The sequence below is a fragment of the Hypomesus nipponensis genome, chromosome 10, assembly GCF_054491055.1.
Source record: "Hypomesus nipponensis isolate SF chromosome 10, ASM5449105v1, whole genome shotgun sequence".
NCBI lineage: Eukaryota > Metazoa > Chordata > Actinopteri > Osmeriformes > Osmeridae > Hypomesus > Hypomesus nipponensis.
This window is the reverse complement of record NC_140370.1, coordinates 2,295,170-2,439,348: the sequence shown is the minus strand read 5'-3', so window position 1 is coordinate 2,439,348 and position 144,179 is coordinate 2,295,170. Positions and strand designations below refer to the sequence as shown.

The 144,179-nt window shown below is 41.9% G+C and overlaps 5 protein-coding genes, 1 non-coding gene and 1 pseudogene across 15 annotated transcripts; 6 read left to right on the top strand and 1 right to left on the bottom strand.

Moving 5' to 3' along the window:
• Positions 1 to 24,691: 24,691 nt before the first annotated feature.
• On the top strand, positions 24,692 to 28,894 carry elovl1a (ELOVL fatty acid elongase 1a). Its single transcript, XM_084706997.1, has 8 exons — positions 24,692 to 24,994; positions 25,864 to 25,961; positions 26,093 to 26,283; positions 26,416 to 26,496; positions 27,729 to 27,785; positions 27,890 to 27,995; positions 28,153 to 28,292; positions 28,415 to 28,894. The coding sequence occupies exons 2-8, from the start codon at positions 25,901 to 25,903 to the stop codon at positions 28,721 to 28,723; spliced, it is 945 nt and encodes a 314-aa protein (XP_084563123.1). The 5' UTR covers positions 24,692 to 24,994; positions 25,864 to 25,900; the 3' UTR covers positions 28,724 to 28,894.
• A 756-nt stretch (positions 28,895 to 29,650) lies between these two features.
• On the bottom strand, positions 29,651 to 36,617 carry cdc20 (cell division cycle 20 homolog). Of its 2 annotated transcripts, XM_084706995.1 has the most exons (11): positions 36,467 to 36,617; positions 35,844 to 36,047; positions 33,189 to 33,340; positions 33,007 to 33,103; positions 32,806 to 32,928; positions 32,423 to 32,619; positions 32,229 to 32,323; positions 31,889 to 32,123; positions 30,304 to 30,429; positions 30,104 to 30,221; positions 29,651 to 29,925 (listed from the first exon to the last, which is right to left on the bottom strand). In XM_084706995.1, exons 2-11 carry the CDS (start codon positions 36,019 to 36,021, stop codon positions 29,747 to 29,749), a joined length of 1,500 nt encoding a protein of 499 aa, XP_084563121.1. In that variant the 5' UTR covers positions 36,022 to 36,047; positions 36,467 to 36,617; the 3' UTR covers positions 29,651 to 29,746. The 2 variants fall into 2 exon arrangements, with proteins under 2 accessions (XP_084563121.1, XP_084563122.1); XM_084706996.1 differs by lacking the exons at positions 35,844 to 36,047; positions 36,467 to 36,617 and adding an exon at positions 33,462 to 34,091.
• A 2,359-nt stretch (positions 36,618 to 38,976) lies between these two features.
• ppp1r7 (protein phosphatase 1, regulatory (inhibitor) subunit 7) lies at positions 38,977 to 42,989 on the top strand. Of its 2 annotated transcripts, XM_084708433.1 has the most exons (11): positions 38,977 to 39,139; positions 39,879 to 39,974; positions 40,118 to 40,173; positions 40,351 to 40,416; positions 40,517 to 40,647; positions 40,748 to 40,910; positions 41,179 to 41,295; positions 41,560 to 41,664; positions 41,859 to 41,945; positions 42,052 to 42,192; positions 42,603 to 42,989. In XM_084708433.1, exons 1-11 carry the CDS (start codon positions 39,100 to 39,102, stop codon positions 42,648 to 42,650), a joined length of 1,050 nt encoding a protein of 349 aa, XP_084564559.1. In that variant the 5' UTR covers positions 38,977 to 39,099; the 3' UTR covers positions 42,651 to 42,989. The 2 variants fall into 2 exon arrangements, with proteins under 2 accessions (XP_084564559.1, XP_084564560.1); XM_084708434.1 differs by having other exon boundaries at positions 42,052 to 42,989.
• A 482-nt stretch (positions 42,990 to 43,471) lies between these two features.
• ubxn7 (UBX domain protein 7) lies at positions 43,472 to 58,901 on the top strand. Of its 2 annotated transcripts, XR_014767178.1 has the most exons (12): positions 43,472 to 43,593; positions 44,578 to 44,734; positions 44,909 to 44,976; positions 45,240 to 45,305; positions 45,411 to 45,523; positions 53,513 to 53,659; positions 53,766 to 53,856; positions 55,108 to 55,238; positions 55,426 to 55,939; positions 56,063 to 56,142; positions 56,890 to 57,493; positions 57,531 to 58,901. XR_014767178.1 is itself a non-coding variant. In XM_084708130.1 (11 exons), exons 1-11 carry the CDS (start codon positions 43,524 to 43,526, stop codon positions 57,049 to 57,051), a joined length of 1,599 nt encoding a protein of 532 aa, XP_084564256.1. In that variant the 5' UTR covers positions 43,472 to 43,523; the 3' UTR covers positions 57,052 to 58,901. The 2 variants fall into 2 exon arrangements, 1 of the variants encoding a protein (XP_084564256.1); XM_084708130.1 differs by having other exon boundaries at positions 56,890 to 58,901.
• Positions 58,902 to 71,338: 12,437 nt separating this feature from the next.
• Positions 71,339 to 84,786, top strand: LOC146270807 (serotransferrin-1-like; annotated as a pseudogene). Its single transcript, XR_014767152.1, has 15 exons — positions 71,339 to 71,472; positions 71,577 to 71,725; positions 71,888 to 71,989; positions 72,111 to 72,296; positions 72,568 to 72,694; positions 72,825 to 72,880; positions 73,198 to 73,361; positions 73,553 to 73,978; positions 74,022 to 74,116; positions 74,408 to 74,580; positions 74,733 to 74,866; positions 76,029 to 76,096; positions 80,870 to 80,984; positions 84,439 to 84,488; positions 84,582 to 84,786. The product of XR_014767152.1 is annotated as a serotransferrin-1-like (transcript).
• Positions 84,787 to 85,587: 801 nt separating this feature from the next.
• eif4g1a (eukaryotic translation initiation factor 4 gamma, 1a) lies at positions 85,588 to 133,228 on the top strand. Of its 6 annotated transcripts, none has more exons than XM_084708175.1 (32): positions 85,588 to 86,019; positions 88,095 to 88,217; positions 88,316 to 88,402; positions 88,626 to 88,658; positions 89,119 to 89,139; positions 89,650 to 89,829; positions 89,928 to 90,027; positions 90,924 to 91,075; positions 91,336 to 91,428; positions 92,123 to 92,201; positions 92,323 to 93,228; positions 93,362 to 93,450; positions 93,584 to 93,758; positions 105,831 to 105,964; positions 106,298 to 106,414; positions 106,803 to 107,201; positions 107,676 to 107,822; positions 118,628 to 118,861; positions 119,059 to 119,163; positions 120,468 to 120,761; positions 120,944 to 121,064; positions 121,161 to 121,266; positions 121,395 to 121,627; positions 122,240 to 122,352; positions 122,819 to 122,991; positions 123,112 to 123,237; positions 123,362 to 123,443; positions 123,623 to 123,721; positions 127,296 to 127,439; positions 127,557 to 127,638; positions 130,585 to 130,725; positions 131,778 to 133,228. In XM_084708175.1, the coding sequence occupies exons 2-32, from the start codon at positions 88,143 to 88,145 to the stop codon at positions 131,957 to 131,959; spliced, it is 5,022 nt and encodes a 1,673-aa protein (XP_084564301.1). In that variant the 5' UTR covers positions 85,588 to 86,019; positions 88,095 to 88,142; the 3' UTR covers positions 131,960 to 133,228. The 6 variants fall into 6 exon arrangements, with proteins under 6 accessions (XP_084564301.1, XP_084564300.1, XP_084564303.1 ...); XM_084708174.1 differs by having other exon boundaries at positions 88,091 to 88,217; XM_084708176.1 differs by having other exon boundaries at positions 85,655 to 85,669; positions 88,091 to 88,217.
• On the top strand, positions 118,897 to 118,973 carry LOC146270806 (small nucleolar RNA SNORD66). Its single transcript, XR_014768444.1, has one exon. It is a non-coding gene; the product is annotated as a small nucleolar RNA SNORD66 (small nucleolar RNA).
• Positions 133,229 to 144,179: the final 10,951 nt, after the last annotated feature.

The following is a 144,179-nucleotide window of genomic DNA, read 5'->3' as shown; positions in this document are numbered from 1 at the left end:
AACACTTGTATTAGACTTGATTGACTATAGCTATACAGTTCGGGGAAGGGGACTTGTTATGTTTCTAGATTTTTATAAAGCATTTGATTCTGTTGAGCATCCTTTTATACAAAAAACGTAAAACTATTTTGGATTTGGGGAAAGATTCATTAAAATAATTGGTATGTTATATAATGGAATCAATAACTCTGTAGCTCTGGTACTGGGTCACGATTTGAGATTAAAAGGGGAATATGCCTAGGATGTGGTAGCTCACCGTTATTATTCATGATGGTAGCAGAAATGTTATCTACTTTGATCAAACATAGTGGTATTCAAGGGCTAGATGTGATGGGCAACCAAATAATAATAAGTCAATTGGCGGAGGACACAACATTGTTTTTAGAGACTGAAAATCAAATTCCGTTAGCTCTACAATCAATTGACACCTTCTCCAAAGCTTCAGGCTTTCGTCTGAATTTAGACAAATGTGAAATACTTGCGTTACATGATTGTCCTGTACAGGAGTTACATAATATAAAGGTTAAAACAGAGGTAAAAAATTTGGGAATTTGTATCTCTAAGGACATGACCACAACTGACAATAGGAATGTGTGGAATAAGGTTGATGAATGTAAGAAGCTCTTGAATAGATGGCTGCAGAGATATCACAATCTTTGGAAGAGTTTTACTATCTAAAATGGACAGTTTGTCCAGGCTCATTTATCAGGCCTTCTCATTGCCCATATCAGCTAGAATGAGTAAAGCTATAAATAAGGTTAACTTCAATTTCATATGGAGAAACAAATGTCACTACATCAGAAATAATGATACTGTTAAAGACTATGAAGAAGGTGGTGTTAATGCGATTGATTTTGATATCATGAATGGAGTCTTGAAATTGAAATGGTTGCAATCTTTTCTTAAGAATAGAGATTATTTTTGGTTTACTATTCCCAATGTGGTTTTTCAACAAATGGGGTATAGATTTTTTACATCATTGTGATTTTGAGTGTAGTTCATTTCCAACTAAACTGTCGAATTTCCATCAGCAAGTCCTTCTTTATTGGAAATTATTATAAAAGCATAATTTTACACCACATAATACACCAGTGTGGAACAATAGATATATATTGGTCAGTAAAAGATCTGTGTTCATGGAGGATTGGTGGTCAAGGGGGATTTGGGCGGTTGCTCACTTTATGGATGACAATGGCAATTTGTTACGGTGTGAGGAGTTCTGCCAAAAATTTGGTTTCCAGTGTCCTGATAGTATTTATGATAAATTTGTAAGAGGCATACCACTCGCATTAAGATCAATATTTAGGGAAGACATTTTTAACTCAAAAGTTACTCCTATGTTACGGCAGCTTTCCATTGATGGTGTTGACTTTTATGATAATAAATGTAATAACAGGGTTGTTAGAAGTATGCTTCTTAAGAAATATTATCCAGACTCAGTGAGAAGAAAATATATCCTCAAAGATCTCTCTGTGGAGGAAATTAAGAAAACGAGGAAAGGTATATTTCATATCCACTTCCCCCTAAGGTAAAAGAGATATGCTTCAAGATTTAAATTAGATCTAGCCAACAAACACATTCCTAAGATTAAGATTTGGTTTTGAAGTAGATGCTGGTGTATTTTGTGGTGAGGAAGTGGAAAGTTTGGAACATGTGTTCTTTCAATGTGAATTGGTGCAGTCCTTCTGGAATAATCAGTGCAGCTGGCTACAATACAAAGATATTATAATGCCACCCTTGACGAATAGGGGGTACCTGCAGAGCCAGAGACCCCGGAGAGCCGGAGAGCTGCAGTTTCAGGACCGCAGTTCTAGGACCCTCGTTTTATCTGACAGCGCCACATAGCGAATGGGATAAACATGGACCGGAACAAGATAATATTTTCCTGCGGTAGTGAATATTACAATATGATGAACTTAATTGTCCCACTCAGGGAAATTTGTCTTGGTCTCTGTGGTGCGTCATCATAAATGCCTTGACAGTCACAGTAACAACAAACAATACATCCTCAGCCAAACATTATCAACAGTTACATAACAGTATTGCACATATCCCATAACATAACACATACATACACCTCATAAAAATACATGCTAAAAGATCACCGTAGTAAAGGCACTATAATTATTTTTATTTTTTTTCATAGATTTCAGCCTCAAGCAGCATTGAGAAGTTTTATAGAAGTTGGAACAAATGAGTTCTTAAAACGGTTGAGTTTGCAGCAAGGGACTCTATATCACCTCCCTGAGGGTAGGAGGTCATACTCTGAATGTAGAATGTGAGAAGGGTCCCTTGCTATTCTCTGGACTTGACTACGAACAGATTGTTTGTAAATAGACTGGCAAGGTCAGGTAGCTTTCCCCAATTACCTTCATGGCCGTGTGCACCAGACGAGCGAGTTTAGTTTTCAGTTTTGAGGTGAGGTTGCATTACCAGGATGACATCCCATATCTAATTAAACTCTCCAGCATTGCCTGGTAAAATAGAAACATAATTCTTTTGTTCACCCCATATACCCTAAGTCTGCGTAGGAAATACAGTCTCTGCTGTAGACGGGAACAAAAGATGTCAACATGCACATGCCAACTAAAAGTGTCATCTAAGTGAACTCCAAGATATTTATAAGAGCTGACCTGCTCAATGGGTGAGTCATGTATAATGACAGGGCTATGATCCCCTACTGATCTTAGGTCTAAGACCAACTCCTTAGTTTTGAGAACATTCAGAGTGAGGTAGTGAGCATCACACCATTGCACAAAGTTTTCTATTTCAGAAAAATAGGCTGAGGTTCTGAAATCTTTGTGCAGTAGACTGAGGATGGCGGTATCATCTGAAAATTAAAAAATGAATGGGTGGCTGCCTGTACAGTTGTTAGTATAAAGTGTGAAAAGAACCGGGGAGCAGACACAACCCTGTGGGGCACCTGTGCTGATTGATTTGCATTCTGAGAGGGTGTTATTGACTCTGACCTGCTGACTCTGATTGGTTAAAAAGGAAAAATACCACTTAATTAAAAAAGGGTTAACACTCATCTTCCTTAGTTTGGAGATGAGCAGGTGGGGTTGAAGTATGTTAAAAGCCAAGCTAAAATCAATAAATAAATGCATGTGCATATGCTTTTGGGCATTCCATGTGCTTGACAGTGGAGTGGGTGAATATTGTAGGATTACGGCTCAAAACAAGATGGACTAGAATCAGAGTGTAAGTAGCTAATGTGAATTGCGTATGGTTATGTATGAAACAATTCTGGTGTCTTAAATTGGACAACGTTAGCTAGCTAACTTCAACTTTGCTGTCAAAATCATTTCAAGACACTGGAGTCCCTTACAAAAAAGAAGTTTACTTCAAGTTTATTTTGTAAGTATACTTAGTATAAAAAGTATACTATTATCATGTTACTTAAAGTATACTAGCAGTGTACTTAATTATATACTATTTTTGTACTAGGTAAACTGAATTGGCCCACTTTTTAGGTCAGTTAGTACACTTTAAAGTACACTTATAGTGTATTTCAAGGTTTACTTTTGAATACTGTAAAGTAACCTGTGTAGTGCGCTTTCAGTTCATAAAGTATACTTCCTAAAGTGCTTAAAAGTATACCTTGGAATACTCTAAAGTAACCTGTGTAGTGCACTTTCAGTTCATGAAGTATGCTTCCTAAAGAGCCTCAAAGTATACTTTGCAATACTTTCAAGTGCACTTTCAATTAATGTAAGTACCTCAAGAAGTAAACTTAATACATTTAATTTCACTATGACTTAGTAATAAATTAAAATGTTTAGGGGACCCTCAGGCGCCTCAGATCAGATCTTGCGTCACATGGCGAGAACAGGGGCCCTCACAAAGTCACGCTGCAGATTCTGAAGGAAGCTACTTACTGCAAAGGCATCAATGTTTTACGAATCCAGCTCTTCTCATGAAACGTAACATTCATAACGTCATTTAACTCATGGTTACAATGGTAAACCAGCACAACAATGACAATTACCACGCAACAAAACACTACATTCTAAGCAGACACATTTAAAAAACGAAATTCATGAATTTACATTTGTATTTTGAACAAACGGCAAAAAAAAAAAAAGTGTAAACATTTTTTTTTACACTATTTACCGCCTTGCATCATGGGAATTGACAAGTCAATGAGCCACACTATCTTCATTTTTTCACGTTGTTATTTCGTTCTTCAGTCAGTTTGACAGTCTAACCTTCAAATTCTCAAGTAGCTTTTTCTTTTTTTTTTTATTAATACTACAATTGATCATTATTAGTATAAGAGTATAGGGCTTCAGAATGATTTGGCAGTAATTAAGGTTACAGCTTTAGTAACAAAAATATTAAATGTGCAATGCATAATAGATTTTCATAGACATGAATAATTAGAATGAGATGGATTTAAAAAATGTAACCTGTAATGTACTTTAAAATTATTTTGACTGCTTTTGCTGTATAATAATAGAAAAAGTACATCTTACTCCAGAAGAAATGTATACCATATTCTGTTTCAAAGCAAACTTCTTAAAAGTACATCAAAAGTGAACTATTTTCTAAGTATACTCCTTAAAAGTATATCAAAAGTGAACTATTTTCAAAGCATACTTAAAAGTATATTAAAAGTGAACTATTTTCTAAGTATACTTCTTAAAAGTATATTAAAAGTGACCTATTTTCTGAGCATACTTCTTAAAAGTATATCAAAAGTGCAGGGCCGGCCCAAGCCTTTATGGGGCCTTAAAGGGGCAATTGACTGCAAAACCGATTTTACCTTGTCATAGTTGAATAACAACAGTTCGGTGGGTAAAATGAACATACCGTGAATATCAAAGTCCATTGACACCTCTTTCTTATTCAAATCTCAAAAAGAAAAAATGTGGCTGTAAAACGCTAGCTTTTCAACAAAGCTACCGGTCCTACGTAGGACCGGTGATCGCCCTCTTATTGGCTCTGGTCTGTATCTTTGTCACGCCCCAGAATTTACATCCAGACCAGCCCAAGGTAGCGTCTATCTCCGATACTAGTTTAGCTGCGCGCTGCTCTGTGTAAGCTACTTATAAGGAATTACAAAGAAGAACGTTTTGAATTATAACAAGGATATTGAAAATGGACCACGGTCGTAAATGCTGTGTTCCAGGCTGTAGCCTACAGGGAAGGCTAACACTCACAGTCTTCCCAAGGAGCCAAACATTCAATAGGCATGGCTGCGGTTGTCTTATGAGAAGATCCCGGCGAAGTTCGACACTCAATCATTCATTTGCTCTGAACATTTCACCCAAGACAGTTTTGACAACCTTGGACAATTGCAAGCAGGATTTGCTAGGAAGCTGAACCTGGAAAGAGGTGCTGGTCCGACCGTATGCTCATTGCAACCGCCTGTAAAGACAGTGTGATGTTGTGCTAACAGTTATTAGCAATGCTAACGTTTCCTGTATAATATAGCATACCAGGTAGAATGCTAAATAAATTTCTACACACATTAAATGACTCTAGCTAGACTAGTAGCTGTTGTCGGCATTAGAAGGGGAGCTTACGAAAAATAACCAGAAAACGAACAGCAGTCTGGCTTATTGCTAACGCCTGTCTAGATGATCTATTTGAAAGAACTGGAGAAAGGCAGGTGCTTGATACAGGATACGGTAGCATTGCTAGTAACTGTTACAAGTAACACCTAGACTGTAGGCATGTAAACAAGTTTAGCTTGCTAACGCAAGAGCATAGGTAGAATGTGTGATAATTTAGCCTAGTTTATTGGCAATGGGCTAACGTTGATTCATGTTCCTGACTGTGTTTCATTCAAATAAATAACATGTGTAATGTAAATCTACAATTCAAGATGCATGTTTGTCCAGATCTTGGTCATGTTATTTTTCAGCAAGTTATTTAGAGCTAGCTAGCTAACTGAAGCCGAGTAGAATCAGGATATGGTTTGGTTGCTAAGCTGTAGCCTAACGTTCTACCCATCCAAGGCAATCCAGTTTGCTTCAACAACAGAAGTGGAAACATGTGATGTTATCATTTCAAATGATATATAGTCAATCTGTTGAAAACAGTGTTGTGTAGACACAATAGATTTATTTGCACGTTTTTATTTCAAGTCTCCAACTTCGGTGTTTCAGCGAGTGCTGCTGTTGGCCGTGTTGCGTTTTTGCTCCCCAGCTTCACTCGTTGAAAACCAACCAATCAGCGCACAGCTCATCTAAATATTAATGAGCATACCATAAAAGGAGAAAAGCTAGTGTTTTTTCCCGGGAACATTCAGAGGATCTGTCAGTGGGTATAGAACAGCACCCGGGCCATTTTCAACCCAACCAATGTTACATACCCTATTTGGAGACCTTAAGGAACAGTGTGAAATACCCCCCAAAAAACAGTCAATTGCCCCTTTAAGCAGAATTGATTTAGGGGCCCCCCTGTGATGCAAATATTATTGATTAATTGTAAAGCTTGATTATTCGCACACTATTAATCTAATGCACTAATTAGCAATGTTATTAGTTTTGATGCTTACATGATTTATTTCACCCTTAAACAGTTTTTAATTATGTGATGATTTGAACTTTAAAAATTCAGTCTTACAGTACTAAGTGCTGTACCTAATGTGGTGTACTGAAAAGTAGCTAAATAAACCAGACAATGCATCTATTGTACACAAGTTAACCACTTTAATAGCTTATGGTTTAAACTAGCAATGTGCAAAAGTGCAAAACATTCAACTCCAAATAAATTAAAGATACAGTATTTTCTTATTTCTTACAAAACCGATATTAAATTAAATACTTATATGCACTTCTGGGCAGGAGGCGTTGGTTGTGGCCCAGCTCCAAAATATTTCAACAGTGCTCCTTGGGAAGATTCATATGAGTAGCCTACATAGTAGACGAATCAGAATGTTCATTTAACAACATAAATAATTTTACACAGCAGTAAGCCATCTGTACACTTGAAAGCACAACTCTTAATCTATAACTAGATAATTGAGGCATAATGATATTGAAATATTATAACAATGACCCCAAAAGGGTAGGATCTATGCAAGCTACTCTAGACTAGCTTTGTTAGTGAGCTTAACTGTCAACTAGCCAGTTTACGTTAGCTCAAAACGTAGCCTAGTTAGCAAACCTACCTTATAGCAAAGTTCAATGGCAATTGAAATGTATTTTGAAATTAGCTAGTATGCATTTGCCTAGGTAAATCCACCTAGCTTAGGTGAATGCATACTAGCAAAATAAATGACAATTTCTATTGGGGGGGGGGGGGGTCTAGCTATTGTTATATTTTGTTAGCTAGCTAGCTCTAGCTAACGTGAAGGCTTGTTTGCATGTATCTCTAGACAGTAAATGTTTATGGTATTTATGGAATTAATCGTGAACACATACCTTGATCTTGCAGTTTTTTCTCTTCCTCTGTTTTCTTTTCTGTGCGCCAGAGGAATGTCTTTTTTTTGTGACATTGCTTTTTGCCGTGTCAGATAGCGATTGCCGACTGTTCTTTTCTGTTCTTGAACAATCGACAACGTTGCTGTGGACTGGTATAGAGTGCTGACAAAGGCAGGCCCCCAAGATAATGTATTAAAACAGTAGTAGTAGGCTATTATCTTCCTTGCCAGCCGGTAAACATAATATTAAGTTTTTGCAAATTTGTATAATTACCATTAACATAATATCATTTTAAAATGAAGCTGTAACTTAAAGTGCTCTTGCCTTGGAGGCCCCCTGGTGGTCATGCTGCTGCTTCGTTCGCTTATGCCTTGGGCCGGCCCTGAAAAGTGAACTTAAAGCGTAGGCTACTATCCATATACTTAATAAATAAGTATACTTAAAGTATACTTTAATACACTTCTTTTTTGTAAGGGGTGGTTTTCAATGTCAAACAAACTACTTGATTAGCTAGAGGCTCTAACATCCAGTAGTTATAAAAATTAACCATGTAACTTTCGTAGGCCATCATATAGGCAGTGACGTGCCGTGATGTCAGTAAGAGGGTAAGCACTGAGTTATGAAAGCCAGATTACCTTATTTATTGTTTAGGCTAATAGGCTACGTCAAAACAGTATGCACAAGCGCGGCCCACATGCACGGTTGATATCAAGAAATGTCCAATCAGGATGACATATCTTACTCTCATGACATGACATATCGTAGTCTCTCTCTCGCACATGCACGCACGCACGCGCACACACACACACCAATGTCCAGCATCAGAATGCAACCATCTTTATCCTTAATTATTGCACTGCGGCCAATTATGTTTGTCAGTCAGCAACAATGAGAACACACACTGCTCAATTGAATATGAAGGCAAATGGCTTGCAGTCGGAATTAATTCAACCAATTCAAATTAAACCCTAAATAGTTTCTGACTCATCAATCGGTAGATTATTTGTAGATAAAATCCATCTTTTTTGACATACCAGTCCCTTTGAAACGAACGAGCAATTTTTGGTCCCTTTTGCTGGTGTAGTTCAGGCAAGGTTGGCATAGGCCTCCCTCTTGCTAGCAACTTATTTTTGCAATTAAAATCGAGCTTTGAAAAATTTCTTAGTTCTACGATATGGGGAGATACTGCTGCCTCATTTTTACTTTGAATTTCGCGGGGATTACGTTTAGCTGGTGTAATGACGTCAGCTGCGCAAATGTCAAGTAATATCTCGATTTTAATTGGTCCATGTTTGATGCGCAACGTAGATGATTACTGGCATAACATATTTACGTTCAATGGCACAGCAGAGTCAGAGCCTGTTTAAGGAGAGCCTTGCCACTCCCTATTACTAAGCCCCATTGTACCCATAGAGTTAATATAACTAGAGTAAGCTACTTTTGTCTTCCAAGATGGCGTCCCCATTCATTTCCATGAAAAGTGCTCAGTGGCGCAGTGAGGCAAGCGAGAGCGCGAGACTGGACGCGGCCATCTTTCCACTTCCGTGTCTTCCGGTCTATCTTTAAACAGTGGCTCTTTTTTTCCCCTAGCTCCGAGACCTCGTGCACGCTTGCACCTAGCTGTAAACGTCATACTTTGCAACAACCAGTCGCGAGCATATATTTATATGGTTACGAGCGTGTGAGCTAAAGCATTGCAGTTGCAGAATCTATGGGCACTGGGCAGAATGGGGTACAAGTCCGATAAGAATCAGACACATGATGCAAACTTAACGGAAATGTTTTTTAGAAATAGGCTATAGGGCTAAATATAGGGCTATTCTAGATGGAACTCATCACATATGTTTCTTTTTTTCTTCGTGATATGAGTATGATTTACAACGCACTGTATCGGATGAAATAAACTGTTAACATGAACAGCTCTGTCGTTGTTCTCGCCAGGCAAAGAAAGCTTAATAGTTATTTGGGTCACCGAAATCTTCCATAATGCAGACTTACCATAGCTTACTGTCAACTTTATATTCAAACGAAATGCCACGAAATTCACACTGCCTTCAATTTCACATCAGTGTCGAAATGTGACCTGTGTTTTATATGTTCAACCTAGAAAACCAAACGTCTATTAATGGATATAACATGATCTAACACGACGTGTTAATAATGTAATAAATAAAAGCTCGAGGAGTGTGTCTAAAATATACTTTATTGAACATTTGCCTTTGAAAGAGCATATTCATAGAACCATATAGGTTACAAGATGTTTCCATCAGATGTAGCCTAAGTGGGGGTGAAACATAGTCACTGAGGACCTTCATTGTCCCACAAAAGCAGTCTGGCTTGATGACACGATCAAAAAGAGAAGGCAAGACTAATATTATTTAAATATATATAATTTCCTATTGTGGTTAACAGTTAAAGTAATAATCTTCGTCTTTGCTCCAGATAGACATGTCAACAATCTATGCTCGCGCTTAACATAATATATTTGCCATCATGTCATGAACGTTTTTACGAAAAATCAAATCTGTTTTAAAATAACGGGAATAAACTATATTAACAACATTTCATGTATGTGTGACAACGATTTGCTAAACTTGCAACAACAAGGCAGGCAACTCAAGCCATTTCTCCCTGTGCTCATTCAATATAAGTCTATGGCTCATTCAGCTCAATGTAAATCGGCTATCGGCCAATGTGAACTTTTGTGCTCGTGCCCTGTTAGTATCCGCGAGCACATTTGCAGGCAACTTTTATTGACGTAGGCAAATAAATGGGGTGCTAGTTTACCCATTTCGGATTGGTTTCAAACTTAGCAAAAATCAAGAAAAATTATTCAATGAAAACGCTAGTAGTATGAGCCAGGTTCGAGAATCGAACAAAAATTGTTGGGGGAGATAGTTTTGTAAATGTTGACGGGAGTTAATGGAATAAAAACGACTGGAAGACACGGGAACCTACCCGTAAATGCAATACCACCTACATCCACCGGGGCCGTTGCTTCAAACCGAGGGGCGAGGGGTGGGGGCTTGGATTGTACCGAATTTGGCTGCAGTTCCACCAGAGTTCCACTGGGGGTGATCGCGAGCGAGTGCATGTTGAATGGGAGTCTTGTCTCTTGTCTCTTTCGCCTGATTGTCGTTGAGAAATCTCCGATTCGATTGTAGTTTTTGCATGTTCAACATGGATTATAGGTCAAAAGTTGAATGAACGAGTACTTATGTCCTTTTGATTTCTTACAGGGTGAGTTGTTGTTGCCCGTAACACGCTAGCATTCTGCTAATGAATGCTGATTGGTCAGTGAAGGACTGATACGACCAGAGCTCCCGCTTGATGGCATCCGAAGCGGAATTTGGGGCTCTGTTAGAAAACTCTTAAAATGCGTCCTTCCTTTCTTCCTTCCTTTTAAGACAGCGAGGTCTGTTCGAAATGTCTTAAATCTTCTCTTCCTGTCTAATAAGATACCTTGAAATATGTCACATAACGGTCATTTTTTAAGAGAGCATCTGAGCTGTCTTGCTATCTTAATTGCGGCACGTATTACCCATAAGTCTGTGCGCGGGGTTACCGTAGGCAACAAGTTAAACAGAATCCTTTCACCGCCATTGCTCTACGTTTTTACAATTCATATTTCAGCTAAACGGTACTTATAAATCAGTATCTGAATAAAAATGTATCGAGAATTGGGCAGTGTAGTTGCTGAAAATGTACTTATTTTATTGATAACACTCCTAATTTGTAAATTTGCTCCGACTTTTCGATAACGTATAGTAGCTAGCATCGCAGTGCACGGCAGACACTAGTTGCTGCGTTTAATCATAATCCTATCAATTGAGTGAAATACAAACACAAATGTTATGAGCTATTGAGCTTATATCTAACACAAGTTTAAATACAGTTCAACTTGACTTAGTGTGACAACAAACTCAATGCAATTGACTGCCGTCTGACAAAGTGCGCTAGTGCAAGCACATAAGTACACGCAGCGCGATGACGTTCATCCTGTCTTAATAGGCTGTTCGAAAACAAAGGTTTTAAGATACCTTACCCCGAAGAGAGCTGTCTCCTTAGACACCTGACTAGTAAGACATCAAGGATTAAGACAGCTGTCTAAGTTTTCGAACACAGCCAGAATGTCAGAGCATTAGCAACATTAGCAACAACATTAGCAAACCAAAACTCTTTCTAGCATGTGTATTGACAGGGAGAGCCTAACATTTATTCATTTTAGCAGACTCTTTTATCCAAACCTGTCAGCTGTGTTGTCGATGAACTGAGAGAAAAAAGTAAGTGACCAGAGCTTGCCGTCAAGCAGTAGCTCTGGTCGTACGATGTGTATGACGTCAATGACATTTTCAAAAGCTTTTTAGAACAGAAAGGCGACTTTCAAAAAATCTAAAACCCAGCAGTGTGTATTTTTTTGGCCTCCCCTTTCGAATTCAGAATTCAAATTACTAGACAAAAAAAATTATCCTGAGAAAAGTGGATTTTGAGGGGTACCGCTCGATAGACCTCCATTCATTCTGCACTTGCTCGTTAGCGCCCTCACATGGAACTGCAACCAGTTCAGAACCCGGAAGTTTGAGTTGTGCTTTTTGACGTACATGTTAAAGAATAGAGGATCGAAGTGCGCATGCGTGACACGAGTTTTTTGTTGTCGTCCGCAATGAATTGACAGTAAAAGCACTGCTTATTCTACCATTTTGTTGTATTTGATTATGCGTAACGTCTAAACAATTGGAATAACATATATTGCATATATAAATCACAATAATAATCAGTAAAAATACAAATACAAGTTTATTAAATACAATTATTTAATAAACATTTTTATGTTTGAATTTTGGCAGGGTAGGCAGTGCCTACCTTGCCTACCCTGACTGCACGTCACTGCATATAGGTTACGGCCTGAGTATGCTGAGGAATCTGTCCCTGCAGGATGCAGAAAAGGTCTTAATATCTGGACCAGTTTATCATTGGAGGTAGTGTAGAGAATGTACATTTTCTGCACAATGCCATACAACTCTATAATCTACTATTAATACCTTTAATATCAACCACCTAAGTACTGCTAATTATTGTACACTACTTTGTTAGGGTAACTGATATTTATGCTTACCTAGAAGTAATATTGTCTGCACTATTTCAGTAAAGTGGGGGAGTTTGATAGGGTGATATCGAAACAATTGCGCACTGAAGGGAGACCATTCAACTAGTAAGTAGTGCTGTTACCGACTTCACAATATGGGGTTTGAATATTGAAAGGTTAGGAAAAGTCAAATATTTATAATGTTTTTTTATATTAGTTTTTCTTGCTTCTATCTCTCATTGAAGGATGAAGTTGTATGGAGGTATAGATGGATTGATATGGAGGGGATGGAGTGATATGGAGGGGTGATTGTCATGGTTTGGCAATTATTCAAAAATAAACAATGTATATGTTGAATCTGTCCTGAGAGTCAACATTGTGTCTTGCCTCTCTAACATTACACATTTGTGGTTGAGATTGAGTGACTGCAAAAGCCATAGCAAATAGAATCCAGAACTTTGTGGTGTCAGACACATCCAAAATGTAGCATGCTCACAGGCATGTGCAGTATTTACAGGAATATGAAAGATTATCTGATCCAGGAATGTGATCAATGTTTTGAGTCATGTCCAATACAAAACATTATCTAGCATGCCCATCCACACCAAAGGACGCATCCCTTGCAGCCCATCCACCATAGAGGTTCACCACCAGCAGCAGAGAAGGAAGCGGTGGATCCTCCACAGCACCACCAATGTTTTTTTTTGTGATGACATTAAATAAATTATAACAGATTAAAAGTACAACAGATTAGAGTTAAACTTGTATTTCCTCAGATAACTGATATTTATATATAATAGAACATAAAATAAAATAATGAAACGAATCACAGAATGTACATTGCATAAGTATTTTGACATCTGCAGTATGAATCAAGGATTTACTAATGTTTAGTAGTTGTATTCCCAACATATGTATTTACATTATGTTAAAGGCACAAGAGATATTCCACAAACACAAGCCTAGCATGTGCTTTTAGTTTTTCCAGATGGGAGTTGTGGTAGAAATTTTTGTCATATGCATAGATGTATGTGTATGAAATCTATAAGCTTCTATGTTCATTGGTAAGAGACAGGAAGGGAAGATAATTAAGTTGAGTTCAAAGGAATGCAGTGTTTCCCCTATGTTGATTTTGTCGTGGCGGCCCGCCACGGCTAAATTTCTGCCGCCACGGTATCAGAAATAGGGCTGTACAAGATTTTAGGCCGTCTATCAGCAGTGATTGTTAGAGTGCATGTCGGAGAATAGTGTTGCATCCAAGGTGTAAGGCCTGACTATCTCGTGGTATTGGACAAAAACTCAGAGAACTGATACTCTTGGAGCTCAATAACAATCTCCATTTATTTTCCTTTTTTCCCCCTCGCGTCCCCTGACGCTCTCTCTTCACGTCATCAACCTGCCACACCGGCCTTAGCAACAACATTATACCTTGACAACCGAACACTTTATGTTTCAACTCTACAATAGCAAGGACACGCGCTTCACAGCGCAGTTGAGATTGCGTGTCGGTGTCTTTGAGAACTGTAAGTCGTATAACTTATGTTTTCAGTTCATTAAAGCCTGTTATTGTATTAGTCTACAGTTATTGCAAATTTAAGTTAACTGGTGATTTTCGTCAATCATCACCTCACATGGCTTCTTCTACCACTGCTACGCTGACAACACGCAGCTGTACCTTTCATTCCCCCAGACCGATCCAGGCATCTCAGCTAGGATTGAGGCCTGCCTCGCAGAGATCTCCACCTGGATGACCGAGCACCACCTCCAGCTGAACCTCGCCATAACAGAACAACTCATCATCCCGGCCAAACCCTTCATCTCCCACAATCTCTCAATCACCCTGGGATCTGCTACGGTAACCCCTTCATCCTCTGCCAGGAACCTTGGGGTTACCATGGATGACAAACTGTCCCTCACGGCCCACATTGCTGCGGTCTCCCGGTCATGTAGATTCACCCTCTACAACATCCGGAAGATACCTGTCTGATCACTCCACCTAGCTGCTTGTCCAAGCACTTGTCCTCTCCAAGTTGGACTACTGCAACTCGCTGCTCGCTGGTCTCCCAGCATGCGCAACCCGCCCTCTTCAGAGGATTCAGAACGCAGCGGCCCGCCTGGTCTACAATCTACCCAGATGCTCCCATGTTACCCCGCTCCTCATCTCCCTCCACTGGCTACCCATCACGGCCCGCATCAGATTCAAGACCCTGGTACTGACTTTCCGAGCAGTGAACAGGACTGCACCCAACTACATCAAGTCTCTCCTGCAGCCTTACACCCCCACCCGCCACCTACGATCTTCTTCAGACAACCGCCTGGTGGTCCCACCGCTCAAGACCACCCGGTCCCAACACAAGCTCTTCTCCTACCTGGCCCCCCAGTGGTGGAATCAAGTCCCCACCTCCATCAGAGACACTGACTGTCTCTCCACCATCAAGAAAAGGCTCAAGACGCACTTGTTCCGGGAGTAGGCCTACAACGGTACTTAGGAATGGTTTGCTGGACACAATGCTAGTTTCCTCAAGGGTCACAATGACTCTTTCTTAGAAACTTGTTGCTCTTGTTGGTTAGTGGTAACTGATTTAAACTGTTGTACTCGCTGCTAAATATTTTATTTTATCTAATTTTTTCCTGTTGCTTGCTTTTCTACAGGTACACTTGCACTTATAGCAAGTCATGTTGTTTAATTGTAACTTGCTTAACTACATGCTCTTAAGCCCAATTTACACTTAGGTTGCAGACACTTTTGAAAAGGTCGCCGACAGAAATGGCGTCACGGTCGAAACTTTTAACCGTCGCTTGAAAGTGCCGCCTACCAGATGAAATTTTTACTGGCGCTGATGTCATCACATAGTGTCGCGCAAGTGTGGTTGGCTAGATAGACGGCACGCGTCGTTGACTGCATTGTTTTGAATTTTCAGTGAACGGTCAACAGCTGTTTAAGATGGAAGGAATAAAGGAGATTGGCAGAGCAAGTTAGAACATATCCACACCTTTATAATGCCTCTCAAAATTAGCTACAGCCATTTTCTCCGATCAATCACCTAGGTTACAAAGCGTAAACAATGTAACCACAGCTATGTGTTTGCCAAAGTATAAATGCAGCAGCCTGAGCGTCACTTTTTTGTCGGCGACCATTTCAAGTGTTATAAGTAGGCTTTATGGTTCTTTCTTATTTTTGGTTGTTCACAACCAAAAATATGTGTTTTGGCTACCCGCAATGTTTTGGGGCTATGTTGTTGTTATCAGTGACCTATGCACTTTGTAAAGCTCTTTCTTGGATGTCGCTTTGGATAAAAGCGTACGCTAAATGAATAAATGTAAACCTCTGATAATGTCTTTTTTTGAGAGAGAGATGAGCCACAGCAAGCACTGGAAAAGGAACTTTTCATTTTGGGGGCACTGACTATTTATGACAAAATGATTTGGTTTTGAAGCATGAGTTAACTGTTTTGGGTGAGATATGACCTTTTGAAGATGATCTATGTAGTTGTGCTGAATCATATAGGCTAGTTTGCCAAATGCACTTAGAGCTTTGAGAATGTAATTTTAGTTTCAAGAATTGAGCCAAAGCAATGGAGATAAACTGTAAGCCCCATTGTACCTAATTCGGTAGCAGTTCCAGCAGAGTTCAACTGGGGGTGATCGCCGGCATGAGGCAATGAGTGCAAAATGAATGGGAGTCTATGGAGCTACACGGCTAAATTTGTCTCTTTCGCCTGATTGTCGTTGAGAAATCTCAGATTTGATTGTAGTTTTTGCAAGTTAAACATGGATTATAGGTCGAAAGTTGGATGAACGAGTACTTATGTCCTTTCTATTTCTTACAGGGTGAGTCGTTGTTGCCCATAACACCCTAGCATTCTGCTAATGAATGCTGATTGTATGACGTCATTGACATTTTAAAAGAACAAAAATGACAGCAAATCTAAAACCCAGCAGTGTGTATTTTCTTTGCCTCCTCTTTCAAAGGCAACATTGAAATTACTAGACAAAAAAAGATATCCTGAAAATTTGACTCACATGACGTCACTGTAGCTTTGCGCCGCCATCTTACCGACCGACTCTGTCTCAGTCATGCCTGAAATATGTTGTGCAGTTGGCTGCAACAACAGCCGAAAGAGAAACCCCAGACTGGTATTTCATTCTATACCAAAAGACTAAAGGCTAATTCTCCTACTATTGTTGAATGGATAGCATAATAATAGTTGGAGTCGTAGATCTTCTGTAAACCTTCTGTAGGCCTCGTTTTCTTTCCCTTCATGTTCTTCCAATGAATAAACACATCTCAGGCCAGGACTTGACACATCTCAGCCGCTTGTCCCGGACAAGTGGGTTTTTTGTAGGGCAAGTGGAAGTGAAATGTATTTGCTCCACTGGACAAGTTATACCTCAAACATAATAAAATACCATGTTACTTAACATTATGTGCAGTGCCACTCATTACATCTATTTAACCAATTGATGCTAGTTGCTAGCTTTTTTCCTCTGTGTTTTGGTGAAGTTGATAATTTCATCTCAGTGAATTCTGCAGCGAAAAGGTCGAGGAGGACAGGCTTTATGAAAGAACGCGATACCCCATTGTTCTGTTGTAATAACATTTTGATTTGGGTTGCGAAAGTCTTGAAATTTGTGTGAAAATGCGTCGCCCGCATAGTAGGCGGCAGCCATGACTTGGTCCCCCGTTACCAGGGTCACCTGAAAAGAAGGACTCTTGGGTCCAAAAAGTAGGACAAAGGGTCAAAAAGGAGGACAATCCCAAAAAGTTTATTGACAGGGTGGGGGGGGGGGGTTACGTTTAGTCAAAATATAATAAAAAAATAAGACAGTACCATTCTCCATTCTCAATTGACCGCTAGAACAGTAGATGGCGCTGCACTGCAATGCTTGCTCGGTTATCAAAAAGTTGGAGCAAATTTACAAATTAGTCGCTTCATCAATAAAATAAGCAACATTCTTAGCAACTAAACTGCCCATTTCTCGTCACATTTTAATTCAGATGCTGATTTACATGTACTGTTTAGCTGAAATATGAATTGTAAAAACTTACAACAATGGCGGTCAAAGGATTCTGTTCTCTTGTTGGTCACGGCAACCCAGCCCCCGCCCCTGAAGCAAGCGGTTCTTAATACGGACCAATCACAGCCAAGGGGTATCCGTAAAATGATGGACGGACAGACGGATAGTCAGGAAAATCAGGAGGTACACGCAGAGCTCTGCGAGAGGCTCGGAGAGGACACGGAGAGGGCGTTTCTTGACGGAGAGGTTGACGTTCCCTGTGTGCGTGTGCGTAAAAACGCAGAAGTATAAATCAGCCTTTAATGTCATACCCTGCATCTGACAGTAAAGAACATTGTCCAGATTAATGACAGCTAGCCGTGAGCTAAGTGGCCCTAAGATGAGTGCTAGCTAGCTGTTAGCCACTTAGCTGACAAATCGCTACCTAGTCAGAGTAAACTACCACCAAAATCATACATCAGATTTTTTTTAAATAATACTTAAATTTCCCATGATTGGAGATGAGGCCACGCTCCGTCACCAAGGTCTACGGACCGATGTTTGCCACTCGCTGGGCTTGAACACGCCACCCCTGACTTGCCAAGCGCGACCACTACCAGCTACGCCAACAAAAGGCTAGCCCTTCATTGACGTGGGTGGCCTGTTATATACTTGAGGAGTGAGTTTCACTGATTCACACCCGTTACACGCGCAGGGGGTTTCGCTCGCACGCAATGGAGTTTTGCTTGCGCGATTAATTTCTGCTCGCTCAGCTAATTTCTACTTGCGCAGTCTAAATTACTTTTACAACGTTATTACAACGTCAACGACAATTACTAGCGTGGCTCTGCCCTCCTACCGCTCACATTTTTATTTTGCTTCTGTATTGTGTCTGGGCTTGAGGTATACCAAAGCCATTTGGTCCATTGTGGCAACACTGCCAAATATCCAGAAGTTAACGCCGAAGCAAGAATAATCTTTGATCCCCACTGGGTTTGTATGATTTTCCAGATAGCTCCATTAGTGGTGAAGGCGAACGCTAGTTATTGGTTATGGCAGATCCAGAGTGGCTCTGGGCAGTACCCAATAGAGTACCCGCCTTCAAGGAAGTTGAAGCATGCTTAATTGTTCTTTATCGCCCACCAGGACCGCTAGCTGACTTTGTGGACGAGCTGGACATGCTCCTCAGCATCCTCCCGGATGATGGAACCCCCCTGATAGTCCTTGGAGACTTCAACATCCACCTCCAAGGAACGCAGGCTGTTGACTTCTTGTCCCTCCTGACTGCCTTTGATTTGACGCTGCTGAGCACACCGGCGACCCACAAGGCAGGCAAACAGCTAGACCTCGTCCTGACACGTAACTGTATCACTGACTTAACCTCTGTAACCCCACTGCACATATCTGATCACTACTTTATCAAATTCTCTGTCTCTCTCCCTCCAACTCCTCCTACCTCCCCTCCCCTCGTAACTTTCCGGCGCAACTTCCGCTCCCTATCCCCCTCCCATTTCTCCTCTGTTGTAACATCCTCCATCCCTCCCATTGACGAGTTCTCGTCCTACCCCACTAACACTGCCACCGACACCCTGTTAACCACGTTAACTGCATCACTTGACTCTCTCTGTCCCCTGTCAACCAGGCCTGGACGATCTTCTCCCTCCTGCCCGTGGCTTACGGATGTTATTCGTGAAAAGCGGTCCACCCTTCGAGCAGCTGAGAGGAGATGGCGCAAGTCCAAAGACGGTCTGGACCTTGATAAGTATCACTCCCTCCTTAAATCCTTCTCTTCTCACATAACTGGTGCTAAAACCCTCTACTTTCTTAACAAAATTAACTCTGCTTCTAACCCCCACAAACTTTTCTCTACCTTCTCCACCCTTCTTAACCCACCTCCCCCACCCCCCCCCTCCACTCTGACAGCAGACGACTTCTCCTCCTTCTTTGAGGAAAAAGTCTCCGACATTAGCAGTCGGTTCCCTAAACCCACCTTTCCTACCCCCTCACCTTTCACGACTGACCCAACTAAATGTCTAAACTCTTTCTCTCCCCTGTCCGAGTCAGAGCTCTCTGACCTCATTCTCTCTCATCGCCCCACCTCCTGCCCCCTTGATCCTGTCCCCTCCCCTCTCTTTCAAACTATCTCCCCCTCTATCATAACTTTTCTGCTCCATGTCCTAAACTCCTCTCTTACCTCTGGCACCTTCCCCTCTGCCTTCAAACAGGCCAGAGTTGTTCCTCTACTCAAAAAACCCTCCCTTAACCCTGCCGTCCTCCAGAACTACAGACCGGTATCACTGCTACCCTTCTTTTCTAAAACAATTGAACGTGCTGTATCTAACCAACTGTCTAACTTTCTCTCTCAGAACAACCTGCTTGACCCCAACCAATCGGGCTTCAAGACCGGCCTCTCCACAGAGACTGCCCTCCTTTCAGTCACCACTGCCCTCCAGTCTGCCAGAGCGGCTTCGAGGTCATCCGTCATCATTCTGCTGGACCTTTCTGCAGCGTTTGACACGGTTAACCACCAGATCCTGCTCTACAGACTTGGAGAGATGGGTATCACTGGCACTGCACTCCAGTGGATCTCATCCTACCTCTCGGGAAGATCCTACCAGGTCTCCTGGGGAGGCAAACTGTCAGACCCCCGCCAGCTCTCCACCGGTGTCCCACAGGGCTCCGTCCTTGGACCCCTCCTCTTCTCTCTGTACACCACCTCACTTGGACCAATCATCACCTCCCATGGCTTCTCCTAACACTGCTACGCTGACGACACCCAGCTGTACCTGTCGTTCCCCCCGACCGATCCGGGGATCTCTGCTAGGATTGAGGCCTGCCTCGCAGACATCTCCGCCTGGATGACCGAGCACCACCTCCAGCTGAACCTCGCCAAAACAGAACTTCTCATCATCCCGGCTAAACCCTCCATCTCCCACGACCTGTCAATCACCCTGGGATCTGCGACGGTGACCTCCTCATCCTCTGCCAGGAACCTTGGGGTTACAATGGATGACGAGCTTTCCTTCACGGCCCACATCGCCGCAGTCTCCCGGTCTTGTAGATTCACCCTCTACAACATCCGAAAGATCAGGAGATACCTGTCTGAGCACTCCACCCAGCTGCTAGTCCAAGCACTGGTCCTCTCCAAGTTGGACAGCATGTGCAACCCGCCCTCTTCAGAGGATTCAGAATGCAGCAGCCCGCCTGGTCTACAATCTACCCAGACGCTCCCATGTTACCCCGCTCCTCATCTCCCTCCACTGGCTACCAATCAACGCCCGTATCAGATTCAAGACCCTGGTACTGACCTTCCGAGCAGTGAACGGGACTGCACCCATCTACATCAAGTCTCTCCTGCAACCTTACACCCCCACCCGTCACCTACGGTCTTCTTCAGACAATCGCCTGGTGGTCCCACCGCTCAAGACTGCCCGGTCCCAACACAAGCTCTTCTCCTGCCTGGCGCCCCAATGGTGGAACCAGCTCCCCACCTCCATCAGGGACACTGACTGTCTCCCCACCTTCAAGAAAAGGCTCAAGACGCACTTGTTCCGGGAGTACAACGGCACTTAAGAATGCTTGGCTGGATTTGTTAGTTTCCTCCAGGATCACTACGACTCTTATTGAGTGACTTGTTGCTATTGTAGGTTAGATATAACGAAGTTAAGTCTTGTACTTGCTGTGTAATATTTTACTGTTGATTGTTCTTTTACAGGTACAGTCCTGCACTTTTGTGGTTCATGTTGTTTTATTTGTAACTTGTATAACTACATGCTCTTATGGGTCTTCCCTTTTGGCACTTGTTTAGCTTTTTCACAATGTATGCTTCATGTTTTGGCTGCTTGCAATGTTTGGGACTATCTCGTTGTTATGTTCAGTGACCTATGCTCTTTTGTAAAGCTCTCTCTTGGAAGTCGCTTTGGATAAAAGCGTCTGCTAAATGAATAAATGTAAATGTAAATAAATGTAAGTTAACGCTTGTCAATGGAGCGAGCCCAGACTCTCTGTACAAATGAAATGTACGAAAGTCCGGTTAGGACCAGGCTATCGTGGCACTGCACTCGGTTGGATTATAAAAAGGACACCTAAGAAATGTCAAATTTTGCAGAGTCCCCAGTTGAGTTCTCCAGATAATCGTGGGAAACTAACGTAAATACACAAACACATAAACAGAGAGTCCTGCCATATTAGAGAGATTGTAAACATTATTGTTGATTCATATTACAGATTGCAGCTTGTGGAGAAAATGGCTAGCTTGAGTCGGGTATTGATACAGCATCTCAGAGTGCTGCTCATGTCCCTGTTTGTCTGATCATCTGATATAGATCAGCATGCTACTGTGCTGTTCATGAGAAACTCTGAAATTACCTCATTGTTGTTGAGTTATTGTATTTTGTTATTCTGTAGTTTTTATTATTATTATAATTTTACTTTATTTTACTTTTTTATTTTTATTTTAATTGAGGAACGACAAAGACTGCAAGAGTGCATGTGTTTTGTTATATGTTTGGAAACTGCAAGTGCAGCTCGGATCTAAGACGGATTCGAGAGACTGCAGATAGAGTGCGGCTTGTCTGGGTTGTTTCATGTGTGGAAACTGCAAGTGGCAGCTCGGATCCAAGATGGATTCGAGAGACCGCAGATAGAGTGCGGCTAGTCTGGTTTGTTATATGTTTTAGATCTATTACTTTTATCACATGTATTGTTTTTGTTGATTTTATGTAAAGCACCTTGAGCTGCGATTCCTGTATGAAATGAATCCTGTATGAAATGTGCTATATAAACAAAGTCTTCTCTAATCCCTGTTCTCCTCTCTGTCCCCCCCACACATCCCCTGTGGTGTGGGGGGTCTGAGCTGTCAGGACCTGCCTGGTCATCGGTCTACCAACGCTGGACCAGGTCGTCAACCGGAAACCAGCCTCTATGACGGCCAACAGCGAGTTTCCAGGTCCCATCCAACGTCTATAAGGCCGAACAATGGATTTTTGGTGTTTCAAAACCCATTGACATTGTATGACTATGTTTAGTTTGTGTTCTGCTCCTCTCTCTTACCAACCGTCTCTGGAGGAGGGGATCCCTCTCTGAATTGCTCCTCCCAAGGTTTCTTCCATTTTTTCTCCCGTTGGGAGTTTTTCTGGGAGTTTTTCCTTGTCTTCCTTGAGGGTTTAGGTTGGTTGAGGGGCAGTTCTATGGGCGTATGTGAAGCCCTCTGTGACATGCTTGTGTGTAAAAAAGGGCTATACAAATAAATTTGATTTGATTTGATCTTACTTACTTACCTCATGACAGGCTGTAACAGGCTGACATGGCTACAACAGGTAATGTGTGATGACACAACCTATATTCTAAAGATGCTGTCACTGCCCTTTACTGAAGATACAATTCATGACTAACAATATTAACATGCTTCCAGGAGCATCTAGAAAACCCCTAATTTCTAATTTTGTAAGTAAGTTGATTGAGAGCAAATGGTCTTGTACACTCTGGCCATTTTCTTGTCATGTTGTTGGACATTATCCCATGGAAACCAAAAATGAAATGAAACTTCTATTGTGAGTTCTCTGTTAAACTTCTGTGTCCTTGTTCCTCCCTCTGCACGTACCAGCTAATTTAGTTTGCATGGTCACAAGGTCCACAATGACAGTGTTGTTGGCCAATGTCTTAGCAATGATGAACAGGTGACTTTCAGACAGGAGATAGTCTTCTCTTTTCTCTTACTGACTTGGCTTGACCTGCTGTCATTAGTTAACTAGTCTGAAGCTTGCTGAATATTCTGAATGTTTAAAATGTCATCCTTATTCTAAAGTAAAGTGAAAAGGCTACTTAATGTAATGTAAGTAATAATGTTTGATTGAATATTTGATTACTCTTTCTATGGTTAAACTTGCATGGCAATGACTGAAAAGAATGTATGGAATACATATATTCCACTATACCTATACCACTGGTTTCATTCACAAAGAAGGCCCATTTCTTTTTGGTATCGTATGTTCAACAACAGCCGCCTACTACTGAAACCAGTCTTATATGTGTTAATGAGGCTAAAGCTTTCAATTGTCTGTGAAAAGCAAGTAGACCAAATACTCAGCAACTCTACTCTCACAAGACTGATTTGAAAGTAGAAGATACTTGCATTGAATATTTGTCTTTATCTATTTCCCCTGCTATCCTTCCCCATCCACCTCCTGTCATCCATCATGCAAAAATCTATATTGTGATAACAAAACACTACAGTAGAATCATGTATCTAATGTCTTCCTCCTCCACTAGTTGAGTTATGACTCAATTCACAAAAGTGAATGGCAAGTTTACTAGTTTTACCAGTGAGCTAAGGGGAAGTCCTAAACATGTGTGTAAAGTGACACGTTGACTTTCCACTGCCATTTGTAACTTTTTAAAGTTAACTTTCTGTATGCCAAGATTCTTCTCATTCCGGGCAGTCTTCCATTCCAACGCTATGGAGTGAGGATGTGCCAATTTCAAGGCACTGTAATCAGGGCCATTGGAACAGGTAGAACCTGAGCTACTGGAAGTCTGCTTGGCCTGGCATGCTGTGTCACAGCAAAGGTGGGGAATAGAACCACCTTGTTCCTAGACTCCATTACCTGGCAATCTTATTGCCCTGAGGAGAGGGCAGGGCAACATGACACAGAATGTTACATTTATGAATCTCCTTGTCCTCCATCTGTCATCAAAATGTACCCTTAGTCTTACTTTCCTCGAGGTTAGCAAGGGTGATAAGGGTTTTGTGACAGGGATCCGTGTGTCTGACAGTGGTATTTACAGGGAACAGGCCACAGATGGAAAAATGACAATTGCATTCATGATAATTATCATATTCTCATGTTATTATTTATGAGGGTTAGTCAAAACCTGTATTCAAAAAAGAATGATCAAATTATAATGCTCAAATTTTGTTATGAAGCTCATTGTATCGATTCCTCTATTCATTACTACTCACAAATGTGTTTTTCTCATGCATGCGTGCTATGTCATGGCTTGCATTGCTTAACAAAGAGGTCTTTCACTTCTGAGAGTTTGCTACTGGTTTCTCACCACCTACTACCCCTAATAATCAGAACCCAACCCAACCAGGCAATGAATGACCAAACCCACTCTATTCAATGAGCCAATCATAGAGAAGCAATGTGAGGAGAGGAGGGTGGGGCTTAGTGGTGAAACAAGGTGTGGTTCTTAGTGGGCGTTGTCACATAGTAGTGTGCTTGGCCTTCAGTTTAAATCTAGACAAAATGTTTTCTATTCCCAGTTAATTATAGCTGTCCTTGTACATGTACACATCTATTTCTCTTACTTGGTTGAGTCTGGCTCTCTGTGGTTCCTTCTAGTCTTAATTCCAGACAACAACTGTGGATTTCAGTGGAAAACAAAGAAACAAACAAAACACTGTCAGTCACAGTGGTTTTCTTCATCTGCTGTGTTTTACTGAGACTGACCTGGTTGCTGCCTCAGGTGAGCGCAAGGTATCTCTGTGCCGGCTGTTTGGCTGTAGCCCTTAAGACAAGGAGACAGTGGTGAGGTGAGTTTTCTGTTAACACAACAGCATGTTGAAATCCAAGGGATACAACATGTTTAAACCTCCATGATAAGTTATTTATTTTCTATTGAAATCAATTAAATGTCAGACCTTTGTACTTATGTATGTACCCATATATTTGCCATGTGTGATGGTGTGCTTTCAGAGAAAGGGCAGTCACAGGCATTCTTTATCTTGATTGATTTTTCAAAATTATTTTTTGCTTCCAACCATCAATTCCTATCTCGTGAGCTCAAATGATGACTCTGCCGGCTGCCCAAATGGGCTCACCCTCTGCCTCACCTGTTTGACAGGCTCTGTTAGTCATTTACAAAGTCATTGTTTGAGTAGCACAGGACACCCCAAATGCTGTTTCACTAGTTTTCAGAACAAGCAGTGAGGACTTGGTTCTTCACATTATGTGAATTCCTATAGGACTGTCTATTCAGGTAGAAGAGAAACTAAAGTTGTTACCTCCACAAAGCATATTAACCTTTTGTGGGATCGAGGGGGTAGGTTTAATTTTAACATTTAGTGGGAATATTTTTCTTCACTCAAATGTTAACACTAACCCTGTTCTGTTGCTAATTACTGGTGGGGGTGTTTCAATGGTCTCTTGACATGGGTAGTACAGACATGTACCTACTGTCCACCCCTAAACCTATGCCTATGTGTGAGATATTGGCGCTGATATTGGTGTTGCCTGGGGTCAATGAGAAATTACAAACATTAACAGATAACCTAACCTAGAAAATAAATTCAACTAAACTCTGAGAGTTGAAAACAGAACCCCCTCATAAGTATCATCTTGCATTTAGATCCAAGTATCTGCATCTTTTTGATTCATTGTTGTGTGTTTGTGTACATTTCAGGCCTTTTTCTATAAGATAGACAATTTTAACATTCAACATGTTACAAGAGGTGTTTTCCAATATCCTGAAGTTTCACGACTATCTGCTGAAGAGAACTGGTGAGTGCTTACTCCAGTATTGAATTTTAACAACTGATTCCCAGTGCTCTCAGAGCTGTGGTTTATGAAAAATGTGTATCTTTAAGTCTGTAGACTCACATTATTGGTGACATGTATTTTTTTGTGCACAGATGCCAGAGTAAGGGACTACCTACTGATGCAAAACCCCATCCAGATGACAGTCATACTTCTGGGCTACATCTTGTTCTCTGTGTATGCTGGTCCTCGCCTCATGGCTAACCGCAAGCCCTTCCATCTCAAATCAGCCATGATTGGCTATAACTTCTCCATGGTGGCCCTGAACGCCTACATAGTCTATGAGGTGAGCTAATTTCATTTATTTCAACTTTTATTTCACTTTATTTATAACAAAAGCAACGTAAAGGACTTTGAGTTTGAAAATATATTATTAGAGAAATTACAGTTTTGTTGTGCTGCTTGCTATGCACTTTAGTTCCTGATGTCTGGCTGGGGAACCACGTATACATGGAGATGTGACCCGTGTGATCTATCCAGCAGCCCACAGGCTCTCAGGGTAAGGTGAAAAATGAAAGCCTTGATGAAAGATCTTTTAAAGGGAAATGTACTATGCGTTTCCATGCACAGAGCCAATAAGACAGCACAAAACACATTGGGCCTCATTCTCGAACGCAGTTAAGAAGAATTTAAGAAGGAATTTCTTCTGAATTGGATTTAGGAAAACATTTGGCATTCATGAAAGTTTTCTCCTGTGCGATTTGTTCTGAACTTGAGAAGACTTTCCGAACTTGAAATAACAGTCGTAAGTCGGGCAGAGTTGTCTCAAATGCGATTCCTTGAAAAAAACACAAGGGGAATCGTATTTAAGAAAACTCTCCGTGTTAGAAGTGTTAATGAATTTGTGAGAAATCGTTGGTGATTGCGTTCACATCAACTCTACAGACTATGGCACGCCGTTTTATAATTTAAACAATGAATTCTTGATATCAAGAATTGCATTTTGGATATCAAGAATTTGAATATCAAGAATTAGAATTTTGGATATCAAGAATTCATTGGTTAAATTATAAAATGGCTTGCCATAACAGACATCCTCGGATTTAAATAATTATAATAATTAACCTTGCTTAGTGTGCACACTGTTAAATCCAGTGGAGAACAATTCCACTGCTCATCTTACTGGTATGATGTTGCACCGTTGCACCTGTGCACCGGTTGCTTTTCGCTTGGACATAACTTGCGTTCCTGTTGCTTTCCTAATTGTGTCGATTCTGACTGCACACGTCACTGCTATTGCGTGCCCTTATAAGGAGCTGTCGGGGCGTGTATGTATGCAAATTCAGGAGCACGAGGACGCGCTTTTAACTTAAGACAACTCTTCCCGGGGAGCACAGCTCAGAAGACTTCTGCTGCGTAGTAACACATTTTCAAGCTTTTATGAATTTGGCGGATGTCTTTTTCTTACGTTGTTTTTCCGAAGCCCGTAAGAAACAATTCAGAAGAAACTTAAGAAAATGTTTGAGAATGAGGCCCATTGTCATTATTATCAAATGTGGATGGATTCAACACAACTTCTGCTCTATCCTAAACATGGTTCATGTTATTTACTGAATACATTCATGCAGTTTATGGCCAGTTGATTTAACAAAGGTTTAAAACAACCTTTTTTGTGTGACTGTGTTTAACTGAAAATATTCTATTGTTTCATTGTTGTGACTGTGTTTTTGTAATGGCTCCTAAGTTATTGTGATTCCAGAACTAAGTTATTTCCCCACGTTCTTTCGTCAGATGGTTCGAGTTTCGTGGTTGTTTTATTTTTCAAAATTTATTGAGCTCCTTGACACAGTAAGTTTCTTTCTCCAAGCACTTGATTATTCGCATAGTAAAGAAGTTATGTGCTATTTTACATTGTTGTATAAAAGTAACTTGAGTGGTCAACTGTCTTTCAGGTATTCTTTGTTCTGAGAAAGAAACACAGCCAGATTACATTTCTACATATCTTCCATCACTCCTTCATGCCTTGGACCTGGTGGTGGGGTGTGACACTCACTCCTGGTAGGCCGAACTCTTTACGGTTCTGTCCAGGGGAAAACTAAACTAATGTATTCAATGTTGCGTACATGTTAACTGAAGCTGAGTGAACTTGAATTAATAAATTGTTTCTGGTGAATGTCAGTATCTATAAAATCTGTCTTTTTTGCCTTGTGTGCAGCAGGGGGAATGGGCTCCTTCCATGCCCTGGTGAATGCCATGGTCCATGTCATCATGTACTTCTACTACGGTCTGTCTGCTGCAGGACCACGTTTCCAGAAGTATCTTTGGTGGAAGAAATACATGACTGCTATCCAGCTGGTAAGTCCAGTTACCTTATAGTTATACTATTATGAAGTAGTTAATGAACTAAACAGCCTCACTAACACTCTCAAACCATTCATTGTTTTAAAACTACCCTGCTATTTTATTTTCCTTCATAGACCCAGTTTGTACTTGTTTCGCTCCACATCACCCAGTACTACTTCATGGAGAAGTGTGACTACCAAGTACCTCTCTTCATCCATCTCATCTGGATCTACGGCACATTCTTCTTTATCCTGTTCTCCAACTTCTGGGTGCAAGCCTATGTGAGGGGCAAACGGCTGCCTATAACGGCAGAAGGCGAAGCCAAGCAGAACGGCTTCACCAACGGTGGTGTCATACACATTCCCAATGGCAAGCAGCAGGAGAACGGGACCACGCACCACACAAATGGCAACGTCTTGATAAGCAAAGTAAAAGAAGTCTAGCTATGTCCACTGATGGTGGAGAGAACAAAAAGGACACTATGAAGGAGCCTCCATGAAGCAAGAATCTAAAATGCTCTATATATTTTCTAAAAAAACATTTTCAAATGTAATTTTTTGTATACTTATTTATGCACCGTGTTTGGGATATATATATATATATATATGGCGTAATGGCAGTTGGTCTTTACTTCACACATTTGGGGTGATTTGGGAGTGAACCTGTAAAGACATTGTATGAAGTAGTGACAGTAATGAAGCCCAAACTAATTTGAAATGGCCAACAGCTGTTCATCCATTGACACTTCTGGTTTGGCAGGACTATTCACATCAAATTTCTACATAATAGACAGCGGCACCCTTGAATACAGTTCACACTAGAATTTTTTTTTTTTTCTTTACAAATGTTTGTTTTTTTTACTTGAAATAAAACCTGTTTTACCAGAAGACTTATTTAAAACAAGCCTCAAACCAATACATCCTTAAAGGATAAACTAGATAAGAGCCAAACTTATGTAAAAGTTACCATTAACCTGAGTAAGAGGGTACAATTCTGTCAGATTCTACTCCTTAAGAAATGTAATTTATAGCTCAACTGTGGGACTCATCACTGTTTTTCTATGGTAAATCACTCACACTTAGTGCAATTGAACTGCAACCATTTATTTCAAGATGGATACAATGTCACTATCAAATAAGTGAGTCATCAAATAAGTGAGTCATCTATAGACTAGTCCAAATCATGCACACCTGTGCGCTACTGAAAATCAGTTCACCATCTAGTTGACACGTTATAGGCCAACGGTTACAGTACTATTAAAATCATACATTTTAAATCATAGTTGCCCAAAAATTCAGGGATGTCAGTTTTGTTCATCCAAATTACCCATGTTAAACACTATACAGCAAAATACAAATACCAACAAAACATAAAAGTGATATCTTTATTATACAGCAAATACAAGTTCCAACATAATTTACTGAAGAATAAGACTACGGTAAAGATGATTCATTATGCAAGTCCTTTTATCGGATTCGCTGATGAATAATGCTGCTAGTTGACTTCACCATTCTTTCCTTGGCCTTTTTCTTCACTGGATCGAGCTCAAAGCTTTTCCACAGACGGACTGTTTCATCTCCAGCCACAGTAGCAACAGTGGAGCCGTCCGGACTCAGTTTCAGGTTTAGAACTCTGCCCTCATGCCCTGGAGTGGAAGGGAAGTTAGGGGTGTTTTTGGTACATTACAATGTAGAAACTGTGCCCATAATCATTCCATAGGAATTGTGACATTCACACAAGCTGGGCAATTACCCACAAATACATTGTGTATCCCAAGACAGAGGTCATCACTGGGTTGTTGTTCTAATGCCAGTTACCCTTACCATTAAGCTCTGCAACTTTGGAGAGAGATGGATATTTCCAGATAACCACACTGTCCTGGGCATATCCATGTCCAGAGACGAGCTCTTTGTAGTTTGGCGCAAACGCCAGTGAGGACACCTGAAAAACACTCACCTTTTTTGAGGGCCTTTTAATGCATTACATGAACACAGGCAGAATATATGGCTGTTGTGGAAGTTACCTGGGACAGAGTGTCCAATGCGCTGACGCAGGAGCCACTGTTGACATTCCAGATGCGAATGTGTCGGTCACTGGTGCCGCCGCCAGTGGCAAGAATGTTTGGCTGCCATGGACACCAAGCCAAAGCCTGAGACATCCAAGTCAGGGAATCAGTCATGAATTAAACATCTGAATATGTCAACCAGATTAAAACCCCATGCTTTAAAGTGGAACTGAACTGATTTATGAAGTACGGCTCATAATTATTGAAATAAAATCACAAAACTTTCTGACAACTTAAAGAGCAAATGTTACATTTTTTAATAAAAACGTTTTAAAACGTTACTATTTAACTAATGGGCGCAGCCATCTTTGAATCGTCATGTCTGTGACGTCACGAGAATGGTTAGGTACTGTGACTGCCGTCTGCTAGCAGTTATCAACATAGACGTTGATAGATTTCAGGGAGAACAGAAGTATAAATTGCTTTAAACGAACCAACTAAAACAAGGTGTTAAGTAGGATCTTACTGGTTGGTTGTATAAACACATTTTACAAGACATAAGGCATTCACCATCATGTCCTACCCAAGCGGCAATCGGTTTTACGAAAATGGCTTATTCCTATACAGCGCCAAAGCCCGCCAGCTGCCCCTGGATTCAGAGTTTGCAGGGATCACTTTACAGAAGTGGTTTATATTTATAAACCTGTTAAATACGCTAACGTTAATACACACACTGGCGTTTTTAACATCTTGCTCTAGCTCCTAAATTGATATCTGATTGTACGGTAGCCAAAGCTAGCTCCGTTACGTAACGTTTCCTACACTGTACTTTGTTTAACCTAGCAGCGAACAAGTTATCAACTCAACCAGTGAGCATGTGGGGCTACTAGTAACTGAAACTTAGGCTACCAGCTATGTGTAGGGCGCTCAAAACTTATTGTCAGATGCACAGAACAACACAGGGTCAGAGTCAGACCGAGCATAGGTTACACATATAAGCTAACATAAAAGGTCTTTCTCCTCACACAGCATGGGAAAGAGCCTGTGCTCAATGATGAACGATCATTTTGGTGGCCCACCAAACACCCTGGTTATGCAGGTCTTTGATCAGATCAATTCTGTCGGTTGGCATTGTCTGCAGTTAAGACAAGTAGCTAGCTACGAGTACATCACCACTCGGTGTTGTTCAACTTGTGAGTGTTAACTATATTTACATCCGACAAAAACACATTCTGCATCATATGGGACAACTGCGGTCCTGCGGGATTGGTTCGAAAGCATACGCCATAGGATGAACAGGGATGGGTATGATGGGTCGACTTAAATTTTTTTATGCAGTTTGACCGGACGTCAGATGTGTATGTAATTTAAACATGGCGGCGTCCAGTTCTTTTTAAGTACATAATTTACACACAAGAAATGTCGATTATTTATAGAATATGGCATAGAGTTGTATGTTATATATTTTTTTAATTCATTAAATCTATATACTATTATAATATCACTGTGTCTAATCGCAGTTCAGTTCCACTTTACCGTGCAAGTTTTGAAGGCAGATGTTGAACGGCATTAACAAAAATGTGTATGAGGTCAGCCATCTCACCTTGACTGCTCCTTGGTGTTCATTGAAACAGTGTACGGCATTGTCGCTGTTCCGAATGCCCGCATTCACACCAGGCCAAACGTAGACCAGGTTGTCGTTCCCGCCGCTAGCCAGATACCGACCATCTGGGGACCACTGTAAGCCACACACCTCCTGAGAGTGGCCTGTAAGGGTGACGATGTGGTGGTCGGCCACCCTCACATCATGGTGGTGGATGTGACCTGATCTAGAACCACTATGGACAAAACAAAGCCACGAGTTAACACACCAAATACCAAAAACAAGTGGCAATTTCACAAAGAGGGACAAAGGTCGCAAGATCCTAAAGATGAGCACCAACCTGGACAGAATATGATTGTTCCAACTCAAGCTGCCAACTCTGCTTGAGTGACTGGCCATGCTACGAAGCCGCTTTTGGTTTTCCACATCCCATAACTAACGCAATAACAAAACAATGCATTGAAAAAAACAGAACCCCAAAGCAATGTTTCTGGTTAATGCATGTCAATTGTGGGCGGAGTACATTCAGTTCACCTGCACTTTACAGTCCCTGGTGCCAATGGCCAGGTAGTTGCCCTCTTTGGTCCAGGATACTGAACATATGTAGTCATCTACTTGCTCAGTCTTCATGAGTAGGATGATGTCACCTTGCGTCGCATCCCACAAGTACACACTGTTGTGAAGAGCTACAGCCAAGAGGTTGCGGCTGCTCCAGTCTATTAAATTCAAATCTTCCAGAACAAAAATACAAAAGTTAAGCCTTACCTGCCCCTCAGTACCAAAATGCATTAAAGTGGCACATTCCCTCCATCTCCCAGCTGATATGCAAGTGTGCCTGCATGTCAAACTAGGAATTTATCACTACCACCTCCACAACCGAATAGATGTTTGTTGCCCTATTGGCCTATAGGACTTACAGAAGTCATTTCTGAGATCTGGGGCATCCAAGATTCTGTCAGGAACGGTTGAGATGTATCTTGTCTTTGTTGAGGCTGGTGTAGGGACCTGACTGTAGAGGACTTTCAAATTGTTTTGATAACCTACAAAAAAAAGAGAGCATGTCAAACTATTCATAACTCAGATACACATTTATAAAAGATAAAAACACTTGCTTGTACCTTCTGGAGCATTCAAAGGTTTCCCCCCCAGGTGGAGAATCTTGGCCTCCTCAATATCATATCCATTAAGTGTTACAGACCAGGCTTTTTGGTTGTCCTACAACAAACAATTGACTGAATAAAACACCAGGACTGAAGGGGGGAGGAGAAAAAAGCCTAAATGATCAAATTGTGATACTTACTGCTGATATTTCAGATGTAGCGTTTGTGTCCATGGGCTCATTCTCTTTAGTAAGAAGAAAGCTTGCCACATCTATCTGTTTGGCGTTTCGGGTGGGAATGAAACGGTCACCTCCAACTTTGTTTGGTGTGCATTGGGTCTTCCCATTTTTGCCTTTGGTTAGAATTAAAACATTTACATGGATATTTAAAAACTAATCTGAATACAAAATCTACAGGGTTTGAACCTGCAACTTATTCCATCTACAGTCAAATATTCAACCACTGAGCAATACCTATCCCAGTCAAAAGGGGTGTTCGACATCGGCTGGATGAAATGATCGGCGAGGGTTGCAGTCAGGGGAGGAGTTGACAGCGCTGTCAAGTCGGATGTTCTGCTTCCCGTGGTTTGGTGGGTTTACATCAGTCATATGACTTTCGATAAAATGTCTTACTTATATAATGTATTTAAACGATTTAGTGTGCTTGGAATCAATCACATTTGACCTTTTAAATTAGGCTAGTGTGTTTTTGTATAATTTTTTTGGGGGTGACTAACATTCCGTCAAGGGTCTAAAGATGAAAAGCCATATTGGCCAATTCTGGCACACGTTGTCATGTTCATTAATGTACTCTGCCCCTGTAAATAAATACATTTCATCATGGCCGATTCAGCGCAGTTTGCTTACTGTATTCCTGACAAACTGCATATTTAATTGTTCTCACATTAGAACTTACAACCAGACACTCCAGAACTCAAATTAGAGAAGAGGCTTACTAAACGACTGTCCTTGGCAGTTTTCGAATTGCTCTCACAGTACTTTGATGGCATTCGTAACAATAGGTGTTTGACTTTATGCAGCACCGGCGGCGCCAACAGCCTTGAAGCTGAGAATGCCATTGGCTGCTTCAAGTCAGCCGGGCTGCAGGCTGACTTGACCCGGGCTGCATGAAGTCAAACGCACCTATTGACCTAGCCTCGGCGCAGTATCAAGCATGGGCGGCGCTAAGGAGGGGCTAGCGGGTGGTTCGGCATCCCCAAAAAAGACCCAAGCACCCCCCCCAAAATTTTAATTTTTTGGGGTGGCGCCAGAGAATCCCTGTCAATGATCTAGCACCCCCTCAGCACCTGCATTAAAAATGATCTGGCGCCGCCCTTGGTCTCAAGTCTGATGGCACTCACTGCTTCAAGTCAACCGGCTGTCGGCGACTAAAATGAGACGCAAGTTTGTTGAAGTGGCTCCGCAAATTACAAACGCTAAAAAAGTATGCTGGTACCTAGTTAGCTACAATTAGATGAATCACCCTTAGTTTGATGTTCAAAGTCAAATCAATCCATCCACATTAACCAGCTTCGATTGGGGGACCCCAAGGCATTCCCAGGGCAGTGTGGAGATGTAATTTCTCCAGCTAGTCCTGCGTCTTCCCCAAGGACTCCTCCCAGCTGGACATGCCTGGAACACCTCCCTAGGAAGGTGCCCAGGGGGCATCCTTACAAGATGCCCAAACCATCTAAACTGGCTCCTTTCGACTCCAATGAGCAGCGGCTTTACTTCCGAAGCCAGCCAGCCACCCTCCATCCATCCATTTTGTACTCGCGCAACCAAGTTATTTCAGTCATGACCCAACCGTCATTACCATAGATGAAGGTAGGAACAAAAATTGAGTGCTTTGCCAGAGCCTGTCCATTCCCCATTAAGCCCCATTGTACCAAATTTTGTTGCAGCTACACCAGAGTTCCACTGGGGTTGATTGCGCGAAGTGGAAAATTACTGGGAATCTATGGAGGTAAATGGCTACATTTGTCTCTCGCCTGATTGTCGTTAAGAAATCTCTGATTTAATTGTAGTTTGTGCATGTTCAACATGGATTATAGGTTGAAAGTTAAATGAACAAGTATTCATATCCTTTTGATTTCTTACAGGGTGAGTCGTTGTTGCCTATAACACGATAGCACTGGCTAATAAATGCTGATTGGTTAGTGAAGTGACTACGACTAGAGATCCTGCTTGATTGTTTATAAATAAAGATCACCCATTTGGGCAAATAAAGGAGAAATATTCCCTGACCTCTCTGAAATGAGATGCTCGAGCACTCTCCTGGAGAATGTGAAGTGCCAACATATTACAAAGCACACACATACCATAAAAGAATACTACATCATAGGAAACATGACATGTTGAAAACAAATAAGTGAATAAATAAAATGCATGCAACATTTTACAATGAAGAGTCAGCATATATAAATAAAAGTAAACTACTCAAATATTGGATTAACGAGAAGCCTATGTACTTACCTGCCTAAAAGGGCCTATATTACCTGAAACACCATAGGACACAAAACAGAATTCTAGAAAACAAGAGACTTAACATCAAGCTTGTAAAGACAATTGCGCAGCAGTGTTAAAGAGCTGGTGGGAGATGCTACTGGCTTGTAATGTCCACTCAGCAGCAATAGTAAGAGAAAGCACAGACCACAAAGTACCTATCCATGCTGCTGGCTTTTAGATCCCACTCAGCAGAATGGTGGAGATATATTGCAGACTACACCATCCCCATCTATTCAGCTGTTTTCCAAAGGGGACTTTAATTGTTAAGACTTGCAGATAGCAAGTTAAATAGCTAGGTCTAAGTGCCACATAGATGGAAATGCCAAGAATGATTAAACTGGGTTGTACCTGGTGTTTTGCTGGGCGTCTTGGACATGCTGAGAGATCTGCTCGGAGTTAAGGGATTGCTAGAAACGGTGGTCGATGTGTTGGATTTTCTCTGCCACCTTGCCATAGGTGCATTGGTGATTGGCATGTCCAGCTTCAGGATGCTTTGAATGTCGTTCTCGAATCCAAAATGCGCCATGATTGAACCAGCCTTTCAGGGATTACCTACCATTTAAGAAATGTAATACGTAATAAATAATAAAGATGTAGCTACTACTTACAACTGTTAGTCCGCAGAGTAAACCTTAAAGAACCTTTTAGTTGAACAAAGGACTACCGTGTTTGCTACAAAAGTCGTTTTCCCTAGCTAGCCCCAGGCTTCCACCAGCACCACACAGCTGAGTAGTACCAAATAACTTATATTGACGGTGCTTCTACAGTATACTCTTTGGTAGCTCGTACAGTGGAACAGTGGGTAACTAGCAAGCTGGCTAGCTAAGTATTGCTAATATAGCTTTGCGAAGCTTGTTTAAGATGGTGGTCTCACGCCGATTATTAAGGTGTTCCATCTTAATTGTCTGGCATCATACCAACGAAACAACTTTTCGAAAACAATCTTTCTTTTACAAAGAAAACAGTCTTACCTCTAAAACTGCTGAAACGTATCTACCAGTTGAGTACTCTCAAATTTGAATCTTTGGAACGTAGTGACGAATTTGCTTTAAATGTCTAATGCGATGCAACGATTGGTTTGTTCAAAAGCTGTTTGGGGTTGGCATACAGTCTGATTGGCGGAAAGACAAACAGTACTTCCTAAGTAATGCACAACAACAAAGAACAGCTGTTTCTGTTCGTTTCGCTTCTCGTAGAGGGAGGATAAAATTCAGAGCGCCACCTGCAGATCAAAATGTTTGGCTTGCGAGGACGCTGAAACTTCTCTCCTTAAGGATTAAAATCCATCTAGCTCTGTATCTTCTATGCAATCTATCTACGAAGTCAATTAAACTTGTGAAGAAGAAATTATTTCACTGTAAAACGTGTATGTAGCCTAACTAATGAACAATAGTGACAATTTTCCTTCCAATGCAAGTAGTGCTTAAATAACAGAATCAATACAAGGCTGTTGACAATATTTTTATATTCAACAAAACTAAAAACAAAATTAGAAATACAAGGTTTGAGATGAGGTAAAGGTGCAGTTGTTGTTTACAAGAACTGCAAGCTCTACAAGAGATTGTTAGCCTGGCAACCTGTAAATAATTTGCATTCATTTAAGAATACGGGCAGTTAGGACATATTAGTACATACATACAGTATATTTGGGCTCTAATCTCATGCATTAGGGAGTTAGGTGGCTGAGTGGTAGGGAATCGGGCTATTAATCAGAAGGTCGCCAGGTCGATTCCCGGCTGAGCCAAATGACGTTGTGTCCTTGGGCAAGGCACTTCACCCTACTTGCCTCGGGGGGAATGTCCTCGTACCTACTGTAAGTCGCTCTGGATAAGAGCGTCTGCTAAAAAAATGACTAAATGACGCATTAGCCGTGAGACTCACTCATATCATTTCTCATGCTCTCACACAACAGCTTGTATTTCTCATGCATTTCAACCATTTCTCACCCTGTGGTGTAAAGGATAACTTGCTATATACAATTAATGGACGAGGCGCAGACATACTGAGATGCCCCCCCCCCACACACACACACACAACTTGAGAGCCATGCATAGTCTATATTCAATTTATATTTTGTATAGAAGTGGCCTGGATGAGATACACTTTGTAATATAGTACAAATACTGTTTTGGTAAGAGGCATTGCAGCAGGGATCAGTCCAAACTTAGCTATTTGATGGCCTCAAACTACTGTGTTGAAAAAGGTGAGGCCAATGTGACTGGTGCTAGGATTTTAGAGGATTTCGTAGTCCTTCCTCTCTTGAGGTGATTGTTTGCTGTCCTGGGAGCAGTGAACAATGGAGCAGTTGGATGCATTGGCTGTGAATAAAGCAAAAACTGTGACTTGTCTCCAACAGAGCTACTCATCATCACTTGACAAAGTCTAGCAAGCTAGCAAGACAAGATATGAAAATATATTGGCCATTAACATCTTTCACCAACCTTGTTTTAAAAAGATAAGAAACCTGATCATAATCAGTCCAGCAAAAGCAAAATATGCCAAGACCAGTGCCAGGCAGGTATCATGGATATTAATTTTGCTTGATGCAGAAACAATTTAATATTTATTGACAACCTGGTGCTCCAACGCGGTGCTCCAACTTGGGTGCAGTTAGGCAACAGGATTTCAGTGTTACAGCAACACTGTTACAGTGTTATTTTATAAGACAGTACAACAATAACATGTTCTACATGGCGTAGCCTACTACATACATGTACGCTTACTACGATCAGCCAACATAGGCCTAGTTCTCAAAATAGGGCCGTGCAACTATGAAGAAAAAAACACACATTTTGTACAGTTTCTCAACCAGTCTTTGACTACAGAATATTGTCCTTGTCATGTTTTGCATGGCATGAAATCTCAGATTGTGCATGCCATATACTCCTCTTTAGATTCAGAGGATGATCGTGTATCTCTCTCACGACACACATTTACACACTGCGTGGTCTATCAACAGACCGTGGAAAGCCTACCGCCCTCATGTGCTTACAGCTTGTGATTGAACTCACTGTCGCGGTAGAATGCACTTTTTCAAATGCAGCAAGATATTATTGTATTGTGTTCGAATTAAGCAATAAGCCCCAAGAGGATCCGCTTCGCGTCGTGCCTAACAACTCCCCTTACCTGTTCTAAAATCAGCGTAAACCACGGTTTCATCACTAAAAACAATTAGAAACAAAATAGTTTAATAATAAACCGTAATTCTTCCGCTACTACAAAGTATAGTTCCTACATAAATCGTTGCCATGCAACAGCCAGATGGATATATTTGCCGTCTTTTTCAATTTGAAATATTCGATGCGCAGTAATATGGAATGTTAAAGAATGTTACGAGGACAACCTGTGAGGTTATGCTGGATTTTACAACAGCATGGAACGCGATTTAGCCAATCACAATCAAGGATGGGAACAAACAATTTTAGAATTGTATTTTGGTTAAGCACTACTTGGAATTCAGTCATTAAAAAATATATATAACTGTAACTTTGACATCGTGGTCAAACATTACATGCACCATAACCCAACCCGCAAAAATAGTACGCCAGATGTTCTTCTCCAGGATTGGCTGATCGGTTGTTAACGGAAGAGCTTTACAGGAAATATGGCTACCCTGTCTGTTGGAGAGCCTCAAGAGATGGAAGGTGAGTGAACATTTGAGATGTGTTTGCCAGCAACACATATCAATCTAAATCGTTTAGCACCGTAACTAAACAAACAATTCTTGCTAGCTAGGTGTTTAATACCAGTTGTTGTTAAATTGCTTTTCTATCTTCAGCAGGCTACCTAGGCCAACACAGCTAGGCTAGATACCAACTGGGTAGCTAAGTAGCACGCTTGCTTAATAGGTGGCTAGCTAGCTCTCCACCTCTGTTTACTGACTTAGTGGCTAACTTAGTGTTGTCATGGTGATTTAAGCGATTGCGATAAGCTTTTGCTGTAAACCAGCTAGCCATATATTTTACGACACGTAAGCTAGCTAGCACTAGCAGTCACACTGCCAGTCTTCAGAATGTCTATCCCAATTTGTTTAGCTACTTCAAGCTAATAAATTCTAGCTTTGTAGCTAAAGAACAATGACTCATAGCTTGAATGCCTCTGTGTGGCTTTCTATTCAGTACCAACAGTGAATACTTCGGTCTTCTTACATAAATCCTTACAGAATCTTGCAAACATTCCTACATTTGGAAAACAAGCTACTATTGCTTTGTAATGCTTGACCCCACCCACTATAATTACAAGCGCATTGACAAAATGGACACTCGTCCTAAACTCACGTGCTCTTGAAACCAGGGGATTCAATGTCGCGGGTGTTTGTGCTCAGTCATTGTTATTTGCTGAATTGACCATCTTCACTATCGTTTATCGTGTCGTCCTATGTAGTGGATCGAAGGGGTGAGTCTGAGGAGTCTGGAGACGATGACACTAGAAGGAAGAGCCTTAATGGAGATGTGGACCCCAACCTGCCTTCTAGCACAGGTAAAGCACTACACACCCCACAGACAGAATGACACACTAAAATGAAGGGTGTACAGTCGAGCAAAGGGGCTGTAAACAATAGCTTTTAATATGACCTATATTACACATGTTTTCTCTCTGTCTTAATTTAATTCTCTTTGTAGTCAAAGAGGAGTCTCCAGTTGATATGGATACCATAACTTTGGATCCTGAAGAAGAGGTGAGGGAAAGGAAATGCCATGTCTTTCATGCCAGTCTGTGTCCGACTGCATCTAATTGTCATATATATATATATATATATATATATATATATATATATATATATATATATATATATATATATATATATCACATATCACAACTGAACACTTAATGTCCATTACTGTCTTGTTCCTAGGATGTTGATCTTGTACACTGTCGGATAGGCAAGATTGAGGGATTAGAGGTGCTGCAGAAGGCCAAGGTCTGTTGGAATTTATGTGATTAGTTGAGTCCAATTTCTTGGCCACACAGGCTAATAATGGGTTTTCTTTGTAATTCTATGTTTCTGCGTATTAATTTAGACACTCTCCCTACGTCAAAACCTAATAAAAAAAATTGAGAATCTGGAAAGTTTAATCTCACTTCGGGAGCTAGATCTCTATGACAACCAGATCCGCAAACTGGAGAACTTGCAGAACCTCACAGAGCTTGAGTGAGTATGAATGGGTTGGCAGCAGACGCACTACTAAATAATTGCTTCACATACATCCCATTTGCCACCACATAACTCTGATGGAGATTTATGTTGACAGCCAGCTGGACCTGTCCTTCAACCTTCTGAGAAAGATTGAGGGTCTGGAGAGTCAGACCCCCCTGAAGAAGCTCTTCCTACTACACAACAAGATCAGTTCCATAACCAACCTGGAACATCTGACTGGCCTCGAGATGCTGGAGCTGGGCTCCAATCGCATTCGGGTGAGAAGGCTGGGGCAAGTGGGAAGGGTGGCATGTGTCTGTTATAGAGTAGTGGTAATTGACTGGCAGCAAACTTGCACAGTATTGCAGATTGATTTACAGAATCATAAAATACAGTTCATAAAAATGTGCAGACTCCCCCTCATAGGGTCATCATAAATGACACAATCACCCTTAACCAATCACATAATTCCAGCTTTTGTATGTCATTATCATTCGCTAAAATGGTAAAAGTAATTTTAATACAGCCCATTTTGTGTTTTTACAGGTCATAGAGAACTTGGACACATTGGCATCTTTACAAAGTTTGTTTCTTGGCACCAATAAGATTACTCAGCTTCAGCACTTGGAGGGTCTACATAACCTTACAGTTCTCAGTATCCAGGTAGATAGAAAACCTTTACAAATGGGACACTTGCAATTGATTAAAGAAAAGGGGGGGGGGGGGGGACATCCCAAACCCTCAGTTGAAATAGTTATTTCCCAATTTCACCTATGTTGGCATACAAAACTGCTACACATGTAATTATTATTCTGGCAACACTGAAATGGTGTTCCATCCTAGGTTGTTTAAAAGGTAAGAGTAATGAATAATAACAACAATTTTGTGTGTGTGTGAAAGTGAGGTTCCGTATCTTCTTCTGTCCAGAGTAACCGCATCACTAAGATTGAGGGTCTGCAGTGCCTGGTCAACCTAAAGGAGCTCTATCTGAGTCACAATGGTATTGAGGTCATGGAAGGTCTAGAAAATAATGTGAGTTGTATGCACCAACAGCACATCATGCAGTTCTCAACTTCACATTGGTATAACATCTGACAATGTTAATGTCAGAGGGACAATTAAGTTTGTGATGCCAATGTAAAACATACTTAATCTGTAACTGTAAACATGTGTATGTGTATATTTAAATCAGTAAGAAGAACAAACATTTGATTGTCTTTTGGTAGAAAAAGCTGACTACTCTGGATATCGCAGCCAATAGGATAAAAAAAATTGAAAACATAAGCCATTTAATGGATCTCCAGGAATTCTGGGTAAGGATGAAGTGAATGGGGATAAAAAACATCATTGTGTATTGAAAGACCAGAATCAAAAAAATTCTTAGGTTCTGTTCTTTGTCTCACTCACACATACTCACAGATGAACGACAATCAGATAGAAAACTGGTCAGATCTGGACGAGTTGAAGAATGCTAAAACTCTCGAGACGGTCTACCTTGAGAGGAATCCGTTACAGAAGGACCCTCAGTACAGGCGAAAGATTATGCTGGCACTGCCCTCTGTACGCCAGATTGATGCCACCTTCATCCGCTTCTAAACTGTCACACTATGCACCCATACCAGTCCAACCTCACAATGTGTCACTGCTTACTTTTCTGCCCTCAAAGATGGACCTCTTGTTCAATTCCACTATCCATCACAGACACAAACATGAACATATACAAGCCCATAATCAAACTATCAATTATTATGGATCACCTGCTTAGCACGCAACCACGCATGTTAACACATAATTGAGCTATGTTATTTTGTGAAAGTTTATTCATTTATTGGCCTGAATATGGACTAGTAGTGTCAGATGTTAAAATAAGCACATCTGTCAACCCACTTTGTCCATAGCATGTGGGATGAGGTAGGGGATGAATGCCTCTGTAGCCTCTAACCCCCACACCCCTCCCCTGTGTTCTACAGTATATGATCCAAGAGGATGTGAATCCGTTTTTATCTCTGAATTGTTGAAACAACCCCCTGGCTTGAGAGGTGAAGAGTATTTAACTACTGTACATTTGTCAGACATGATGGGGTGAGTCTCACAAGGTGCACACTGAGCATTAAATACGTATTTTTTATAATGTTGTTAAGGTTGTGATATTACAGCAACCCTTGCTATTTGTGGGCAATCAGCCCCTGGCATTACCTGCTCACATAGGAAGTTGGTACTTAAAAGTTGGTTTTGGTTGCACTGAACATACATACATACATACATACATGCTTATTCACTCAGTAAAGTCTGTTGTATAAATGCACTTGACTAAAGAGTGTTTGATTTATCCGTGTCATTAAATGCTTCAGCTTTTGTATGTGACTCAATTTCTGCATCTTAAACAAATACAATTTTGATTTGAGGTAAGGTTGCCTTTGGGACACATCAAATTGTCTTGTTCTGGACTAGAGGGCACATCGTCATAATTTGTTGTACGACGGGGCATCCTAGAGGGCACTCACGCATTTTACCCCATGTGAATGGCAGCCTATAAGGGCACTTGCTGTAGTTTCTACCACTACAGGCCACTTGAGCAACGCTCTTTCAAACATGTGGACACCGAGCGTGTGAATGTCCAACAGGGTTTGGAGTTGTCCTCACATTTCACTTTTTTGGTTAGTTTTACAAACGCCAGTTGACTGCTCTTGAACTAAATGTTTTGAATTAAATGTGTTATCAAGTAGCTTCAAATGTTATTTATTAATGTCATTTACTACCAATAAACTCCTCTCTGGGGTTGGGTAAACATGATAAAATACATTACCCACAATTCAACACATTTTTGTAGCGATTAGTGCAGAACAGTGGTGCGCAAGCGCACCCTTTAAGTTGTTGTTAGTGGCGGTAAGATGGCGGCGCTCGGAGATGCATCAGCTCCGGTGGTGAATGGGTTAATACAACAATTCACAGCTATTACAGGTAATGATTAAATTGCGTTTTATTTTTACTGTTAGTTTATTCTCCACTATTCTCCAAAAAATCATTCCGCATATCCATCTCAGAAAACGTGCCCGAGCTCAGGTGGGGCATCAGTGTCTACTGCCCCCTCTGTCATTAGGGGAAAAAAGTGAAACGATAGCTAGCCAGCTTGATCGCGACACTATCTTACAACCGTCAGTGTGGTCTCTGCAGTAGCTAGATAGGAATATAAACTTGCAAACTCAGAAATAGAAATTTTCCGACATAGCCAAGTGTCATATAACCCACAATGTCTACTGCCAAAGTGACAATAGTTTCTTAAAAACTCACTTGGATGAAAGAGTAGTGCGTATATATATCATGCTAGCTCTCAGCCTACCTTATTTAGCAAGCTAACAAACGTAATGGAATGGACGTCGTCGGGTGATGTACAACATTTTCTTTCACGATTAGCTAGCTAGCTAGCGTAGCTGGCTAGCTCCGCCCCGATACAACTGTGGGTTGTTGAAAATGAAACGCCCGGACGACAGTGTTCAAGAAAAATAAAGCATTACGTTGACTAGCTACCAACACCTCCTTGACCTGTTAAACAGATACACAAGCTGAATAAAGTTGCACGGCCAAATAAACATTGTGAAGTTGTACTGGACACAAGGTTTATCTCCCAAATACTTTTAAAGTGGTGTGCAATGGGCATGCGCTGTAGAGATGTAAAACAATGCACATAACATGCATGTCAGACCTAACTAAACGCATGTTAGAACATATCTTGGTCAAATAAACCAACATCTTGTACAATAATATGAGAAATTATATACTGTTCGTACATTACTCAACAAAGTGTACTCTGCAATATTGACCCTAATGAACTTTTATATTTTTGTTTATATAATGTTTTCGGTAATATGTTGGCCTTGAATGCTTTTACCTCGATAATTGAATGTGTAGTGTTATTGTTTTAACACTTTGTATGTTATTCCCCAGGGGCCACAGAGAGTGTAGGGAAGCATATGCTGGAGGCATGCAACAACAACCTAGAGATGGCAGTGACCATGTTTCTAGATGGAGGGGGGATTGCAGAGGAGCCCAGCACCAGCTCCAGTTCAGCAGCAGCCTCCAGCAGCAGAGTTCCCCCCACAGAGTAAGCAGATGTTCTGCTCCCTTAGGTCAATGACTATTTTTCTGTATTCGGCATAATTTTGATTTACGTATTCTTTCCATGGTAGCTGTTTAGGCCTTTTGTTATATGATACTCTGTGTGTTTTTGTGTGAACAGAATTCCAGAATCTTAAATCGTCATCCCTTGTTTTCACAGTGATGATGTACGGGCGCCCATTCCCCAAAAGCAAGACATACTGGTGGAGCCAGAGCCACTGTTTGGAGGTAAAGTAATCACATACAATCCATGCTCAATCCAATGAGTTTTTCATGTCTGCTATACACTTTGCATGTATGTCATAATCTAACTGTATAACGTATGTCACTTTGGATAAAAGCAACTGCTAAAGGGTGAAAATGTAATGTGTGAGGTGTGTGATGCTGTGAAAATGATTTTTCTACATGTCCCTTATGGTTGTGTTTCAAATGTGGTCATAACACTATTACTTCATAATTATCACTATCCCTTTCTCTTTCTGGCCCTGAAGTGCCAAAGCGAAGAAGACCAGCTCGGTCCATATTTGACGGCTTCCGGGACTTCCAAACAGAAACCAGTACGTAAAGACCCATTCTGTTTCCTTCGCTCTCTTTCTCTCCCCCTCTCGTTAATTTATCGCTCACTCTCTGAGTCTGTATATGGTGTCTGTGTCCTCTATCAGTCCGACAGGAGCAGGAGTTGAGGAACGGCAGTGCGGTAGACAAGAAGCTGAGTACCCTGGCAGACCTGTTCCGCCCTCCTATTGAGCTCATGCACAAAGGCAGTTTTGAGACGGTGAGAATCCTTCCTGGCCAGAAATTCTAGGACCCTGATCTTCAATGTTTACTGTTGACAAATCAGATTTTCTTCTTATGAAAATGCAGAATCTTGTGGAGCTTGTGTACCTGCTTGTTGATTTCAGTTTAGCTGCAGCCAAGAAGGTATAGCATTTAATTATTAGTATATTTATATCGTAATAAATATTATTGTTACAAACCCTCCCCAGATGTAAGCTGCCTAGGGTAGGGAGAGGATGCAACGCTGCAACCCCAATAAGTATCTGGGAAGAGAGACTGGCTAACAGGGAACACTGGACATGGATATATATATATATATATATATATATATATATGTATGTATGAACTTTTTTTGAAATTCATTGGCTGGGACATAACCCCGACAAGGGCACAAGGGGACGGAGAGCGTTGCCAAATAAAAGAACAAAGTAAAACCACCCTGTCTGCCTATCCACAAACTAACTAAACAAGGGATACAAGGGATGGCACCTGCTCCTTACCTAATATTTCTCCAACCGGTATCTACCTACGTGAGGGGAGATGTAAACCCATGGGTAGCTTGCCTGTCCCATTGTTCCCTGCCAGGGGGCCAAAAGAAAAGCTACACTGTGTGTAGACAAAAACTAAACTAATAACTATTGTATAAACAAAACAAGGGAGAGCAAACACAAACGAACAAACCAAAAACAGCACATAGTCAAGACATCAAACAGAACACCGACACAGGGTCTGTCAGCTCTCCCTTCCCAGTCACACTGCATGGCTTCTTAAGCGGTCTCCCGATTGGCTGCGTGGAGGCTGATTGGTCGGGAGCGGTATACGGGACTGGCCAATAGGGACGTGTCTGTGAGGAGGAGGTAGCGGGGAGGGGACAAAAAGAGACAACAAACAGAACCACAGAACAGTACACAATAACTGGGGTTGTAACAATTATTTATTGTTGTTCTCATGGGTTAAGCACCATAGTCAAAAGGAAAACATAATGGTCTCGTCTCTTAACTCTGTTCCAGTGCTGGGTACTAGGTAGCGGTGTAACGATACACTCAGCTCACGATTCGATATGTATACTGGGTACGATAGAAAACACATGTCAAAATTGTTACAAATTGATTTGCATTTGATGAGTGAAATGAGTATTTGACCCCTCTGCAAAACATGACTTATTACTTGATGGGAAAACCCTTGGCGATCACAGAGGCAATCACAGAGGTCAGACGTTTCTTGTAGTTGGCCACTAGGTTTGCACACATCTCAGGAGGGATTTTGTCCCACTCCTCTTTGCAGATCTTCTCCAAGTCATTACGGTTTTGAGGCTGACATTTAGCAACAGGAACCTTCAGCTCCCTCCACAGATTTTCTATGGGATTAAGGTCTGGAGACCTTAATTGAGACTGGCTAGGCCACTCCAGGACTTAATGTGCTTCTTGAGCCACTCCTTTTGTTGCCTTGGCCATGTGTTTTGGGTCCTTGTCATGCTGGAATACCCATCCACAAACCATTTTCAATGCCCTGGCTGAGGAAAGGAGTTTCTCACCAAAGATTTGATGGTACATGGCCCCGTCCATCGTCCCTTTTGATGTGGTGAAGTTGTCCTGTCCACTTAGCAGAAAAACACCCCCAACGCATAATGTCTCCACCTCCGTGTTTGACGGTAGGAATGGTGTTCTTGGGGTCATAGGCAGCATTCCTCCTCCTCCCAACACGGCGAGTTGAGGTGATGCCAAACAGCTCAATTTTGGTCTCATCTGACCACAAGACTTTCACCCAGTTCTCCTCTGAATCATTCAGATGTTCATTGGCAAACTTCAGACGGGCCTGTACAAGTGTTTTCTTGTGCAGCGGCACCTTGTGGGTGCTGCAGGATTTTAGTCCTTAACGGCGTAGTGTTACAAATAGTTTCCTTGGTGACCATGGTCCCAGCTGCCTTGAGATCATTGACAAGATCGTTCCGTGTAGTTCTGGCCTGATACCACTCTCATGATCATTGCAACTCCACGAGGTGAGATCTTGCATGGAAACCCAGACCGAGAGGGACATTGACAGTTCTTTTGTTCCTTCCATTTGCGAATAATCGCACCAACTATTGTCACCTTCTCACCAAGCTGCTTGGCGATGGTCTTGGAGCCTATTCCAGCCTTGTGTAGTTCTACAATCTTGTCCCTGACATCCATGGACAGCTCTTTGGTCTTGGCCATGGGGAAAGTTTGGAATCTGATTGATTGCTTCTGTGGACAGGTGTATTTTATACAGGTAACAAACTGAGATTAGGAGGACTCCCTTTTAAGAGTATGCGCCTAATCTCAGTTTGGTACCTGGTATAAAAGACACCTGGGAGCCAGAAATCTTTCCGATTGAGAGGGGTCAAATACTAATTTCACTCATTTAAATGCAAATCAATGTATATATTTTATTATTAATTTTTCTGGATTTTGTTGTTCTGTTTCTCACTATTCAAATAAACGTACCATTACAATTCTAAACTGATCATTTCTTTGTCAGTGGGCAAACTTACAAAATCAGCAGGGGATCAAATAATTATTTCCCTTACTGTATTTTTTTTTTTTTAAGAAACTGAAATTCTATTAATAGATTAATTTCCAAGACATCAATGTTCAATAACTTTCTTTATTGTACATACAACTTAGTTAACTCCGTTTAAGCCATTTCTGTGAATGCACGCATGACGCAGGTGCAGAGGAGATCGCGTGCTGGTAGCTCAACCAATAGGATAAAACGGACATCTCATGGAAGTTTTTGAGAGAATCAATCGTTGATCAGGCGGGTGAAGTATAGAGTTAATGTTTATTTGACGTGTGACGTAAACATAAAAATTATCAACATAACATTGTCGACACACAAACATAAGACAATAACACAAAGACAATTCCATACAGCTCCATCTAGCATTCTAGAATGGAACTGGCAGAATCCAGCCCACCAGCACTACCTAGCTGATGGCCTGGAACCCCCAAGAACATTCTTCAACAGACCATTTTATAGATACAACAGTTCTCATAAGTCATTGGTCCATCCTACAGACATGCAGCTATACCAAATCTCTATCATTGGTTAACTCCTTAGAACAATACAGTTGAATCCACATTGTCTTCAGACCAACTGCTTCTTCCCCCCAGGTGACAAGACCTTTCCCAGGTCACCCAGACTTCCCAACTCTGTCATATTGGGGGGGGACATTTTGACCAGATTTTAATATTGAAAGGGATGTGCACCCCCCCCCCCAAAAAAAAAATATGTATTATGATTGGCCTTGAGTTGTTGGAGGTTGTCCTGCTCTCCTACTCTTTCTTCAATGCCTAACAAATCTATCTCTTTCTCTCCCTGACCCTGTCTTTCTGCTTGAGCAGCACTGGTTGAAGCCTGAAAATATTGTAAACAATTTCTGCATATGCATGTAGCAACGCTAGTGTTAATTAAGCAATAAGGTACGAGAGGTAGTACTTTATCGCCAATAAAATACGTGTTCAAGGGTGTTGTTAGACACTGGCCGGCAGACACTGGAACACGTACTTTATTGGCGATAAAGTACTACCTCTCGTACCTTATTGTTTAATTAACACTAGCGTTGCTACATGCATATGCAGAAATTGTTTACAATATTTTCAGGCTTCAACCAGTGCTGCTCAAGCAGAAAGACAGGGTCAGGGAGAGAAAGAGATAGATTTGTTAGGCATTGAAGAAAGAGTAGGAGAGCAGGACAACATCCAACAATTTATCTGCCTTTCTACCTTATTGCTTTTATTATACGGTTGCCAGCGAAATTATAAATAGTAAATAAATACTAAGCTGCATTTCAGCACAAAATAGTTATAGACAACAAACATTGTGTATCGCATTTCAGTAGCCGAGAGAAATTAGTCGCTGTAAACAGTGGCTGTTGCTATGCAACGGACAAACAGCGTTGTGAACTTCACGTTTGTTAGCCTAGCTAGATCTTGCACCATCTCATTCAATCTCAATGCTCATTTTATGAAAGTTACCTTTAAAATAACAACGACAATGGGACACTTTCAATGAAATAATATTTAATTTAAACAGTAGGCCTACTGTAAACATTCTAAATCAATCATAAATGTTTCGTAGGCACTGGGTATATGGTAGCTAGCTAGCCTACATATGCTGTATATAAGTTACGAGTGACTTGGGACTCGATAGACGAACATTAGGCTGTTGTTAAGGTTATCTTATGTTGATTTGGATATCTCCATTAATTGTGCATCCGTGGAAAACGTTATTTTAAGAAGCCAAGACCAGGTCATGTAATTACGTGGCTACGAAGCTCAAATTAAATAAGTGGATGTCTAATTAGCAACTAATGGCTAGACCTGTATGGAAGCAAATCGTGATCAAAATTCAAATGAAAATGCATTTCCAGAAATGCTTTTTCATTTTAAGAATGTGGCTGCATTATTTGACTCATAAATAAAATAAGTAATCATTCTATTTGAACATAGATCATTTTATTTCTGAGTCAAATAATGCAGCCACATTCTTAAAATGAAAAAGCATTTCTGGAAATGCATTTTCATTTGAATTTTGGTCAAGATTTGCTTCCATAGACCTGAGCTTCCGTCCAACGTCTCAGTAGCTAGACCAGCTAGTTAACACTGATGGCACGGGACAGTGCAATATTATTGCTCAAAAATTAACCGAATGTTGCTAGTCTAGCTTGCTAACCAATAAGTTGCTGCACACCAGTACTTGTAGACAGTCTTTTTCTTCGGCAACATTTTAGTTATTCTGAGTGCGCACTAATATGGAACGCTCCCGTTTTAAGGTAAATGTAATAAGGCGTATAGTACTTTATGCTCAATAAAGCACACCCCGTGACTCACTCTCAACCAATAAGACGTCAGTAGCCTCTCTTTTTCAGCTACCTGCTGACCGAGCTACCCATCTTGTTCGGTAGGGGGCGGTGTGCACATACGCATTGCATTACATGACCAAATTTGCCTAGAAATTGACTGAATTGCCGGGTCTTTAAGAGGACGCATCACAGATCATGGCGCTCCCTCAAATTGTGCATACACTGATAGAATTAGCTGAGCTGGTAGAAACTAATAATATATCTGAGTCTGATGCCCGTGACCGAGTAGAACAAACTGAGTTGCTAGTTGCTTGAAGAAGACCCAGATCATCTGGGATAGCACACATACTTCTTGCCGACGTCGGCCCGATGTGTATAAGATACGTCGGCAAAATGTAGTATGGAGATAGTTGGTATTTGATCGAAACTGACTTCCAGATGATGTGTGGACAATGAATCAAATCACACCCGGCCGCACTACAGATATATTCTGATAGATAACTCCTTATGCTGTTAAATAGGCCGATCTCTCAGAAAGCAAATATTTCACCAACCATAATCGATATGAAATGTCACTTAGCAAATGAACATAGCCTATAGGCTGAACATTGACTTTGATAGGAATAAGGAGACAAAGAAAAATATGCTTGACCATCCAAAATTGGCTATTAGCAATACAGTACTTGATTCAACCTGGATTTTCTGTGTGGGTATTATAATTAAGAGACACAACTGAAGTTCATGATTTTATATCAGGCTGGATGTTGATGGCATCAAGCTCTTAAAAGAACTCCAACACAGAAAAGAAAACAACGAAACATAAATATATAGGCTATAGCTTTGCCAGTTGTTCCACGTCTTCCATCGGTCTCCGCCGCCCTCCGAGTCTGTCTCAACTCACTTGGTAACAGTAACTGCCGATTTTGGCAAAGGAGAAGACACAAGTGTTTACAAGTTTCATAAGCACTTGCTCAATACTGTTCCTCCAACGAGCAACTGCTTTTGTTCTGAGGTAAAGTTCGGTCGTTCTGAAATTGTCTGCTTTTCCCTGTGAAAGCAAGCTGTTTCACCTTTGGCCTATTTCAGACAAAATCTGAATTTCCGCAATCTGAATCTGAATTTCAGCAATCTTAATTTCAAGAATCTGAATTTCAAGAATCTGAATTTCAAGAATCTGAATTTCAAGAATCTGAATTTCAAGAATCTGAATTTCAAGAATCTGAATTTCAAGAATCTGAGAATTCCGTTTAATTAAATTCGGCATACAAATAATTCAGATATTATATATTAAACAGCAAAATATTTCAGTTTTATGAAATTCGACACACAAATATTTCTTAACTTTCATATTCAAATTCAGATACCTTTGTAAGCTTTAGCTCCATACACTTTGTACATCTTTACTGTATCTCCCCCACACATAGCATTTCACTCCACTCACTTTCTTCCAACGTCAGAACCACACACCCCTGTCACAATAAAAGCACACAAGAAAATACCTTACAAGTATCTGCACATCTGTGATGCGTCCTCTAAAGACTCAGCAATTCAGTCGATTTCCCGGCAAATGTTGTCATGTGATGCAATGCGTATGTGCACACCGCCCCCTACCGAACAAGATGGGTAGCTCGGTCAGCAGGGAGCTGAAGAAGAGAGGCTACTGACGTCACTCTGCTGCGCCGCTCAGAATGCATTTTCGTTTTCAAATTATGGGCAGTTCTTTGCGGGCAGAACACGAAAACAAAAATGCATTTCTGGAAATGCATTTGAATTTGAATTGTGGTCACGATTTTGCAGCCATGTTCTTGAAAATGAAAAAGCATTTCTGGAAATGCATTTGAATTTGAATTGTGGTCACGATTTTGCAGCCACGTTCTTAAAATGAAAACGCATTTCTGAAATTCTGTTTTCATTTTCGAATTTTACATTTCAAATCGAATTTTGGTATCTATTTGCTGGGGCATATTTAGAAAATTCAATTTCAAATGTCTTTTTCGTTTTCATTTTAATTAAGTGAAAGAATGAGCAGTCTTAAAGAAGAAAATTAAAATGCAAATAGAATGATTGATTTATCATTTTATTTCTGAGTCAAATAATGCAGCCACATTCTTAAAATGAAAAAGCATTTCTGGAAATGCATTTTCATTTGAATTTTGGTCAAGATTTGCTTCCATAGACCTGAGCTTCCGTCCAACGTCTCAGTAGCTAGACCAGCTAGTTAACACTGATGGCACGGGACAGTGCAATATTATTGCTCAAAAATTAACCGAATGTTGCTAGTCTAGCTTGCTAACCAATAAGTTGCTGCACACCAGTACTTGTAGACAGTCTTTTTCTTCGGCAACATTTTAGTTATTCTGAGTGCGCACTAATATGGAACGCTCCCGTTTTAAGGTAAATGTAATAAGGCGTATAGTACTTTATGCTCAATAAAGCACACCCCGTGACTCACTCTCAACCAATAAGAATTCTTGATTTCAACCACCCGTATTATAAATAACTATTTAGTTGGTCGACTCGGCTCCATAACAACGGGTAAGTAGGGCTCGTGAGACTGCTCACCAAAAGAACAATGGGGAACCCACTTGTCTAGCAGATTAAGACATGTTCGTAGGTACCTAGCGAAAAGTAACCTAAATTTTCCTAGACTTAGCTACGGTACTAATGCAGAAGGGTCGCTGATATCGCATAGCGTCGTTGCTAACGTGTGCTGACGAAGTGACTGTGTGTATGTGAGATACGCGTGAGTGACAGAGAGGCGGAAGGAGAGCGGGGAAAGGAAATGCAGCTGAACGAATACGCTACGTGTTTTAGATAGCGTTAAAAAAATATAACGAAACGCAATGTGGCTGCTGGTGTTGATTCTGTGGCGCACCGCCACACATTAGTATATGTGGGAGAAACACTGACCATTCATTGTATCAAGCTTCTTAACCAACTGTTAACTTATTTTAAAACACATTAATTGTACATATGACCAAAATGTATTTCACAGATATCATATTGTAAAAATGCTGTATAACTCTACGCAATTGTAACATTTTTGCATTGCAATTATATTATGCTGCAATATATTGTTACACCCCAGTACTACTAAAACAAGGAACTAGAGACCATTGTTGTCATGAATGTTGTCATGAATGTTGTCTCTTCTCCCTGTAGGCAAAAGACTGCGGTCAACTGGAGAACAAATGGTTAATGATCAACATCCAGAATGTGCAGGATTTTGCCTGCCAGTGCCTGAATAGGGATGTGTGGAGTAACGATGCTGTAAGGACCATCATCAGAGAGCATTTCATATTTTGGCAGGTATGAGTACAGTCTTTGGGGATTCCAGACACACTTGCAAACAAACAGGTTGTTTTCCCCTCTACAACGTGATCCTATGTGTGTGGGTTTGTGTGTGTTCTCACAGGTGTATCACGACAGTGAAGAAGGACAGAGATATATCCAGTTCTATAAGTTGAACAAGTTTCCCTATATATCCATCTTGGACCCCCGCACAGGTGAGCCCCCCTGGGAATGGACCACACAGTTATATCCTCTCCTACCTGGCTGGTAGCTAACAGAGCTTGCCACTTAACATTGTTGTTAACTGTTACAAACTAACAGTAACTGAAAACAACATTGCAATCGCCTGGCTTTGACGAGGGGGCGGAGAAATGCATCAGCTGTGTGCTTGGCCATCAAGTGGTATTTCAGACTGGAAGTGCTGCGACGATAGCTCAGTTTACAACGACTAAACACACAGATCACTTTGGTCTCTTCAATGGAACCATTTGGCAACTTTTTAAAAGTAAACTTTCCATTCGGAATCTTATTGGCATCCATTTTGGCGTCTCCCGCTCGCCATCCACTCAATACGTAACGTTAGCCTACTACCAGAGAATGTCTAATATCCGTAAATGGGCTCTGCTACTACTCTTTAACCGGCTCGCAAGCCAAACAAGTGTGTGGCGTGCCTGTTGTTTTGTTTCCGGTCTAGCTAGATCTGGTGTGGTGTTGTAGTTTTTCTAACGTCGGTAGTTGTTGCAACAGCATGTGAAGAAAACTACAAAGTTTGCTAGGCCAAAAAGAGCGTTAATCGCGCGATAAAAAAATTGACGCCGTTAATTTGGGTTTGCGTTAATAACACGTGATACTGACAGCACTAATATTTACATTTTTCAGATTCTATGTATATTGTTTGAGGTTTTTAAGTAGATATATCTAGATTTGTTTGAGGTTTTTAAATTGAAAGCAACATGGAAAACCAAATGTTAAAACTTCCTTCTATCCACATGCACGCATGCGCACACACACACGTAGGCACGAGCGCGCACGCAGGCACATCAGTGGGATGCAGATTACTTTCTAGTAAGAATGGTGTTCCCTGGGACAAAACCAGTTGAAAACCCCTGCTGTAGATAGAGGGGGAATACATTTCTGTGTAAGTCTGTCTACAAATGCCTGCTCATTATGGGGCTACTATTTGGAAGGGTTTATTTGATTTCAATATTTCTGCTTCTGTTTTAACAACAAACAGCTCTCCAGGTTCATTTGCAAGGGTTTGACTGGGAAGTGGGCAGCCAGGTTATAGCCGCAACTTCTGTGTTCCTTGAGCTAGCAGTCTTTTGACAGAGGCACCGTATCACTGTGCAGTGGCTGCTTACTTCCTGCACCAAGCAGCAGGCTAGGAAATAGAAAGTCATGTGACAGAGGGATGTCAGTCTTTGACGAGAGACCACTTCAGATTTCATCCTGACATTTGTCTGCAGGTCAGAAGATGGTGGAGTGGAACCAGCTGGACGTTGCGTCCTTCCTTGAGCAGGTGACGGGGTTCCTGACGGAACATGGCCAACTCGACGGCCCATCCAGCCAAGCACCACCCGCCAAACGTGCTCGCTCGGTAGGTTTCCGTTCCGTCTCTGTCTGTCTGTGTCTCTTTCTGTTGGCTCTTTATGTTGATCTGTCCATCTGCTCTACACCATCCCTATTTTGAGTTTGGTCCCACTTTGCTCTCTTTCACTGTGTCATAAAATTTGTATATCTCTCCCCATTTTGCTTTTAATATGCCTCATGTTTGTGTGCCTTAGGAGAGTCTGATAGATGCCAGTGAGGACAGTCAGCTTGAAGCAGCCATCCGAGCCTCCCTCCAGGAAACCCACTACGACTCGTCCTTCGCCCCGGATCCCCCAGACTCCCCCCGATCTGAAGACGACTCTGACGCAGAGCCCTTTTCCGATAGCGAGGGCGTCATCTCTGTTGACTGCTCTGATAACGAGACAGCAGTGGTCCAGGAGGAGGGCAACTCCTTGGGTCAACATAACCCTGCTGGACAAGCCAATCCTACTCCCACTCTCCTGCCGTCTCTCCGACCCGAGAGCCCCCCAACTCGTCACAGGAAGTCACCCTCTAAAGAGAATAACCACAGGAAAGAGGAGAGCAAAAAGAACCACCTAGAACCTCTGGTGCCTGGGCCCAGTTGTTCCCAGCCTGACCCAGACTCTGAGCATTGTTTGGGGGAGAACCATCGCACTTCAAGTAGCTCCAGACCTGCTAAGACCAGCACCACAGAACCCTATGACCTTGACTGCCTTGACGACAATGGTACACTTAATGTGTTTGTCATTTTTGACTTCACTATTAGAATGCCTTCGCATATTGTGTGTTTTGGTAATATTCACAGAATGAAGTAGACCAAGTACAGCACAGTCTGATGTGTGTTTACAGGTCCTAAAACCAGACTGATGCTTCGCTACCCGGATGGACAAAGAGAGCAGATTGCCCTGTCATCTAATGCCAAGCTTATGGTGAGAATGCTCTCCTGGATGTTGAATATACACATTGATTTCAGTTTGGGAAACACCTTATGTATATCTGTCTATAATTCCAGGAATTGTGTCTGTCTCTGTGTGTATGTCTGTGGCTTAATAATCTTGCGAATCGGGCATTGTAGGAAGTTGAAAATGGGCTGAGGTATTGCTAAGGACCCACGGAGGTGGCGTGCCGTGTGGGATGTTGTTTGGATGAGCTGTTCATGAAACATTTCCCTAAAAATGCATGCATTGCCTCACAGGCACTTTATGCAAAAACTCTACTTGCCAGCACCTTCATGCTCTGTGTGCCACCTGAACCAGTTGCCAATCAGTTTTTAATTCCATATATCACTTCATAGTATTATAAGAGATGAGGTACACAAGCAACTCACACTCCATCCATTCGTTTAGTAGCCTACGGTTTAGCCCTATGCTACAGGGATTTTTTTTCCATTGCTTTACATCATCAAATGAGGAATTACTTGCTGGACCATTTGTTTTTTGTTTGTTTGTTTTTTAGAAGCAAATTTTCACATTGCTGTTACAGTGCAGATAACACTTGCACATTAGTTTGGACAGTTTAAACTGTTTTCAAAGTGTTTTTTTTTTTTCAGTGGATAAAATGCTGGCTGGCTAACTAACAGCAAGACAATATAAAATGGGTACTTTATTTTCAGTAAAGAAAAGTGAATGTTATGTGAATGGCACTAACATTTGTACACATGTCCCCCCTCCCCCCAGGCCTTGGTGAGACACGTCCAAAGGAAGGGTTATCCCAACGAACGCTTTGAGCTCGTCACCAACTTCCCTAGACGGAAGTTGGCTCACTTGGACTATGACATCACACTGCAGGAGGCGGGCCTCTGTCCGCAAGAGACTGTATTTGTGCAGGAGAGGAATTAGCCCACTCTGAACTAACCCTCATATCTATCTATCTATGGTAGACCTGTATGTCTCTGATCATCTGGGAGGATGGCAACACAGACCTCTCTTTTCTTCATTTTGGATGACCTTAGGCCACAGCCAGGACACCTGCTGGATGGACTTCACTTCCTACCATGCCACTGGGTGGAGTCCCTGGCCTGGGAACATTTTTTTCGAATGAGCACCCGTCATTGTGCACTGCCTGTGGCCAATTAAGATGTCATTGGTGGCATAGCCTTCCCTCTTTTATTGGACCCTGATGTTCTCTATTCTGATTTACTTTTATTCTTAGACATACAGAGTATAATGGATTGAACATGCAATGAACAAAGTGTTCCAAATATTGTTAAGGCTGGTACATCAGCACAAGATTCTTCAAAAGCGTATTCTTCCGATAATTCAAAAGCAGGGCTCGACATCAGTGCTTATCCTATTGTCCGGGACAAGCAAACTTTTAGGTGAATGAAAGTGGTATGCTGGGAAACAAAAAATCAATGTGATAATTTTTTTTCTAGAATTTACATAGCTTTGACGCTGCATGTTAACAACTGACAAGTTAGTGTTTTTAAAGCAAGGACCAAACCAACTACATGTTGTGCTCCTGATCTCAGGTTTATTTCTCTGAGGTGTGCGTGCATTAGTTCAAATCAAATGTGCAGATTTTTTCTGTCAGTATCTAGGATGATGATGATGATGATCCCATTTGTCATGCCTTTGTTCTTTGTTATTATCACAGCATACCATTAACTGCCATCAAGTGTCTCCAATAAACAATACAGGCCATAGTTGTTTTCCTGACGAAATGTTCAGCGCTTGACTTTCCAAAGTTACAGCTGTTCATTAGGCTGTGATATGTCTTCAAAACAGTTAAGTGTCAACTGTAAGATTGTCTTAACATCTTTCAAAGCCCCTGATGAGGAGGGAAAACCAGGCAGAATTTGAGACATTTTGGGTTAGTCAAATGGTGACCGGGAGATTACATATATTTTTTTATATAGGACCAACCTATAACAAGTTGTTAGTTGAACATTTTGGAAAAATAGTTTCAAGAACCTTTTTTAAATAACTGAATATCCTCTGCTTTTCTTTCTGAACATATTATACAAAAGTGACTCAAGCACTCAGACAATTACAAATGTAATTTGTCAACCATTTTGTTTTGTTTTTACGAAAAGCTAATGTCGAGCCCTGACAAAATATGTCAAACATCAAAGTGCTTAGGTGTTCAAATGTTAAATCATTGTAGTGTTTCTTAAATGTTAACCAAGGATCTTATCTCATCCCAACCTGGAGGGGTGTGTGTGTGTATCATTTATCCCTGAATCACGAAATAACACTCATCTAGCCACTCTTCTATATTCTGGCATACGTCTGACGAGTGGATACACAAAAAATGATCAATTCAAGAAGGATAACAAGAATGACATGTGTTTTATCAGGGCAGAAGGTGGAGCTAAGGTGGAGCTTTTTTATATTTTTATAAGTCATCCCCCATTTCCAAGAAAATATGCCAATTCTGAAATATAATCATCTAAACAAAGAGAACTGTGATTGCTTTGGTCTGCTCCTGATCCAGGTCACTTTTTTTTGTTTGCTTCTATCTTTGTTCTACACTGATTGCAACACTCAACAGTTGTTTTCAGATATCTCAATGTCATACAAAATCATAATATGTAAGAACTTCATTATAGTAAGGCTGTGATGTGCCATGTCTAACCTAACAGGGAATAGGAAGGGTCTTAAATCTGTGTTGCCCCCATGCTGTAGAACACCTGTGCTGGGCAGAGTAAATAAAAAGATGGATCAAACAAAGCTGATCAAACAAGGAAGGCCAATGACCCCAGATTGTCTTTAACGTTGTTTTCCTCACCTCAGTTCCTTGTCCCTCTCTTCTTAGAATGAAGGAGAACCAGGTAAGATGAGCCTGAACACTGGGAAGTATAAACATAAGGTGAATGGAGAACTTGAGAACTTGTGGGTTATCAAGACTGTTGAGGTTGAGCACAGTAAGTTTCAGGCATGTAACACTTTCCTAGTCAGGGTTAGCAGGGGGTGCATTAAGCCCGTTGTGAGATGCACTCTATTGTCTGTTCTATATATCCCAGCATCAAATCATTCTTACTGTACACTGAGGGCACTAATATGAGTAAGCACAGTAAGTTTCAGGCATGTGACACTTTCCTAGTCAGGGTTAGCGGGGGGTGCATTTTGTGACAAGAAGGAATACAACAAGCCTGTCGTGAGATGCAACCCCCCTCTATTGTCTGTTCTGTATATCCCAGCATTAAATCATTCTTACTGTACACTGAGGGCTATAGTATGAGTAAGCACAGTAAGTTTCAGGCATGTAACACTTTCCTAGTCAGGGTTAGCAGGGGGTGCATTTTGTGACCAGAAGGAATACAACAAGCCTGTCGTGAGATGCAACCCCCCTCTATTGTCTGTTCTGTATATCCCAGCATCAAATCATTCTTATTGTACACTGAGGGCTATAGTATGAGTAAGCACAGTACGTTTCAGGCATGTAACACTTTCCTAGTCAGGGTTAGCAGGGGGTGCATTTTGTGACAAGAAGGAATACAACAAGCCTGTCGTGAGATGCAACCCCCCTCTATTGTCTGTTCTGTATATCCCAGCATCAAATGATTCTTACTGTACACTGAGGGCAATAGTATGAGTAACCACAGTAAGTTTCAGGCATGTGACACTTTCCTAGTCAGGGTTAGCGGGGAGTGCATTTTGTGACAAGAAGGAATACAACAAGCCTGTCGTGAGATGCACCCCCCCTCTATTGTCTGTTCTGTATATCCCAGCATCAAATTATTCTTACTGTACACTGAGGGCTATAGTATGAGTAACCACAGTAAGTTTCAGGCATGTGACACTTTCCTAGTCAGGGTTAGCGGGGGTGCATTTCGTGACAAGAAGGAATACAACAAGCCTGTCGTGATATGCACCCCCCTCTATTGTCTGTTATGTATATCCCAGCATCAAATAATTTTTACTGTACACTGAGGGCTATAGTATGAGTAAGCACAGTAAGTTTCAGGCATGTGACACTTTCCTAGTCAGTGTTAGTAGGGGATGCATTGCACTTACATCTAATGGAAAACCTGCCATGAAATGCTCTCTCTATACTAGCAGCCCATTTATTTGCTTATGTCGAGAAAAGCTGCCTGGAAACGTGTTCGCGGATACGAACAGGGGACGAGCAGAAAAGGGAACATCAGCAAATCGCTGATTTACCTGAGCTGAATGAGAACAAGGAGAAAGGGCTTGATAATCTACAGTTGCCTGCCTTTATTGTAGCACGTTTTACAAATGGTTGCACACATACATGGCGGTTGTTTGTAGAGTTTATGTCCGTTATTTTAAAGCAGATTTAACCATTTCGTAATGAACGCTATTATGCTCACGGCATAACAAACGTAATTATAGCAAAATATAATTAGTTGTAATTTCGTGGCATGTTACGTCGTCATTATTGATTGTTGACATGTTATTCTGGAGCAAAGACGAATATGAATAAATCATCTCTGATAGCCACAATATGGTCTTAAATATTGTTATAACTTGTCAACTTATTTCAACACACAACGATGGCATTAACAATAAGTTAGTAATAGTAAACAACACTCATCATCATTATAATAGGTAGGCTATAGGCTTAATTTAGCTTGCTTTGCCAAGCTAGAACAACGTCGGAGCCAGATAGCCTATATAAGTTTACAGTTTATTTATCCGACACAATACAGCAGTCAAACTATAAACACGAAGCAAAAAGAACAACGTATAGGCCCTGCACGTATAATACTTCAGTACTAACAGTAGCCTATTGATCTTCGTAACGTTCACATGTAGGCTATCTGCTTCTTGATCGGACTTGAACCACATTCTGACAGTTTTCTGCTATGCCTTGCTCAAAAGCTCGCACTTCCGTGTTTTCCGGTCTAGCTTTAAACAGTGGCTCTTTTTTTCCCTAGCTCCGAGACCTTTTTTTTTTTTTTTAATTATTATTTTTTATTAGCAATTTCAACAAAGTCAAGTGCATTGAAGTTTACAAGATGCAAAAAGTAAAAAAAACAAAAACATTTACGTTCGGAGTAAACATGTATCAATACAAAATAACATAACAAAAAATTCACGCTAGGGGATATAAACCTTTACATTAATATATTTAAACTACTACAGATTGTTACTGTCTTAATGGCCTTGGTATTTTTGGCATTTTTTATTGAAAAAATATATTGTCTGAGCTCTCCGTTCAAGGCAATAAAGCAAGGTTTTCTTCCCATGAATTTGCATCTATGAATATGATACTTGGCCATAATAATAATAAAATTAATTATATATACACAGTTATTTTTCCTGGAACCGTCAAAAAGCCCAAACAATACATACTTCCAGAATAAACAAAAATCTGCCTCAATACTTTCAGTAATAAACTTACAAAGATTTTGCCAAAATTATTTTACAATTGGACAATGCCAGAATAAATGCACAACCGTTTCTTCACATTCATTACAAAAAGTGCAAACAACATCAATGTCTTTCTTAAATCTTTTCTTAATATAGCTTTTTGCTGGATAACATTTATGGATAAGTTTAAAAGAAATTTCCTTCACTTTATTTGTTACTAAATATAGATTAGGTAAAAGCCATACATTCTTCCAAACAATATCATTGACAAAACGATTCCAGTAAGGAATAACACAAGACACCGTAGTTATATCTCTCTGAAACAAAGATCGAATAGATCTATTATTATTTCTACCAGTATTGGAAAAGCAGGTTTTGCCTATAGGGGAGACTGTAACAGGATTATGCACAAGAGGACAATTTTGGAGTGTAACCCTTGGCTGAGATTTAAAAAGCATACAAATACCAGAGGGAATTGCGCCAAATACTTTTGCATAATCCCCAGGTGTGACTGGAATCCTGTATTTAGCAAGAAACTCCTCATAAGTGAAAGGACGACCCTTCTCATTAAATAATTGATCTACCCGCAAGATATTATTACAGACCCAATTCTCCAAAAAGAGAGATTTGTGTTTATATAAAATATTCTTGTCATTCCAGATCAAATAGTTGTGAGGAGAAAAATTGTGTTTGTATATGAGAGACCAAGTCAAAAAAACTTGTCGGTGATACGCAGATAATTTCACGGGAATTTTGTCAATGTCATAGTCACAAGCAAGAAAAAAGTTTAAGCCACCAAGATTAGACAACACATGGAGAGGTATCATATTCCAAACTGAAGAGGGGTTTCCAAAAAACTGTTTCAGCCAATTTATTTTTAAAGTATTATTTAAAGTACCAAAATCCAATACATTTAGTCCACCATTTTCATAGGAATCCATAAGAACAGTCTTTCTTATATAATGTGTCTTATTTTTCCAGATGAAATTGAATATCATTTTGTTTATCTCCTTTAGTAGCTTATTATCCAGATGCAGGGCCAAAGCTGCATAAGTCAAACGAGAGAGACACTCTGCCTTAGTAATCAATACTCTACCTCTAATTGATAAATCTCTTAATAGCCATTGATTAAATCTCTCTTGAGATTTTTTAATGACTGGGGAAAAATTGGAATGACGTCTCTTATTTTGGTCTTTGGTAACTACAATACCCAAATAGAGAACTTCATCTTTAACTGGAATATTGTAAAGAGAGGAGGAAGTGCACTCCTTGATAGACAGAAGTTCACACTTATTAACATTCAAATGTAAACCAGACGCCTCTGAAAATTCTTTAATTGTTTTTATAGCAGCAGGAATTTGAAACTGATTCTTCAGAAATAGTGTGGTATCATCTGCCAGCTGTGTCAATAGTAATTCACTACCAAGTAGAGAGATACCTTTCACAGCACCAGCTTTAATATGGTCAGCCAACAACTGAGCTACTAAAAGGAAGAGATAGGGGGAGGTAGGGCATCCCTGCCGTATACCTCTAGACACCTCGAATCTAGGGGATGTGCCGCCTGTTAACTGAATAGAACTATTACTATGCATATACAAAGTTTTAATAGCCGTAGAAAAGTAATTACCAAATCCAAACTTTCTCAGAGAATGCAAAATAAACTGATGCTCCACAGTATCGAAGGCCTTGTAAAAATCCAAAAGCAAAATAAAACCATTATCATCAATCACGTCTGAGTAATCCAAAATGTCCAAAACCAGCCTAATATTATTTGTAATATGTCTTTTTGCCATGAAACCAGATTGTGTTTCATCAATAATAGAAGTCAACACCATCTTGAGTCTTTTAGCCAAAAGTATCGCTAGAATTTTATAATCATTGTTAAGTAAGCAAATTGGGCGCCAATTAGCAGTTTGTCTTTGTTGGGTTTGGGAATTAAAACAGTCACCCCTTGAGTCATAGTAGTTGGGAGGCAATTTTTCTTTAAGGATTCCGTAAAGACCTCCAATAAAAACGGAGCTAGTTCATCAGCAAATGCCTTGTAAAATTCAGACGTCAGCCCATCAGTACCAGGTGATTTGTTGTTTTTTAGCAGATTCAAATTATTCTTAATCTCCTGTAAAGAGATAATCTTATCGCACATCTCCATTTGGCTCTTATCAATAGTTTTAACATTCAGAGAGTCCAGGTAATTATCCGCAGTTGTATGGCAAAACTTAGAGCTATATAATTTTTTATAAAAATTGCTACAATAATTGGATATCACTTTGAAGTCATCTGAAATAACCCCATCAATATTCAATTTATTTATACTCTGTTTATTGGAATGAGCTCTTTCCAAATTAAAGAAATAGTGGGAATTTTGTTCCCCCTCTTCCAACCATTTAGCTCTCGACCTAATATAAGCACCCCTTGCCTTCTGATTATACAAGTCATCTAATTGAGCTTGTAGATTAACTAATTCAACCTTTTCCTCGTCTAATAAAGTATTTGGGCTTTTATTTGACAAAGAGGTAATCCTTGTTATTACCCTTAATTCTGCAGATCTTTGAGATTTGGACTTCATAGAGCCATATTTTCTAAAATATATTCCCACCTCAAATTTAAACAGCTCCCAATTACTACTAAATCGTTCTTCTTCTTTAGCTTTTGTCCAAAAATAAGAAATCAGATTTAAAACTTCTGTTCTAACATCATCATCTTGTAATATTGAGCAATTAAGTTTCCAATACCTTGACTGAGCAGTCCCACTTTTCAAATTGGCTAACTTTAAACAAAAACATATAGCCTTATCATCTGTAAGAGGAGTTGGGCATATATCCACCTCTTCAGCATCTATGTTCAGACTCCCAGAGATTAACCAAAAATCTATTCTAGACCGACTCGAACCTGTACTATTACTCCACGTGAATGATTTATCATCAGGATATTTTTTTCTCCATATGTCTACGAGATCAAATCTATCCATAAATGCTGTGAGATTAGTATTGTTTCTATTTGGCTTACCAGGAGGCCATTTATCCATATGACCATCTAAAACGTTGTTAAAGTCCCCATAGCTCCGAGACCTCGTGCACGCTTGCAACTAGCTGTACACCGGTTAAAGTATTCATCTTCGTCTTTGCTCCAGATAGACGTCAACAATCTATGCTCGCGCTTAACATATTATATTTGCCATCATGTCATGAACGTTTTTACGAAAAATCAAATCTGTTTTAAAATAACGGGAATAAACTATATTAACAACATGTCATGTATGTGTGACATTTGCTTAACTTGCTGCAACAGGGCAGGCAACTCAAGCCAGTTCTCCCTGTGCTCATTCAATATAAGTCTATGGCTCATTCAGCTCCATGTAAATCGGCTATCGGCCAATGTGAACTATTGTGCTCGTGCCCTGTTAGTATCCGCAAGCACATTTGCAGGCAACTTTTATTGACGTGGGCAAATAAATGGGGTGCTAGTTTACACATTTCGGATTGGTCTCAAACTTAGCAAAAATCGGGATAAATTATTCTATGAAAAAGCTAGTAGTATGAGCCAGGTTCGAGAATCGAACAAAAATTATTGGGGGAGATAGTTTTGTAAATGTTGACTGGAGTTAATAGAATAAAAACGACCGGAAGAGTCGGAAACCTAACCGTAATGCAATACCACCTACATCCACCGGGGCCGTTGCTTCAAGCCGAGGGGCGAAGGGTGGGGGCTTGGTATATATATATCTATGGAGAGAACTGCCACTCTCGGGAAACTTCCGGGTTCTGAACTGGTTGAAGTTCCATGTGAGGGCGCTAACGAGCGAGTGCAGAATGAATGGAGGTCTATGGAGCAGGTACCCCTCAAAATCCACTTTTCTCAGGATATAATTTTTTGTCTAGTAATTTGAATTCTGAGTTCGAAAGAGGAGGCAAAGAAAATACACACTGCTGGCTGTTAGATTTTTTGTCGCCTTTCTGTTCTGAAAAGCTTTTGAAAATGTAATTGACGTCATACACATCGTACGACCAGAGCTACTGCTTTACGGCAAGCTCTGGTCACTTACTTTTTTCTCTCAGGGCATCGACAACACAGCTGACAGGTTAGGCTCTTCCTGTCAATACACATGCTAGAAAGAATTTTGGCTTGCTAATGTTGTTGCTAATGTTGCTAATGCTCTGACATTCTGATTCCGCTTCGGATGCCATCAAGCAAGAGCTCTGGTCGTATCAGTCCTTCACTAACCAATCAGCATTCCTTCGCAGAATGCTAGCGTGTTATAGGCAACAACGACTCACCCTGTAAGAAATCAAAAGGACATAAGTACTTGTTCATTCAACTTTCGACCTATAATCCATGTTGAACATGCAAAAACTACAATCAAATCTGAGATTTCTCAACGACAATCAGGCAAAAGAGACAAATTTAGCCGTTTAGCTCCATAGACTCCCATTCAACATGCACTCGCTCGCGATCACCCCCAGTGGAACTCTGGTGGAACTGCAACCAAATTCGGTACAATGGGGCTTAATAGGGAGTGGCAAGGCTCTCCTTAAACAGGCTTTGTCTATGGCGACAACTTATCCAGAGCCAAGGAGTATGGAAACAAATCGTGACCAAAATTCAAATGAAAATGTATTTCCAGAAATGCATTGTCGTTTTAAGAATGTGGCTGCATTATTTGACTCATAAATAAAATTAGTAATCAATCATCCTATTTGCATTTTAATTTTCTTCTTTAAGACTGCTCATTCTTTCACTTAATTAAAATGAAAACGAAAAAGACATTTGAAATTTAATTTTCAAAATATGCCCCAGCAAATAGATACCAAAATTCAATTTGAAATGTAAAATTTGAAAATGAAAATGCATTTCCAGAAATGCATTTTCATTTTAAGAACGTGGCTGCAAAATCGTGACCACAATTCAAATTCAAATGCATTTCCAGAAATGCATTTTCATTTTCAAGAACGTGGCTGCAAAATCGTGACCACAATTCAAATTCAAATGCATTTCCTGAAATGCATTTTCATCTTAAGAACGTGGCTGCAAAATCGTAGCCTGGTCCTAACCAGACCCTCGTACATTTCATTTGTACAGAGGGTCTGGGATAGCCTGGCTCTGCCGTCCTACGTACTTCCGCTCAATTTGGATTTTGCTTCTGTACTAGGTCTGGGAGCTCGGCTCTGAAGTCAAATTCCAGAAACAAATTTTTTGTAGGTCCAATCAGCGAACAGAGGGAGTGGCAGACAACGATGACGTTAATGTTGTGCACTAGTTTGAGTAGTTCAGTAATGGCGGCGGAAAAAGATGCAAGCGAAACTATTCTGCGGTTGTGGCAACGCTGCCGAATATCCATAGGTTAAAGCCGGAGCAAGAACATTCCTTGCTGAGTTTTGTTGGTGGCCATGATGTTGTGGCCCTCCTCCCCACGGGGTTCGAGAAAATTTTGATTTTCCAGCTACGGCAGCTTGTTCCGTTACAGTAGTGGTGAAGGAGTTGGCTAAGGCGAACGCTTGCGATTGGTTATGGCAAATCAGAGTGGCTCTGGGCGGATCCAATAGTTTTAAACTTCAACAGAGGACCCGCCTTCAAGGAAGTTAACGTTTGTCAATGGAGAGATCCCAGACTCTCTATACAAATGAAATGTACGAGTGTCTGGTTAGGACCAGGCTACGATTTTGCAGCCACTTTCTTAAGATGAAAATGCATTTCAGGAAATGCATTTGAATTTGAATTGTGGTCACGATTTTGCAACCACATTCTTAAAACAAAAATGCATTTCTGGAAATGCATTTTCATTTTAATTTTGGTCACGATTTGCTTCCATAGTGTGTATCTGAATTACGATCAAGCAAAAACATTTGATTTACTTTAGTTGAATGATGTCATACATTTTCCTGAACACGTAACTTTTTTTTATTTATGAAAATTGTCTGCTGATATATAGTATAAACCAGAATTACGGCCTTATTGTTTCTTTAATTTAAATTCCTAATTTTTTTAACTTTAATTTAGATTCCTATATGCACAGTTAAGTTGAGGAATATTACCAGTAGCCCTAGAGATCGGCAGGTTTCATGCCATTCCATAAGAGGACAGGCTTTGTTTGTTGTGTGAGCTAGGTTTTGAGAAATTACAAGTTTAGAAAATGAGAATGAGGTTCATTTTTGGTTTTACTGTCTTGTCAATGAAGACACAAGGGATGAACTTTCATGTTTTAGAAAGGAAACTTTTTTGCAGCAGAATTTATTAAGAATTAATTTAAATCTATCTTGGACAAAAAATATTTTAAGACCAAGCAGTAAATTAACTTGTAACTTTTGTAATATAATGAATTGTATTAACATGGTTGACCACTGCAACTGTACTTTTTGGGTGTCTTGTAAACCCATGAGGTTTGGACACCTTTGTGCATTAAACGAAAATAATTCATCAATCAATTTACAATCAAGGATAAATGAGAGCACAATAATGGATGCCTTTATCATGCTAACTTAGTTTATTTCCCAGATGGTCTTGATGTGTAGCCTACCCAGTGACTGCATGGTAAGGGTCTGCGTGTTTGCAATCAGATGCAATGCAATGTTGCAAAAGATTGTACACTGACTGTTTTATTTATTTAAAAATCCATTATTATTTGACTATCACATACTCGATAATTATGAGCTTTGCTTTAGCTCGTGTTTTAGGTCATGTTACTTTGTCATTTGCAAGTGGTGCTGTGTTGCTATTCAGACATCCATTTGCAGACACTGTCACTGCAATGAGTAGTTCCTTCGGTGGACGGCTCCTTCACCCTAAGAGCGTAAAGGAGCAGTGCCGCAGGTCCTTCCTCCCTGCTGCTGTCAGACTATACAACCAGCACTGCTCTACACACACAGACACATAGGACTCAACCACTCAATAACTCATGGACACCTAAAGTGCAAACTACTGTGCAATATTTATATTTGTTTATTTATATTTGAGTTCCATATGCAACTGGTGTTATTTTTTTAATATATTTTTTTATCATATCTTGTACTTACTTTGTAAATTGTATGTATACTTCTGTCCACTTTGCCGGTGCAATGCCCGAATTTCCCCATTGTGGGACGAATAAAGGTATATCTTATCTTATAAGAATTCAAAAGGCGATTCCATTTGACATTTTGTGCTCATTGCCTGTATTGTATAATGCTACACAATGAACTGTTAAGAATGGCAGATCCGATTAGATGTGGTATAGATAAACACAAATAAATACTATTGTGGGCTCTGACTATCTGCTTTATTTATACTAGTGCACAGTTCCCATGATGCAGTCGATGATTAAGATGTCAGTGAAACACACAAATAGATTCCTTGAACTAGATTTATCACAGGCACATAGACTGTGTCAGAGGCCAGCTGGAAGTCTTCAACTACTTTGATGAGTGCTGTTTCAGTACTGTGATGAGAACAAAATCCAGAATTGAGGGATTTATGCCATTTATTTGAGAGGTGTTCAGTAAGCTGGTGGTTCATAGCTTTTCAAGTATTCTCGAAAGAGAGATTACATTTTTGATTGGCCTATAGTTAGAGATCCAGGATTCAATTTTTGTTTTTTAAGCAGGGGCTTGATGACTGCTTGTTTAAAAGCAGGAGGGACTTGGCCAGATATAATAAATTAACTGATAATATTAGCATGGGTGTTACAATAATGGGGATGAGGTCTTCAAAAATTTGACTTATTGACCCCCTACAACCATGCCTGTAGCTGGCAGTAGTTCAATCATAGGACACTGATTGGTCCGAACCACTTTTATTCAGGCACAAACTAATAACTTGAGTAAAACAAGAAGGTTTGATCATATAAAAGCTACTCATATCTCTTTACACTGGCTCCCTATCCAAGCCAGGGCTGATTTCAAAGTTTTACTACTAACTTACAAATCTCTGCATGGATTGGCACCACTGTACCTCTCCGGTCTCCTTGCACCCTATTGCCCCGCAAGGATTATAAGATCTCGAGATGCCGGCTATCTGTTAATACCCCAAATTAAGAAAAAAACAGCTGGAGCTCTCATATAGAGCACCTCTTCTCTGGAACAAATTACCTGTCTCAATTAAGGAGGCTGATACTGTTTCGACATTTAAAACTAGATCTTTTTGAATGTTCTTGTTTCTATGATTGTTAAAAGTAAGTATGTGTGTACTTTCTATGTAAACCTGGGGTGTGCGTTTGCCTATGTGTGTATCACATGTAACTTTTAAATTGTAATTTTAGCTTATGTTCACACTGCCCATCTAGATGTTACAAATAAAGTAGACCTGTTATTGTATATTGTTACTGTTATAGTTCCGTTGCTGTATATTATTATTGTTATAGTTTTTGTTACTAGTTGGAGACAATGAGGGATGGGTTGTTTTCATCCTTATTCGTATAAGTATAACTTATTTTAGAGTTCTTTCCCCTGGAACAGATTTCATGTTCCAACTGAGGGAGGCTGTCACTGTCTTGGCGTGTGGGGCTGCATCAAATAACCCCTTTTTGCTCTGTTAAATTGCTGCACTAGTCCACACTTGACCGGTGGATATCTCATTCTATTATGACTGTAACTGTTAGCTGCTCCTGGCATTCTCTAATCCCTGCTCTCTCTCTGTCCCCCCCACACATCCCCTGTGGTGTGGGTGGTTGTGTGAGCTGTCAGGACCCGCCTGGTCGTCGGTCTACCAACGCTGGACCAGGTCGTCTACCGGAACCCAGTCTCCATGACGGCCAACAGCGAGTCTCCCGGTCCCATCCAACGTCTATAAAGCCGAACAATGGATTTTGGTGTTTCAAAACCCATTGACACTGTATGACTAGGTTTAGCTTGTGTTCTGCTCCTCTCTCTTACCAACCGTCTCTGGAGGAGGGGATCCCTCTCTGAATTTCTCCTCCCAAGGTTTCTTCAATTTTTTCTCCCGTTCAGAGTTTTTCTGGGAGTTTTTCCTTGTCTTCCTTGAGGGTTTAGGTTGGTTGAGGGGCAGTTCTATGGGCGTAAGCCCTCTGTGACATGCTTGCGTGTAACAAGGGCTATACAAATACATTTGATTTGATTTGATAGGAGTGTCTGCTAAATGAATGAAATGCCTAATGAAAGCACGGAGAAAGACTGTGGCTGTGGATTAGTAGAGATTAAATGGAAAGGAATTTAACTCAACGTGCTTAATCTCTACGCATAAACACACACGTAGACTTTTAATATTTTTTACGTAGACGTTACATTTCAGTGGAGTGTTCATGAAGCACACTTACTATTAACAAAGTTTTTCTATTAGACTACTTTAAGAGATTATTCCTTTACTTCAATAAACGTATTTTTGAACTGGTAGTGGGCTAGAATGTAACAAAGGAACATCATGTAGGCCTTTTTGACATCAACTCATGAGGTCTGTGAATTTCTTGCAGATGTTTTAATTGGTGTTATTTGTAGAAAACAAATGTGGGTACTTTGTATAAAAGTTTGAGAACTATAGCTATGAAATCCTGTAAACAACATGTGCTGAAGCCAAAAGTGTTACAAGCATGGTCTGTTTTGTAATTATAATGATCAGGTACGTTGACCCAAGCGACAGAATATTATAGCTTAGGCCTACTTGAGGTTTACCGAACTACAAACATAGTTACATGTATTGAAGTTGTCAATATAATATGTGAATCTACAAAATCAGCACATTTTAAACCCTACACATTTGATCAGACTTTGTGAACCTTTCGTGAAGTTGCTTAATAGGTGAATTTTCCAATATTGAAAACGTTTAAGATTGCAACTCTCTCACACACGTGCGCGCGCGCACACACACACACGTACACGGCTCAGATCATGTATTGGGAAACCAAACAAACTATCCCTATTCGCTAAATCAGCTCCCAATGAGATGTGCAAGCTTCTCTATAAAAAACCCATTGTCTCCCACAGTGCATGCTTGATTGACTTGGAGATCCTTCTTCCAACATGAAACTATTTGTTGTCTCAGCTCTGATTGGATGCCTCGGTAGTTAGACATTCCGTTCGCATCGAATATTTGGAATATTAACGTCAATTGCTGGGTTGTACACGATGCTGACAGTTTATATTCTAATAAACGTTATTTTACAGCAACTGCCGTTGCAGCCCTGGCAGATGGAAATGTGAAATGGTGCGTCAAGTCGGACAAAGAAGAAAAGAAATGCAAAGACCTCGCCGCAAAAGGACCCTTTTCCTGTGTAAAAAGAGATGGGTCGATTGAATGCATCAAAGCGATTCACGTGAGAGAGAAATCATTGCCTTAGAAAACGATTGTCCAAAACTTTACCACGTCCCTGCAAAGTTTATGCATTTTCCCCTACAGCTATAAAGCTAAAAGCTGACCTACTCTACCGTATTGTCTCTCTTTCTTTCTCTTTAATACTCCACACGCCCCCTGGTAGGCTGCGAGGCAGATGCTATCACCCTGGATTCAGGAGATATCTACACAGCTGGCCTCAAACCCTATGAACTGCGTCCTATCATTGCAGAGTATGCTGGCAACGGTAGGTTTATAAAGATAAGGACATAAACGGAATAACAATGAATGGTAGTTTTGTGTTGTTCATTTCTTAGTATTTTCATATTTTTCTTGTACCATCTCCCCATGTGTTCTTGTACCATCAGAGAACTGTTACTATGCAGTTGCTGTAGCCAGGAAAGGCACACAGTTTGGGTTCAAAGACCTCCTGGGAAAGAAGTCATGCCACACTGGTATTGAAAAATCAGCAGGCTGGAACATTCCAATTGGAATGCTACTATCCAAGGAAATAATGCAGTGGGACGGCCCTGAGGTCAAACCGGTTGAGGATGGTGAGTGGGTACTGGGTGCTTTGAAAAAAAATGTTTACCGGTCTATGACACTGACCCTATTTATTATTTTTAATATGAACATTTCCAGCCAGCTTTCAGTTGGAATTGTCCATGTGTAGTCTCTATTGCCTTTGTTATCTCTTTCACATGTTAGCAGAGTGTTTGTAGGTCCAACATACTGTACTGTGCATGTCCTGCACATGGAATTCTTCTGTTAATGCGTGTCTTCAACTGTTTTGTGTGTGTGTTATGACAATACTTTTATCTACAGTGGTTAGTATGTTCTTCCTGGAAAGCTGTGTCCCTGGAGCCACCAAACCTTCACTGTGCAAATTGTGTAAGGGAGACTGCACCAAGACCCACAGTGAACCCTACTATGGTTATGCTGGGGACTTCCAGTAAGTGCACTGCCTCTAGACAATTTCAATTTTTCTTCCTCTAGTCTAAACAATGCTACAAAGCTATCCAGCTCCCAACCCCGCCCCCCTTTTTATTTTCACGATGCCATTGTCTCTCTGCTGCCATCAGATGTCTAAAAGATGGGAAAGGAGATGTGGCCTTTGTCAATCACCTGACTGTTCCTGGTGAGATTTAAAGCACTACCATAGCATGCATCCATTGTCCCAAGGCTACTGTATTTGTTACATTACTATTGAATTTCAAACCCCATAGGGGTTCAAATCAAATTCCCCTAATGTTAAGGTTAAACACAAATCAAATTTCGTGCCAACATGTTTGTCACTGCACTGTAAATAGTCACTATATTTGCATCAAATCAAATGAGAATAGATCTTTTACGATATGTCATCTGACACAGGCAACTAAATGAGGGCTTTTAATGAAAACATCTAAAGCTTTTGATGTCATAAGCCTCACTAGTGTTATGGCTTCTATCTTGCAGACTCGGAGAGAGACAATTACGAGCTTCTGTGCAGTGATGGCACCAGAGCCCCCATGGACAGCACAGAGACCTGCAATTTGGCCAAAGTGCCCTCCCATGCAGTGGTTGGACAAAAGGAACCCGAACTAACAAAACATATCTTCAAAAGCCTGACCATTGTCCAGGTACATGTGGCTCTGGATCTAAATACCTGGGTCTAATTACCTGGGTCATCAGACTTGATGATTGACATACCGCAGGAGTTCCCTGTGTGAATGCACAAGAAACAGGACAGGTTCAGGACTGGTTTCAAAATGATACGTTTTCATGAGAAATAGTTTGGTGAATAATATGTATCATGTTTTTGCCCTAACAGAAAGAAAAACCGTCTACCTTTTCCCTCTGAAGGATACGGTGCCAAAGACCTGATGTTCAAAGACTCCACTCAGAGTTTGGTTGAGCTGCCATCCACCATGGACTTCTTCCTGTACCTCGGAGCAGATTACTTGAGCAAAATACGTTCTTTGAAAAAAGATTTGTCTACACATACACATAAACACACATGTATAACTTTTGATGTTACATTTATGTCCCCTCACATGATTCCACCACAGAGCAGACCAAATAATCTACAGACAGCATTAAATGGTGCACTCAGCCATGCTGAGAAAAGCAAGTGTGACAAATGGAACATTAATAGCATGGATGACAATGGTGTCATCAAGATCGAATGTGAGACTGGGATCACGATTGAGGACTGCATACAGATCATTATGGTAAATCAAAATGCTCTGATAAATGTGTCAGATTAAATGTTTTTTGTTTTTTAACTTTTCTGTCCACAGCGCAGAGGCAGATGCCATGTTGTTAGATGGAGGAGCGGTTTACACTGCTGGGGTGTGTGGCCTGGTCCCTGTCATGGCAGGGCAGTATAATTCAGGTATGAAGCAACAACATGCACACTGTGCATTGTCCTATTGACTTTTTTGTTCTACATGATTTTGCGCCCCTTCTTTGAAATTTTACCTAAATATAAAGTCCATTACAAATCAAATTATTATTTTTACTCTTAAAATGTCAAATTAACATGGTTGTTATGCTAAAATTCTCTTTTCTCAACAGTTTTTTGCACATCTTCTGGAATTAGGAGGTCCCATGAGTTTGTGTCCCATCTTGCCATAATTTCAGATGATGTATATCCTAATACGCATTTGTCTACCTTTCCTCTCAGATCCTCCCTAGTCCTACTATGCGGTCGCAGTGGTAAAAAAGAGTTCTGGGCTGACCTGGGAAACCCTGAAGGGTAAGAGTTCTTGCCACACAGCCATCGGCAGAACGGCTGGTTGGAACATCCCTATGGGCCTAATCCACAAACAAACAGGAAACTGCAACTTCAGTAACCAGGTTTTTATAATATACTGTATCTATACATTCTCCTCATACATAAACCAGAGCACAATCTGACTGGGCTTGTGACAGGAATGTTACCTGACTTCATGCAAGTAATTTTTTTTGTTGTCAGGTGATTTTTTTTATTTATTTTTTTCTTCCCTGAGGGTTGTGCCCCTGGAGCTGAGACAGACTCAACGTTTTGTAAAAAGTGTGCTGGTAGTGGAAAGCCTGTGGGGGATGATTCCAAATGCAAGCCTAGTTCTGAGGAGCGGTACTTTGGCTATGATGGGGCCTTCAGGTTGGTGACACCAGACAATAGAATAGAGAATAGATTTTAAAATGTTACTCTTTGACTAAGTCTTTCCATAACACCGCTCCTCTCTACCTGTCTGAACTTCATCCCTACTCTCCTATTAGAAGTCTTCGCTCATCTGACCAGGCTATGTTAGTGGTCCCTTGTGCACGGCTCAAGCATAGAGGAGAGCGTGCCTTTTTTGTGGCCGGCCCTAGACTATGGAATTCCTTGCCACTATAGATTAGGATGGCACCCTCCATTTTTAGTTTTAAGACCAGGCTAAAGACCCACCTATTCTCTCTAGCCTTTCCATGACTTGTCTGGGGTTTATGTCTGTCTATATATTTTTTTTAGTTTTTTTGTAATGGTTTTATTTATATCACTTTCTTTTAAACGTTATTTTATTTTGTCTACTCTTTTTAATAATGCCTCTTTTTAATAATGCCTATTTTAGCTTTTTGAACTCTTTCATTGTGTATTTGTAAGGTCAATTGCACTGTGAAGCACTTTGGCCAGCCGTGTGGCTGTTTTTAAATGTGCTGTATAAATAAAATTAAACTTGAACAATTGTGATACGCCAGATTTTTTACACCTGCACCCCTCCAACCCATTATGAGAGCCAACCCAACTCACAAAAATATGCATTAATCACCTGGTCCAAAACCACCAACTTTAACTGACTCAATATTCCAAATGGTGTTCTTTATTGTTGAATAGCAGCTCAACAAGTGGTAGCCTCTTTCTGACCAAGAGTTTTGGTGCTGGCGGTGTTTAAACAAAAGCTATAGCTACCACTTACTAGGGGAAAAACTGATAGAAGAAACTTCAACACTTTAAAACAAATGCGTGTGTGTATTTAGGAGAGAGAGAGAGAGAGAGAGAGAGAGGGAGGGACATGAGAGGGATGAAAAGGTTGAGAGTGGACTGGTAATGCATACAAAATGTTTCTGTGAGTTATTAAAACGTACTTAGAACGCTGAAAAAATTATATTTTCCTAGAAAGCTTATCCAACTCACCTAACCTGAGTTTCAACCTGTGGAAACCACAAGTTGTGGGTCGACATGCGATGCATCACTCAGTCAACCTTTATAATTCAATAAAAATAAAAATAAATGTGAATTGAATAATAACAGTGAATCCCTTTGGGGGGGTTTTCTATTATAGATGTCTAGCTGAGGACGCTGGAGATGTGGCCTTCATCAAAGACAACATTGTGCAGGAGAACACTAATGGTAAGAGAATCTGGTATTTGCTTACAAAGTTATGTTATCTTCCTCGTCTACCTTGTCTAGGTAATGGTCCATCATGAACCAAAAATCTGAAGTCAGAAGACTTCTGAAATAATCTGCCCGGATAAAGGGCGCCACCCTGTTCAGAAGTTCAATGGGCCTCATTCACCAATATCTTCCTAAGTTATTTCTTAAATTTGTTCTTTAGAAAGTTCCTAAGAAATATCTGTGTGATTCATGAAGCGTTCTTAAACAGCAGAATTGTTCGCAGGGGTGTCCTTAAAATGATGAATCCCAATATTTCGTAAATTGAAAGCTAGTGCCCCGTTGCTCCTATTTAGCATAAGTAAACGCCCCGTTAATTCCCATAAAAGGGCATGATATGGCAAGGCTGTGTGCACACTCAGTGAAATGTCAAAACAACGTGGTAAAGATGGTAGAGGCCTCGACAAAAGACAGAAAAACGTAATAATAATTCTGAAGTGGAGGTACAGCTGCAAGAAGTTAGCGACAAACGACACATCATATTTACGTAATAGCGTCGGCTGTGGATACAAATCAGTAAATAAAACCGATGCATGGTATGCAATTACTCATGCAGTGAATGCTGTATCTGGAAAAGTGCGCAGAACTGATGGTTTAACTTAAATCTGAATTCTTAAGCAAAAAAACGGACTGTTTTTTTGACTGTTACAAATATCCAAGAGGACTGCTCTTGGTAGCCTAAATCGTTCCAACAGGTAGCCTACTCGTCGCCAGGGGTGGATCTAGAAAAATATTCATAGGGTGGCAGGAGATTTTGAGGGGTGGCACCCCCATGGCAGAAGTATATATGCTGATTTAATCACAGTCATATTAATCAATGATTATTTGGAATGCCCCCAAATAAAGACGTTTTAACTCAAAAACATTAAGCTACATTATTATGGCACATTATTAAAGCCTTAAATCAAAGATATTGAGGAAACAAATCAACATGCATGTTTTCATTGATTCAACCAAACCGAAGGTTGGACAACTTGGTCAGCTAGTAGTGGAAGATATTGAAGAAACACTGAAAATTGTGTGTATTCAAATGTCTGTTGGGGTTTTCGGCATTTAGACTGTCTACTCTTTTACCCCGGTCCCTAAATATGACACGGAGCCTGAACGGAGGTACGAATATGAATGTCTGTTGAATCTCGAATATACAACTGATTTCACCTTGGTCTCAGCGCATTGAAGAGGGTGATTGGAGTTGTCTAGTGCTGCATTCACTTGCATTGGGATATTAGCAGGCCCAAACGTAATTCGGGAGAGCAGAATTCCGACAAAACCCCGCTGAATTTCAAATAGAATGCATTGGTCTGAGGCAAACATTTAATGAACTTGTCCACTTATATTACGTCTCTATTCTTTCAAAATAATTAACCTTTAAGCAAAGCCCATTGCCACCAGTGTAGGTAGTGGGTCTGTGATAGCAATCAAAGGAAGTTTGTCAACCCTGAAACTGATACAGTAATGTTCACGTTAGTGTAGACAGGGCCGGTGTTGTATCACCCGATGCAACTCTGCGACTCTCTGGATTGGCACCCCCTCGCGGGAGCGCGCGCGATTCAAAGAGTGAAAGATTTCGTCTTGATATTGCATCCAAAAGAAGGGGAGACAGAAGTCTCACATTATACCGTCTTTGTTGTTGAATTCAAGAGAAGGATGTCTGTTATCTGTGTAAATATCAGATGCTATTTTCAACACAAAATCCTTAAAATTCGTCATTCAAACGGTATACGCGAACCAACATTCTTGCTCCACGACATCGCATTCTGAGGAAATATACCCCAGTATGATCATGATTATTGCTACACAAAATGTATTTTTTTTTTAACACAAAATGTATTTTGTGTTGCAGGTTCAAAGTATTTCACATGGCATAGCTCTTCATACTAATGTATAGGTTCAAAGGCATGCGATTTTAATGCAGTTAGCCTGTGCGTAGGCTGGGTTACTCAGACAGGTCGAAAACAACAGCCTTCTGATGCAGAATCAGCTGTCCTGAAAAAGGACCAAAGGTTCACATGCCTAGCCTACAAAAGACAAGTACTAAAAACAATGTATCAACCATGTATCAACATCAAAAGAACCATCAAATCCTTTTTTAAGATAGGAAATATTATTCTTATTGTTTAAGTCAATGAAATAAATGAAAAAATAAAACATAATAATCCCTCATCTTCCATGGACTATTCTGTTTTCAGACCTGTCCACCCTATACATACACATGTATTGGTATTCAATTTATGCTATTAAATGTACATAATGCTGGCGTAGAAGGATAGAAACGTATGTGGGGGGAGAGCATTTCATGGCAGGTTTTCCATGGGATGTAAGTGCAATGCACCCCCTGTTAACTCTGACTAGGACAGTGTGACATGCTTGAAACTTACTGTGCTTACTCATACTAGTGCCCTCAGTGTACAGTAAGAATCATTTGATTCCGGGATATACAGAACAGACAATAGAGGGGGGGTGCATCTCACGACAGGCTTGTTTCATTCCTTCTTGTCACAAAATGCACCCCCCGCTAACCCTGACTAGGAAAGTGTCATATGCCTGAAACTTACTGTGCTTACTCATACTAGTGCCCTCAGTGTACAGTAAGAATCATTTGATGCTGGGATATACAGAACAGACAATAGAGGGGGGTTGCATCTCACGACAGGCTTGTTGTATTCCTTCTTGTCACAAAATGCACCCCCTGCTAACCCTGACTAGGAAAGTGTTACATGCCTGAAACTTACTGTGCTTACTCATACTACTGCCCTCAGTGTAAAGTAAGAATCAATTGATGCTGGGATATACAGAACAGACAATAGAGGGGGGTGCATCTCACGACAGGCTTAATGCACCCCCTGCTAACCCTGACTAGGAAAGTGTTACATGCCTGAAACTTACTGTGCTTACTGATACTAGTGCCCTCAGTGTACAGTAAGAATCAATTGATGCTGGGATATACAGAACTGCCTTGACATAAAGAAATACTTTGTGAAGATGTAGCTCAATAAACATTAGTAACAAAGAAAATAACACAAAAGGAGTCACGTATTTATCATACACTAGATTGTATTGGTTATGCATATAACTACAACAGGACAGTGGTTGTCCTGTCAGCTCATTTGTATTGTTTCCCAAAATCAAAATACCTACCAGCAGGTAATATGGGACTGCAACTGCATTGCAAATAATAAAAGGTTTATTATTTAATTGTATTCAATATCTTTAATTTTATAGTGTCTGTTATTCACAGAGTGTGTGCATTGCACAATATGGGGCTAGTATGAGTAACCACAGCAAGTTTCAGGCATGTGACACTTTCCTAGTCAGGGTTAGCAGGGGGTGCATTAAGCCTGTCGTGAGATGCACCCCCCCTCTATTGTCTGTTCTGTATATCCCAGCATCAAATGATTCTTACTGTACACTGAGGGCACTAGTATGAGTAAGCACAGTAAGTTTCAGGCATGTGACACTTTCCTAGTCAGGGTTAGCGGGGGGTGCATTTTGTGACAAGAAGGAATACAACAAGCCTGTCGTGAGATGCACCCCCCCCCTCTATTGTCTGTTCTGTATATCCCGGAATCAAATGATTCTTACTGTACACTGAGGGCACTAGTATGAGTAACCACAGTAAGTTTCAGGCATGTCACACTGTCCTGGTCAGGGTTAACAGGGGGTTCATTGCACTTACATCTAATGGGAAACCTGCCATGAAATGCTCTCCCCTCGCATACGTTTCTATCCTTCTACGCCAGCATTATGTACATTTAATAGCATAAATTGAATACCAATACATGTGTATGTATAGGGTGGACAGGTCTGAAAACAGAACAGTCAATGGTAGGTGAGGGATTATTATGTTTTATTTTTTCATTTATTTCATTTATTTAAACAATAAGAATAATATTTCCTATCTTAAAAAAGGATTTGATGGTTCTTTTGATGTTGATACATGGTTGATACATTGTTTTTAGTACTTGTCTTTTGTAGGCTAGGCATATGAACCTTTGGTCCCTTTTCAGGACAGCTGATTCTGGATCAGAAGGCTGTTGTTTTCGACCTGTCTGAGTAACCGACCCTACGCACAGGCTAACTGCATTAAAATCGCATGCCTTTGAACCTATACATTAGTATGAAGAGCCATGCCATGTGAAATACTTTGAACCTGCAATAATCATGATCATACTGGGGTATATTTCCTCAGAATGCGATGTCGTGGAGCAAGAATGTTGGTTCGCGTATACCGTTTGAATGACGAATTTTAAGGATTTTGTGTTGAAAATAGCATCTGATATTTACACAGATAACAGACATCCTTCTCTTGAATTCAACAACAATGACGGTATAATGTGAGACTTCTGTCTCCCCTTCTTTTGGATGCAATATCAAGACGAAATCCTTCACTCTTTGAATCGCGCACGCTCCCGCGAGGGGGTGCCAATCCAGAGTCATGCATTGGGTGATACAACACCTGTTGAAGACAATGGGCTTTAGGGACTGCAGCCCCGGGCCTCGCCACCAGGGGGGCCTCAGGTTGCCCGATGTCGAGTGAGTCAACGGCACCGTGCATAAAAATTCAGTGAAAACAAAAATAACGTGCGAAAATGTCCGGTCAAGGAAAGCAGAGAGTGTGGCCAAAATCCGCGATGGGACTAAACTCGAATAGCGTCGGCGACTTTTTATAAAACAAAATCGTTGTCAATCAAAAGGAGATGCAGTCTTTCGACACACCCTCCAATCATGAAGCAGAAGCCCAACGTCCAGGCCAGCCCACTCCTCCATTCACTCCCAGAAACGCTGAGCGTCCAGAGAAGAATAAAATGGAGGGGAAAAAGATGCCAGGAGGAACTGAAAAAGCCAGGTAAAAAAAGAAAGATCTGTCACTTCATAAATCTAGGTTCCTGCAAGGGTGGGAACAAAATATAGCTAATAATGACTCCAACGTAATGTTCATATTAACCAAGGCTACATAAAGCTAAAAAAAAACTATTTTGCACTGAAATTAATGTAAAAATTTCCGCTCGCGCCCGTTGCGCGCTCGCATTAACCCTCGCGTTGTCTTAACATTCTGTAGGCCTACACTCCCCTTGTCCTAAGGGTCAAAAATGACCCACCTTCACCAAACCCCTAAAATAAAGCAGCTTCATTGAATTTTAAACTCCTAATCTATTTTGCATGAAGAAACAACCTGTACTTAATCACAACATTTGTGAATATGCAGGTTTTGCCTCTTCACATTGCAGAAAGACTACATTTAATCAGTGGACAACTATTCGTTTTTATTACAGCAGACCCGTCATAACTGTTTTCATTACTAAGTAGAGGTGTATTATTGCTTAATGCTCCGGGTTGTATTATTCCCCATGTTCATCTTCAGATACCTCCTCTTCTAAATCATTGTACTCTTGTTCCTTCTGGACATCTGAAAATATCAGATCTACAACCTGTAGATCTGAAAGCTGAGACCCTAACCCTGTTGGGCACTGAAATATGCAGTCATGGCTTCAGCAAAGAATACTGGGGGTACTGTCATTTGCAGGACCTTTGTAGCCTCTGACTGCATTCCCCATTAGTAAACAATGCTTTGAAGACATTTTTATTTAGTCTGAAATTTGGTTTAGTTTGTCTGAAATTGTTTTTATTTTGTCTGTGAGCTTGAGTCATGTAGGGAGGGGAGATGCTGCACCTGCACGCGGACGTTTTAGCTTTGTCTGAGTTCAATCAGAAGCACAAATAATGGCAAAAATGACCCCTAAGACAATCTTTGTACCCTAGTGGTGTACAGCTTTCATGGAAATGTGAACAAAGACAATGTTTCACTTTATCTAATGTTGGGGTCATTCTAGGAAAAGTCATACATTTTCAAGTAAAAAAAATAACATTTAGGGTGTTTTCTCTGCTGATAAACATAGTGACGGGTCATTTTTGACCCCTAAAACAACACAAGGGTTAATGTGAAGTTCCGATTTCACCTCACATCAAAACCTTGACTAGGTAGGATATTAGGTTTGAGTTAAGCACCAAATGTAGCCTAAATGAGATATTTTAGGGTAAGCTCAGCCCTTGCAGTCTTAAAGAAATCGCCACTGCACACAACACTTTTTCTGCTTATGAGTTCCATTTTCACTTTCTCTCAGCCTACTAGTAGTACTACCTTGAACGGACCACCTAGCTACGTAAACCCGTATTCAACGGCAGCGTCATTATTTCAATCAGCGTAACCGGCGTAGTGCAAGCGTAGGGTTTGGGTTCGGTGGGAACAAATTTAAGGTTCGGCGGAAACCGAATCCCGTCCAAAAGCCCAATATTCGACCGAATCCGAATCCTGGATTCGGTGCTTCCCTAGTCAATAGAGCATGACATACTGCGCCAACTTCTTTCTTTTCTTTCAACTTCTTCTCTACTTTGAAGAGCTCATTGATGAGTTTGCATTGAGAAAGAGCAGAAAACTAACATTTTAATATCACTGATGTGATGATGGTGAGTCACATGTTTAAACAGATCATATTTATAGAGTGGTTCTGTGGACTTTAAAGCACTGATGTGTCAGTGCACCTGGCGTGGGTTTGTGTGTGTGTCATGATGTGCGTCGGGTTGATATAGGGGCCTCATTCTGGTAATTAGCCCCAGGCCTCCAAATGTCTTAATCCGGCCCTGAGTGTAGACAATATGTAAACTGTCTTTTTGCGGTTCCTGTTGTTTTAATTTGTAACTTGTATAACTGCATGCTCTTATGGGTCTTCCCTTTTGGCACTTGTTTAGTTTTTTCACAATGTATGCTTCATGTTTTGGCTGCTTGCAATGTTTGGGATCACCTCGTTGTTATGATCAGTGACCTATGCTCTTTTGTAAAGCTCTCTCTTGGAAGGTGCTTTGGATAAAAGCGTCTGCTAAATGCATAAATGTAAATGTAAACATTAAGTCCAAAATGCCCAGATTCAGCCCTGAAGAATTGACACAGAAACACTTATTAAACAAAATTACAGGAATAGATAGGGACAGGGAGTTTTCAGGCGATCTTTATGAGAATGGATCAATACTTTTCTGCAAAGTCTGTCAACATTTAATCGATCATATTCGGCGTCAAACTGTTGTGGAACATCTTTGGTAGCTCTGACACAAGAACAGGAATGCAATCGGAATTCTGCAGATTTTCACTCTGAATAACCGCAGAAAATCTGAAAAAAATCCACAGATTTTGTTTGGGCTTGTATATTAGAAATTTGCTCTCGCAAATGTCCGACTTGGCGGAGTGGGGGAGTCATCTAGTGCTGCATTCACTTGCAGTGGGATGTTAGAAATGCACTCTGGCAAATGTCCAACTCGGCTGCATTCACTTGCAGTCGGATATTAGAAATTCGCTCTCGCCAATGTCGGATGACTCGCAACTTTTCTTTGTTTTCAAAGCTGCCAACTGGGGTGGCAAGGCTATTTTTTGCTATGCCACCCGGGTAGATGTGTCCCTGCTCGTCGCTCTCTGCAAATACATCGGTATGGTCAAGGAAGATGTGATCCCTCCTCAGGGAACGATCTGCAACATTTTGCAGCAGCAATAAATACCATTGTGTGGTTTAGTCCTATTGTACGGAATACGCCTACTTTGGGTCTAGAAATACAGTGATAAAGATGTAAAGTATAAAAGTACTAAGTATAAACGTAATCAAATGGCATTCTTCATCATATAATCCATACTCATTCTTCATCTTCATAATTACAACAGTGTGATATTATTCCACTTCATCAGTTGGAAAATTATAAAGGAGAGAAATATTCAATTTTAAATTAGAACGGACGAAAAAGGTATAACTATTTATTTTGCGCAAACATGTCAGCTCTCAATTGTGTGTAAGAGTGCTCTTGGGTGTGCGTAAATTCTGTTCTTACCTAAGAACAAATCCCAAATAAGAAAATATTGGTGGATGCCAGAATCTTCGTGAAAACTGCGTAAGTGGGGTTTGAGAACAAATTTGTTCGTAAGAACATTTGGTGATTGAGGCCCATTGATTGCAACCTTGCCAAGGTGCCCACACGTGCTGTCGTGACACGGCATGAGATTGCTTCAAAGGTGGTAGCCGTACTCACGGAACAACAAGTGGGTGCAGATTCCTCAGAACACTCCTTGATAGATCTGTTATTTCACTGTTGTGCCCTAGGTTAAGTTTGTGGTTGAAATGGTTCAACATACAGGTTGAATATCTAGTTCCTCGCACACATTTGATAAAATGTTTATACATAAATATGGGACATCTTATAAGTGCATGTTTATATTCCACTTTTACCATTAATGTCCATGTAATTTGTCTTTCTGTGTTTAGGCCAGGTTTGGCTCTAAAGGCTCTCAGAAAGTGCCCTGACTATACTTCAGGTATGTAGACTCCCATACATGACAGCTGACAGAAACTCACATTCACAGACATCCTTAATGAAACTATGCTTTGTTCTCCTCTACTTTAAACAGATCTGGAAAAATCCTGTGAATCAAGACGTTGCACGTCAGCATAGATGAGCTGTCATCGCAACATGCACACAAGCCCGATTAAAGCAGATAATGTACAGTATATGTGAAGTTTAGAAATTGATTTATTAAAATGTATTTTGGTACATTGGTAAGATAAAATCAACAAACATGTACTATATTCTCAAATAAAATGAAATATAGCATGTGTCTACTAACTTCCCATACTTTCAACACAACTACATTATAACAGAGAACACAGAAAACCACAGTGAAGACTTCACACCACAAAATTCACTTTAGTTTAACCATACCAAAAAGTAAGTGAATAAACTAGTAAAGTGCATTAGCTATACAGTTATGGAGTATAGAATAGGGTCCAAAAGTCTGAGACCACATTGAACATGTAATAGGGGAAGACTGAGAATGGGGGATGTCTTCCACTGACTTACATTCACTTTATAGCATGAAAAGTATAGAAGATAGAAAGATGGTGTTGGTTTCACAGCTATAAATAGCAAGTCAGCCTGCTGAACAGTTTGACATATGAACAGAGTTGGTAACCTGAAAACTGACCAAGCAGCAGGGAGGTTAATCTGCATTTGACTTGCATTTATTTTTGGCTTTGGGGAGGTTCAAGAACCCCCACCAGGAAAGGTATACATGGTGGGAAAATGTGATTTGCACATGGTTAATCAGCCTTCCATAATTTATGACAATTTTCAATTCACTTACATTTTTACCACTCTATTTTTCAATTCACATCAATTTTCTTTACCTCTATTTCCACTTCACATGTACTTCTTTTTAATCCAATAATTTTTGTTAATCTCAATATATTTACTTTTTTCACCTGACGGAGAAATCCTTATAAATATGCTGAATAATACTGTTTTTGCTTTCAGAAAACACACTGTTAAAACCTTTCTGAAACGTAGCGTTTTTATCCACTGTCACATGACTAGGGAGATGGCATCTTGTATTATTTTCCGGAAGTACCCATGCGACTTTCAGGCGCACAGACCGACCGGCTCACCGGACGGGAAGGCATTACACCATGGCCTCACAGTAAACCGAAGGAAAAGCCTAAAGTGTGTATATCTAACCGGCAATCCGTCACCATCGGCGCCTTGATCATGGACCTCAGGTCCAAAGGCTTTTTTAGGAGGCATCGGAATTGTCAATAGTGCTCTGCAAGTGCTATATTATTTAATTTGGTGTCCTACTTTTCCACGCTCTGGGGATTTAAAGAGCATATGACAGCAACAGCAGTCACCCTATCTACCAGTAAGCTAACTAGCTGAGTCAATAAGGGCACCACTTTCCTTTTGGAGGAGAGGACAAGGTACCTAGCAATACGACTACCAAGTAACGGACTAGATTAGGATATAGTTGCCGATTCCAGTCTTCCATTCGAACGCACAGATACTATTCATTGCTGGTAAGAAACCTGGTCCCTTCGTTTTTTAGCGAGACATGTTTGCTAGCCATCCACTATCAAGGCCTTACAAAAAGTCAACCCATACAAGGTTAGCGTGACATGATGTGACTATTTGCTAGCTAGTTTAATAACATGTATTTTGCCGTGAAGGAAATTCACTTTAATTCATAAACTAAAATAACTGTTTTGGGTAACTACAAGTAACTAGTCTACCTAGTATATATATGTTTATTCCGCTTAATATCAGCGGACTAAGTACATCACTGGCCATCCATGCATTGGATGTGAATGCGTGACTTGGTATTCTAGCTCGCTAACATAACGCGATCATGCTAATTTGACAGATTGCTACCTAGTTAGCTAATCCCCAAGACTGTTATAGCTAGATCATTTTACCTGTAAGTTACACTGCTTGCAAGCCATTGCCATATTAGCGACATGATTTAGCTATCGCCATAAGGTGCTCTAATCGTACATTTTTGCGAGGACTTCCGAGTCTTGATGGTGAATGACAGTACGTCCCACATTGTATATCGTGTGTGTACATATGGTTACGTTAACCATGGCGGTATTGTTGACTGCTGCCCCTCCATCTAACTGCTTATGCTAGAACTAAATGATCTGACCTTTCAAACAAATAACAGCAAGCCATCGTTCGCTTTTTAGGTTAATAAGGCAATTGTCATGCCCGCGTTCAGTGTGCACCTAGTGAGGCCTGCAATCAATTCATTTTCAGCACTATTATGCTAATACAAATGAAAGTAGATATAAGATTGACGGGTGGCTAAACATCCGGCTCAATTGTGAAATGTTATTGCTGAAAGTTTGAACTAACATTGTGATGCCCACGTTACTGTTTTTCGATTTAAAGCTAACGTTTGCTAGCACTAATGCCTCTCGCGATAGGATTGATTTTGAGGCTTGCCCATTAGATTCTTCAAGTTCAGTAGCTAGTAGAGACACGTAGGCTGGCCTGCTATAACTAGTCGGCTATCAAGCCATATAACAGTACCCGGTCTTTTTATGCTGTAATGCAATGCAGTGTGTAGCAAGCTAGACGAAAGGCTGGGCACGATATAACTAGAAACTATTTTTTTGTGGGCTACTCAGTTCACTTGTTCCAAGGGATTTCTCTATCTTCTTTTCACTCAAGACTGCTCCTATGTGGCTTACGAGCAAGTCGCCATATGGTTGACAGCTGTAGCTGATTAGCCAACACCAGTAGTCAAAGTTTTAACATGGTAAAGGTCTTTCTAAGCTTGGTGGTTGTACATTTGAAAAATGTTTCTAGATTGCCTCATCATTTAATTTATTCAATCAATTAGTAGCTTTCGTTTTTGCAATGGCTAGCACTGTCAAATAAATCTTAAGTATAACTGTCTCGATCTGGTATAAAGTTAATCCTCTATGTAGCTAATATGGTGGGGTAAGGACGAGAATCCCCTCAACCCTAAAACATAATTTACTGTGACAAAACATGAAAATGATTTGGCATCTAAGCCATTTAAGCTGTTTTACTGTGTCTGTGGAATTATTTTATATCAATGCTATCTAAATGTTTGACCTAATCTACCCTGTTGTTGCAAGGTAGTGTCGTGGAACTGTCCCTTTTAAAAGTGATTCAGACTGTCCAACCGTTGTTTCTTCAGATATATGTGACTCGGGAATACACTTACTAGCTGGATCTAAGTAGGTATTATGACAAGGAGGACAGGAATCACTGTGTGCTTGAATGATGCACGTGTCTGCTGAGGGGCTTAGGGTGGAGCCATTTCTCTTATCAGAGTAGGGACAGAATGCCACACCCTTACTTTCTGACAAGGCACTAACTCAATATGCAAGGCTATATCTTATAAAACTGGAAATATAATAAATCTTCCACACCAAATATTAAATGCTTCATCTTCTGTCTTATGTTTTTGAGTCAGTTCTCTTATGAATCTACATTGCATTTCTTGGTGAAGAATTGGTGTTGGAAAGTAAACCAACTGTGCGTCTTTATGAAAGAGAGCTTGAACCAATTGAAATATAAGAACAATTAGTTTATCGTCATGCGTTTTCTTTCTGTCAGGTAGGCTGGCAAGTCAGCGCTACCCTGATGCAGAACCACAGAAGCACGTGAAATGAACAAGCCACTACAGCCTATAACGGGACCCACTTCTGTCCCACACCCTGCCCCCTCCCCTGGATTGACACAGGTGAGAGCCAGTGACAGTATGGGGTTCAGTTTTCCACAGCAGGTTGACAGGAAGTTAGATAACGGTTCCGTTTCTACAACTCTTCATCCATCTCTCAGGCTGCTTATGCCCCAGGACAGCCCCCATCTCTTGTGTTTGCCACTCCACCACCTCAGCAAATGAACCCTGCACCGCAGCCACGACAGGTATAGTTCCCTGCACATTCTTTCTTTTTAACTTTCCTTGTGATCTTTGTGCCAACCCAAGATCCTTTATCCAACCCTCTCCTGTCATACAGGCTTCTACTATCTTCTAGATATCTGCTGTAATGTTTGTTAGATTTGTATGTTGTGTACACGTGTGTAACCGTTCTTGCATGCCTTCTGGCTCTCAACCTTGATCTCTTGCTTTCTCTTGCTGTCCTCCCAGTTTGCTCCAGGGCCCCGTGCTTTACACCAACAGGTACTAACACCCCCCCCCCCCACCACCCCTCCCTTCACTGTCCCTCCTTTGTGTAGAGCATGCAGTCAAGAAGATCTCTAGCATTGGGTGTCATTCTCATGCTGGATTCGAGCTTTCTCCAGCTCAGGTCAATCTGACTTTGTCCGTAGTCTGGCCCGTGGCCCTCATGCTCTCTGTTTATGGAACAAGGCCTTGCATACATTTTGATACCACAGAAAACACAGGATAGCCATCTATCGAGTCAAACATAGCTGTACACGTTATACCAAATGTAAGGTGCATACTTAAGTGTTAAGGTGCATGTGGAAGAGCTGCCGTTTCAGCTAACTGTAAATGGCTGGGTGATTGACTTCTGCTTCTCATACTATCTCTTTCATTCCTCTATTCTTTTTTTCTTCTCCCTGCTCAATCTCTTTCTCTCCCTCTGTTCTTGCTCTGCTCGTGTTTTGTACGGCTGAAGGGTGGATACAGAGCTCTACAGGTAACTGCAGCTCTCTCTTGCTTCTTTCTCTATTCCTTAAGCCACCCTAACCATAGTGGAGCTTTGAAAAATGGAGTGCATATGAAAAAATAGCTTTTTGGCTTGTTTAACAAAGCTGGGTGGTCAAAACATTTGGAGAGGAGGATGGCAAGGTCATCTAAGAGCATTTAAAGCATTTAATCCATTTAAAGTTAAATTGTGTAGTTCTGGTGTCCTGGCAGAGCTACTGCTCAATGTCCTGCAGGTTAAGGTTAGCTTTAGCCCTAAATATTTTGCGCTAAGGTAGCACAATCTGATATGTGAGTACAAAATGTCAGAACTTGGTTATGATTGAGGGTTATGGGTTGAGTTCACATGCAATTATTACGTACAAAGAATTCTTATTTACGTAAAAATACATTTCTTAGCACAATATGGCATTACCCGCATGAGCAAGCTTGCTCAAAAACTCACTCCTATTGTTCTTGACCCCCTTCCCCCTTTCCTTTACGCTCCCTCCACCTGGTGTAGCCTTACTACCAGAACCGGCCAGCTATGCCCAGCAGTGCCCCACGGGTCCAAACCAGTAGTGGACCTAGGCCAGTGGGACCTACACACGTCTACCAGACTGGCTCCCAGATGATGATGATCCCCCAGCAGCAGCTGTCCTTTGCAGGCTCCCCACAGAGCTACTTCATCCCTCCTGGACAGGTATGGACTAGTACAGCCTCCCGTACACACACACACTCACATGTTACAGACGCAACTCGGATTCCATTCAACATAAACATGATCTCCTCCCCCTTCAGTACCGGACTCCTTATATGGCCCCGGCTCAGCAGTACCCTGTGACCAGTGGCACGGCAGGCTTCTACCCAGGAACTAGTCCAGCCGAGTACACTGCTTACGGTAGGATGTACTGCTCTGACATGGGCTGGTATTTACCAAGTACAACCACAAACTCAACCATGACCACAACCTGGCCCCACATGGCAACAAGCAAGGAATGTGCCACTACAACTCACAAAATGTGTAAAACCTCAAGGGCTAACTAAAATCAGAGGGCTGACTCGAGTGTCTTCATATCTGTGATGGACCAATATATGGTTGTCAGCAGTGGTTTTGCTTAGCAAGTGTGTGTGCACGTGTGTGCGCGTGTATGTCTGTGGTGTGAGTTCATACGTATTTCACTCTGGCTCGAGGGGACCCTTCTAGCGGGTCGCCCTCGAATATACTGGTCTGACAGATCCCTGCTTCTCGTTTCATGTTCTCAGTCTTTGTTCTATCTCTCTGCAGTCTTACTGACAAAGCTCTAACACCCTGCTTCCTCTGGTTCCTCTCATTCACTCTCTCTTCCTGTCTTCCTGCTTTGTCGTCCTTTTTCTGTTTTTCCATTTTGCTACTTCGCTCCCCTCCTCTTTGCAACAATGCTTCAGAGCCCTCTCTTGCTGCGAGGGAAAGACGGGGTGGTGGGGGGAGAGGGGGCGGGCGAGAGAACGGGCGTCTCTCTCTTCACGGGGCTCCTCTCACCTCCCAGCGCTACCCTGGTGAGTAGTGCATGTATTCGTGCGTGTGTGTGAGAGAGAGAGGTGGTAAGAGAATGCTGCATCCTTTCTTCAACAGTGCTGTACGCATGTAGTTCAGATACGTTATTTTCTTACTTGACGAGTATCTGTTTTTGAATAATGTATGTGTGAGGAGGTGGGGGGGGGGGGTAATCCTCATGTGAATGTCTGTCATTTCAGTGTATTTATTCTATTTCAAATTTCTCTCCTTTATCTTCCCCCTCCTTTCTCAACCCGTAGCTGGTGCATATTACCCAGCCCAGCCCCAGTACTCACCGTCAGTCCAGCCCACGCCCGTCATGATCAGCACCACCCAGCAACAGCAACAAGCCCCACCTCCCCAGCAGCCACCAGCCCAGCCACAAGGCCCACCAAAGAGGGAGCGCAAACCGGTACACACACTCACATACACACAGGATGTGACCTGGCTAACCAGGTCAATAGGACAATGGAGAAACCCCTTTTTTTGTCCACTCAATGTGGAAATTTCCCTTTTGCCCGCCAGTGACAATGTTGGTCCTTTGTCTGAAGTATGAACTCTACAGTGAGGAGTTGGCACCAGTGAGGGGAGGTTCATCAGGGGCAGGACATGAATTGGCAACTGGCAATCCAACTTCACTCTCCCACTCTTTTTCCTCCCCTCTTCTCCCAGATCAGAATACGAGACCCTAACCAGGGTGGACGTGACATCACAGAGGAGATCATGGCCGGAGGAAGGTCCACCTCCACACCCACTCCCCCACAGGTAAGCCCCACCGCTACTTACAGCCTTAGACGGACTTTGGAGTAGTAGGCTGAAGGATGCAAGGTTAAGACAACGTCTTAACGTCACCATAGTATGAACATTTGAATGTCATGGAGCCAGTGGCAGCATAAACTGTATACGTAGAACTTGTTACCTAAAACAACATAACTAGCTAATGGAGCTAACCGTAGCTGGTAAGCCATACAGAGGTTATTTTTGATAATCACAGAATTATTGTATCAATGCCTGTAGTCCAGTAAGTCTGCATATTATGACTCGTGTAGACACACTACACTGGAGTAATTTGCTTCCTTCTATAAAAATGTATTTATATTTCTGTATTGGGTTATGTTTCATACTTTGAGGTGTGATAGTCCACCAATGAGGGGTCCGACCCATCTTTTAATCCTACATGCTTTAGTCCCAAAATGGCAGAACCCTAACAATTAAATATGATCTCATAAAGAAGACTATAATGGGTTTCATGTCCATTCACAACTCATGATTTATCACCATGTTCTGTTCACTGTCAATTCTATCCACATCCAGCAGACTGATGTTATTGTCTTCCACTTTACTAGGCCTCTGCTCCATTTGTGTTTGTGACTGTAGCCATGAATGTGCTTGTTTCAAAAGCTGGCTGTTTTAAATGTGGGTATTTGACATGGGTGTGCTCTGCTCCTCTGCCCTGTAGGCCTCCTTGCCTGACGGAGCAGGCCCAGCTCAGACCAATGGTGAAGTAACACAGCCCACCGCCATGACGACGAGAACAGGTGAGCTGTCACTGGCTAAACATATGCATGAAGCTAGCTAGACTGAAGACAGCAGTCAAGGAGGTATTTTCAATTCATGTTTTTTTCATTAAAAATAACATTTTATGTCCTCAACGTACAGATGAAACTGCTGCTACAGCCGGAACCCCACGTTCCCATGTGTCGTCCTCTCCTGAGCCTGCAGTTGCGGCAGGGCCTGAAACAGGCACACAGAGAGACCCTCTCTATGAGCAGACCATCCAATCAGAAGTGGTGGCCTCAATTGAGGCACCCATCTCACCTGGCAAAGATCAGTCACCTGCACCCTCCCCATCCCCCCCATCAGCACCAACCAGGTGCTCCCCAACTCCCCCCTCAGAGCCCACCGTGGCCCCTCCCGCCATCTCTCAGGTGTGCGACACAGTGGATGCCCCGGTGACCCTGACGATGACATCACGTGTCCAGGAGCACCCTTCCAATCAGGACAGCCCTGATGTCACGCTGGCTGCGTCCGAGAAGCTTGCAGTCCAGGAGGAGAAAGATGAAGCCGAGATGACAGTGGGGAAGGAGCCTGCCGTCGCCAGCCAACCGGAGGTCAAAACTGCAGTGCTTCAAATGCAGGCGCCGCTCGCTGCGGTCAACAGCGAAAACGTGACTCCCCCCTCAAAGGAGGAAACCGAAGCCTCTGTTGGTAAAGGGGCCATCGTGGAGCATCTGGTTGGTATGCAGGGGTTGGCAACCCCGGCCACCCTGACCTGGGCCGCTTCTCTGCAGGGCAGTCCTGAGGCAGAGGCCACGCCGACCTACAAGGCTGAGCCTCCACTGTCCAACGGCCTCCCTCAGGACCTGGAGGAACTATCAGAAGACGTACCCCAGTCGGAGTGTGGGGACACCAAATCCCCTGCGGAGGTCGACGGGCCTCAACCTCAGGAACCCACCTCTTTAGCTGGTGTGACAACACTAGGTCACAATGAGGAAGAGGAGGAGGAAGAGAAGACAGAGAACTTGCACTCTGCCAGTTGCCCCACAGAGGAAACTACTATGCATGGTGAGGGGAAATGGGGAGGAATTAATCTAGGGTTGTGTGTTCAGAGACAGCTACATGTTAAGCCAACAAACAGGCCAACATTCCTAATGTTCTGCTTCAGCTTTACTTTGACAGCCTTACCTCCCTCCTGCAGCTGCTGTGTCTGTGCCAAAGAAGAAGAGGAACATGAAGGAGCTGAACAAGAAAGAGGCCATTGGAGATCTCCTGGATGCCTTCAAAGAGGTTCATGTCTGCCTCAACTTCCAGTGTTTAAGTTGTCAATGTAAAGAAATTGTCACAACACAACATTAGCCCCTTACAGGGGTGGCCTTATGGTACTGTATATTCTTATTGCCCTGTCCCTTCATTTTATTAGGAGCAAGAAGCTAAGCCTGCTCCAGAGCCTCAGGCTGAGCCTGCCCCCTCCACTCGGGCTGCTCTGGTGGCCGAGGCCTCTGAGGAGACGTGGGAGGAGAAGGAGGACAAGCAAAACTCTGAGCCCGACATGTCTGAACCAAAATCAGCTGTTGTGAAGTACCAATACAAAGGAGGTGGGGGCCCTTAAGTGTCTACATTTCATCGAAACGAGTTACACAAAATTATTTTATCCCCTGTAGGGCTGTCAACGAAGATTCTAAATTCGAATATATATTCGAATAGTGGTGAAAAACGAATTTCAAATGTGAAAAATAATATTCGAATGTAAAAAAAACAAAAAACACAACCACAGCGCGTCTGTCTGCTTTCAGAATCAGAATTGGTGTTTATTCGCCATGAAAGTTTGCACAGACAAGGAATTTACTTTGGCAGGAGAGCCTACCGAGGCAGCCATTTTCGGCACCAACTAGAAAGGTTACAGCATAACATGAGGAGAGAGGAGGAGAGAAAAAGGTAACCAGACAATGGGCCTCATTCACCAATATCTTCCTAAGTTATTTCTTAAATATGTTCTTAAGAAAGTTCCTAAGAAAAATCTACGTGTGATTCATGAAGCGTTCTTAAACAGCAGAATTGTTCGCAGGTGTGTTCTTAGAATGATGAATCCCAATATTTCGTAAGTTGAAAGCTCGTGCCCCGTTGCTCCTATTTAGCATAGGTAAACGCTCCGTTAATTCCCATAAAAGGGCATGATATGGCAGGGCCGTGTGCACACTCAGAGAAATGTCAAAATGACGTGGTAAAGACTGTGGAGGCCTCGACAAAAGACAGAAAAACGTCATAATAATTCTGAAGTGGAGGTACAGCTGCAAGAAGTTAGGGACAAACGACACATCATATTTACGTAATAGCGTCGGCTGTGGATACAAATCGGTAAATAAAACCGATGCATGGTATGCAATTACTCATGCAGTGAATGCTGTATCTGGAGAAGTGCGCAGAACTGATGAAGTAAAAAAATTAATGGTTTAACTTAAATCTGAATTCTTCAGCAAAAAAACTGACTGTTTTTTTGACTGTTAAAAATGTCCATGAGGACTGCTCTTGGTAGCCTAAAGCGTAGCAGGGCTACGAACAGGTAGCCTACTCGTCGCTCTCTGCAAATACATCGGTATGGTCAAGGAAGATGTGATCCCTCCTCAGGGAACGATCTGCAACATTTTGCAGCAGCAATAAATACCATTGTGTGGTGTACTCCTAGTGTACGGAATACGCCTACTTTGGGTCTATAAATACAGTGATAAGTCACTTATTATTTGATGGCAAAGTTCCCTGTTAACATAATTGATTTGAACTGAAGGCAAAGCAAGGCAAGTTTACATTTTTTTGAATGACCCATCTCAGAGTAGCTTTATAGAATGTACAGTTACTGTATTGAAAAAAATATACATAACATAATTGCTGCAGTAAAGGCTTCATTTGCAACAGGACAAGAAATATGCAATATAGCTTCCATTTAAAGTATTACCCGAGCTCTGGCCCTTCTGAGTGCCACCACACATTCTAACTCCTCTCCCTTGTCCCTCTCCCTTGGCCTGGTACTTGTCTTCCTCTCCCTTGTCCTTGTACTTGTCTTCCTCTCCCTTGTCCTGGTACTTGTCTTCCTCTCCCTTGTGCAGGCATTACTGTATTCTTACTTTCTTTTGTTGCACTATATTGTTCTTTTCCCACACCAGATCAGCCCAAAGAGGTTCTCTTTACTGTCTATTGAAAGAACCTCAACACCTGAGTGTTTCCTAGTTGGGAATCAGCTGTGATGTACAGTATTTGCATAACTTAAGCAGTTTCTCAGTAGCAATAGAATAAAATACAGGGGATATATTTCTGTTTCAATTCACAATATAAACAGCTGTTCACTTAATTTAACCAATAATTTAGGTTTTGAACATGATGTTATTTGTTTTGCTGACAGTGTGAAAGCATTGGTAAATTGGGCAGTAAAAATCTATTGTTTTGGTCTTGGTTGTGTGTAAAAGAAGTTCAAGCATTTAAAATTTGTGTTTACTCTATGCATTTTGTGTCAAAGCAACAAGAAATGTGTCAATTGTACAGCCTACACAGATGGATGTTGTGCTCACTGTGTTAAGAGTTAAGGAAACTTGTTAAAGGTATTGAAAAAACTTTCATAGCGATTGTAAAATATTGTATTTATATAGGTCAAGCACAATTCATACACAGTGGAAATTCCAAGTGCATTACAAATGAGCAGAAGTGTAAGTGTTGTGTGTATTTATTAAAACAAAAACAAAAAAGTGTAAAATTATGAAAATGATTAGTTGAAAAATTATAAAAGAGAAATATTCAATTTTAAATTAGAATGGACGAAAAGGTATAACTATTTATTTTGCGCAAACATGTCAGCTCTCAATTGTGCGTAAGAGTGCTCTTGGTTGTGCGTAAATTCTGTTCTTACCTAAGAACAAATCCCAAATAAGAAAACATTGGTGAATGCCAGAATCTTTGTGAAAACTGCCTACGTGGGGTTTGAGAACAAATTTGTTCGTAAGAACATTTGGTGAATGAGGCCCAATGCTCCTAGAGGAGTACAGTGTGGGAACAGGGGGGGGGGGGGGGTGGGGGGGGGGGTAGGGGGGGGGGGGTAGACAAGCTGCATCTGGACCTGCAGCCATGGTAGGCTCTGGACACAGACCCGCCAGCCACCCAGGGGAAACAAGCAGTCGAAGGCGTACTCAAGTAGAAGTATAGATACTAGGGTTTAAAAATACTTTTGTAGAAGTTGAAGTATCAACTCAAGCTTTTTACTCAAGTAAAAGTATAAAAGTACTGGTTTCAAAACAACTTAAAGTATAAAAGTAAAAGTAGTAATGTAAAGGGGAAAAAATGCCATTAAGGATAAAAGCTTAGGCCGCGCCAGAGGGGCCTATAATGTGTAGCCGGTGTGTGGTGAAACTCACTCCTCAAGTATGTAACAGGCCACCCGCGTCAGAAAATTGCTAGCTTTTCGTTGGCGTAGTTGGTAGTGGTGGTGCTTGGGAAGTCAGAGGTGGTGAGTTCGACTCCCGGTGGGAGCGGACGGTTGCCTGTATACCTCTGACGGAACTTGAAAGACCACGTCTGTTACAAATGCACAACCCCACCTCCCCAAAAGACAATAGTGACTAATTTATATTGAAATGTTAATGTTGAAATATTTGGGCTGCACCTGATTGACCATTGAAAATTCAAAAGTTGTTGTTTCATTCAACCATTTCGAAAAATTCTTCCAGGTACAGCCATGGATGTAAAAGGGTTGGCTGGTCTTCCTTGCTACCAACCTCCTCGCTTTTGCTTGGTTGGGACATTTCGAGTTCTCTTGGGTCTCTGGCACAGACATCTAGGCTATACGTTTGTATTGTATGTTTCCGTCATGTGCAGTTGCGATAGTCTGGCTCTGCCGCGCAATTTGGATTTTGCTTCTGTACTCGGTCTGGCCATTCAGTAAGTAAGTCAGATTTTGCATCAGCGAACAGAAGGAGTGGCTGAGAACTATGACGTTGATGTCATGCGCTAGTTTGTGTTGTAGTTCCGTTATGGCGGCGGAGAAAGATGCCAGCGAAGCCATTCGGTCCGTTGTGGCAACACTGCCAAATATCTATAAACTAAAGCCGGAGCAAGAACAAGTTTTGCTGAGTTTTGTTGTTGGCCATGATGTTGTGGCCCTCCTCCCCACGGGGTTTGGGAACAGTTAGATTTTCCAGCTATGGCAGCTAGCTCTGTTACAGTAGTGGTGAAGGAATTTGCGAACGCTAGCGATTGGTTATGGCAGCTCAGAGTGGCTCTGGGCAGATCCAGTAGTTTTAAACTTCAACAGAAGTTCAAGGCTAGTTTTCACGGCTGTTTGCGCCATCCCTTATTGTTTACAACGTTAAAAGGGCTACTTGGTTGGCGTTACCTTGAGTTATACAACAGACATGAAAATCCCTCACCTTTCGGCGAAATTTGCAGTTTTGAAACCAAAATAGGTGACCTACGTGAATCGTGTAGATTCAATGAGAAATTGTTTTTTGGGGGTGTGTGTGTTTGTGGGGGGGGGGGGGGTATTCATGTTCAGTGAACTGCGAACAGGTGCGCGTGTCAGAAGGGAGCGCGAGTGCATGGAAATATTAACGCGAAGGGCCTTGCATCACCAGTGCAAACCACCATCAGAAGCTGAAAGCACCTGGCCTCGGTGAATGATGGTTTCAATCATTTTTATATTTTCAGCTATATCTAAGTTAAGTTACCCAGGAGCTCTGTTGACATAGATTTGGCTAACGTTAGCTACAGCTTGATGAATTGAGTCATTAAACACAGCAGGAGAGAACGCAACGTTAGCCAGCTAGTTGAAGCTCCGGTGGAAAATTCCAAATGAACTTATTTGCCGCCTACACACAACAGTGACACTGGCAGATCGAAAGCTAATTTGAGACAATATAAAGATGGAAAACCAGGCTAAGAAACGTAAACGTAATTACCTTCACTAGACGTTTTACAAATTGGACAAACGGCTATGTTTGTTTGTTTCAAGCTCCAAAAACTATTTTTCGCTCAAATCACGCGCGCTTGCATTATATGGAACGCTGAGTTAGTCAAAATTAAATCAATAAATAAATAGGTAAATGAATAGATAAATATATAAATAAATAAATACGGCTATGAAATAAACTCTGAAATTAAAAAAAGATGGTAATAAATATATAAATATAACATTATATAATTATATAACTGAATCCATTTACCGACATCAATAAATAAATACATTTATTTATTTAAAAATGACGTTTTTGTAAAGACAACATGTATTTAATTCATGGGACTTTTATTTCCTAATGCCACATTTATTTATTTTGAGACTTTTCCACACCACATTTATTTCCACTCCACATTTATTTCAGTGCTGTATTTATTTCACATCTCACATGCAAATGAGAGGGGCGTGGTTATCGTCAGACCAACGCAGCAGATAGCTATGCTACCTGTATGGGGGTGACAGTGGCATCGCACTGCTGAAAAGCATACAATGTAGACAAGCTTTGCCCATAATGTCTGTGTTGTCTCTGCCTTTGTATGGGAGTGATGGCGGTGACTTAGTAGCCTACGTGTGGGGACTTGATCTTTGATAGCTATGAGGTTGCGCTGAAGTTACCTTTATAAACATGGCTTTCGCTTGTGTGACGTGGAACTCGTCTGCAAAGCTAACAATCACTGCCAACACTGTCTTCCTAGGTGGTATGTTGGCTATCACCGGTCTCGAAGTCGGTAACTGTAGGCCAAGTGGCTGGCTATCCGGCTAGCTAGCTGACAAAATAATTAAAGGACATCAGTGTGGCCATTTCAGCTAGAGCTAGCTACTGTAGAGCTAGTAGTGTTGTGCTGTATTGGCACATATGAACAGCCAAACCCGTTTTGTCACAGAATCTGAATGGTCATTAAAACGACTCCAGTGGTAGTGGTTGGATTTTATATTGAATAATTCCATAAACCTGTACCTAATATCTGGGTTTGGTTATTGTGTACCGTGTTGAATGGGTCTTGGTCTTGACACGTCTTGGTTAGTTGCAACTTTAAATTGCCAATAATAACAAAGCGTTAAGAAACTTGACTTCAATTTGAAGCAGTAGCCTACTGTAAATCCAAAGGTATGGGTAATGTCTGGAATGGTCTGGCTTCACTTCAGGTCTCGTCTCAGTAAATGGTAATGCATGGCATAATGGTGAGGCTAGATCGTTATAATCAGGTGCCTTATCGACCTAGTTATCCACATAATAGCAGAGCGATGTAGCGGTGGTGGCAGTGATTGTCTTCTTTGTTGCTTGCTGTGTTAGCTAACATTACCTGGCACTTATCACCCCCCACTACCTGTACATCTTGCACACGAACAGTGCTCGATAAGTCTCAAACTATTTAAGACTTCAATATCTATGTTCTGTAGAGCACTTATCCATCCAAGTACCTCTACAAAATCTACTATCTGTGCCAAAATAATATATCCTGACAAGCCATGCCGTTCGGCAGTGCGATTCCACTGTCACCCCCATACAGGTAGCATAGCTATCTGCTGCGTTGGTCTGACGATAACCACGCCCCTCTCGTTTGCATGTGAGATTTGAAATAAATACAGCACAGAAATAAATGTAGTGTGGAAATAAATGTGGCGTGGAAATACATGTGGAAATAAATGTGGCATGTAAAAGTCCCATGAAATAAATACATGTTGTCTTTACAAAAACGTCATTTTTAAATAAATAAATGTATTTATTTATTGATGTCGGTAAATGGATTCAGCTATGTAATTATATAATGCTATATTTATATATTTATTGCCTTTTTTTTTTTTTTTCAGAATTTATTCCATAGCCATATTTATTTATGTATGTATTTATCTATTTATTTACCTATTTATTTATTTATTTATTTAATTTTGACTAACTCGGCGTTCCATAGCATTAAGCATGAAAGTCCCTAACTAGCATCACATCAGGCACAGAATTTGCATGCATTAGCAGGGCGCTCGCTGTCGTGGCGTATACGGGACCGGTTCTGGTGGGCCGGTCTGGATCAAAGTCCAATGCCTATTTTTACTCCCAGTCCGTCCCTGCCGTTCTATCAATAAGCGGACCTGCCAACCTGTACGCAATTTGTGTAGCGGATACGCAATTTGACTTCAAAGTACGCTGGTACTTGTATTGGCTGTCAATCATGATGGAAGAGTAGACAAGTAAAGTTACAGCATGTCCGCCATTTGTGGTGCCCTTACCACATTGTGCCTCATATACGGTAAATGTTAGACCCAGTGACAGGTTGGCATCAAATGGCTTGCATAATACCTAATAAGGAGGCCATAATAATTTTTGACTCATGGCTTAAGTTACGTCTCTCCAGCTCTCCCCAGGTTGGCAAAAAAGTATCTCAAAATGCATCAGATTGATGAAAATATGGAATATTTAAATTTTTCTTATGGGTGAGCATGCACCCGGACCCCCTTAGAGGGGTAATATCCTTCTCACCTTTTTCACCCCTGACCCGTTTTCATGCATGATACAAGATGTGGCGTGAGAGCGTGTAAAATGGTTGAAATGCGTGTCTCATGGCCAATGCGTGAGAGTTGGCAGCCCTGTGTTTGTCAAAAGTTTGCAACATATTTGTAAATGCTGGTTTTTCGACTGTTTAATGGTTGTATCTCTTTGGCTATTAAGCGAGTTACGCTATCCGTGAGTGTGCGCCATTTTGCGATGTCACGTTTATATTTGCACTGTCGGAAAAAAGGCATCTGTAACACAACTGTATGGGAGACCCCTTTCCTGCTCCAGCTGCAGTTGTTGATCACAGGTTGAAAACCTGGGTGGGATAGTTATGTATTGCTAGGTGAGATGTTAGGTTAGTTGCCTCTTCGTTTCCACTGTTATTAAACTTAGTCGACATACCGGCTCGTTCCCGTTAATTGGCTCTCATCTCATTCGGCTTAAAGACAAAATGTTCCCACACCGGAGCTGAAGATTGCAGCTTTGAAACCAAGTCAATTTTGACTTGTTCTTCCTAACTAGCTGTAGAAGTCACGAAACAGAACACTTAATAACACAGTGAGTTCACGCCTTCTCTTCACCTGTCGGTGTCTGCTCTGTGTGTGTGGAGATTCTAGTCCCGCCTACGCATTAGGCACAGAAAGCTGACAAGATGACTGAGGCAGCGGGATCGACTAAAATGTTGGTGACATTCGTTCTTATGTACAAATTAATATAATCATTATTTTTCATTATAAAAGTGATCCGTTGCAATATATCGCAGCACGAAAAATTATTGCGCTCATTTACATATACCGTGCGATAAGTCAATATATTGACTATGGCGACAGGCTGAAAGGCCGAAGTATACTTCTCCGACTCCGTTACGGACAGACGCACACACGGAGTCGGACGGATTGATTGAATTTATACTACTCCGACGGCTCTGCGTGTTGAAAACAATTCACTGCCAGAAGAGTAGGTGGGGTTGCACTGCAATGCTAGCTAGGTTATCCAAAAGTCGGATCAGATTTACAAATTAGCCGTTTCATCAATAAAATAAGCATATTTTCAGCAACTACACTGCCCATTTCTCGTCACATTTTAATGTGGCGTCCCCTGCGTCCCTGACGCAAGCGGTTCTTAATACAGACAAATCACAGCCGAGGGGTATCCATAAAATGACGGACGGACGGACAGTCAGGAAAATCAGGAGGTGCACGTAGAGCTCTCCGAGGGGCACGGAGAGGGAGTTCCTTGACGGAGAGCGCGTTCCTTGTGTGCGTGTCCTTAAAAACGCAGAAGTATAAATTAGCCTTAACTCTCTGTACAAATGAAATGTACGAGTCTGATTAGGACCAGGCTACAGGTGCGATGGATCGCGTACAAACCTGGGTATCAGAATGGTTTATGTTTATACTTCTCATCCAACCACAATCAAATTCACTATCCGGATGGCATGATTTATCTGGATAAGTTATTTGTCGGTGAGGTTTTTTTTTGAACGATGACAAGCCGGAATGAAAACAAGCCAAACTGAAATTGGAGTAACAAGGCTATTTTTAAAATGTAAGGAGTAGAAAGTACAAATATTCGTTCATTTTCTTGTGGCCGAGAAAGAAAAAAAAAGTTTAAATACGAAAACTTGTAATTATCACTAGTGAACAAATCTCATTCACGTCTTACGAAAGTGAATGAGGTAAACAAATTCTTTCTGTTTCCTCGAGTCAATGTTTTCGGATACGAGTCTTTGGATCATTTTTCACGTGATCTGGGCCCTGTTCGTCGTAAGGGTTGAAGCTAAGTTAATCAATTGTCCCTTTAGCCCGTTAACATTAGCGAGCGGATTGAGAAAAGCAAATATCAGTTTGTCAACGGATCTGCATCTAAACACCCTCCCCCCGTTGAAATGAACGAACCGGACATCCGGCACGGTGCTGGAATACTGCAAGCCCTGAGTGTGCTCCTAATCTCAGCTCAATACCTGTATAAAAGGCAACTCTCCATAGAAGCAATCAATCAGATTCCAAACTCTCCACCTTGGCCAAGACCAAATAGCTGTCCAAGGATGTCAGGGATAAGATTGAAGACCTACACAAGGCTGGGATGGGCTAAAAGACCATCGCCAAGCAGCTTGGTGAGAAGGTGACAACAGTTTGTGCGATTATTCGCTAATGGAAGAAACAAAAGAACTGTCAATGTCCCTCTCGGTCTGGGGTTCCATGCAAGATCTCACCTCTTGGAGTTGCAATGACCATGAGAGTGGTGAGGAATCAGCCCAGAACTACACGGGAGGATCTTGTCAATGATCTCAAGGCAGCTGGGTCCATGGTCACCAAGAAAACAATTGGTAACACTACGCTGTGAAGGACTGAAATCCTGCAGCGCCCGCAAGGTGCCCCTGCTCAAGAAAGCACATGTACATGCCCGTCTGAAGTTTGCCAATGAACATCTGAATGATTCAGAGGAGAACGGGGTGAAAGTCTTGTGGTCAGGTGAGACCAAAAAGTTGATAGAGCTTTTTGGCAAGAGCTCGATCAACTTGCGGTGTTGGGAGGAGGAGGAATGCTGCCTATGACCCCAAGAACACCATCTCCAAGGCAACAAAGTAATGTCTCAAGAAGAAACACATTAAGGTCCTGGAGTGGCCTAGCCAGTCTCCAGACCTTAATCCCATAGAAAATCTGTGGATGGAGCTGAAGGTTCGAGTTGCCAAACATCAGCTTAATGACCTTGAAGATCTGCAGGGCTCAATGTTCAAGTTTGAAACTTACTGGCCCCAAGACCATTTTTACGGCCCCCCCCCCCCCTCCAAAAGTTGTAATGTATCGTTGTTACAACAAAACCAAAGACTTATAAATTATGTTATTCTGTTAACATGTTTAACCATTTATTAAACACATCCTGGATTAAAAAAATAACAAAAATGAAATCACATTTCTAGTGATAACATTTTTTAAGGTAATAGTCAGCAAAACAATTGACTTATAACGTCCAAACATGTGCTCTCCCCTGCTGACAGCCATCTCTGCACAACTGTAGCTGAAACTGTGAAACCTCTGGTCCCTCAATGCTAATTTATAAAAGCTTCCATAGCATTTCATCAGTATGATACTGAGTACCCAAGTCGACGCCATTCTTCTGCTGCAGTTCAATAGCCCAGGGAAACGAGGCGAACGACCTGGTCCGTCTTAATTAAGTGATATGCCATTGTTATAAGTTGTGCAATAACACGATGGGCATCTCCATTTAAATTCCAGACCAGCATGGTCAACGGCCCGGAAGATGGATTGTCAACCACTCGCTTAGCTGTGACGCAAACCAGGTGCTGTCTGCTATTAGCGTGGCTGGTCAGGGATTGTTTTTTAAATTTGTCGGTGCTAGTGTAAAAAGATGCGTACATACGACAGACGACACAGTGCATCTTAGTTACATTAAAAAAAAGCTGCTTCCGTTTGAGCCCGTAGCTCTCCTTTGCTTCTTCACTTCAGTGTCTCGCGCCAGTTGTTGTGTAAAAATGTATTGAGATTAGAGAATTACAATTTGACAACCACTCATCATTCACTACTCAACTCTTGATCGGCCAAGGTGCACCCCACGAGCTGCAAAGTTATTTATGCATTTAGCAGATAGGGATGGAGATTTGAACTGATTTCACTATTCGAATAGTATCCGAAATTATTTTCGAATATCCGGATAATCTATTTTGTTAATGTGGTTCCGTTATGTAATTAGCCTGACGTGACGCAAAGCATACAGTAAACACATGAACCACCACACATTCTGGCAATAATTGGGACTGTTAAACTATTAGATTAAATAAGGGTTGAATAAAGAAAACAAATGAAAGATCAATTTATTAACATTACGAAAAGACAATGAACTTGAAAAAACGCTGCGTCTTCAGACTTTGGCTCTTAATTTGGCTGAAAAGCGATTAGCCTATTATTATGTGAAATAAAAAGTAGGCTACATTGGACTAAATTAAACACATTGGGTAGGCTATCCTCCATAAAAACGAAAGACACACGGAGAAATATTGCATATTAACTTGGATATTAACTTGGAACCGGAATCCTATAGGATACGGTGCGCCACCACACAATGCAAACATAAACAGCCGATTACGCTAGCTCTACATGGCTACTGGTAAGAAAATAAATAAGCCACAACTGCATTAGCCATACGTATTTTTATTCAGGAGAATTAGAATGTAAACATGCTCAGGGGAGAGGCGAGTACGGAGTCGATTTACGAGCAGGCCGGCGTAGAAAAGACTGCAGGAACTGAGGTTGCTGCGAGGTACTGCTTGCCAGGACACTATGCTTCTTGTAGCGCCAAATGAAATGAAAGGAGACTCGCAGCAGAACACAGGCGTAGCCTACCTTTTTTGATGGTTTTCATCATTTTCTAACGTCACAACTATTAGAATTCACAACACGACGCGACGGTTTTTCAATAAAACATTTTTTTAAATCAAACTACGCTCATAAGTATTCGAAAAAAGTTTTCGAATACTAACTTACTTTAGGATATCCGGATATTCGATTAACCACGCCCATCCCTATTAGCAGATAGCAAAACATGCAGGATGTTAAGTTTTACAATGCCATAAAAATATAAATAAAAATTCAACCAATGCTTTGCAGTGGCCAGATCGGGACAGTGAGTTGCTAGTTTAACTGTCCCAACGTTACTTTTTACTGGCCCTGGGCCATCTGGCCATCGTTATTGTCGAGCCCTGATCTGCAAAGAGGAGTGGGACAAAATCCCTCCTGAGATGTGTGCAAACCTGGTGGCCAACTGCAAGAAATGTCTGACCTCTGTGATTGCCAACAAGGGTTTTGCCTCCAAGTACTAAGTCATGTTTTGCAGAGGAGTGAAATACTTATTTCACTTATTAAAATACAAATCAATTTTTTTTTTTTTGGACATGTTGGCGTTTTTCTGGAGTTTGTTGTTGTTATTATGTCTCTCACTGTTCAAATAAACCTACCATTAAAATTCTAGATTTTATTATTTCTTTGTCAGTGGGCAAAAGTACAAAATCTGCAGTGGATCTAATAATTTTGTCCCTCACTGTATCAACCAACAACTATCGTGCACTAGCAAGATCCACTCTCTTTTCCCAAAAATAGTTTGAACAAAGTCCGTACACATTTGTCTGCTTTCCATTCTTTCTCTCAAACTGGTGTCATCCCTCAGAACAATGGAAGCCGATTGACCCAGAGGACAAGAAACGGTATGACCGGGAGTTCCTCTTGGGGTTTCAGTTCAGCAGCGCCAGCATGCATAAGCCTGAGGGCCTGCCCCTCATCAGTGATGTGGTCCTTGACAAGGTACGACCACATCCTGCACAGCATGTTTGGAATTGCAATGCAATTTTCCAAATTACAAAGTAACTAGTTTTGTATTTCCACCCAGTGCCTGAAAGGTACTTAAATGTACTGTTTACTTAGCAACTATGTTCAGGAACTAAAACCTTGCTAACTATGTTCAGAAACCAAAACCTTGCTAGTCAGAAACTTTGAACTTTCATGCTTTTCTAACTACAGACAATGAATATTAATATTCAGTTTAACTCCCTTTATTCATCCTGTACAACATTCAAGAATACTATTCATATCTTGCAGTTGATATTTGCTTGTTGTGTGTTTGTGTGTGTGTGGCAGGCCAACAAGACCCCACTGCGTCCTGCAGATCCGGGTCGTCTGATGAATACTGGTCCTGACTTCACCCCCTCCTTTTTGGGGAACCTGGGCAGGCAGTCGACTGGCCCGCGGGGCCCGGTAAGAGACAGACTGGATGTTAAAGTGGTCTTTGCTCATTTGCCACACTGTTTGCTCCTTTAAGTCCATTGTGCTGGTATATAAAAAAAAACCATTTTGGTCACTTTTAGAACCCGTAATAGTAATAAGTTACTTTGTTAGGTAAGTTTCTAATACTTATTAGGTCTCAATGGTCTCGTCATCTCAAATAGTGGGCTAGCATTAGTGAACGATTGACAGTTTTGTGTGTTTACAGAGTTTATAGGCCTTGTCTCCTCCATCTAGTCTTCCATTGAAGGTCATGGCTCGTTCTTGCTTACCTCATCGCTCCAACCTGCCCTCCTTCCCCTCCTGGAAGTGCATTTTTACTCTCTCACCCCTCAGCTACCTCCCTTCCCTCTCTCCCCAGCCCCCTGGCCCACGTCGTTCCCAGCAGGGCCCGAGGAAGGAGCCGCGGAAAATCATCACCAGCATGTCTCTGTGTGACGACGTGCAGCTCAACAAGGCAGAGAAGGCCTGGAAGCCCTCGGCTAAAAAGCCGGCATCAGGCCGAGGCCTTACTGGGGCGGAGGAGTCTGAGGAGGAGGACCCAGAGCAGGTCAAGACCCAGGAGCTGTTCAAGCGCGTGCGAAGCGTCCTCAACAAACTGACACCCCAGATGTTCCAGCAGCTAATGAAGCAGGTGACCGACTTGACCATTGACACGGAGGAGAGGCTGAAGGGCGTCATCGACCTCATCTTTGAGAAGGCCATTTCAGAGCCCAACTTCTCAGTGGCCTACGCCAACATGTGCCGCTGCCTAATGGGGGTGAGTGTTATTGTGTTGACATGAAGAATGCTTGTTATCTGCAAGTTTTTTCCGGTCCTCTTTTTTAGCTCAAGCAACTGAATGTTCAAAATATTAGGGAACAGATTAAACCTTATAGAATCTCTTGACTTCTCTTTCCATTTAACTGTAGAAGTATCTTTTCTCATACCATTCTTACCTACCTCTTTCTTCTGAATCAATCTAAATGTATTTGTACAGTGCATTTCTTACACAGAGGTAACACAATGTGCCTCACAGTAAAAAGGATTAAAAAAAAGGGGGAGAGGGGGTTTAAAACACAAATAAATAAATGTTCCATACATGTTAAATAAATACATTTTACAGTGAGTTCTCTCACCTCTCTCCCAGGTTAGGCTTTTCCCCCCAACTTTCTATCCACCACCCTTTGTGTCCCTGTTTAAGTAATTGACAAGCATCTCTTTTCCTTGCCCACTTCCTCATTCTTTTTTTCAGCTCAAAGTGCCCACCACTGACAAGCCAGGAGTCACTGTGAACTTCCGCAAGCTGCTGCTCAACCGCTGCCAGAAGGAGTTTGAGAAGGACCAGGACAATGACGAGATCTTTGAGCGGAAGCAGAAAGAGATGGAAGCTGCCAAAGAGGTTGGAGACGTAACCGTACACTGATACGTTTGAATCCAAAGACCTAAAACGAGGTTGAGTCCTTCAAATCCAAACCCAGCATCTTGTTTTGAGAGGCAAAGCTGTACTCTGGGAATTCTGTTATAGAGTCTCCAGCTGTTTCAAAAAGAGCACATACCGTATTTCTTCGATTAAACACTGCGGCATTTACATTTACATTTATTCATTTAGCAGACGCTTTTATCCAAAGCGACTTCCAAGAGAGAGCTTTACAAAAGAGCATAGGTCACTGAACATAACAACGAGATTGTCCCAAACATTGCAAGTAGCCAAAAACATGAAGCATACATTGTGAAAAAGCTAAACAAGTGCCAAAAGGGAAGACCCATAAGAGCATGCAGTTATACAAGTTACAAATTAAAACAACATGAACCACAAAAGTGCAGGACTGTACCTGTAGAAGACAATCAACAGTAACATATTTCACAGCGAGTACAAGACTTAGCTTCGTTATATCTAACCTAAAAGAGCAATGAGTCACTTAATAAGAGTCATTGTGATCCTGGAGGAAACTAACTAACAAGTCCAGCCAAGCATTCTTAAGTGCCGTTGTACTCCCGGAACAAGTGCGTCTTGAGCCTTTTCTTGAAGGTGGGGAGACAGTCAGTGTCCCTGATGGAGGTGGGGAGCTGGGTCCACCATTGGGGGGCCAGACAGGAGAAGAGCTTGTGTTGGGACCGGGCAGTCTTGAGCGGTGGGACCACCAGGCGGTTGTCTGAAGAAGACCGTAGGTGACGGGTGGGGGTGTAAGGTTGCAGGAGAGACTTGATGTAGATGGGTGCAGTCCCGTTCACTGCTCGGAAGGTCAGTACCAGGGTCTTGAATCTGATACGGGCGTTGATGGGTAGCCAGTGGAGAGAGACGAGGAGCGGGGTAACATGGGAGCGTCTGGGTAGATTGTAGACCAGGCGGGCCGCCGCGTTCTGAATCCTCTGAAGAGGGCGGGTTGCACATGCTGGGAGACCAGCGAGCAGCGAGTTGCAGTAGTCCAACTTGGAGAGGACCAGTGCTTGGACTAGCAGCTGGGTGGAGTGCTCAGACAGGTATCTCCTGATCTTCCGGATGTTGTAGAGGGTAAATCTACAAGACCGGGAGACTGCGGCGATGTGGTCCGTGAGGGAGAGCTCGTCATCCATGGTAACCCCGAGGTTCCTGGCAGAGGATGAGGGGGTCACCGTCGCAGATCCCAGGGTGATTGACAGATCGTGGGAGATAGAGGGTTTAGCCGGGATGATGAGAAGTTCAGTTTTGGCGAGGTTCAGCTGGAGGTGGTGCTCGGTCATCCAGGCGGAGATGTCTGCGAGGCAGGCTTCAATCCTAGCTGAGATCCCCGGATCGGTCGGGGGGAACGACAGGTACAGCTGTGTGTTGTCGGCGTAGCAGTGGTAGGAGAAGCCATGGGAGGTGATGATTGGTCCAAGTGAGGTGGTGTACAGAGAGAAGAGGAGGGGTCCAAGGACGGAGCCCTGTGGGACACCGGTGGAGAGCTGGTGAGGGTCAGACAGTTTGCCTCCCCAGGAGACCTGGTAGGATCTTCCCGAGAGGTAGGATGAGATCCACTGGAGTGCAGTGCCAGTGATGCCCATCTCAGAAAGTCTGTAGAGCAGGATCTGGTGGTTAACCGCGTCAAACGCTGCAGAAAGGTCCAGCAGAATGATGACGGATGACCTCGAAGCCGCTCTGGCAGACTGGAGGGCAGTGGTGACTGAAAGGAGGGCAGTCTCTGTGGAGTGGCCGGTCTTGAAGCCCGATTGGTTGGGGTCAAGCAGGTTGTTCTGAGAGAGAAAGTTAGACAGTTGGTTAGATACAGCACGTTCAATTGTTTTAGAAAAGAAGGGTAGCAGTGATACCGGTCTGTAGTTCTGGAGGACAGCAGGGTTAAGGGAGGGTTTTTTTGAGTAGAGGGGTAACTCTGGCCTGTTTGAAGGCAGAGGGGAAGGTGCCAGAGGTAAGAGGAGTTTAAGACATGGAGCAGAAAAGTTATGATAGAGGGGGAGATGGTTTGAAAGAGAGGGGAGGGGACAGGATCAAGGGAGCAGGAGGTGGGGCGATGAGAGAGAATGAGGTCAGAGAGCTCTGACTCGGACAGGGGAGAGAAGAAGTTTAGACATTTAGTTGGGTCAGTCATGAGTGGTGAGGGGGTAAGAAAGGTGGGTTTAGGGAACCGACTGCTAATGTCGGAGACTTTTTCCTCAAAGAAGGAGGAGAAGTCGTCTGGGGGTGGGGGAGGTGGGTTAAGAAGGGTGGAGAAGGTAGAGAAAAGTTTGTGGGGGTTTGAAGCAGAGTTAATTTTGTTAAGAAAGTAGAGGGATTGAGCACTAGTTATGTGAGAAGAGAAGGATTTCAGGAGAGAGTGATACTTATCAAGGTCCAGACCGTCTTTGGACTTGCGCCATCTCCTCTCAGCTGCTCGAAGGGTGGACCGTTCTTCACGAATAACATCCGTAAGCCACGGGCAGGAGGGAGAAGATCGCGCAGGCCTGGTTGACAGGGGACAGAGAGAGTCAAGTGATGCAGTTAAAGTGGTTAACAGGGTGTCAGTGGCAGTGTTAGTGGGGTGGGACGAGAACTCGTCAATGGGAGGGAGGGAGGATGTTACAACCGAGGAGAAATGGGAGGGGGATAGGGAGCGGAGGTTGCGCCGGAAAGTTACGAGGGGAGGGGAGGTAGGAGGGGTTGGAGGGAGAGAGACAGGGGTGCAAACTCCTCAAATTATTTTGATCCAAAATAGATCATTTGTGTGATTTGGGTAGATCTGCAACACAAATATTTTTGGGGGGGAGGGGGTCCTCCAAGTAGCCTAATCTGCGAACGCAAGCTGTCATTAATATTTTTTTCAAGCTTGATTTGGCCAACCAATGTCAACATGACATGCACGCTTTTTATTTGGAGTCTTCGGGTCTGTAACTCCCAGAGCCCCAGACATGACCTCTGAAAATTGTGGTCACAAAATGCTAATTCGTTAGCCTGGACCTACCAGACTCTCGTACATTTCACTTGTACAGAGAGTCTGGCCTCGCTCCATTGACAAGCGTTGACTTCCTTGTAGGCGGGTACTCTGTTGAAGTTTAAAACTATTGGATCTGCCCAGAGCCACTCTGATCTGCCATAACCAATCGCTAGCATTCGCGTTAGCAAATTCCTTCACCACTACTGTAACAGAGCTAGCTGCCATAGCTGGAAAATCAAACTGTTCCCGAACCCCGTGGGGAGGAGGGCCACAACATCATGGCCACCAACAAAACTCAGCAAAACTTGTTCTTGCTCCGGCTTTAGTTTATAGATATTTGGCAGTGTTGCCACAACGGACCGAATGGCTTCGCTGGCATCTTTCTCCGCCGCCATTACAGAACTACAACACAAACTAGCGCACAACATCAACGTCATTGTTCTTAGCCACTCCCTCTGTTCGCTGATTCGCCGGTAGAAAGTCAACCTGAAATCTGACTTACGTACCGAATAGCCAGACCTAGTACAGTATTTTTAGGGACCATCAATAAATTATACGTTTCAAAAGTCAATAGCTTCTCAACAACATGAACTAGGAGCATCAAAATAATGTTAAACTGTTGAAGATGTATGCATTCATGCTGCAAAGCCTTTATTTTGTTCATTTTCATCTCAAGTTATTAAAAATTAATTCTTAATTCAAAATAAACCCTCTCTCTCTCTCTCTCTCTCTCTCTCTGTCTCTGTCTCTCTCTCTGTCTCTCTCTCTCTCTCTCTCGTTAACACGTTATGATTAAATTACAGGATTAATTCGTTATTTTTGTTTAATAGGCCATAAGGTGAACTAGGAAAAAGTGGCTAGAAAGTGATTTTTGTTCCCACACCTGGGCACTACTTTTTAAATGCATTTTTGCATAGACAACACCCTTATGGACTTTATGTTAAAAGTTCTCTGCTAAATATCCAGCAGTTTTTTTGTCACGATCCATAAATGTATATGATTGTACATAATTTTTTTTTTTTTTAAATCTTATGCTGCTGGTTTTGCTTGTAACTTTATTTTTATTTATTTTAGCAAAACAAAATAGTTCTCAAACTGTCATTTATACATGTACCTAAAGATTTGAGACAGGTATTGGTGCATTGCTATACTCAAGTGTGAATGTAGACCATGAAATATGGTAAATTTGTAGAAAATGTGCTTATACTTTATGAATTGGCACCAAGCTAAATTAAACATACACATTGTAAATTTTGAAAAACTGTTTTATACATCAAAATGTTCAGTAGGCACAGTGTAATCACAGAAAGATAAAAAGAAAGAAGCACACTGGCCCAAGTTGGCTGAAATGACTCAAAATGCTACCCCGTCACTTAATTATGAATAATGCCAAACATTTGACAATTCTACAATAGATTCATTGCAGCTCAAAAACAACCTAAAATACAACACAGCGCATCTTTATTCATCAGTATTATACCTACTCGTCAGTATCATACTCATCAGAATCATCCCTACTCATCAGAATCATCCCTACTCATCAGTATCATCCCTACTCATCAGTATCATCCTTACTCATCAGAATCATCTTTACCCATCAGTTTTATCCCTAATCATCAGTAACATCTTTCCTCATCAGTATCATCTTTCCTCATCTGTATCATCTTTCCTCATCTGTATCATCTTTCCTCATCTGTATCATCCCTAATCATCAGTATCATCCATTAGCATCAGTATCATCCCTATTGCTATAGTCAGAGCTGTCATCCTATGGAGCCCTTTCCTCTGTTTCCTGGGTAACATTTGCACAATTTTGGCACCGACAAATCAATACAAGAAAGTCTTGCAGACATACAGGAACATCTTCCAGACTCACATTTGCCTTGCTTGCAACTGCAGTGGACTACCTGCATCACACTTTCAGGGGCAGGATTTCTAGTCAAGTATTTTATTGTCAGATGCACAGAACAACACAAGGTCAGACTGGTCACTGAAAAATCCTTAGGACAAGACAACGCAAAGCAACCTGGCATAACATAACATATAAGTACACAGAACATAGATTACATCTGTGATAAGCAAAAATATAATAAACCTCCTAATATATAATAATATACAATACAGTATAGTAAACCTCTAAATACACAATACACATAATAACCTATACTAACCTTATAAACCTAACCTAACCTAAGACAAGTGAAGTACAATAGTGCATCTTAGCTGATAGTGCAACCAGTAGCTGAAAGTGGCAGTGTGTAAAATGACTAGTGAGAAGTGTATCAGTGTCCATATCAATGTTCATTCAGAAACCTGATGGCCCTTGGAAAGAAACTGTTGTCCAGTCTGCATGTGTGAGACCAAATGCTACGGTATTGCCTGCCAGAAGGCAACAGGGTAAAAAGACTGAATGATGGGAGGTAACAGTCTCTTAGCGTCACTTGTCGGGGGCATGGATAGTTCTGGCAAAGCTGACGATGCCATGCAGAATGCTTTGTATCTTGCATCGTTCACGGTTTTGGCAGATGAGTGGCCATACAGGTGGCACACATATTTGCAAAGTAGTTCATCATGATGTCAGGACAATAACCTCTCTCTCAACATCAGCAAGACCAAGGAGATGATTGTGGACTATAGGAGGCGTATGCACCCCTACACATCAACGGATCCGAAGTGGAGAAAGTCAGCTGCTTCAAGTTCCTCGGGGATGAACATCAGCAATGTTCTCACCTGGTCTGTTTACAAGGTGGTCAAAGCGGCCCGTAAACGCCTCTTCTTCCTGAGGAGACTGAAGAAGTTCAGCATGGACTCAGTCATCGTCACTAACTTTCACAGATACACTAGAGAGCATTCTGACCGGTTGCATCACAGTGTGGTATGGGAGCTGCACAGACCGGGACCGCAAGGCCCTATGTAGTGTGGTCCGTTCTGCTGAGTTCATCATCGGCAGGAAGCTCCCAGCCCTACAGGACACTTACCACACACAATGCCTCAGGAAAGCTGGCAGGATTCTAAGAGACTGTTACCACCCATACTTCAGTCGCTTTACCCCTTCTGGCAGGCGTTACCGCAGCATTTGGTCGCGCATACGCAGACTGGACAACAGTTTCTATCCAAGGGCCATCCGGCTTCTGATTGGACATTGATGTGGACATTGATTCACTTCATACTAGTCACTTTACACACTGTCACTTCAGCTACTGGTTGCACTATTAGTAACATTGCACTAATGTATTTCACTGTACTTCGCCATCAGGCGCCTGAATGGACATTGACATGGTCATTGATTCACTTCTTACTAGCTACTTACACACTGTCAGTTTCAGCTACTGGTTGCACTATCAGCAATATTGCACTATTGTACTTAACTGTACTTCACTTAGTTTAGAATAAGTTTAGAGGGTTAGCAATAGGTTATTATGTGTATTTAGGGTTTATTTTATTGTATTTTTATATTTATCTGTATATTTAGGAGGTTTACTTATTTAAGTTTAGCATAGATGTAATTTATGTTCTGTGTACTTATATGTTATGTTATGCCAGGTGCTTACGTTGTCTTGTCTTAAGAATTTCAGTGCCCTGTCTGACCTTGTGTTGTTCTGTGCATCTGACAGTAAAATACTTGAACATGAACAAAGTTAGACTGGTCCGGGTTAAAACTGCTACCCATATTTGTAAATACAGTCAGGTATTCATCTTTTTCACAAGCAACAGAAAATGCCTTTCTTTTGCCTTTGCCATAAATGTCAATGAAACGCCTGTAGCAAGTGGAGTGAAACCCAGTGTCTTCGGGAACATTGTCAACTTCTAGACAATGTTTGTAAGTTTCCGCTATTTTCTGATTCTCACCCTGCAAGCCAAGCCACCGTTTTGCCCGGTTTCTGAAGGTATCCCACCGTGTGCGGATAAAATACTTAGTTTTTTCTTTCTTTATGGACGGCCTTAATGTCCTTGTTTTCGCTACTTGATATTTACGAGATTGATGGAGAAAACCTCAGACTCTTTAAATGTTGTTACAAAAAGCGGCCACTATTGGTCTAGCGGCAAGCATATGATGATTTCCTCATCACTCATGATCAAAATATAATTACGCAATGAAAGAACTAGTGCTGACTTTAAACACTAATAAAAAAATAACTGCAGGATTCCACATGGAGAACTTTTTTTCTCTAGCTCAAAAACCAATAGGTGATCAGAATCAAAGGAATGTAGTGCCCCTTATATGGGAACGGGAACGGGATGAAACGAAAAACGGCTTCACCTTACGGCCTATAACGCATTTAACGTAATATACCCTCAATTCCACCCAATCTGCAACTTCTGGATGAGAAGTTCGTGTTCCAAAAAAGCTAAGATGCAACATCCAATAAAACCAAAGCGATATGCACACTTGGAAGACGTTATCGCTTTGTATACGAGCGTCTGCTATATGACTGAATGCTAAATGACTGAATGTTATCGCTTCACCGAAGCAATACCAACCTATAGTCGGCGAGGGGAGTTCAAGTAGAATGCGCCATACCAGAGCCATAGAAAAAGAGAGTTGCGACACGCTTTGATCTCGCCGACACGTGATCACGTGGTTCATGTAGCTCGCTGTAGTTCCAAAAAGCCCCACTGTTGTCAACTTTTTTGAATGGTTTTCAATGGAGCTGGCCAACGGAAGTCGCTTTCTCAGGCAAATTACGAATGAAACAGGTTCGCATGAAGAAATCCGATATTCTGGCTATCTTCAACTGACTCGTATCTACATAACGCAGTCCTCTCTGACGTTTTTGGTGTAAAATGGAGTGAACTACAACATTGTGAAAACTCACTGCCAGTGAAACGCAGGAAAAAAGCTAGAGCTTTTTCGTGACGTGATTCCGGTAGCTCGCTGTTGTTAAAAAAAACCCCACTGCTGTCAACCTGTTTGAATGGTTTTCGGCGGGACAGACAGCAGCACCATCTCATTTCACGGATATTTTCGGTATATTAACACAATGTCAATTGGTTACTGGTGTGTTGTATCATGTATGTCTGCTACTTTATTAACATGTATGTATAACATTAATTTATAATACATAACGCAATATTGTGAAGCAGAGCTAGAAATGGCTAGGCTAGCTACCATACTTTACGAACTGTACATACCAAACAGTAGCCTAATGAGGACTAAATTGTTCCACTTAACGTTTAACATTCGACTGTTGAAGTAACTGGTATTTTTAAAATTCATCATTCCACTTACAATTTACCACATTAACAACACTTATATCTGTAGTACTTGATGCAAGTTGAATCAAACCATGATCACCAGCAACTGTTCAATAGATAAAAATAGAACAGAATATACAAGGCAACCAACTGCAATTCAATAAAACATTTTATTGTTTACTGTACAAAATGTCCAGTGTTCTTCCACTCCGTTGTTTGTAGTGATCCAGTGATCTAAATGTCTGCTGTTCACAAACCTCAGCCTAGGCACACACACAATTATTATAGTGGTTGAAATGCTGTATAAAATGTCCAATGATTGAGCTCCTGCACTTCATTTGATCCTAGAAAAAGTGTTGCTTAGCTCTACATTAGATACTAGCCCTAGTCTAGCTCTAACTGCAATTAGAATCTAACAAGTCATAATCTTACGATAAATTGTATCCAAAGTAGGGATGGAGATTTTAACTGATTTCACTATTCGAATAGTATCCAAAATTATTTTCGAATATCCGGATAATCTATTTTGTTAATGTGGTTCCGTTATGTAATTAGCCTGACGTGACGCAAAGCATACAGTAAACACATGAACCACCACACATTCTGGCAATAATTGGGACTGTTAAACTATTAGATTAAATAAGGGTTGAATAAAGAAAACAAATGAAAGATCAATTTATTAACATGACGAAAAGACAATGAACTTGAAAAAACGCTGCGCCTTCAGACGTAGGCTCTTAATTTGGCGGAGAAGCAATTAGCCTATTATTATGTGAAATAAAAAGTAGGCTACATTGGACTAAATTAAACACATTGGGTAGGCTATTCTCGATAAAAACGAAAGACACACATGGAAAACTATTGCATATTAACTTGGATATTAACTTGGAACCGGAATCCTACAAGATACGGTGCGCCACCACACAATGCAAACATATAAAGCCGATTACGCTAGCTCTACATGGCTAGGTAAGAAAATAAATAAGCCACAAGTGCATTTGCCATACGCATTTTTATTCAGGAGAATAAGCATGTAAACATGCTCAGGGGAGAGGCGAGTACGGAGTCGATTTACGAGCAGGCCGGCGTAGAAAAGACTGCAGGACCTGAGGTTGCTGCGAGGTACTGCTTAGCCAGGACACTGCTTCTTGTAGCGCCAAATGAAATGAAAGGAGACTCGCAGCAGAACACAGGCGTAGCCTACCTTTTTTGATCGTTTTCATCATTTTCTAACGTCACAACTATTAGAATTCACAACAAGACGCGACGGTTTTTCAATAAAATGTTTTTTTTTTTAAATTAAACTACGCTCATAAGTATTCAAAAAAAGTATTCGAATACTAACTTACTTTAGGATATCCGGATATTCGATTAACTACGCCCATCCCTAATCCAAAGCTGGCTATATGAAATACTACTAATAACAATTGATATGTGTTGGTTGAAATATATAAAAAAATTCAGGATTTTCATCAATTTACCAGTTAACTTGCTTCGGATCCTTTAATCTGCCATTCATTGTTGCTAGCTCTACTAACTAGGCTAATATGAGAAGACTAACTTTGTATGCCAATGAACACCAATAACTAGAACTAATTTCACAGACTATAACCAAACCAACGGACTTCTGGTTATGATACACGTGCTCTCTAGCTATAGCTTCAGTAAAAGTGTTGCTTAGCTCTACGTTAGATAGCTAGCTAGCTACTAGAATTACAGTTTAGCTCTAACTGCATTTAGAATCTAACACGCTATAATCTTACGATAAATTTGATCTAAAGCTGGTTATATGAAATACTACTAATAACAATGGATATGTGGTGGTTGAAATATAAAAAAATGCAGGATTTTCATCAATTTACCAGCAAACTTGCTTCGGAGACACTGAAAATGAATGGGGTTCAACGGTGGAAAATACAATGTTTGGAACTATAGGTCGCGTGAGACACGCTTTACTTCCGCATTCCTCAATAACAATGGGAGTCTATGGAAGTGTCGCAACTCTCTTTTTCTATGGCTCTGCGCCAAACCACCCTCACTGCGTAGGGCCCTTACTAAGTCCGACTGTGACAAGGTGACTAGCACAGTTGCCAAATGTATTGCAAAAAGCTGTAGACCGATTGATATTGTTGAGGACGAGGGGTTCACCAAAGTTTTACGAGTGGCAACAGGTGACTTGAGCATTAAGGTACCGCAAAATCAAAGACGCACACTAATGACAAAAATTTGGAAAATCGGTAATATGTAATATAATTAATCATGATTAATCCACAGAAACCTGTGATTAATTTGATTAAAAATGTTAAGCATTTCACAGCCCTAATATATATAAATATATATATATATATATGTATATATATAATATTTTAAGCTGCAGTGCGGCCAGAGACAAACAAAAAATAGACAAGGTCAAACACAAAGCCTAGTGTAAAATGTAAGCGTTTATTACATAATGGTCATTTTTGGTGCGTTTATTATACGAGGGTGGCGTTTGTTTAAAGGTGACGTTAATTCAAATAAATACGATAAGTTTCAAAATTTAGACTTAAGGCATGGACAAAAAAAGGTCAAATTAAATTGAACTTGGAGCTGACCGCCTGTCTGTTCCCCACCCGAGCAGGAAGAGCGAGCCAGCCTGAAGGCAGAGCTTGAGGAGGCCAAGGACAAGGCACGACGGCGCTCTCTGGGAAACATCAAGTTCATCGGGGAGCTGTTCAAGCTGAAGATGCTGACAGAGGCCATTATGCACGACTGCGTGGTGAAGCTGCTGAAAAACCATGACGAGGAGTCCCTAGAGTGTCTCTGCAGGCTGCTGTCCACCATCGGCAAAGACCTGGACTTCGAGAAGGCCAAGGTGAGCCACATGCCTTTTCACAACGCTTCCTTTGACTCCAAAGATGACCATCTTTTTGAGCCGAGTGTCTGGGCCACTGACTTTTAAGTGATGGGATTGAGGGACTGAGGATGTCACATTAGTGGAGACACGTCACACAAACACGCACATGCTTTCCACTGCCACCCTGAACTCGTCTGCCTCTCTGTTCTTCTAAGCCTCGTATGGATCAGTACTTCAACCAGATGGACAAGATCATCAAGGAGAGGAAGACCTCGTCCAGGATTCGCTTCATGCTTCAGGATGTTCTGGACCTCAGGAGGGTATGCCGCATCCTTGTCTGTCCCAAAGACTGTTCATCTCTATCGCCCCCTTCCTCCTATCCGTCTCCTACCTCTTCCTCATCAACTCCATCTTACCCAGGGCTTGCAAAATTTCAAAATCTCTGGAAGCCCCTTTTGGCAGGCACTTTTCAGATTTTGAAAACTGTTACAATTGGATATAAAATAAATTAATAAGAATCAAGAAGCGTGGTATTATTATATACAATTTATTGCCAGTTTTGAGGCAAGTAAATGGTGCTCTAATTCTTTGATGCTGTTTATATAGCAGAACACAAGAGTGTGTGTATTAGCTGTTACGCGCACGCCTAGTGGCAGGGTGAGAGGGAGGTTTATTGTCCTTTCTGAAAGTAACTTTTAAATATAACACTTTAGTGGCGGGGCGGCCTTGGACATGGTGGTGATTGGAAAGGGGAGTGGAATGGTGTCCTGATTGGGGCCCGGGTAATTAAGGGGAGGAGTTTAGTTTTTTTAACTCCCGGATGGCGGAAAGAAGGGGGGAACCTCAGAGTTGTGGTGAGAGAGCAACATCATCGATGTCAACCGGTTGTCCCCCCTGGGTTTCTGTTTCCCCACTCCTGCCGATCCATATTTCTGTTACAAACGCCGTGCTTAATGTACCGAATATACAACTAAACGGATCAACCCTACCAACCGCAAGCGAGCTGTCCGCCGAACCAAACGGCAGCTTGGGCTGTCCTGGAGACTGGGGTGGGAGTCTACCTGGCTGGGGGTGAGTGTTCCAGTTTCTCTTTCCACCTTTCACATGTCTGGGCCTGCCGCTGTTACCGTCGGCGACAGTCTTGATATCCCCCTAGAGAACGACGACCATAACATAGCACATGGATTCAAACATTCTGACACGCATAGTGAAGCATTCACATGAAAGTGGGGCTTAGTTTTTTATTGATCATGTATTTTTCGTGAAACAATTGCGCTGTGTATTCGATACAAGTTTTGAAGCTAAACTTTGTTTGTACAAATCCACATGATCAAAAACTTCCCCATCATATTTTTCTTAAAATAACAAATCAAGAGAGTGAATAATGTGAATCAACAAAGGAATTTGATTACACTATTTCAGATAGCCTGTTGGGCAGGCTGGTGATGCATTTTGGTAGCCCGGCTGGAAAACCCAATAGCCCTGTTAAGTTGGGGTAGCGATTTTGCAAGCCCTACTCTCTCCTATGTCTACCTCTCTTTAACACAAGTTCTTGCTCTCCTTCTCCCCTTATAGATTTGAGATTTAAATGTTATACTTTGAGTTCTTTCTGTGTCCTTTGCAGTGTAACTGGATTCCTCGTAGAGGTGACCAGGGCCCTAAGACCATCGATCAGATCCACAAGGAGGCGGAACTGGAGGAGCACAGAGAGCAGATCAAGGTGCAGCAGCAGCTGCTAAACAGGAAGGACGGTGGAGGAGGAGGACGGATGGTAGGAAGTGGTTCAGGAGGCCGGGGGGGCCCCCACACCCCCGGGGGAGGCCGGGGTAGCCAGCCTCAGGACGAAGGCTGGAACACGGTGCCCATCTCAACCAAGAACAGGCCCATCGACACCAGCCGTCTTAGCAAGATCACCAAGGTGGGTTGACCCTGCAGGGGCCTTTCTTTTAACTTATGAGCTCCAATGGGTCATTAATTAGAAATAAGATTGGTGGGTAAAATGGTATTTTACAAGCTTGTACCCATTAGAGAGTAATCTGATTCAGAAAAACATATCAGTTGTTATGGTATTTTTTGTGTGTGTGTGTACGCTCCCCTCAGCCCGGTGCTCTGGACTTTAATAACCAGTTGCTGGCCCCCGGGGGTAAAGGCATGTGGGGTAGCTGGGGTAAGGGCAGCAGCGGAGGAACTGGAGCCAAGCCAGCCAGCGGAGGAGAACAGGGTAACCACACTAGAACCCACATCTATTATCATTTGGTTGTTACGCAAGGAGGTGGAACTACGGTAGCTTAATGCTTCAATCCTCTTTGTAATTCAGAGCCTGGCCGTCCAGCCACCAGCACCCTTAACCGCTTCTCAGCTCTGCAACAGTCTGCCCCACCTTCATCATCTTCCTCAGACGCTGACCGCAGGGTGCCCCTGAGGTAGGGTCAGCCATTTGCCACTTTCCCTTCTGTTAATATCCTCTCATCTCTTGTTCTCTCTCTCCTGCAGTCTTCTGTCCAACTCCCCAGTCGGTCACCTCCACTTTACTCTTCTCTCTCTCTGTCAGGTCCAGCTCAAGTCGGGACCGAGGCAGCGACCGCTTCGAGCGACCTGACAGCCGCGAGGAACGCAGCGCCCGGCCACCTGTCACGAAGCGCAGCTTTAGCAGGGAGACAGAGGAGCGTGGCGGGCGAGGGGGCGAAGGTCGCTCATCTGCAGAGCCAGTACGCCGCGTGGCTAGCATGACGGATGACAGGGACAGAGGCAGCGGTGACCGAGCGCCAAGCAAGGAACCTGCTGGTAAGGGGGTTGGGGGGTAAAATGGAAAAAAAGATTGCAAATGGGTAGATTTGGGAGTGAGTTTGTTGTGGTCAGTAACAGGGCTGGACTGGGACAAAATTGCCCTAGCATTTTTGCTCAGAGCGGCACACCACAATCGGTCGGACACAGGTGCCATGGCCATGGTCATGGTCACTTCTCCATGTTCTATGTTCACCTGTTTTTGCAAAATGTCAGGTACTGTAGGCTTAGAAATTGAAGCTACAGCACTAAACATGTCGATTTATTTTTGCACATGTTGAGGCATCAATCTTTAGACTTTTACTTTTTTTTCACAATTTTTCCGCACCCCTCTGGCCCTTGCACTTTTGTTTCTCCATACTAATTCCACATATTTTGGCTCTGAGCCACTGCATCTGACGCAAGAAACGGAGGGGGAGGGGTGGAGCCTGTTAAGAGATGTGATTGGGCCAGCCCAGTGTTAGTATGGATGTCCCTGCTTTATGGGCCGGTCGTTAGCCAATTTTAAGTTTATTAAAATATATATATTTTATATATATATATATATATATATCAATCATATTGGCCCCAAGTGTTCGGGCCTGGTCAGTAATGTTTGCTGTTCCTCAACAGTAAAGCATGAGAATGCCCCCACTCCTCCCTCCAAGCCAGCCATGACCGAAGAGGAGTTGGACAAGAAATCAAACGCCATCATCGAAGAGTACCTCCACATAAATGACATGAAAGTATGCACACGCAGGACCTCACAGAAACACTACACAGAAACTACGGTTGAGTACATTCACATTGCCATGCTCAATGTGACATGTCTCATTCTCCCTCACATTACATTTACTTTTAGTAATTTAGCAGACGCTCTTATCCAGAGCGACTTACAGTAAGAACAGGGACATTCCCCCCGAGTCAAGTAGGTTGAAGTGCCTTGCCCAAGGACACAATGTCCTTTTGCACGGCCGGGAATTGAACCGGCGACCCTCTGATTGGTAGCCTGATTCCCTAACTGCTCAGCCATCCGACCCCCCCCACACACACACACACACATACACACACACACACACACACACATTTCCTCAGGTATACATGCAACCACTCCCTTAAACACAAAGATCGCACACAAGCACAACCGATATTTCTCAACTAGAAAAGACCTGAAAGACGTGTTATTGATTACTTTTCTCTCTTGGGCTGTAGGAGGCACTGCAGTGTGTGGCAGAAATGAACAGCGGCTCGCTACTGTTTGTGTTTGTGCGGAACGGTGTGGAGTCTACCCTGGAGCGTAGCACCATTGCCAGACAACACATGGGCCTGCTGCTGCACCAGCTCTACATATCTGGCTCTCTGACTGCTCAGCAATATTACCAGGGGTGAGACAGCTGTGTGTGTGAGGGAAAAGATGCAAAACATCTGTTTTAAATATAATGCTGTGTGAGGTAATAATAAAAAAATTATAAGGAGATGTGGGTGTTTTTTGGGGGGGGTCATAGGCTACAAGAGATCCTGGAGGTAGCCGAGGACATGGCCATAGACATCCCCCACATCTGGCTCTATCTGGCTGAACTCATCACTCCGATGCTCCATGAGGGAGGCATCCCCATGGGACAGCTGTTCAGGTGAGACCAAGGCTGCACATGTGCAGCGGTACACGGGAAAGGCCTCCACACTGTGCTCTGTGATGCTGCTTACACAGAAAATTGTGTATCAGTAGTAAATAAATAAGTCCCTGTCTGTGTGCAGGGAGATCTCCAAGCCCTTGGTCCCTCTGGGTAAAGCAGGTGTTCTGCTAGTTGAGATGCTCACTCTCCTCTGCAAAGAAATGGTATCTGTGACTTCACCTCAAGTACCAAATGGACAGTTGTCCATACATACAAATGATGAATGCTTTTACAAATGGACTGCACATGCAGTATAGTGTGTGTGTGAACACAGTATTAACGATGTCTGTCTGTGTGTGTGTGTGTGTGTGTGTGTGTGTGTGTGTGTGTGTGTGTGTGTTAGACCTACAAGAAAGTTGGTGGACAGTGGCGAGAAGGAGGGCTGAACTGGAGTGACTTCCTCGCCAAAGATGAGGACGTCAACAAGTTTGTCACTGAACAGGTCAGAACCGTGTGTCCACACCTCTTTCTGCATCACGCCAGTCAATGGATACTCTCTACACATCTGCCAGTTCTTAATATTTCTGACAGGTGCTGGTATTTTAGTCCCCAGTCAGTTCATGGTAATTTGAGTTTCAGGGCCCTATTTTAACGATCTGAAACGCAAGTATCAAACGCGAAACGCAAGTAACTTTGTGGGCGGAACTCGGGACTAAAATGGGTTAGTCTGAAGTAGCTACATTACTCATAGGGGTGGTTTGGGCGTAACGTGCAATAAACCAATCAGAGCATCATCTCACATTCCCTTTAAAAGAAGACGCGCTTGTTCAGTGGTGGATTGCTATTATAATGGCGGATTTGCCAGGCGCATGCGAGCGTTTCATAGCCGAGGAGACCAACGTTCTCGTCAGGGCCGTAAAAGACAGAGAAGTGACATTGTATGGGGATGGGAGAAACCCGCCTAAATTAGGTAAGGGATAATGCCCGACGAGGTGTCCAATATCATCTGATAACGGACGATGCGGAGGCGTGAACCCGGAAGACGGTTAGATGATATTGAGATTGATATTGGACACCTCGAAGGGCATTATCCCGCTTATACCATGGTCACTTGCCAACGATTTTTTTTTTTTTTTTTTACAAACATTAATTTATGTTTTAAGGCGTTTTGCAATAGAAATCTAACGTTTTTCAACGTTAGCCAACTCTGATATTTATAGTCCACTCAGCTCATAGAACCAACACCGGCTTTCCTTTGGCTGAGCTATTAGCCCAAAAGCTAACGTTATGCTAGCAGGATTCAAAGCCAATAACATTGTGTACGGTTGACAAACAGTAAATATAATTTTACAGTATGTTTGACAATAAGATTTGCTAGCTAACCAGCCATGTCGCTGTCCCAAAATCAATATCAAGATTTTCACGAACAATATCGGCCATATACTAGTACTAGGGCTACAGTATGGCCGCAGCCTGTGGAGCGAGTTGAACAGCAAGTGGATGTGAGATGATCGCAAAGATCAGAGTTGACATTTTCTCCAATCAGTGATTATAATTTGACAGTATGTTTAACAACAAGACTAGTCAGCTATCAAGCCATGTGATTGTCCCCAAATAAAATCAAGATTTTTAAGAAGAAAATAATTGGCCATGTGTTGAGTTGCTGCTAGCCGCAGACTGTCTGAAGTAGATTGACTAGCGAGGTGAATAGCAAATGGGATGTGAGATGAGCGGTTACGTGACACTGACACACTAGATTCAGAAAAGAAACATTTTTCAAATAGGTTAAAATAAATATTGAAGTCACTCATTGTTGTAAATACAAGTTAGCTTGTTAAAGTCTTTCACTTATTGTAAATGGAGGCTTTGACTACGTCACTGTTGTTATGGTTACATATTTAAGATATTTTGTACAGGCTCCTGTGTAGCCAGCGGAATAATTTAGAACGGTGAAGACAGTTTTTCTGCAATGACGCAGTAGGTGTTCGTTATCACCCTATAATGTACACCCCTGCAGCCAATCAGAATCGAGTATTGACCCAGACCATGGTATAACTGCGGTTAAACAGGTGTTGACCATTACTTTCTACCATTGCGATTACTGCAATTAGCCTGAATAATTTGGGTAAAAGTGTACGTGAGATGTATGCCTTTTTTGACATCCACAATGATTTCCCTTGTGTTGTAATATTTTTCCCTGTAATTATGTATGATTTGTAAAAATGGCAACTGTTGCATCTTTGTAGATGACAGAAGCTCAGTGTATGGGCGTTGTGCATACACTACATTACGGCTGGGCGATAAATCGATAAAAATAACAATCGAAGTAATGACTTCCCTTGATAAAGATATCGTAACATTAATTAATTTTCAATAATGTCGATAGAAAATAATTAGCAGCAGTCCATTTAATTTCTGTGATGCAGCAGAAAGTTAAGGAGAAATTGTAGCTTATGTTAACCGCGGAAAATTAGTCTTATTGCCGAAAACAGTGGCAGCGATAGCCATGGTGAGGGAGCAACTTCCAATTAAGAAATTATTGATAAAAAGGGTTTGTCTTCTTCAGTTATTTGGAAGTTGCTTGGCTTTTTGAAATCCGACAAAGAGCAGAGCAATGTTTGGTGCAAATTGGTGTAGTAAACAAAAAGGTGGCTACCAAGTTTGGTAATACGACAAACTGCAAATGTGGACTTCTTGTTGACCTCGACCTAGGGTCTCGGTTAACAAACGTTTGAACAAATCACTGCTTACAAAGGTGTTGGTAGATCTGTCAAAGTCCATATTTGTTTTTTATATAATATAACAACACGTAGGAAAATCCCAAATCAAACACGACGAATCTGGAGCATACGCCATGTTGTCAACATCTCCAAGGCAACCGCTTGGTCCAGGTATAATACTAATATATAAAAAAACTTTTTTACCACTTGAAGCAAAATCACTCGTTGGAACATGCAGAAAGTGTGAGTTTGTGCCAAGGTATTGATAGGTAGGCTATTGATAAAAAGCAAGGTTTTAAAAAGCTTAAGTTACTTGACCCCAGGTATGTGCTCCCTGGCCGCAAACATTTCTCTCACACCGCTCTGCCTAAACTTTATGCCGAGTGTAGGGAAAAAGTTGAGGAGGAGACTTATTTAGCTACTACTACAGATCTGTGGTCTATCGTTTAATTATCGTTATCGAATGTAAATATAAATGTCTATATCGATAATTTTGTACCCATATCGCCCAGCCCTACACTACATTATGGCCAAGCATGCGCCCTTAAAATAGCATCGCCAGAACACACCTCCTCTTTTCGCTGAATCCCCCCTGGGGGAGCGCAAGTTCATTCCCTAATTTACTGCCGTGCGTCTGGAGGGAAAATTCCGCTTTGCGTCAAGTGCAAAATAGGAATGATGCATGCGTCGGTGTACAAAGTCAATTGCGCTGGGTGCAAGATAGGGCCCTCTACGACAATCTACGAGTTGAGAAGATCCCCTTGAAAGATTTCAAACTTTTTCTACACTTTCTACAGGCAGGTTATAGGTGGAAACAATAGCTGGTTAACTCTACCCTCAACCATATGGATTATGTGCTAACGTAGCTCACAACTGTTTGACTAAGGAAAGCATACGGTGCATGGCTGTCAATTTTCTGCATGTTTGGTACATAACAGCAACAGAAAAACATGAACATGCTTGCCTACATAGTGCTAGATGATCACACAGTCCATAAACAGGCCAGATAGATATGAACGGTGTTGTGAATTGACTAGATTGCTTCATTTCCATCATGCGTGTACTCCAAGATAAACAAGTCCATTGCCAATTGTCTTACCAGCAGAGATACATTTGTTAAAAGCAGTGGCCACTAATAATGTAGTAAACAAACTCCCTACGTCTGAACCCCAAAACCCAACTAGAAAACAAGCCTACTTTTCTGACAAATTATAAGTATTGTCATCCTAAACATTGTTTATTAGTGACTTCTTCAAAACTTTTTCCTTCCTAGCATGATTTGAATATATGAACCTTTTTACCAGCACGTGTCACATTTGTATGTGTGATCTGATCATATGAATTTCCTCATCACAGAAAGTGGAATTCACATTGGGGGAGGAGTTGGAGTCTGAAGAGACTAATGAGAAGAAGTTGTTGAGTGGGGAAGAGCTGAGCAAACAGCTGGACAGACTAATCCAGGACAAAGCCAACAACCAGCGCATAAGAGACTGGGTGGAGGTTTGTGTTGTGGAGACGTGCTAGTTTCTATTTTACTCCTGTTGAAGATGATACGTTTGCAGGTGTCTAGTCTGGAACGATACACACTCCACTTGCTTAACCCTCTCCTCTTCTCAGGCCAATCTGGAGGAGCAGCACACCGTTTCCAACACATTTGTGCGCACCTTGATGACATCTGTGTGCCAGTCAGCCATCATATGTAAGTATAGCAGATAGGGTGGTCACAATACTAGAATTTCAAGCTCGATACCGATTCCCCCAAAAATACTCGATTCTTAATACCATTTTTGATACCATGGGGGGAAATGACAAATTAAAGAGGCATACATGTAATAAAAAAAAAACATTTGAATAAAAAAAAACAAATATAGGTGCAAGCAGCAATGCGGGTTCCTCCACAAAATGGCAAAAATATTTTAAACATGTACACTGTAGAAGATCGAGACTTGGACAACAAGAGAGCCAAACTACTTCATGTTTGACCAACAACAATAGGCTGAATGGGGATTTGAACTCATGAGCATAAGGTTACAAGTCAGTCTCTCTAGCCTCTCTGCTAAACACCAACTGAAGATTTTATGAATAGTAAAGGCTGAGTATTAGCTTTTTGTTAGCTCTTCTAACTCTTCTTGAGTTGATCTCTTTCCAGAATCTCAGTCAATGCACAACTAACAATAGGCATGTGGGCAACTGGGCTAGGGCAGAGCTCATATGCAGCTCCTTGCGAGAATAGCCTGTGACAGTACAGCAGTGAACTCTCTGGTCCCATTAAACTACACAACATGCACAATCAGGGTGACCAACAAGATTTTATTAACTAACAAACAATAACATTAGAAGCATCTAACTGAACAAACACAACAACTGCAATTCCTTGCACGGCTTTTGTAACCAAACTATTTTCCACAAGTCTTTTGACATGCCACACTGCATGCCGGGTACCCAAGGTGCTGACGCTAGCTGTGCTCCAACTGCGTGATATGAGTATTAGTTTTTGGTCAGTTTTGGGACAAACGTTAAGAAACGGTTGATATTTCAAGGCGAAATTGCATGAAATTGCGCATTGTATTTCAGAATTATGTCTGCCTGTTTAACTAAACAAGTATGACAATTATATGACAGGCCAAAAGACTGTGCGTGGTTTCTAACCTGTGACCTTGCACTTTGTAGGACACCGTTTCAACCCATTAAGCGACCCTCAAGGATGAGAATATGTGGTCAGTTACTGTATTAAAAAAGGAAGCTGTTTCTCCTGTAGCACAGATTGTTCAATTCGGCCAAAACAGCTGTAATTCAATTATCTTTTGATATATCAAGGTGAAATTGCGCATGGTACTTCAGAACGATGTCATCCTGTTTAACTAAACAGATATTCAAATTTAAGACAGGCCCAAACACTGTGGCTGGATTCGAACCTACAACCTTATACTTTGCAGGTGACTGTCCCAGCCCATTGAGCTATTCTAAGTGTTGAATATTTCATGTTCAGTTACTGTATAAAAAAGTAAACTGTTTCTCCTGTGGTAATTGTTGTTAGATTCAGCCAAGGTTGAAATAGCTCTAATTCAATCACACTAATTCAATCTCTGAATGTATGGTACTTCAGAGTGATGTCATCTTGAAACCTATTAGGTTTGAAAAACCATCAGTCAAAATGATATTTGATTTATTGACACAAAGAAATTGAGGCAATTGTACATTTACATAAATACACCTCAGAGTTACACCTAACCATCAGAGTTATCTCTACCATGTGTAGACTACAAGTAGCTAGCTACTGTGGCGAACCTGGCTTGTTTTGCAGTGGTTTACACAGTCTCGCTATACAGATGATTGGAGTGTTGTGATGGGCTCAAATAAACACGCATTGCTATGTTTTACAACTGGAGGATTTATCGGAAGACTAGAAACCGCTTCGTCAGAATAAAAAATAAACTATGCCTCTGACTGGTTTTGAACCTACAACCCTTTGCTTACCAGCACAACATCTCAGCCAATTTAGCCATTCCCAGGCATGGAATACACAATGTTCAATAGCTGGATAATAAAAAAAAAAAGCTGTTTCTCCAATGGCGAGCATTGCCAGATTTGGTCCAAGTTCAAACAGCTGTAATTCAGTCATATTTTGCCATATCAAGGTGTACTGCATGGTATTTCAGAGGCATGTCACCTTAAAGCCTATTAGGTTTGAACCATCCTTCAAAAATACATTTTATTTAGTGACACAAACATATTGAGGCAATGTGGACATTTACATAAATACACCCCTTTCAGCCATTTTGTACCTGATTCAATTGCCTTAAGTAACATTTTTAAATACGTCAATGATACATAGCTGTACAAAATTTCAAGTCAATTAGACCTTTGGTTCAAGAGAAGAGGAATTTTGAATGTTTTTCAAAATTATCACTGTACAGGAAAACCCATTATGGCAGACCTTATGGGTCCTTGAGGCTTTTTTGTTCCTCATGAAAAATGAGGCATGCACACAAAGTTTCAGTAGAATTGGAGCAATGGGGTGGAAATGCCATCACTTTGAAAATTGGACTTTTGGGCGTGGCCTGTGGCGCCCCCTATGGTCCGATGTGGCCCATTTTTGGTGTGGGGGTACCCACTTGGATGTAGTATCAATGTGCCAAATTAGAAAATTTATGACAGGGGACTTTTTGAGAAATTGGGGCGCAAGGAGAAGAAAAATAATAAGAATACCAACAATAATAATATAATGGTGTAGTAGCCTATATTATCACTCCATGCTTCCTGTAATGGAAGCTGTCAATCAAGGTACAACGATGTCCCTGTAAGTGTGATGGCGTTGAAAGCGACCAATCATAAGAGGGTCAGTGCCTCCATAGGTTTCTGCCCCTAAATGTTCATAGTCATGTAGACTTGCGCAAGAATAAATCAGCTGAGCAAGCACAAATTCACTGCAAGCAATTCTTTTTTTTTGACAACCCTAATAGCAGAGGTAGCGGATGTAGTCAAGGTTAATATTCTTCCCCTACCGTCTTCTCTGATCTACGCCAATATGCATTAGTAGTCTTGCTTTAAACGAGTGTTCACTGCCAAGGATGAATGGGCCTTGTTGTCAAAGCTTAATATGGGCAGGTCCGCTGATCCTGTTTGTGTCCTTCCTTCCATTCAGGCGAAAACCCATATAAGGTGGATGTATCGCAGATTACCCAAAGGGCTTCCCTGCTGCAGAGGTACCTGAGCGACGAGCAGAAGGAGCTGCAGGCTCTGTACGCCCTGCAGGCCCTTATGGTACACATGGAGCAACCAGCTAGTGAGTGCACATTTGTTTGTATTGGAAGCATACGTTTGTGCTTCATTCGTCACTTTAAATGTTTTCTGACATTCAAGCTGAGAGTAGGGCTGGGTGGTATGGCCCAAAATGTTTATCACGGTATAATTTGTAAGCACTGACAGGAACGGTATATATCACAATATAGTAGTTAGTCTTAAATTGTCATGACAATGCAATCCGCACCGCAGCTGCTAATCTACCGCATTCGGACGGATTTGGATTGGTTAACTCCGGTGTGTCGCATGAGTTGAATTTCCAACTTTCGCAGTACTTTGCCACGGAAGAGCTACTTTAGCGTTAAACAGTAGCCTACATTTATGGGATCACAAGAAAACTCTTAAATAGTTGTAGTGAGTTAGCTATAAACAATTATTACATGGCTGAATATTTGATTCTGTTGGCCTACAATAAACATTTCACAATTCAAACCAACCTGGCATTCGATTTGTTAAACGCATTCTGGTAGATATTTGCGCACATGCATGGCATGGAAAAGATTGCTAGTGTTACCACATTTGGTTAGCACAATTCGACGACAGAACTTAAAGAGGAGGCTACTGTTTGTTGATCAATGTCAGATAAATAGAAACCAAACCATTTCCAAACGACAGAAGAGGTCCCCTTTTTTTACCGATTCTCCTTCGTCCGGCAAATCAACCCCACTGGCGTTATTTTCAGACATCATTAAAGCTTGCTTACACTTGCCAACAAAAGCAGTTTACTCCAATGAATGTTTGCTTCCTCTGGAGTTGCGCTAGCTTGTTTGTTGACTAACCAGCCCACTAGGCAGTATCACTTTACTTGACCATTTTATACCAAACAGAAACACTTTACTTAATACATTTATGAATATATTGTGATATCCATGATATGCAAAATCCATATCATGGCACAACGCCATACCAGTATTTGCGTTCATACCAGTATACCGCCCACCCCTAGCTGAGAGTAGGTATTGTAATGTGTTTCCTCTAATAGACCTACATTTATTAGTCTTTTTTTTTCTCTCACTCCCTCCCATCTCTCTCCAGACCTCCTACGGATGTTCTTTGACACGCTGTACGACGAGGATGTGATCAAAGAGGAGGCCTTCTACAAGTGGGAGTCCAGCAAGGACCCTGCCGAGCAGACTGGCAAGGGTGTTGCCCTCAAGTCCGTCACTGCGTTCTTCACCTGGCTCCGCGAGGCAGAGGAGGAATCTGACAAAGACTAAGGACTAAGCTGAGAGACTTTAACGCTACAGCAAGGGAGGGACATTGTATGGGGTAGAGAGAAGAGGACTCTAATGCCTGAGAGGCAGACTCACTTGGTCCTCAATGAGGAAGATGATTTTGAGTAGTAGAACCGTGAAAAAACAATTTCTCTCCTCGTTTGCTTCTTCCCTCTCTATTGCTTCCTCTCTTCCCGTTTGCTTATTATAGGCAAGTCTCCACCGAATTAAATAAACCTGAAAATTATTCAGCACGATGGCTTTATAACTATGCGTTAAAACGTCATTGCGTAAATGTCAACTTCTTGAAAACAATACAAACCAACACGCTGCTCTTTTTATGGTTCTAGATTAATTATATTATGCAACATACTATATGACACAAGCTGTGTCATGTAGCATGTTCCCAGGACAGGATATCATGCCAGTTGCGCATGATGTCCAATAGAACACAGAGCTCATGTCTTGTCTGGGTGTTTTTTTCTTATTGGAGTGTGCAGCATGGTTGATGCGTGTTTCTATTGATGATATGATGGGAGGGTGCTCATGAATATGTTGCTGATTTCATCAACAAACAAAAATGGTGAATTGCATTTTTTTTGCATTACGTAGGAGGTTGTATTCTCTTTTGTCATTTAATACAAAGGGGAACTGAAAGAACAGAACCCCTGAGGATTGTGACCTTTGACTGAAGACCTGGACTACTAGGGGGTGGTCTATTATGCTTCCTTAAAGCCATCCCTTCTTTCACCTCTTAGTAATCAACCATGACATGGTGGATTCTGCATATTTTACCTCTTGTACGCAAATGGACTGTTGAGGCTCTTAATCTCCCCACCCTTGGAGAGAAGGCCTAGCGAGGACTCTAAATGACAGATCACCATTAAAACTTGAAAAATCTATAGAGATCATCTTGATGGGGAGGAAATAATAATAAAACACAGAAATGACCCGAAAGCCTTTTCTACTCTTAAGTGGAAACACATTTCAGGAGCATTCTGTAAATATATATAGAAAAAAACAAGAAAAAAAGTTTTGTCAGTTTTATTTTGGAAATAAAGAGAAATTGCCTAAGTAATGCCATGTATCTTTGTCCAGCAGAAGTGGCAGTTATCCAGATGCAGAAAGGTGCTTTAGATTATTGTTTTATTGGAATTTTGTAAATACTTTTGCTTTCTTTATTATTTAAGAAATGATTGCTTCTTTTTGCATCGGAAACTGGAAAAGATAAGGAACTGAGCATTGCAAATAAAATACAAATTGCTGAGCAAAGCTCGGATGGTCTTGTGTATTGTTTGAGTCTGACGTGAGTGCGCTGTGTTTGAATCCCATCTGATCTATAGTTTTTGTGACACACTTCTCAGTCATATCCTGCCAATCTTCTGCAATCTTCTCAAACAGTTTTGTTCACCAGCCTTTGTTAGCTAGTGAACGAGTTGGCATTCGAGATGGCTGAACATTTTAGTTCAACTAATCAAGAGTTGCCCATGATCCTAACTAATCCTCATTAGAGATGCACTGATCCGACTTTCAGTCCCGATACCGATGCCTGGGCTTTGTGCATCTGTCGATACCCGATACCGTTGTTGAATTAATAATAAACTGTATACCTTCCTTCCACCATGTGAAAGAGACTAAAGGCACCAGACTTTCCTAACTATTCATTACTTTCCTTAATTAAGACAAAAACAGAAGTACAAAGTCCTTGTATTGTTGTTGTATTGTGTAACATTTTCAATTATACATTTATAAAGATTTAGCCAAAGTTTTTAGCATGAGTGCAATGCCAGAACAGATGAATCACTATCTCTGGGTACTCGTCACAGAAGGTACTATTAAAAAGTATATCCTTTTTAAACTACCTCATGTAATGACTTGCAGGATAGTATCTATGGATAATCTTAAAGGAAACATTTTTAACTTTGTTAAATAATGAGCGTTTGGGCCAACATCCAGACTTTTTTCAAATAAATATTCTCAACTAAACAGTTCCAATGGGGAACTAGAGGGGGTACAATATCTGGAGAAATTGTGGGGTGTGCTTGTGTCAGTTGCAGATGGGTATGTTTCCAGGCTGTGAATATCAACACCCTGTATTTTTGTACACCCTTCGACTGGTTAGCTCCTGTGATTCCCACACAGCAGAAGTTTAGTCATTTAGCAGACGCTCTTATCCAGAAGTCTAGTAGTTAGCTAGCTCTACAATTTACCGGGGCTAGGTCTGAATCTAGGAGCAAAACGGAGCACAGCTGCCAACTGTACATGTATGCAGGTAGCGGCGGGAGGTCGGCTCCATTACGCTAGGTAACTAGGTGCTCGTGAGACTGCTCACCAAAAGAACGAAGGAAAACACACTTGTCAACAGATAAAGACATGTTCGTAGGTACCTAGTGAAAAGTTGCCTCAACTTTCCTAGACTTTTAGCTACGATCCTAATGCTGAGGGCTCGCTGGTATCGCTGTCTGTCTTACTAGAACGTTGTATCTATGCGTCATTGCTGACGTTGTGACGTTAGGCTAGCACTGAGTTCCCTTGTGCGATGCAAGGCACTTTTTGCCACAAAAACTTAATTCAAGCCTAAACCATGCCACGGAACGTAAATAAAAAATACAAGCAACTCAATCGGGACCAATACGAACATTTTGACAAGTATGTAGTCCAAATATTGAGGGATCCTTAATGGTGGGAAAAAGATAAATAATAATAAATATATAATATAGCTGCAAGCCGCAATGTAGGGGCCAAGCAGTCCAGAGCAGGACATGGCCTCCATAGCACTTGTGCAACAATTAAGTCACAACAACCTGTTGCACTCATACAATACACCAAGTTTGGTTGAAACATCTGTTTGCATTCAAAAGTACTGAGAGTTCAAAGTTATTTTTCTGGTATAACACTGCAGGCCTCCTCTGCTCTTCATGGGAACGATTGAACCCAAGTTTGGTGACAATCGGACAAATGGTTGCTGAGATATGCTCTTGCGTCTCGTTTGGCGGCTTCGCCACCGCTTTTGATTGGCTCTACCGAACAAACTAAAAAAAAAAAAAATCCATCTGATTCCTTTTTTAAAACTGGGTCTATAGATCATCTGTGCCATCCATCCATCCATCATCTACCGCTTGTCCGGGGATAGGGTCGCGGGGGCAGCGACCTAAGCAGGGAGGCCCAGACTTCCCTCTCCCCGGCCACTTCCACCAGCTCTTCCTGGGGGACCCCGAGGCGTTTCCAGGCCAGCCGAGAGACATAGTCCCTCCAGCGTGTCCTGGGTCTTCCCCTGGGCCTCTTCCCAGTGGGACGTGCCCGGAACACCTCACCAGGGAGGCGTCCAGGAGGCATCCTAATCAGATGCCCGAGCCACTTTAGCTGGCTCCTCTCGACGCGGAGGAGCAGCGGTTCTACTCTGAGCCCCTCCCGGATGACCGAGCTTCTCACCCTATCTCTAAGGGAGAGCCCGGACACCCTGCGGAGAAAGCTCATTTCGGCCGCTTGTATTCGCGATCTCGTTCTTTCGGTCACTACCCATAGTTCGAGACCATAGGTGAGGGTAGGAACGTAGATCGACTGGTAAATAGAGAGCTTCGCCTTTCGAGTCAACTCCTTCTTCACCACGACGGACCGATGCAGAGCCCGCATCACTGCGGACGCAGCACCGATCCGCCTGTCGACCTCGCGCTCCATTCTTCCCTCACTCGTGAACAAGACCCCGAGATACTTGAACTCCTCCGCTTGGTTCCTCCCCGACCCGGAGATGGCACTCCACCCTTTTCCGGTCGATTACCATGGCCTCAGATTTGGAGGTGCTGATTCGCATCCCAACCGCTTCACATTCGGTTGCGAACCGCTCCAGTGAGAGCTGAAGGTCACGGCCCGATGAAGCCAACACAACCACATCATCTGCAAAAAGCAGCGACCCGATCTTGAGGTCACCAAACCGGACCCCCTCAACACCCTGGCTACGCCTAGAAATTCTGTCCATATAGGTAATGAACAGAATCGGTGACATAGGGCAGCCCTGGCGGAGTCCAACCCTCACCGGAAACAAGTTCGACTTACTACTGGCAATGCGGACTAAACTCTGGCACCGGTCGTACAGGGACCGGACAGCCCCGATCAGGGAATCCGGTACCCCATACTCTCGGAGCACCCCCCAACATGAGCCCCCGAGGGACACGGTCGAACGCCTTTTCCAAATCTACAAAACATGTGTAGACTGGTTGGGCGAACTCCCAGGTACCCTCCAGGACTCCGCGGACGGTATAGAGCTGGTCCACTGTTCCACGGCCAGGACGAAAACCACATTGCTCCTCCTGAATCCGAGGTTCGACAATCCAACGGACCCTCCTCTCCAGGACCCCTGAATAGACTTTCCCAGGGAGGCTGAGGAGTGTGATCCCCCTAAAGATGGAGCACACCCTCTGGTCCCCCTTTTTAAAGAGGGGAACCACCACCCCGGTCTGCCAGTCCAGAGGCACTGTCCCCGATGTCCACGCGATGTTGCAGAGTCATGTCAGCCAAGACAGCCCTACAACATCCAGAGCCTTAAGGAACTCCGGGCGGACCTCATCCACCCCAGGGGCCCTGCCACCGCGGAGCTTTTTAACCACCTCGGCGACCTCAGCCCCAGAGATAGAAGGGCCCCCCCCGATGTCCCCAGACTCTGCCTCCACGTCGGAAAGCGTGTTGGTGAAATTGAGGTCTTCGAAGTATTCCTTCCACCGATCCAGGACGTCCCCAGCAGCGCACCATCCGCACCGTATACAGTGTTGACAGAGCACTGCTTCCCCCTCCTGAGCCGCCGGATGGTGGTCCAGAACCTTTTTGAAGCCGTTCGGAAGTCATTCTCCATGGCCTCGCTTAACTCCTCCCATGCCCGGGTTTTTGCCTCCGCGACCGCCAAAGCCGCATACCGCTTGGCCTGCCGGTACACATCAGCTGCCTCAGGAGTCCTACCAGCCAATAAAGTCCAATAGGCCTCCTTCTTCAGCTTGACGGCATCCCTCACCTCCGGAGTCCACCACCGGGTCCGAGGGTTACCACCGCGACATGCACCGACCGCCTTGCGGCCACAGCTCCAGTCAGCCGCTTCAACAATGGAGGCCCGGAACATGGCCCATTTGGACTCAATGTCCCCGGCTCCCCCCGAGACATGATCGAAGCTGAAGTTGAAGCTCCTTCTGACAGAGGGTTCCGCCAGCCGTTCCCAGCAGACCCTCACATTACGTTTGGGCCTGCCAGGCCTGACCGGCGTCTTCCCCCACCATCGAAGCCAACTCACCACCAGGTGGTGATCAGTTGACAGCTCCGCCCCTCTCTTCACCCGAGTGTCCCAGACATGCGGCCCCAAGTCCGACGACACGACTACAAAGTCGATCATCGAACTGAGACCTCAGGTGTCCTGGTGCCAGGTCCACATATGAACACCCTTATGCTTGAACATGGTGTTCGTTATGGACAAGCCGTGTCTAGCACAGAAGTCCAACAACAAGACACAACTCGGGTTCAGATCGGGGGGGCCGTTCCTCCCAATCACGCCCCTCCAGGTCTCACTGTCATTGCCCACATGAGCATTGAAGTCCCCCAGGATGACGAGGGAATCCCCGGGAGGAGCGCTTTCCAGCACCCCCCCCAGAGACTCCAAAAAGGGTGGGTACTCTGAGCTGCCGTTTGGTGCATAAGCACAAACGACAGTGAGGACCCGTCCCCCCACCCGAAGGCGGAGGGAGGCTACCCTCTCGTCCACCGGGGTGAACCCCAATGTACAGGCGCCGAACCGAGGGGAAACAAGTATTCCCACCCCAGCCCGACGCCTCTCACCAAGGGCAACTCCAGAGTGGAAGAGAGTCCAGCCCCTCTCAAGGAGACTGGTTCCGGAGCCCGTGCTGTGCGTCGAGGCGAGGCCGACTATATCTAGCCGGAAACTCTCTACCTCGCGCACCAGCTCAGGCTCCTTTCCCGCCAGCGAGGTGACGTTCCACGTCCCTAAAGCTAGCTTCTGCAGCCGAGGATCGGACCGCCAAGGCCCCCGCCTTCGGCCGCCGCCCGTCTCACACTGCACCCGACCCCCATGACCCCTCCTGCGGATGGTGAGCCCACTGGAAGAGGGTCCCACGTTGTCTCTTCGGGCTGTGCCCGACCGGGCCCCATGGGAAAAGGCCCGGCCACCAGGCGCTCGCCATCGAGCCTCACCCCCGGGTCTGGCTCCAGGAGGGGGGCCCCGGTGACCCGCTTCTGGGCAGGGGCAACTGAGAACCATTTATGTTTTTCTTCATGGTTGGTTTTTTGGTCACGCTTTGTCTGGTCTTTCACCTGGAACCTGTTTGCCTTGGGTGACCCTACCAGGGGCATAAAGCCCCCGACAACATAGCTTCCAGGATCACTAGGACACGCAAACCCCTCCACCGCGGTAAGGTGGTGACTCAAGGAGGGACAAGATTTGTGTACTTGCAAAAAAGATTTGTAACTTGCAAACAAGATTTGTGTACTTGTAAAAAAAGTTTTGTGTCTCCGTAGAAGAAAAAGATTTGTGTACTTGTAAAATAAAGTTTTGTGTCTCTGTAGAAGAAGGCCCAAAACCATCTAAACCCATAGCCAGTTTCTGTGTGTAGTATCATTGGATATTTTCGTCTGTCTATCACACAAAGAACGTCAGCGAATAAGAACAACTACAATGCTGATGATTTCAATGGCGAGTCATTTGGTAATGTTTAATAGTTAAAAATATCCATGGGCATGTATCTTTAATGCAACATTTAAAGATTATTCAATTAACACACTCTTAATAGTATAAACTAATGGATAAGGGTCGTAGTAAGTTAAATAGTTTTTTTAATGTAAATATGTATACAGATATTTAATTAGACAACCAGACCATGTTGTGTCAGTCCCTGAAGATGCTTTTGGAAACTATGACAATTATGCCATGTTCAGCTTGTTACTGGAGTCCTGCATATCAACCTGTGACACAGGTGTTGGTCTGTAACCCTGAGGCCAGGAATACACCAGGCTTGTTCAATTAGCATTATATATTGTCTAGACAAATGTACCATTTCATTGAACGTTTTGTTATTGTACAAGGTTTTATTCACAAATTCAGCAGGCAGAATGTGTGTCCAAAGACAATTTTTGACCTAACAACTGGGTCAAGCTTTAAATACTTTTCACGTTATTTACATTATATTGTCCTCCACAAGCATTCACTACATGTTACCTTTCTGAAAATCCGCCGTTGCTATGAGGAATTAAATGCTGCGCTACAGCTACGAGCAGGTACACATTTGAACAGCAGGTGGCATAGTTCTGCCAATTTAGTGGAATTTTATCTGAACCCGGATAATTATGTTACACTGGCAGTAAATAATACATTTAGAATGAAAACCACTATATTTCGCGCCAGTTCCCTGCCATTTAGCTGCACATTGTCCAACTAATGGTAGGTTTAATGACTGGTTGTCTAATTAAATATCTGTATACATATCTACATTAAAATACTATTAAACTTACTACGACCTAGGTCATGTGTGATAGACAGACGAAAATGTCCAATGATACTACACACAGAAACTGGCTATATTTGATGGGTTTGGTTTTGGGCCTTCTTCTACGGAGACAAAAACTTTTTTTTCACAAAACAAGTACACAAATCTTGTTTGCAAGTTACTAATCTTTTTTGCAAGTACACAAATCTTGCCTTCTTCTACAGAGACACATCTTTTTTGCAAGTTACAAATCGTTTTAACAGGGTTCGCTCTCCTGGCACTAATTTCACACCATAGTAGCCACTCAGAAGCAGAGTAGAGTTGGGTCTTACCCTCAATAGGGGTGGGGACCCGCCTTGATGGGGGAACTGACAGATTGCATTTTCATTTGAATTTTGCAACAAAAAGAGCGGGATGAAGCCCTCTGTGACATGCTTGCGTGTAAAAAGGGCTATACAAATACATTTGATTTGATTTGATGACAAGTAAATGCTAATGCAATAGACTGGGGGCGCTGTTTAGCTACCACATTGAATCTCCATTTGAATCAAGAGTCGAAAAGACCGTGTCAATATGAAATGCAATGCAATAAGCGTTCATTCAAATTTTTATTCAAAATAATACAAACTGAATTGCGGATTGCATTGTCATGTGCACATTGAATGGCCATTTGAATTGCGGATTGCATTGTCATTTGCACGTTGAGTTGCCATTTGACAACTTCTTTCCATTTGAATAAAAAGTCTAATAACCTTCCATATGTTAGAGCCTATGTAGTACTGTACATACCCCTCAGATGTTTATAAAAAAAATTGAATAGCACATCATACTACAAAAATAACAGTTCCCTGTAGGCTAATCTTTAGTAGCCTATGGTGATTTATTAAATTAGTTATTTCCTATGTCGTTGGACCTCAAGAGACCTCAAGTGCTTTGTGCATTTACAGTTGTAGGTAGCCTCCTAATGTGTTTTTGTTTTTTTGTTTTGTCTAGCTGACACTATCATTGTACTGGAGCAAGTGGAGCCTCATGGAAACGTGGAAGCAGCAGCATCACCTGTGAAACCCCCTGCTAAGTAACCTAAGATTAGTTCTCACCAGGAGTTTCTCACATTAGAGAAGGAGAGATGCATGCTTGATATAGAAAATACTAAAATTAAAAAGATGTCCTGTTGCTACAGAAAAAGGTCCTAACTCTTCAGAAGCAGAGGCTACTGGATCTAAGCCAGTCACGAGAATTAGAAAGATTTTTGAATGAATTCTGAAACCGAAATTGTGTAATGTATTTGTATTTATTGGAGTAAAATGTTTCTTTCAATCAAATTGGCAGTCCTCTTGTCTTGCTGTTGTTATTAGTTCCTCCCTGTATCGATGAGAAAGCAAAAAGCATATTAGTTAATAAGTATGGGTTAAGGTAATCTATTGTATAAGTGCACCAATCAAAATATAACAGTATACTGCCAATACTGACCTTCATTACGCTGCAAAGTGGTTTTCAATCAGTGTTCTCCTGACAGCATTGCCATTTGTGATTGCAGCATTCTGCACTTGAGCATCTTCCAGATCATCCTCAAGTGGGTGCTCGTCCTCCTCGGGTAGCTCATCTCCTACTCTCTTCCCAAAGTTGTACAAAACAGCTACTGCAACAATGATGGTCAGGGTAGTGTCCAGTTTTGTGCGGAGTGCCTCCAGTATACATGGAAATCTCCGCTTCCACACCCCAAACACCCTCTCTACTATCCCTCTTGTTTGAATGTGCGAGTAGTTGTAGTTTTTTTCTGCCTGGGTCTCAGGGTTCAAAAGTGGAGTCATCAGGTACGGGCGACATGCATAGCCATTGTCCCCCACTAGATGTCCACGGATCTCCCCTCTCTCCAGCAGTGCACAAAGTTGACTGTTGTCAAAGATTCGGCTGTCATGTGTGGATCCTGGCCATCTTGCAACAACGTGTGTGATCTGGGCCTGGTCATCACACACAACTCATTAATTGAGCAGTAGCCCTTTCGATTCCGAAACAGTTCCCCATTCTCACCACCTGGGTTGGTAATGGGAATGTGGGTGCAGGGGATAGCCCCAATTACTCCTGGAAAACCTGCTCTCCCATAAAATCCAGCTGTTGTCTCTCTCCTTGGTACAAAGTGAATGTAATGAGCCTTTAAACTTGCAATTGCCTTGGACACTCTGCTGACAATTCTGCAGACTGTGGATTTATGAACTCCGAAAAGATCTCCATCAACCATCTGAAAACACCCTGTAGCATAAAATCGCAAAGCTACTAGGAGCTGGAGAAGCGGTGGCACAGCAAAAATCCTCTCACTTCCATGCTTGATTGCTGGTCCAACCTTCCCATTCATGTATATGACAGACTCTTTTGTAAATCTATACCGCTGTGAAAACTCGCTGTTGTCATAGAATTCAATTGGGTTCAGCCTATCTCTAATTTTCCTGCGAGGAACTCTTTCTTCTAATCCCATCCGGCGAAGATATGCAGCCATGTTGTCAATAAAACTGAGATAAACCTCCTCCAAGGGTGGTTTAAATATAACTGCTAATCCAGGTTTAGACTAGGTTTAAAATGACTGGTGCAAGAGATTTGAATTTAATCTAGATTTAAATGGAAACTAAACAGAGATTGCCAAAGGGTTAGATTTACCAAGGATTAATTGTAAACTAGGTTTAAAATTGGGTGCAACGGGATGAAAAGAAAAACCTGGTTTAAACCAAGTTTAAGAGTTAATCCTTGCTGGTGCAACCCAGCCTTTGAGTTTTGTATTGCTTCAAAGTGCTTTTCAGCTCCCGAATAGCATTTTCAATGCATTTGCAATGTTTGGCATGTACCTTCTGGCTGAATGGTTTTCTTGATGTTTTACCTTTTATAACATTTTTCTGTGGCTGGTTTATTCCAGGTAAAGGGCTTTGTGGAGATGTTTAAACATTAGATTCCGTTTGGGAGACTTTGAGTTTTGTATTGCTTTAAAGTGCTTTTCAGCTCCCGAATAGCATTTTCAATGTATTTGCATGGTTTTGTTTAAAACTTCCAGGTGAATGCCTAAAACAGGCCAAACTGACTGAAAATAACTGTATTTCATCCTATCCATATAGTAATGACAAGATATTGGCTTCAGAATCCGTCTTGGAGACTTTCATTTTTTTTTTGCTTTAAAGTGCTTTTCAGCTCCTGAATAGCGTTTTCACTGCATTTACAATGTTTGGCATATACCTTCTGGCTGAATGGTTTTCTTGATGTTTTAACTGTTAAAACATGTTTCTTTGGCTGGTAAAGGGGTTTTGTGAAGATGTTTAGCCATTAGATTCCGTTTGGGAGACTTTGAGTTTTGTATTGCTTTAAAGTGCTTTTCAGCTCCCAAATAGCATTTTCAATGCATTTGCAAGGTTCAGGCAGGAGGACTGAGTAGTTTTTTTGACCAATACTTTATTCCACATGATACAATACATCATTGTAATATTTGATTTGGCGTATGGTTGTGCTCGCACCGGCTCCCTGCCGCACCCAACGAAGAAACCGTCTCCTGAGACACCTTCTCAACATCTGGGCAGAGAGCAGCAACAGTATTCCCCCTGAGAAAGAAGAAAAAGAAGACCAGACAAAAGGGAGGAGGCCGGGGAGGTGGAGGCCGCAGGATACCGAGAGTGTTTGTGTCGCACTAGCAATGCAGGAGCTGGGATCCATGCTATATACCCCGCCCTATTAGGAGGGTGTGCCTGACGCGTGATGACGATTTGCTAGTCGCGCTAGGTCTCGTGTCCCCCTGCATGAACCTGCTTCGCTTGTTTCAGGCAGGAGGACTGAGTAGTTTTGTTGACCGATACTTTATTCCACATGATACAATACATCCTTGTAATATTTTATTTGGCGTATGGTTGTGCTCGCAGCGGCTCCCTGCCGCACCCAACGAAGACACCGTCTCCTGAAACACTGTCTCGACATCTGGGCAGGGAGCAGCAACAGCATTTCCCAACACAAACCACACGCCAGACGAGATGAACGTACGAGACTGCTGCGTGTATGTGAAACCCCTTAAGTGCTAAGAGTGACTGATGTTCGCCATACTTACCCTCACAGGTGTGCTCTGCAGACGCGTCCCGAGCTGTATCTGTGCGTGTGTGAGTGACGCGTGAGAGTTGAGTGAGAGTTGCTATGCTGACTTCCGGCTTGACGATCTATGGAGTAGTACGCAAATTTCAGGGCTCCTGCAATTTCGTTCATCAGCACATCTTTGTGATATTATTTTTCTTTCTTTCCTAGTGTCAGTTCTATATAACACTCCTTCTCTCTCTGTCGCCGACAAAAATGCCTCCTAAACCTAAGACTACCAGTGCCACATCCGCGGCGCTCCAGCGGCCTGCTGCGCACGTTACATCCTCGCCTGGTAGTGATTACTCCCCCCCGCGCGACGGAGCCGCAACGCCCCCTATCTCACCCGATTGCAAGGAGGAACTGCTCTCGTCACTTCGCAACGAGATGGCGGTAATTTTCAAAACCGAGCTCCGGGCTGCCCTAAGCGAAAATCTTACGTCTATCAAGACGGAGCTACAGGCAGTTATATCCGAATTGACTTCTACTATTACCAACATTCAGGCTAAAGTTAGCACCCTTGAGAGCACTGTTGTCGACATGGAAACATCGCTCTCCACCTGCAACAATATACGGATCATTGGCATGCCCGAAGACTCAACCAACCCGTCCATGATGTCGACCATTTCCACTCTGCTCAAAGAGGCCTTCCA

Bases quoted from the DNA above. Each gene is read 5' to 3' on its own strand.
- cdc20 (XM_084706995.1), bottom strand. From the start codon at position 36,021: ATGGCGCATTTTGGATTCGAGAACGACATTCAAAGCATCCTGAAGCTG. The intron at 32,124-32,228 runs GTTGGTGCTCAT...TTTTGTCCATAG, and splicing joins AACAATCATATTCTGTCCAG to TGGTTCTAGATCAGGTCACA. The intron at 30,430-31,888 runs GTGAGATGGCTG...TGGATGTCTCAG, and splicing joins AACACCAAGGAGCAGTCAAG to GCTTTGGCTTGGTGTCCATG.
- ubxn7 (XM_084708130.1), top strand. From the start codon at position 43,524: ATGGCGGCGCTCGGAGATGCATCAGCTCCGGTGGTGAATGGGTTAATA. The intron at 44,977-45,239 runs GTAAAGTAATCA...CTGGCCCTGAAG, and splicing joins GCCAGAGCCACTGTTTGGAG to TGCCAAAGCGAAGAAGACCA. The intron at 56,143-56,889 runs GTGAGAATGCTC...CCCTCCCCCCAG, and splicing joins CATCTAATGCCAAGCTTATG to GCCTTGGTGAGACACGTCCA.
- elovl1a (XM_084706997.1), top strand. From the start codon at position 25,901: ATGTTACAAGAGGTGTTTTCCAATATCCTGAAGTTTCACGACTATCTG. The intron at 25,962-26,092 runs GTGAGTGCTTAC...TTTTGTGCACAG, and splicing joins CTATCTGCTGAAGAGAACTG to ATGCCAGAGTAAGGGACTAC. The intron at 26,284-26,415 runs GTGAGCTAATTT...TATGCACTTTAG, and splicing joins ACGCCTACATAGTCTATGAG to TTCCTGATGTCTGGCTGGGG.
- ppp1r7 (XM_084708433.1), top strand. From the start codon at position 39,100: ATGGCTACCCTGTCTGTTGGAGAGCCTCAAGAGATGGAAG. The intron at 39,140-39,878 runs GTGAGTGAACAT...CGTCCTATGTAG, and splicing joins AGAGCCTCAAGAGATGGAAG to TGGATCGAAGGGGTGAGTCT. The intron at 41,296-41,559 runs GTAGATAGAAAA...TCTTCTGTCCAG, and splicing joins TTACAGTTCTCAGTATCCAG to AGTAACCGCATCACTAAGAT.
- eif4g1a (XM_084708175.1), top strand. From the start codon at position 88,143: ATGAACAAGCCACTACAGCCTATAACGGGACCCACTTCTGTCCCACAC. The intron at 91,429-92,122 runs GTAAGCCCCACC...TCTGCCCTGTAG, and splicing joins CCACACCCACTCCCCCACAG to GCCTCCTTGCCTGACGGAGC. The intron at 121,628-122,239 runs GTAAGGGGGTTG...GTTCCTCAACAG, and splicing joins GCCAAGCAAGGAACCTGCTG to TAAAGCATGAGAATGCCCCC.